This window comes from Alnus glutinosa, chromosome 5, assembly GCF_958979055.1.
Source record: "Alnus glutinosa chromosome 5, dhAlnGlut1.1, whole genome shotgun sequence".
In the NCBI taxonomy this organism is placed as follows: Eukaryota; Viridiplantae; Streptophyta; class Magnoliopsida; order Fagales; family Betulaceae; genus Alnus; species Alnus glutinosa.
The window spans coordinates 18,848,933-18,993,111 of NC_084890.1; the positions used below are offsets into that span (position 1 = coordinate 18,848,933).

At 38.2% G+C, this 144,179-nt stretch overlaps 2 protein-coding genes and 3 long non-coding RNA genes across 13 annotated transcripts in view; 3 read left to right on the forward strand and 2 right to left on the reverse strand.

Moving 5' to 3' along the window:
• Window positions 1-15,677: 15,677 nt before the first annotated feature.
• On the forward strand, window positions 15,678-76,298 carry LOC133869629 (vacuolar protein sorting-associated protein 54, chloroplastic). Of its 4 annotated transcripts, none has more exons than XM_062306675.1 (18): window positions 15,679-16,716; window positions 17,053-17,115; window positions 22,001-22,080; window positions 34,182-34,299; window positions 35,887-35,964; window positions 51,473-51,629; window positions 51,842-51,930; window positions 56,065-56,318; window positions 57,393-57,564; window positions 57,653-57,736; window positions 58,737-59,161; window positions 59,449-59,602; window positions 60,091-60,172; window positions 64,750-64,991; window positions 69,521-69,588; window positions 70,608-70,688; window positions 70,824-71,095; window positions 76,040-76,298. In XM_062306675.1, exons 1-17 carry the CDS (start codon window positions 15,952-15,954, stop codon window positions 70,957-70,959), a joined length of 3,048 nt encoding a protein of 1,015 aa, XP_062162659.1. In that variant the 5' UTR covers window positions 15,679-15,951; the 3' UTR covers window positions 70,960-71,095; window positions 76,040-76,298. The 4 variants fall into 4 exon arrangements, with proteins under 4 accessions (XP_062162661.1, XP_062162662.1, XP_062162659.1 ...); XM_062306676.1 differs by having other exon boundaries at window positions 35,890-35,964; XM_062306677.1 differs by lacking the exons at window positions 69,521-69,588; window positions 70,608-70,688; window positions 70,824-71,095; window positions 76,040-76,298 and adding an exon at window positions 69,215-69,334 and having other exon boundaries at window positions 15,678-16,716.
• Window positions 76,299-97,405: 21,107 nt separating this feature from the next.
• LOC133868392 (alpha-glucosidase-like) lies at window positions 97,406-108,591 on the reverse strand. The gene is made up of 5 exons (XM_062305281.1): window positions 108,315-108,591; window positions 106,867-107,567; window positions 99,733-99,963; window positions 98,998-99,644; window positions 97,406-98,443 (listed from the first exon to the last, which is right to left on the reverse strand). Exons 1-5 carry the CDS (start codon window positions 108,563-108,565, stop codon window positions 97,553-97,555), a joined length of 2,721 nt encoding a protein of 906 aa, XP_062161265.1. The 5' UTR covers window positions 108,566-108,591; the 3' UTR covers window positions 97,406-97,552.
• An 11,174-nt stretch (window positions 108,592-119,765) lies between these two features.
• LOC133867640 (uncharacterized) lies at window positions 119,766-128,554 on the forward strand. The gene is made up of 3 exons (XR_009900126.1): window positions 119,766-120,082; window positions 120,973-121,001; window positions 128,301-128,554. It is a non-coding gene; the product is annotated as an uncharacterized LOC133867640 (long non-coding RNA).
• An 863-nt stretch (window positions 128,555-129,417) lies between these two features.
• LOC133867990 (uncharacterized) lies at window positions 129,418-130,813 on the forward strand. Its single transcript, XR_009900261.1, has 5 exons — window positions 129,418-129,594; window positions 129,709-129,854; window positions 129,972-130,064; window positions 130,238-130,339; window positions 130,484-130,813. It is a non-coding gene; the product is annotated as an uncharacterized LOC133867990 (long non-coding RNA).
• Window positions 130,814-139,148: 8,335 nt separating this feature from the next.
• The window catches only part of LOC133867837 (uncharacterized), a 6,054-nt gene continuing 1,023 nt past the window's right edge, over window positions 139,149-144,179 (reverse strand). Inside the window, exons 3-5 of one of the 6 annotated variants that reach the window (XR_009900214.1) lie at window positions 143,890-143,925; window positions 141,298-142,234; window positions 139,149-140,358 (exon numbers count right to left, since the gene is read on the reverse strand). This is a non-coding gene — a long non-coding RNA (uncharacterized LOC133867837). Of the gene's footprint in view, window positions 140,359-141,297; window positions 143,926-144,179 lie in introns of all 6 variants that reach the window. The other 5 variants (XR_009900210.1, XR_009900211.1, XR_009900213.1 and 2 more) reach the window with 5 other exon arrangements.

Genomic DNA, 144,179 nt, shown 5'->3' on the forward strand with positions numbered 1-144,179 from the left:
ATCGTCCGGACGGGATCACACATCGTCCAGACGGTAGCAGCCGTCTTCCCATAACTGTGTCTTGAGATAGAAACCCTAATGCTTGTCAAACCCTGAATGGCATCCGGACGGTATAACCACGTCGTCCGGACGGATGCATTGGAACACTGGGATCTTCTCGAACTCTGAAGAGCATCCAGACGATTGCCATTACGTCTGGACAAATGCAATCTTGAACTGTTCGAAGCTTCTAGACACTGATGGGCGTCCGGACGGAAAGATCTCGTCGTCCGGATGGATGTTGCTGACTGATGAGCGTCCGGACGGAATATCACGTCGTCCGGACGGCTGACAGGGAACCGAAATAAATCCTTGAAAACTTCACAGAATCTTCTCGAAGAACATAGCTGAAGAGTAGACTCTGGATAAAGCAGCATCCCTGTGAAAGCAGCAACATTACATAATAGTGATTTTGTCCAACAGAATGCAGCCAACACAAAAACTAACGATTGGAAAGTCATGCACTATTTTGAGCAACAGATAGTTTGGCAATTGTAGCCTCTGGTTTAATCCAACCAGTTTCTACAATTTGCCAAACATCAATAGATTTTAAAAAGAAGCACATACGAACTTTCCAATACCAATAATTCATGCCATCAAAGGTAGGAATGCAATAAAGAGATTGAAACATTAAAAAAAATAGAAGTCAAAAAGATCACACTCAAGAAATAAATCTTAAATAGAGTGTACCAAGCTCTGATACCAATTGAAAAAAAAAATATGACTTCTAATTTACTAAGTGTGTGATAGTGTGTAACAAAATATTTAAATTGCGGAATTTAAAAGAGACAAATATTTTGTTGAAGAAGTGGAAACTCTATGAAGAGAAAAACAACTCCGGGGCAGCCAAACCCAGGATATCTACTATTCAGAAGACAAAGCTAGTACGTAGAAATTAACACTCACATACCCTGTTGCAGCGATCGTCCCTATGACTCTGACACAAAACCCATCGTGAATGCTTCCTAACCAAGTCTCTTACTTGAAGAGATCTTCAATGGAATCCTTTACTTTAGGGCCAGCCCTTAAGATAGATATCACACGAACAATTGAGCACACACTGGCAATGGCTAGAGAGCTAGCGGATCTTTAATTCTCCCTAAACACCCTCTCTAAGTACTAAGGAATTCTATACTGAATTTTTACAAATTACAAGCCTAGAGCCACCTATTTATAGGCTTACAGAAAACCTAATTCTACTCAAAATCATACTCTTGCGAGTAGCGTCCGGATGGTAACTACCCTCATCCGGACGGTCTTCTACACCGCCTTTCCATAATAGTGCAATTCTTCCCAAAACAGGACCACGTCCAGATGACTTGGTCGAGCGTCAGGACGGTCTTCACTGTCACTCCTTTCCGCATCCGTAAGGGAAACCTGAAATATTTTGGAACGCTAGGTAGCGTCAAACGTGTTGCCACGTCATCCGAACGTCTAGCAAAAACTTCCCAAATAGTGTCGACTGAAATCCAACTCTGTGTCGAACTTGGAATAGCTTGACCTAGCGTCCGGACGGTGTTGCTCGGTCGTCCGGACGGCTGCAACGCTAAAGCTTCTCTACACTGAGGGGCGTCCAGACGCCTTCAAAGGCCCGTTCGAACAAGTGACAAGAACCGGCTGTTCTTATTTGGAAACTGCATAGAATCTTCATGGACATCTTCTAGAACATTGTGACCAACACATGGCATGAAATGAGACACTGTCTATATTCCATGAAGACTCTGAATAGAACCGAAAATCTTGTTTAAAAAGCAACCATTACATAAAGTGTTTTTGTCAACCAGAATGTTGCCAATATAAAAGACTAACAAAACCTTATCTTACTAGTGTCTAGTCACCCTCATACGATACACTCCCCTTAAGAAACAACACTTTTTCTTTTACTAAGTCTGTTAGTGACCGTCTATTTCCGCAATGATTTGGTCACTGATTCTTTCTATAGGGACAAGTACAAGAACTTTTTAAGAGCATATTCAGTAGTGGACTTTTTATTTTCCATATTTTCTGGAAATTTATTGCTTTCTTTCTTGGTGCTGTAACCTAGAGAGGATGCCAGAATTTATGAGCTTTAGGTTCAACTAGCGAGTTGGTCAATTTGACTATGCACTAAAAATTTTCTCAAAAGGATATTCAGAGTAAAACCAGAGAAAAGAATTTCTTAAGGGAGCTTTGATAGCGCACAAAAGCAATAGCATGAGCGGAATAAACTATCAAGGTTCAGGTGCAGCAGAAAAAATAATGCAAATATCAAACTGTATTATCTCATGTATATGTAAGGATATTTCATCAAAGCACAAAGACAGAGATATCAGTTAAAAAGTCATGAGATATCTTAAAAAATGTCAAAAGAAAAAAATACACTGCATCTCCCCCCTTTTTTTTCTAAAAAAAAAAATCACAAAAAAAAAAATAAAGATAGCAAACAAGACAAATAAAAAGACATGGTTTAAGACTAAATAACACAGTTGAGTCTTGTTCCTAGCATGTGAGAAGACATGTTTAGGACATGTCACAAGCAACAAATGGGAGTGTAAAAAATTTAAACCTACCTCCATTAAGAGGTTTGATATCACCTGAAAATCAACCAAAATAGAGAAGCAACCTCCTGAAGCTTATAAACCTTCTGAAGCTCATTTTGTTCATATTTTGAACCACTATTTTCAAAATAGTAGCTATTAAATTCATGTGTACTATCATATGAAGCAGTAAAAACTAAATAATTTCAGTCCTTACCTAGAGTCTCATCACAGTCAAAATCACTTAAAGTATTATTAAAAGCTTTACCTTTGGACTGCTTCAGATTTCTACAATCAGTACGAATATGACCATAACCTAAACATTCAAAACACCTAGGACAACGTGGATTTTTGTTGTCAGTTTCAAATTTTTCTTGATCAGTTCCTTTGGAATCTCCCTTAGAATTTTCAGAAAATTTAACATTCTTGTTCATAAACTTTCTGTTACTAGAATTCATCAATTTCCTAAAATTTCAAGCAAACATGGTTAATCCATCCTCATCAGAAGAATTATCAGATTTTTCTTTAGTAGTCTTAAGAGCAATGGATTTAATTTTCCTAATAGGAGGCAAAAAAAATTCATAAGTTTGAAGAGAACCAACAAGTTCTTCAATATTCATATTATCAAGATCTTTGCTTTCCTCAATAGTAGTAACCTTTATCCTAAACCTTTCAGGTAGAGATCTCAAAATCTTTTTAATGAGTCTAGCATCAGAAATTTTCTTTCCAAGATTAATCATAGAATTTCGCAAATCACTTATCTTGATATAAAACTCATTAAAAGATTCTTCTTCTAACATTTTAATTCCTTCAAATTGAGAAACCAACATTTGAAGTTTTGCAGATTTTACAAGATGAGTATCTTCGTATGTGGTTTCTAGGATCTTCCATGTTTCCATAACAGTTTCACAATGAGATATTACTGAGAATTCTGATGGTGAAGTGCTTGGCATATAGCATTCATGGCTTTGTCATTCACAACACGATTATGTCTTTGAGGAATAGTCTGTTAGTTTTTGTTTTGGCTGCATTCTGTTGGACAAAATCACTTCTATGTAATGTTGTTGTTTTCATAGGGATGCTGTTTTATCCAGAGTCTACTCTTCAGCTATGTTCTCCAAGAAGATTCTACGAAGTTTTCAAGGAAGTTTATTTCGGTTCCTTGTCAGCCGTCCGGACAACGTGGTATTCCGTCCTGACGCTCATCAGTCAGCAACATCCGTCCAGACGACGAGATCTTTCCGTCCGGACACCCATCAGTGTCTAGAAGCTTCGAACAGTTCAAGATTGCATCTGTTCGGATGTAATGGCAAATCGTCCGGACGCTCTTCAGAGTTCGAGAAGAATCCAGCGCTCAAGTGCATCCGTCCAGACTACGTGGTTATACCGTCCGGACGCCATTCAGTGTTTGACAAGCATTAAGGTTTCTGCCTCAAAACATAGTTATGGAAGACGGCTGCAACCGTCCGGACGATGTGTAATCCCGTCTGGACGATGTCCTCTACAAGGCAAGTCGTGCATACAAAGTTCAACCATCCGGACGTCAGCCTTCATGGTCCGGACGATCAAGCTTCATATATGGAAATTGCGTGCACCAGTTCAACCGTCCGGACATCAGCCTTCAGGGTCCGGACGCTCCACAGCCTTATTATGGTAATTATGTGCTGCCAAAGTGTAACCTTCCGGACGATAGAGCAACACCGTCCGAACGCGGCCTTGTTATGGAAGCTTTTAGTGCTATTTTGAAAAGGCGGTTGCAGTTGACCGTCCGGACGCTCAGTCAAGCCGTCCAGATGCCCTCCGGTATTTTGATTATAACTTTTTACTCAAATATTGGATTGGGACAAAATTGGCATCGTTGGAAAGCTAACAAAATTTTCTGTAAATTGACCATCCAGATGGCCAATAGAAGCGTCCGGACGGCCCCCATCTGGATGGAAACATCTGGCGTCCGGACGGCCCTACGAAAATTCCAGAATTAGTTTTCGGACAAGGAAAAAGTTGCCCGTCCGGACAGCCAAGGCTCTTGTCCGGACGCGCATGCCTCAGACTCAATTTAAGCCTTCTAAAGCCTATAAATAAGAGGCTCTAGGCATGCATTTAACACAAAATTCGGTAGTGAATTCCTTATAGCTTAGAGAGGGTGTTTAGGGAGATATTGAAGAACTGCTAGCTCTCTAGCTTTGCCAGTGTGTGATTTGATCAGCTGTGAAGTCTATCTTAGGGGTTGGCCCTAAGGTAAAGGATTTCATTGAAGACCCCTTCAGGTAGGAGACCTGGTTGGGAGGCGTTCGTGTTAGGCTACACGTTAGAGTGAAAGGTACGACCACTGCATCAGGGGTATGTGAGTGCTACTACTTTGTAACTAGCTTTGTCTTCTGAATAGTAGATATCCTGGGTTTGGCTGCCCCGAAGTAGTTTTTCTCTTAATTGAGTTTTCACTTCGTCAACAAAATATTTGTCTCCTTTAATTTTTGCATTTAATACTTTGTTGCACACTATTCACACACACTTGCTTTGTTAATTAGAAGTCCAATAATTTTCAATTGGTATCAGAGCAGGTACACTCTGTTTAGGATTTATTTCCTGAGTGTGATCATCATCTCTTGTGACTTCTATTTTTTTATTACACATTTTATCATGGATTTCTCTCATTTATCTTAAGAAAATCATAATATTGAGCACTCTAAAGTTTTTGCTAAAATAGATAAAATTGTTTCTCCAAAAGAGCTCAAAAATGTGAAGCAAGAAAAAGAGTCTTTGATTGTACAACTATCTGAATCACATGCTTTGATTGACTCTTTGAGATCTGAGAATACCATGCTATTTAGCATTATTGATACACTTGAGAATAAATTAAAAGAATCTGAGGATCTCTTAAAAAAATTCTCTAGTGATAATTTGAAGAGCATGTTTTGTATTCATTCAGATATTTCTAACAAGCCTGCTTTAATTGTTGATGATATGAGTACTTCTACTTCACATGCTTCTGATTCTGAATTAGATATTATGCATGTGATAGTAGATACAGCTTGTTTAGAAAATTCTTGCTTAAATAATCATGTGAAGCCAAAATTCAAAGATACAGGTACACAAGCTCATGGTAAGTTTGTCCCTACTTGTCATAATTGTGGGAAGATTGGTCATATTAGGTCAAATTGTTATTTGTTGAAATCCCACAGGCCTTGGATTAAGCAGGATACTCTGAGGAAAAGTGAAGTTGAAGATTCTTCCTCAGCAAAATGTCCCTCCGCATAGGAGACATATAAAAGGTAAAGGCAATGTTATTTGTAAAAATGTTAACCATAATTCTGCAGAGAATGTCAAGAAGCATTCAAACAAAAGAAGCTTGCCCACCTGTCATCACCGGTCACATCCGACCCAAATGTCCACAGCTCCAGAAGTTGAAGGTTCAAAGGAAGTTGTCAACAAGAGCTACACCTCTGATGGCTCTTCAGGCTCCATGACATCAGCAAAAGTTTGTTCCTGCCAATCAGAGTGGCAAACCAAAGAAGAACAAATCTAGGCGCTACAAGAGAAAGCCATAGAAGCCCAATGGCAGCCATGGCTATGAAGGATTGCTGAGCCTAATACAAGGTATGCTCAGGAGTATGGCCAACATGGACATGACCCACAAACCATCTTCACAGGTTAAGCAGGTATGGGTCAAGAAGCATGAGACCATTCACCCCTTGTAGGGGAGTCGACTCACCTAGTAGGTGATATCTCCCATGCCTACGATTTTGGTTCCTAAATCTCAGGTATGTTTGCATTGCATTGTCTATCTTGTCATATCTTATTCATGCATTGCATTCTGTTTGAGGAACTGTTTATTTTATCCCCCATATTTCTTTCTTGTTATCTTAGGAAACTTCTGCAAATATTTTTTTGGGGATGACAGTTAAAGCACGTCGGGCGGCTACTTTTCTGTATTGGTATTTCTAAACCTCTCCCTGAGGACAGATTTGGTTTTACCTTACATGCTGGGATTATATGTCATTTCATTTTCTATAAGCATGTCTTTGTTATTTTCTGTTTATTAGTTTTCAACAAAAAACAAAAAAAAAAACAAAAAACAAAAAACAAAATTGGGGAGAAGATGCGGAATATTTTTTTTCTTTTCTTTTGATAGCTTTTCAGATAAAGCATATGTTTTTCCCTGATATCTCAGTTCATTGTGCATTGATTAAATATGTTTATATATGATTGAGAGTTTATGCATGATATCTGCTAAGTTTTCATGTTGCATCTTAATAATAGATAGTTACTTTCCTCATGCGATGAGAATGTGCACTATCTAAGACTCCCTAAAGGTACATCTTTCCTTCTCTGACTTTTTGCTTCTAGAAATTCTTGATAAGAGAATAGGTTTCTGATAAGATGGTCAAATTGACCAAATGCTAGTTGAACTTAAAACCTAAAAACTCTGGCATTTTCTCTAGGTTGCAGCACCATAAGAATCAAGCAGTTATTCTTAAGAATTCTGTGCTATATGCTTATATTCACTACTTATGTGCTGAATTTGCAATATGCCTTGCCCTTCATGGTGCAAGTAAAATTTTACCTTGTTCTTCATGGTACAAGTAAAACATTTAGTTGCTGCATCTTAGGAGGAGTATATCAGATGAGGGTGGTTAGACCCTAGTAAGATAAGACTTGACTTTTGACTGATCTTTCATTGATTTTCTCTCTTGTCTAGAAAATCTAGTTGCTTTTTGTCATATCAGTTAAAGTCATACCTTATGGGAAAAGTCTTCACACACACACACGCATTGCATGAGTTGAGTAATCTATTTAAAATTTCTATCTGCAGGGAAATTTGTGCTTATTGAATAATTTACTCTCATTTATATCTTTGCATATTTTTGCAATGCTATTTGACTATTTTATTAGTTGATTATACATGCGTGTTCTGAAGCTAACTTTAGGGAAAAATATTTTTCTGCAAATTTTTCTCCAGCTTCAGATTTTCAGTGTGAAGCGTCCGGATGGATCTATTCTTACATCCGGACGAGCGCAGTCTTGCCGTACGCTGTTCTAGCAATAGCCGTTCGGATGGTTAAGTGACATGTCCGAACGGGATCTCTACAGGTTTAAGACTTGCGTCTCTTTCTCTGCCATACACACATCTTTGCATTTTCATTGATTTATCATGGCATGTTGTGTGTTTTTCTCGTGGATTTCTCCCGAGATTTTGGCATTCTTTGCACATCTTTTCTCATTCCATGATCTTCAGTGTGTCTTCTGTTATTCTTTTAAGTTCTTGTGCTTTTAGAATACTGGAATATTTGTTGATTGGGATATTTTCTTGAGATTTTGTGCACGAAAATCCTTTTATGGCTGTGTGCTGGGCTGATCTTAATATATTAATGCCTTATGAATAGTTGCATTGCTTATATTTTTCTTTGGCATCCATTTGACAGCCGTCTTAAATACCACAGTATTTTTGGAACTAACAGGATCTAATGGTATTTTTGGAGATATTTCTGGTTGGTTTTGGTTCAGGAATATGACATCCAGCGACTCCTAGCACAGTGTTTAACAGATGCGTCCTTTGGAAAATTAATTTTTTTGAGGTCATGGGGTCAAAATTTCCAAGGGTCTCAGGATTTAAGATGAGTTTTTTCCCCGAGCTCATGCAGAGCCTTCCGTAGCATTCCCTCAGATCTGCATCAGTTAAAGGTTCAGTGGTGAATCTCCTCATTTATCTTGTAGACCAGTTGCTTAAAGGATGTCAATCTATGGATAATTAGTTTCAGGCTTTGCAAAATCAAGAGATTGAAGGTTTTTCAGTATATGGTTCCCGGCTTCCGGAGCTAGAAGCTGAAGTAGGATTTGGTACTTGGAGGATTTTTGTTCCTCTCTTTTGGGCCACTTGCAGACTCTTCTCTATTTCCCTATTGTTTTGGATTTTAGAACTTTTTTTGTCTGTGGATATTATTGCTCTGTTTACCCTTGTCCTTCTGAGACACTTAGGGGGAGTAATTGTTGTGTGGTTTTTCTCATTACTCTGTTTTACCCTTTGTCCCTTTGTGACAAAAAGGGGAGTAATTTTTTATTTGACCGGGATTGTATTTGTGATTTTTGTCCCAGAATAGCCAAATGGGGAGTTTGTTAGTTTTTGTGTTGGCTGCATTCTGTTGGACAAAATCACTTCTATGTAATGTTACTGTTTTCACAGGGATGCTGCTTAATCCAGAGTCTACTCTTCAGCTACATTCTTCAAGAAGATTCTATGAAGTTTTCAAGGAAGTTTATTTCGGTGCCCTGTCAGCCGTCTGGACGACGTGGTATTCCGTCCGGACGCTCATCAGTCAGCAACATCCATCCGGACGACGAGATCTTTCCGTCCGGACACCCATCAGTGTATAGAAGCTTCGAACAGTTCAAGATTGCATCCGTCCGGAGGTAATGGAAAATCGTCCGGACGCCCTTCAGAGTTCGAGAAGAATCCAGCGCTCTAGTGCATCCGTCCGGACGACGTGGTTATACCATCCGGACGCCATTCAGTGTTTGACAAGCATTAGAGGTTCTGCCTCAAGACATAGTTATGGGAAGACGGCTGCAACCGTTCGGACGATGTGTGATCCTAGAAGGCAAGTCGTGCATACAAAGTTCAACCGTCTGGACGTCAGCCTTCATGGTCCGGACAATCAAGCTTCATATATGGAAATTGCGTGCACCAGTTCAACCGTTCGGACATCAGCCTTCAGGGTCCGGACGCTCCACAGCCTTATTATGGTAATTACATGCAGTCAAAGTGCAACCGTCCGGACGATAGGGTAACACCGTACGGACACGGCCTTGTTATGGAAGCTTTTAGTGCTATTTTGAAAAGGTGGTTGCAGTTGACCATCTAGATGCTCGGTCAAGCCGTCTGGACGCTCTCCGGTATTTTGATCATAACTTTTTACTCAATTATTAGATTGGGACGAAATTGGCGTCGTTGGAAAGCTAATGAAATTTTCTGTAAATTGACTATCTAGACGGCCAATAAAAGCCTCCGGAAGACCCCCGTCCGGACGGAAACATCTGGCATCCAGACGGCCCTGCGAAAATTCCAAAATTACTTTTCGAACAAGGAAAAAGTTGCCCGTCCGGACGCGCATGCCTCAAACTCCATTTTTGACTCAATTTAGGCCTTCTAAAGCCTATAAATAAGAGGCTCTAGGCATGCATTCAACACAGAATTCGGTGTTGAATTCCTTATAGCTTAGAGAGGGTGTTTAGGGAGATATTGAAGATCTGCTAGCTCTCTAGCTTTGCCAGTGTGTGATTTGATCAGCTATGAAGTCAATCTTAGGGGTTGGCCCTAAGGTAAAGGATTCCATTGAAGACCCCTTCAGGTAGGAGACTTGGTTGGGAGGCGTTCGTGTTAGGCTACACGTTAAAGTGAAAGGTACGACTACTGCATCAGGGGTATGTGAGTGCTACTACTTTGTAACTAGCTTTGTCTTCTGAATAGTGGATATTCTCGGTTTGGCTGCCCCAGAGTGGTTTTTCTCTTAATTGAGTTTCCACTTCGTCAACAAAATATTTGTCTCCTTTAATTTTCGCATTTAATATTTTGTTGCACATTGTTCACACACACTTACTTTGTTAATTAGAAGTCCAATAATTTCCATAGTCCAATAAGCAATTGTTGTCTCTGGTGAAGTCCATCCAGTTTCAACAATTTGCCAAGCGTCTATTAATTTTAGAAAAAATCTCATGCGTGCATTCCAATAGCCATAATTGGATCCATCAAAGAAAGGAACATAATTTAGAGGAAGAGACATAATAAGAGGAGTCTAGGATCAATTGAACCTGCTCTGATACCAATTGATCCAAATGGAGTGAACCTGCTATGATACCAATTGAAAATAAATATAGATTCCTATGTAACCTCAACCAAACAGCTAACCAAATATGTAAAGCAGTAAAAAGAATTAACACAAATATTTTGTTATAAAGTTGAAACTCTTTGCAGCAAAGAGAAAAATCACTCAAAGGGCAACCAAACCCAAGAAATCAATTATCAGAAGAAAAAGCTAATTACAAGAAGTTTGTACTCACAACTCTTTGCAGTGGTCACTTTCTTGAATTCTAACAAACACATACTTATCTGCCTCTCTCTCAGACCTATCTGGAGAGTTCTTCTATTGATCCCTTAACTGGAGCTCCTCCCAGTTAGACTCAACGGTTGAACGGTTATAACAAATACAAACAAAAATTCTAAGAGATATACATATGAACATTTTTGCCTAATAAACCTTCTCTTAGCACACTGGAATTCTCTACATGAATTCTTCATGAAACACTACCTAGAAGCCCCTTTAAATAGGCTATGAAAATCCTAAAACAAACTAGGAATAGATTTCTAAGCGGTGGTGTCCAGACAGGTCAACGCATGTTCGGACATCTATTAGTAAGTGAATATTTTTCTGAAGCGTGTCCGGATAGGCAACCCTAGTGTCTGGACATCTGCATGGAAAATATTCTATGTTTGCAGTTCTTCACTTTTGGGTCCGAACATCTTGTAGAAAGGGACTTTCTGGAATTTGCGCCTGTTGGGCTGTCTGGACATGTAGGGGACTGGACCTTACTGTGAGTTGTGTCCACTGGGTTGTCCAGACATGTAGGGGACACAGACTTTTTGTAACTTGTGTCCGGACACTGCTGGAGGCTGTCCAGACATGCAGTAGGGAAATCCGTATTTTCAGAACAAAAAAGATCTTTAGAATATTTTCCAAATCAATGCACCTTCCTTTCTTGATTAATATTCTTAGATACTTTCCTTGTTCAGCCATTTCCTTTCTTGATTAATATTCTTGCAATATTTCTTCTAATTCGGCTATTTCTTCTCTTGAATAATATTCTTGCAAGATTATTCTGAAAGTCTTCTGAGTAATTTGTGTCCCAATATGGTAACCTTTTCGTCGACATAATTTAGCCAATAATAAAAACCAATGGCACTCAATGTTGTTAATATAGAACATTTCTTTGTTGAAGATGATAATTCTTTTAATTTTGATAAATTCAAATATCCCTAAACTCTCCACTAATGGCTTTAAGTTTTTGCATCTTGGATCTGTCCAAGTTGTTGTCAGACCACTAACCAGGCTGGGTATTAATGCTTCTATTTTGCTTTGTCTCCGTGATGCTAGATTTGTTAATTTCTAGACTAGTATTCATGGTATGATACAATCTTTTCTGTTTAATAGACCAATCCATTTTGATACTTTCTCGAACTTAACCCTTGCTCTGAATGATATTAACATTACTAAAGCCTTGACTTTAAATGTTTTAACTACGGGTTATGACATGGAAGAAGGTAGTAGACCTCTTATTATCATTTACCGCATTTATTACAAATTATTAAAAACCAACCTAATTCCCCAAGTTGTTAAAAATTTTGGTAACTCTACTTTGTTAATCCAAAGTTCTACTCAAGATGCTAACACACGTACTCCTAAAATGATGCGATAGAGTGAAATTGACCTCCCTAATGAATGGCTTTGAGAAAACGTATCCAAGCCTGCTAAAATAGTAAATGATGCAACTAATCTTGATTATATCCAACAATATTTAGATGGATCTATTAAAACAATTTTTGATGATCTAAATCTTTCTAATAGAATAGAAAGACCGTTGACTGTTAATGAAAGAAGAAACTCTCTTGTTGGTTCTACTACAATAGAAGGTTTCTTCATTTACAGAAGAAGAAAAATGATGTTTCTCCCTCTTCTTGGTATATATATAATGCATCGCATATTCTCTTACTGATATCATCTACGTAACACGATATTATATTTTAATGCGGCAAACCTTTTTGCAAAACTATGAGTTCACAAATTATATAACTGCCTTTCATGTGGTTTTACCTCATTAAGTGGTGGACTTACACTTGATCTTTCTTTCCACTCATGGACAACATTTGTGTTTCACAGTTAGTCAGCAACTAGGTGGTGATGCCCTGGAGACGATTTGTACTTGTGAAGGATTTGGTTAGGATCATCTTTGAGGTTCTAGATGCAGAGTGGTTGCAGATTATGTGGGATAGTGATGAGGAAATGCTTCGTGAGATGATTGATATTATTTACCTTATTTTTGTTATTAAGACTCAATCGTGATGTTTGATGTTCTTTTGAGACCCTATTTGTGTTTGGAGTTTTCTTTTAGTTTTGATGCTTTGAGGATATTTTGAGATTGCATTGCTTTGGCTTAAGTTAATTACTTGGGAGACATTTTTTGCTCTGGATGTTTGATGTTTTATGGATTTGTTTGGTTATGCTATCTTACTTTAAGTTGAAAATTATTCCGTTGTGTTTTGTTAGTTAGATTCCTTGGGGCTTGTTTACGTGGTAAATGAGTCTGGGAGGTGCTCTGAGTTTACTACAGGTTTGTTAACCCTCGAGGGCGTTACATAAACACCGAAGCAAGCCGTAGCCGTGTGACATATTGTTTAAACATGAATCTTAAAGTGAGGACACATTGTAAAGATAGATAAAAGTAAAGATGATAAAGTAAAGACAATATATAACAAGCAATAATATTTGTCTCATTTGTCTTATCTTATCAATAATTTAAGCTTTTTGGTTCATTGACAACTTATTATGAACAATGAACACAATCAAAATAGCAAAGAGAGAATGCCAAGTGTATCGCAAAACATTTTCTCAAAAGCTCACATTCAAACCCTTATCTTTAGAGTTTTTAGACTTGATGCGGTAGAAGTTATTCAATTGCTTTTTTGAGTATATTCTAAAGACAATTCCATGCATAGACACTTACCAAGAAAGCTTTGGAAGACAAACTTCAAATTTCTCTCTAGGTGGCCATGTGATAGGCTTGGGAAAGAAAGAAAATGAACACCAAAAGCACACCTTGGCCGTGTAGTGTAGGCGGAGAAAATCAAGAGAAAACCAAAAGGAAGTAAGGAGTTCTAGAAAATACAAATGAAAACCAAATGCCATAAGGTCTTATTTATAGAAAACCTAAGCCAAGCAACATCAAGGGTGCCCAGCCATGCATGGTGGTAGGATGGTAAATATGGCTTTTACTTAGTTGATATGTCTTTACCAAGTCTTTCTTTAAGTTAAAAAACGTCATGATCATTTTTTTCTCCATTTATCACCATGATTTGATGACTATTGACGAGCTAGATTCCAAGCATCACAAGGCTAAGGTGGCCGGCCATAGGGATGGTTTTTAGACATATTTAATCTTTCGTAGACAATTGGATAATTTAAAACATCAATTTTTGGGCAAAAATCAAGAATTCTTTGAATTGAATTATGACTTCACTGAACTTAAATAACAATCATTTATTTACGAAATTGGGTCCATCTATATATATATATATATATATATATATATATATATAAATTTGTCAACTCCAAATTTAGAAATAAAGTGATAGTCAAAATGTGTCGTTTGGGCGGATGAATAGTAACTCATTTGTCCAAAAAAACATTTTTATTAAAAGTTGATTTCTCTGAGATTCTATGACTTGGTAGAGGATCTCAAGATAAGCACGGTGGGCTTTTATTTGATTTAATCTCAATCTGTTTGACTCAGTTTTCATCCGATTCAAGTTTTAAGGTTAAAAGTCAAAACACCTTAAAATTTAGATTAGAAAACTTCTTAATTTCAAAAACAATTATAAAAGTCCAATGATAATACTTATCATTCAGTTCTAGAAATTAATTAAGGCATTAAATTCTCTGGGTGTTACATGGACAAACTAAACCAGCGCACTTCTTTAGATTTAGAGACATTAAATGGGATCAAAAGACAAAAAAAAAAAAAGAAAAAAAAAAGAGTTTTTTAGTAAGCTCAAGTTAGAGGAAAAGAGTTTTTGTAAGTTTTTTGAATTGTGGTTTAGCGTAGGCATAGAGAATGCACACCTTACTAATAAAAAAGTAAAGACAAAAAAAAAAATGAACATTTTTGTGATTTATTTTTTTTTAAAGTAAAAACTTTCAACTTCCACTACAAAGAAATACATATTCCCACTAAAACGTTCAATTCTCTCTCCTAATATTAAACCAAAAAACCCATGGCTACTTACGAGGAGTCACTCGTCCTCTTCCCCCTTCCCCTCCCATTCTTACTTCTTCTAAGACTCAAATTGCCTTATTGGAGATCCTATCCACCTCTTTTGAGACCTTATTCATTGCCTTTGTCAACTTATCTTTATTCTTCAGCTCTGCAAGCCGCTCCTCCACCTCTAACTGTTCATATTCCACCTCCTCTAGCCGCTCCCATCCTCGGCTCCGCCCTCTTTCTGAAGTTTTTGAATTTGGGTTTTTCAAACACAGATTTGTCAACTTCAAGAAGCCCCACTCTTACACACACCATTCCGCCTTGCTCCTTGACCTCTTCGTTTCCATCCACTGCCAGTCCCTTCTTTGTATGGCCAACACACGTTGACGCGTTCACCATATGCTCTCGCAAGTAAATCTCACTAGGTGGTGCGTGTTCCACACGCATCGACTCGTGGACATCCTCCCTCTTTGCTTGACACCTCTTGTTGTCTCTCCTCCACTGTCTTCACCCACAATTGCCAGTCTCTTCAAGTGGTTTTCCCACTTCTGGACTCTTTGTGCCGGAGCGTGGCCACCACTCCCATGCTGGTCTTGCTGTGTTGCTTTTGTTTTTTCTCGGCTTTTTGTTGTTCTTAAATTTATGACTTTCTTTTTATTTCAGTGTGCTTGCTGTTGTTGTACCCCTTCAGGTGTTTGGGTAGGGTTGAAAGGTATTACGAGGGTCATGTCCTTATCTGATTCTCTAGTACTTGGGGTTTAGGTAGGGTTGAAGGGTCTTGTGACGGTCACGCTCCTATCCATGCCATCTTTTATCGCCTTTATTGGCAGTATCGTTTCTTAGTGTTTGTGTCAAAAATTAACAGGATCGCGTCATTCATTTGATTCATTCCCTTTTAATTTATGTTTTTTTTCTTGTAGTTTGGTGCTTCTTGTTCGGTACCCAACTCTAATTTTTTTATTTTTTATTTTACTTCCCAAGAAAAGAAAAAAAAAACTAGTTAAGAGAAAATCCGTTTGTTGTACAACCAAACGAGAAAAATTAACCCATCCAAACTGGAAAAAATAACTTAATACCATAATCAAATTTTAATCCAACTGAGTGCAAACAGAAGAGTAGGTCCGGCCCGGTTACATATCAGTCGCCATTTTCGTTTCTCTCCTCGCTCTCCCATTTCTGACATCCCCAAGACCAAGAAGGCCCCAAATTCTCGCACGATCTTTCCTTATTCGGGCAGATCCAATGGCGTAACGTCCAAGATCGCATTTCTTGAAACTTGTCTCTCCATCTCTCTATCTCATGCTAGGGTTTATCGAATTATCTTTTGAAGTTTGAAGCTCAAACTCTAAATGCTTCTAAGATCTTGAATATGGATTCGCAGCCTTCCCAATCGGGAAGGTCCCCGCCAATCGAAGAATCTCCCTTGCTTCCTGGTAAAATGCTATCCTACTCCTCCAGTAGCCAGAGCTTGTCATCCATCCTCAACAACCCCCACGTGGCCAAATCCGATTGGTGGTGGTCCTCCTCCTCCTCCTCCTCCACTGTCGCCCCTCCTGAGTTCGTATCTTTGACCTCCTCCTGCGAAGTTTCCCGATCCGATTTCCAGAGCTATTTGGCCTCTATTTCGGAGCCCTATCACCGATTCGAGGACATCCGGAAGCACGCGAGCAAAGAGAATGTGGATTTGGAGAACATCGGCGGCCAAGGCGAAGCGCTGGTGGCGTGCCTGCGAGAAGTGCCGGCGCTCTACTTCAAGGAGGATTTCGCGCTGGAAGACGGGGCCACGTTCCGTGCGGCGTGCCCGTTCTCGAACGTGACGGAGAACCTGGTGCTGCAGGAGAAGCTGTCGCAGTACCTGGACGTGGTGGAGCTGCACCTGGTGAAAGAGATCTCTCTGCGCTCCAACTCCTTCTTCGAGGCCCAGGGGCAGCTGCAGGACTTGAATGTTAAGATCGTGGAGGGGTGTAGTCGCATTCGAGAGTTGAAGGAGACGATAAGGCTCTTGGATGTGGATTTGGTGGACTCCGCCAGACTGATTCAGGACTTGAATGCCACGAGGACCAACTTGTTGGCTCTTCAGCAAAAACTGAGGCTCATATTATACGTCAACCAGGCTCTCTCCGCTCTTAAATTGGTACTCACCCTTCTCATACTATATGTCAACCAGTTCTGTGTTTCGTTCACATGTTCTACAGATATTTATCTCCATTCATAATCCTCTTTCCTTAGAATTTCACCTCCTGTACTTACTATGGAGTTTTGACTATGAGTAATTCATTTATTCTACAAATATCCTTTTATAACACTCTGGTTATGAAATTACTCAGTCATGGCTTGATCATCCTCTACCTTTTGCTTAAGATTATCAACTTGAGGAATCTGTTAAAGATCTTTTTGTTTGAATCATAGGTAGTAGCTCTGTTGATGCTTGTAAATATGCTATTAAGTGATACATTTTTCTATCGTACAGCTTGTTGCATCTGCAGATTGTGCCGGAGCTTTGGACATCACTGATGATTTGCAGCATTTGCTGGTATGCTTTCAAATTCATGGAATCCTTTTATTTGTTGTTATTCTTTTTCCGTATGTAATGTTCTTTTCAAATAACTTCTTTTCAAGCCTACTCTCGAGGTTAAAGTTTTAGTTCTCTTTCTTCTTTTTGATATTCCTTGGTTTATCAAAATTTTTCCTTCATCTAGTTATGATCTGTTTTGTACTTTTATTTTTTCATGCCAACTGGTGGGAGTCCCAACTAATATTAAAAAACAAACTAGGGTTTGCTTCTACTTCAGAAGATCCAAGAATTAGACATTTTACTTAATTGAATTGGACAGGTTGGTCCATTTGTAACTCATGCATGTAGTTTAACCCATGCTGGTTGCTTTCTTATGATCCTCATTGCTGAGGATGTTGTAATGTTTTAAGTGAGTGAGTCCATGAGGTTTTAGGTTCTCCTGATATTGAAGACGTAGAGACATCGGTGATAGAATTGAGGAAGCTTATGTTTAACATGTTACTTATCTGGATAGCGGCACATCATAGCTTGATTGTTTCTACTTTTTCGTATATTTTGAATTTATGTTCTTCTCTTTCTTCCTATTAGGGGTTCTCTTGTATACTCTCTGTGGACTAGGGTTGCGCCCTTTTACACTTTATTAATGATATTAAAACGAGCATGTAACCCGTGCAATGCATAGATTGTTTTTTAATTTTTTTTTTAATTTTTATTTTCAGATTTTAATTTACAAAAAAATAACAAAAATAATTTACTTAATAATAACCAACCTTTTTCTAAATTGTTAAACAAATTAGACCATGATAAATTATTTGCGTATAACATATCTTCTTTCCCAAATCTTTGGTATGAGACTAAGAAATCATTAAATGATTTTAGATGTGTCTATTTCAATTCTAATGTACTAAATTATTTTGAAGGGATGATATAATTAATTTCATGATGAACTTCCAAAGGTTTGGCATGGTGCCAAATAAGAATTTCAGACGAATATGACTTCAATAGAAATAAATCTTCTAGGTCTATTAGGTTGGGTTTATGAACGTCGCAAAGCCTTTAGGATTTTGGGAACTAAATAACTTTGAGAGGACTTAAGACTCTGAAAGTGTAAAACCTCAAATTATTATTATTATTTTTTTTGATAAGTAAGAAACCAATCTTATTAAAAAAGCGTAAGGCGTCCTTTAGTACACTGGGAGTATACAATGAAAACACCTAGCTAGAAAGAGAAAAGCAAGCGAGAAAGTCAGGAAAAGAAAGAGACAAAGGGTGGACATAAGTCGTAGTTCAAAAATACAAGGAATAGTAGAACGAGGAAAGAATCTCTTCCAAGGTACTTTCCAAGTCCTCAAAGCTCCTATTGTTTCTTTCCTTCCATAAGCACTAAAAGAGGCAAATAGGCGCCATTTTCCAAACCGTAGCGCTCATTGGCTTTCCAAAGGACCACCAACACGCAAGCAAGTCGATAAGTCGTCTGGGCATAACCCAAGGCATTTCGTAAAGACTAAAGAGGGAACTCCACAAAACAGAAGCTACATCGCAGTGGAAAAGGAGATGATCCATGGACTCTCCAGTCTTCTTACACATATAGCATCTGTTTATCACGATAACATGCTGTTTCCTAAGGTTGTCCAGGTTAAGAATCTTGCCAAGAGCCATGGTCCACACAAAGAAGGTAGCCATTGAGGGAGCTTGAGTGTGCCAAACACTTTTCTAGGAAAAGCGGCTACCATCGGAGCTAGCTAAGGAGTAAAAGAAGTTGACTTTGAACACTCCTTTTTTGGAGGAGACATACCACAACTTGTCTTCACTATCTCTACTCACTTTGACTGAGTGCAACACTTAGAAGAAAGAAACAAAGATATCCACCTCTCACACCACAAATCATGCCAAAAGCTGATCTTCGAGCCGATGCCCCACGGCAAATCTAGTGAATTGAGAGAATGAAACCCAACCTTTTCTGATGTTCTTCCATACCCCCATCCCAATTAAGGTCATACTCTATGTATTTTTACTTTTTAAACAATAATAAAATATAATATATGCAGTTTATTTTTAACTATCCCCATCATTTCCCTAAATTCAATGTAAATTTTACAAAAAAAATGAAAAATAAGCAAGTTGAATTAAAAATAATACATAAATTAAAAGAGAAAATAAGGTTAAAAACGTAAATAGAAGAACATAACCATAGGAAATAAAGACAAACAAAAAAAATGAAAAATACTAATACAATAAAAAAGAAATGTATTTTCTGTATATTTCTCTGGTTCTAATGAAACCTTGAAAGCTGATGTTGTCTATCAAGTAAGCACGTAAACAATTTGCATTACATAAAGTAAAAAAACTACTCAATAAACAATGTAAATTAAAAAATTATCATACCTCGTACCCAAAACAACCATAGGAAACTTTCTCTCACCACAATTTTCCTGAATTTAGTGTAAAATTTACAAACGGTAAAATAAGCAATTTGAATGAAAAATAATATATGAATTACATCAAAAACATAAGGACAAAAAGCGGAAACAGAAGAAAAGAACCATAGAAAATATAGACAAAAAATGAAAACTATAATATACTAATATTATAGATAGAGTTATCTTTTCTGTATACTTTTCCGATTCTTTTGAAACCTTGAAAGTCAATGTTGTCTATCAGTTAAGCACGTTAACAATGTGCATTACACAGGAAAAAAAAACAATTCAATGAACAACGTAAACTAAAAAATCTTCATACCTCATACAAAAGCAACAATTAATGCAAACTCTCTCTCACCATGGTTTCCTTGAATTCAATGTAAAATGTAGAAAAGGAAAAAAAGAAGAAGCAATTTGAACAAAAAAAAAATTATAAATTAGGAAATTGGGACGAAAAAATGTAAACGAAAGAACAAAATCATAGAAATAAAGTAAAAAAAAAATGTAAAATGATAACAACTAATATAATAGAAAATAACTATCATTTTTATATACTTTTTCTAGTTCCAATGAAATTTATAGGTATAAGAAGAAGTCCGGTCAAATACTTATCAAAAAAAAAAAAGCAAGAAGTCCGGTCAAATAGAATTTTTTTCTTTAGACCATCCTTATATATAGCATAAAAGGAACTACTTTTTGAATAGAAATTAAAAATAATATATAAATTATCAATGCAAAAATCGAATTAGAAAACAGCACAGAAGATGAATACAAACAAACATATTATTTACAATTCTATTTATTCGGTGCTTGAACACTGCCTTGCAAACTTAAAAGCCAAACTACAAAAGCAAATGCTATAGCAGTATTACAAACGAAAATGTTCCAACAATGACAAAAACTTTGCTCTCTTTGCTTTGAGCACCATTCTCCGGTAATGTAACTAACCGCAAACCATTACTTCTCCATATATTTATTTGAGAAAGCAAGAGATATTGGAGAGAAGGGAACCGATGGTTTCACTTAAATAGCGACCGTGTGGTCCATGTTTGAGTGCCCGTGAAAGTGTGAAACAGGCTGCCTTAAAGGCTTTAACGCAAATCTAAAACTGACGTTTGATATTTCCCAAAGAAAAAAAACTGACGTTTGGCGGTTTGAGGTTCAGTCTATAACTGACATTTAGTGTGAGGGGAAGCGGTGTTAGAGTGAAAGTGTGAAACTAAGTGCTTTAAACTCACCGTTAACTTGACGGACACTTGTCAAATTTTTAAGAAGCCACTTGTCATAATTATAGGCACTCCTCTTACTGATTCCCCTATATATATATACATATAAAATAAAACGAATGTCGTAGAAGGGAATGATTGTAGGGCTGAAAATTGATTCTGAATAGGATTCGATCATTTCCTATAGTGTTCTGATAGAAACAATTGTTTAGTAGTAGACTATTTGGAAACTGTAGAAACATAGTCCATGCATTTTCCAACTGCCAAGGACTGTATTTGCTATTTAATAAATTTTAAACATTCAAATCATTCACAAGATCATTATTTCCAATGTCATTCTTTCTTTTATGGTTCAAGATGTGGCTGTAATTGAGGATAGTAATGCAGAGTTGTATGGAGCTGTCTATAGCATGTTCAAGTGAATGGGCTAGAGTTTAGGAAGTGTGTTTGCCCTAGACTTGTTAGGGGTGGAAGACTGTAGGGTTCAAATAGAGATAGAAAAATCTACAATTTTTTAATTGCTACTACGGCAAATTAAAATAGCTGTAGTGTGAAAGTTGGTGCTGTCCTGTCTTTTTTAGTGTATTTGGAGGGAAAGAAATTATAGGAGTTTGGAAGACCGCGAGAGGGCGGTGGTGAATTTAAAGTCCTTCAATACTCTTTTCCTTCGGGCAGTTGCTTTACACTTATTTGCTTTATTTTCATGATTCTTTTGACCGTCTTTTTCTTTCCAATTAAGTATTCCTCTTGTATACTTCCCGTGTATCTGAGTTGCGTCTGTTGCTCTTCTTAATGATATTTTGATTACTTATATAACAAAAGCTGCTGTGTTGTAGGAATATTTGGAGAGTGGCTGCTTTTTGTGTTAGGGACGATTGGACTTTTGACTATGATATCTATGAGTACAATTTGTTTATTTTTCATTTTTCCTTGTTCTTTACCTAGTTCTAATGAATAGTGAATAGTTGCTACTTGAAAGAAACAAGAGAGATATAAACATATAGAATAGGTTACATCTCTTTTTCCTCTTGTTGCATTTCCAGTTTAGATGGCTGTATTTAAATTGACCCTCAGTTATTGTAATCACTTTTAGTGTCTCTTATGTATTTATTATTTTTCCCCCAATTGCTTTTAAGTATCACTTACTCATTATCCTTGAAAGTAAATACCTTTGCGCTTCACATTTGTAGAAAGGAGACAAGAATCAGTTGGACAACCATTTTTATCTTTCTTATCGATCTTCTTTATGTTTTTTAGGATGGGGATGAACTTACAGGTTTACACTGTTTTCGTCATCTTCGAGATCATGTAGCAGCTTCAATAGAGTCTACAAACAGGTACATATTTGTAAAAATAGTAACACTGGATGTTGAAGAAACATGTGCCACAGTTTGTATTGCTTTGGAGTCTCTTAGTCACTCATTTGATTTTGTCCTAGTTTTTTTTTTTTTTTTTTCCTTTCATGGAAGGTTTTTTTTCCCCGTTTCCCATTTTTCTCCTAGGGGATGTGAGTAAACAATGGCTCAGGGTGCATGTCCTTCTCTGATTATATAATGTTGTTTAAAAACAAGAGAAGCTTAAAAAATAGACTAGAACTTTGGTGAGATACTTTATAATTTGAAGATTGTAGGATATCAAGTGGATGCAATTTATATGGAGCGTTTGCTCAATATGTTATATCTTTGGATAGTGTCCTATCATTGTCTGAATGGTTTTACTTATGTAGAATTTTTAAATTTATTTTCTTCTTGTCCCATTTAGGGATTCTCTTGTATACTTCTCGTGTATAAAGGTTGTGCCTCTCTGCGCTTTCAATGAATTGAATTGCAATTACTTATAAAAAAAAAAAAAAATGGAATGTGGTGTAAATAATACTAGAATTAGGAATGTGGAGAGAATTTGGTGGCCAGTAAATAGCCAAAAATGTCTATTTTTAGTTGTCTTGGATTGATTATTAAAGAGGGGAAGGTAAAATAGTTTGTTTGCCTTAAAAGCGAGTCGGAATTAAATTGACTTCTACGTTTTTTTTTGATAGGTAATTAAGAAAATATCATTAAAAATCGTAAGACGCCCCTATGTATACAAGGAACACCTCATCCGTGTACAAACCATCAAGCCAACCATGGCAATTTGTCCCTTCCATCGATTTATCAACGCCTACTCAAAACTTAGAGGGGGAGGGATGGAAGAGTAATAGCAGCATTCCAGCTAGCATACCTTTATCCAAGCCAATAATTTTGACATCTTTGAGTTGCTAGGCATTCATAGGTTTTTCCTCGTTTTGGGATAGCCAAATTAAGAAAATATCAATGAAAAGCATTAGGCGCCCCTATTTACACAAGGAACACCAGAAAAGACAAAAAACAAAAAAAAAGAAGAAGAAGAAGAAGAAGAAGAAGAGAGAAACCCAACAAAGGAAAAACAACAAGGCACCCACTAAATAAACCCTAACCCCACAAAGAAACCTAAGCCCTCAAACTAGCCCTGTGCTTACCCCGGCTTGAGCCATTGCCTCTAGCATCAAAGTTAATAAAGCGCTCCAAATTTTTTCACTCCCTCCACCCCTTCGATTTTGAGATAGAACCCTCATCCTCCCTATGCTGCCCCTCTTTAATGACAGTCAAAAGATCTTGAAACCTTTTTTCATTACCCCCAAAAGAGATCCCTAGAGCGGGAGCGAACCCATCGCACTAAGCACTACCTCGGAGTAGCCCCCATCCCCAGACCCATCCATCACACCCTGTTCGAAGATTCACCCTCCTCCAAGACGGTACTAGGAAAATCATCCACCGGCAAAAGGATTCCAACGCAAAGCACCATTCTCTCCAGCTGGAGGAGATTGACCCAAGGTGAAACTTGGGAACATGTCACGTCTAGCTCTGTCGGCTCAGACGAATAGCCACGAACCTCAATAGAGGATGAACTTGGCTTTAGAAAAGTCCTCCAGAGGAAGCCCCACAACAGAGAAGACCCCTCATGCTGGATATTAGAACTCACCAGGACGTGTGCATCCTCTGGCGTGGTTTGGGCTACGACCTTACCAGACTACAAGCACTGAACCACTACTGGTGTGGCCTTCGGTGTAGGAGAGAACACACTGGCGTCATCTGGGCACTCCGAAATGGCCATTGGCATGCCGTAAGGCTCAAACTCTGAGAACAACCTAAAAGACCCACTTGGAACTGTGCACTAGCCGCCTACTAAAGGCAAAACCCCAGGCAAAACGCTAAAAACACCTTTCTCGCAAGAAGACCCATAGCCAACTTTGTCTCCCTCTTAGCCTTGTACTTGCGATTATAGAATATTGTGGGCCATTTTTTGGGTGATTAATGCCCATGATTGCAAAGTAACCATACTTACTGGTGAACACGGCCTCAAAGATGATTGGACTTGACCAAAGGTGACATTTGGCATATTCAAACTAATCGGATTAGACCCCTCATATCCAAAGACACCAACCTTGACTGGCTCTGATGCCTCCGACACCAACCTTGGTTGCCGTCGTTGACACCAACCTTGGTTGCCGTCGATGACACCAACCTTGATTGCCGTCGTCGACGCCAACCTTGATTGCCGTCGTCGATGCCAACCTTGATTGCCGTCGTCGACACCTTCGAAGAGCCGAGAGGATTCGGCCAAAACCCAGGATCAGAACCCGTTGAAAACCCATTATCCTCTTCAAAACCCGTTGACGGCCTAGGCCCCAAGTCAGCAAAGCCCACGACTAGCCCAAAGCCTGTGACTGAGCCCACCAAGTTGACCCTCTTGGCATTGGTCTTTTGGCCCGCAAGCGAGAACCCAACCTGCATACTTAAACCACTCTTGCGCTTACACACTGAATTTGGCTTCTGGCCTAGCCCAAAGCCCTTCATCCCACGACCACGCATGTAACAATCTAGGGAAAAGTATTAGCCACATCTGCGTTATCACCCCAAAATGACTAGTCAACTTGGAGATTTCTTAAAATTTTTATAAAGCTCAGTTTCACCTAAAAACCAGGAAATATGGGACTTGGGACTTACGACTCATGATTATCTTTATAAACCACCCACTCTATGTGGGCTACTCATCTTTCCAATATGGGACTAGGGTGTTACAACGCACCCATTAACCTGGTCCACTTCTGTCTTAACTTGATCCAACAGCTTTTTCCACGAACGAAGGGTCTCGAAGCCCTTCATCTTCTTCGATGGAGAAGCTTCTCGAGCCACGCCTCACGAAGAGCCAGCCAACCTCGGGTATAGTGTCCTCGATCGTGGTTCTTGTCCAGTGGGTCCAACTTGTGGAGTGCATTGAAATCTACAAAGTTTTTTTTGATAAGTGAAAATCATGAAAAAGTGTATGAATAATTTCATTAAAAGGCTATATGAAATGGGAGCCATGCCCTATGGTACATATTGCTGGGTAGTTAAAAACCTCTCTCCCTGTTTTTGATGTATCAACACTGAAGTATTGAGCTACAAGGACAATGGCACCAAGAATGACCTACATATCCTATAGAAATCATAATCAACAGCTGCCAAGCTGGCACTAACGTGGAAATAAAGGGGTTTCCTGAACCAGAGTTTTGCTTGTAGCAATTATCTGAAACCTATTGTATCAGAATGACCCAGCTGGTAGGATTGTCCTTTCAGGCCAGAAGCTTCATTTCTTTTTTTGATAAGTAAGAGGATTTTATAAAAAGCGTAAGATGCCCTTAAAGTACACTGGAAGTGTACACAAGGACACCAACGACAAGAAAGAAAGAAACAGCAGGGAAAAAAAACTAAAAAGAAACCCAAAACCCACAAAACAGCCCAAACAAGCAAAGAACCCAACAAACCAAAAAAAACAAAAAAGACCCCCAAATACACTACTTCCTTTTGCCTTTGCCACAACTGGACTCCTCATAATTAATATAACATTTCTCACGCCTTTTAGTACTGTTTTCTTCACCTGATGTTTGGCCCCTTCTTTATCTTTGGTTTGCTTCGACAATTATGCCATATATAAGTCTATTAAGTTTGAAATATCTGCCATCCATATTATGAATGTTTTTTCTCTATTTTTTGCAGTTCACTACTTTCATGTCACAGTAGTCCTTAACTAGGTAACGTAGTTGCATTATCAGCCACTTGAAGATTAAAGGACCACCCGCAGTTGCATGTGCTGCCATGCTCCTTGACTCCTCACCTTAAAACCCCTTACTTGCTTTAATCACAACTATGCCATCTTCCCCTACAGTTTGTTTATCTTTTGGCTTTTGCTCAGCATCATCACCTATTTCCCTTCTTCCTTTCATAGCATCAGCATCATACCCTCAGTGAACCACTCTTGTTCATCACTGAACATGTCTAATATTGCAGAAAAAGGAGGATGATCAGAAGGATGGATGGAAACAAATAGAAAAGGCAATGAATATGAAAAAAAAATGCGCATTCATGGATAAAATGGTTATTTATTTATTTATTTTTTGTAAGTGATAAAATGGTTAGTTTAAATAGTGGGGTCCTCAAGTTTCCCTTGTGATGGGCTCACCGGAAGGGAGGATTCTTCCTTCCTCATCCTCATCCTCGCCCTCTCAATTCTGCGTGTGGTCTCCAGGCTATCTCTCCTTTGAAGTTGTCTTTGGTGTGTTCTTCGATTTTCGGGGATAAGGGAGATAAAACTGTGGCTTTCCTCTCTGCCCTTGATGAGGATCATAGGAGGTGGGATATGATTGAGGATTGTGAGCTTTAGGGGCTTAGGGTTGGGTTGTTTTGTGGGCTGTTTCTCGTCAGGTCGGTGGTGAGGTTGTTGCTTCTTGTATACTTCGTGTATACTAGGGGCGCCTTACGCTGTTTTTTTAAATAAAATTGCAATTACTTATAAAAAAAAAATAGTTGGTGATGAACCTTTGAGGCAGAGTGATGTGAGCTTACAAGGAAGGTGGTGTAAAGAATTTTGATTTTGGTAGAAAGAAAGACATGATATTGGTTAATGATTCATCAGGAGCTAATAGGGGCTGTCTATGTTGTTTTTGTTAACCTGAGATCTAGGCCCCATCAAGATACTATTTTTCAGTAGTTCCTTTCATAGTATGTATTCATTTAAATTTTGTATGCTTGTGAGTGTGCAATGTGGATCATGCATTTTGGAATTACAGGTCTGTTTCGCATTTATATGCTGTTAATTTGGGCCAAACTGGATTGTGACTGATGACCATTTTGACAATTGGGTTGAGTTCAGGAAGAATAATTTATGCTGATATTAGGCTTTGGTTGGAGTTAGACTAAGGTTTTATACTTTGGGCTGACCTGAATGTGGCACAGGCTCCTATTGGTCATTGCTTGAGCTGACCTTAAAGTGTGAGCTCGTGTTGACATGAAAGTGGCATAGGCTTCTATTGATCATTGATTTACTGGTGTTTGCCTCACTTTAGTAAACAGGCTGGATCAACTCTAAAGGTCTGGTCTGGGGTTATGTGAAATGTAACTTCATGTATCTCTTTCTATTGTTTCTTCTTGCTGGCCGCTTGTCCATATCAAGCCTCCCATTCTATTACAACATATTTGAACAAGTTTCTCATTCTAGCATTCTGCACTTAAGTAGATAGGCTAGATCAACTCTGATAATCTTATCTTTTCGGGGGTTATTTGAATTGTAACTACATATATCTCTTTCTATGCCTATTCTTTCTTGCTGGCCACTTGTCCATCTCAAGTCTCTCGTTCTAGCACAACATATTTGAACAGGTTTCTCACATGTCTAGCGTTTTGTATTGTATAGCAAATCTTGTCAAGATCCATCTTTAAGTGTTTTCCTTTCTTTGTTAGATACTTTTAGTTGTTTTTGTTTTTCTAACATACATTAATATATACACAATAGTTACCCTATGACGTTGGAGTTTATCCAACTAATGAACTAAATTTTCTTTACTCGTGCTCTCTCTGCCACCTTTTGTGTGTGGTGGTTATCTTATTGGAAAAGGGTGTTACTTAATATTTTTTTTTGGAAGTGTTTTTGGTGGTCTTGGCTAAAGCATTGTACTTGCACCAAGTCTTGTGTTTTTGCAATGGATGGATCGCAATTGTTCATTGACTATACTGGATTTTTTTTGATTCACTACATTCTTGATTGTAATGTTAGGATGCTCTTAGGGCTGCAAACAAACTGAGTTGTTCATGATAACTCAAGATCAACTGTGCAAACTCGACCCAAGTTTGATTTGTTCAATAAAGGAATTGTGTTTGAACTTTAGGCTTCTTTTTTGATCGTGTCCAGGTCTTAGAAAACTTTGCTCATATAAGCTCTTATAACTTTAGTTTTTATTTTGGTTTAACTTTTGTAACGTGAACATTTTACATATTTAAAAAGATGAGAGGGACTTATCTTTCTAATGCGTAGGGAAGTTATAGACACGCGCACATGGGCATATCACATTCAAAGTAAAAGTTGTGTTTATATATACTTGATATTGAATTGTCTAAACATTATGGTCATAAGATATGTATAAATAGTTTATTTTGTGTTAAATATTCTTTGATAAGTGATAGAAATTTATTAAAAAGCAAAAGGGTGCAACCATATGAAGACAAAAGAAACACTTCACCAGGAAAAGAAAAAAGATCAAGAAAATCAAGAAAATCAGAAATATGATGACAATCATAGGCAGTTGTCCATTGGTAAAGGGTTTTGAAGAAGAAGGCCATTAGCTTCACCACCATCCTCTCACAATCTTCAAAATTTCGATAATTTCTTTCTCTTCATATGCATCACTCTAAGCAAGGTAGGATTAAAAAAACTTTTTGCTTGCCTATCAAAAAAAAAAAAAAGAAAAAAAAAAAGCAAGGTAGGATCATCTCCCACACTGCTATCCTCAGAACACAACCAAACTACCCTCTCCGCACATGCAAAGATATCCACCAAGCTGCCCTCTCCAACATGCAGAAAAAAGTATGCAAATTAGACAGGGTACTCTTAATTAAAGTAATGCTTCCACCCTTAGACAGGCACAATTGCTTCCAACTAGCCAAATAATGCTCAAATCTTCTCATTGTTGCCATCCTAAAAAGATTTAGCCTTAGAGGAAGCTCCTAGCTGAAGACCTAGATACATCATAGGTAAGGAAGAAACCTTGCATCCCAAAATATGAGCTAGACCTTCTACGTTATTGGCATTGCCAATAAGGACTAATTTTGATTTAGCCAAATTAATCTTCAAACTTGAGACTGCATTGAAACATAAGAACAATTATTGCAAGTGATGGAGGCGATTTGGGTTTGCCTTGCAGAATATCAAAGTATCATATGCAAACAGAAGATGTGAAATGTTAAGCCTATCAACATTCATAGGCCCTCCCTCTTTTCATTGGGTTTTGTTTCCGCCTAGGCTGTTCTCCTCGGTGACTAGGTGTTCACCCCAATTTTTACCTAGTATGTCTTGGAGGGACCATCAGTCTTCTTGAGTGTTCGAGGTGGGCAAATCTTCGAAGGGGGATGATCCTAACGAAGGGGTTATTGTATACCCCATGGTAGTGTAAGATGCTAGGTCGTGTTATCACACGATGGGGGTTTCTTACGAGGGGACTGAGAAGAGTTTTCTAGATTTCTTGACTTTAATTGATGAGGGGCAGCGCTTTGTCTATGCTCCTAAGTAAAAAGAGAAAAAAGAGCTTAAGAATGTAGAATGCTCGATCAATTTTGATGCTAGGGGTGTTGGTTTTAACCGGGTTAAAGGCAAGAGGGTCCTTGCTGTTGTGTAAAGTACCCCACGTTTCTTTGAGGGCTTTGGGTTTATGTGGTAGAGTGGGGGTTTCTTTTGTCTTTTGGGTTTTTCTGGTGTTCTTTCTTTGTTTTTTGTTTTTCTTTTGTTTGGGCGTCCTCCTTGTATGTTTAGGGGTACCTGACGCTTTTTTATTGCTATTTCTTTGCTTACCTATAAAAAAAAAATTCATAGGCCCCATTGAAAAGCCTGATAAAGAAACCCCATTTACTATAGTAGAGATTATTTCTCGTAAAGCTTTCATAATGATGACAAACAACAAAAGAGACGAAGGGTCACCCTGCCTTAAGCCACGATAACTATTGAAAAAACTCGTCAGAGAGCCGTTTAAAAAAACAGAAATGCGCATAGAAGAAATATAGTGAGCTATCCAATTACACAATTTCTCCCCAAAACCGCACCTTCTTATCATAGACAACAAAAAGCCTCCAATCAACATGATCATAAGCCTTTTCAATATCTAATTTACAAAGAACCCCTGGCTCCCTAGATCTGATCCTACTTCCAAGACGTTCATTAGCAATGAGAACGGAATCTAGAATCTACCTTCCCTTGATGAATGCATTACAATAGTTGGAAATAATCTTCTCCAAAACCATTTTCAACTTGTTGGCAAGTACTTTGGCAATAATTTAATAAACTGCACCCACCAGACTAATAGGTTTTAATCCTTAATATCAATAGACCTTCTTTTTTTTTTTTTTTTTTTTTTTTTTTTTTTAATTTATTTATTTTTCGAAATGAGAGCAATGAAGGTTGCATTTAGACTTCTTTTAATCTTGCCTCTAGCCTGAAAATCATGGAAAACATTCATAATATTTTCTATTAAAACGGTTTAAACTTTTACTAATCAAAAAAACATTCATAATACTTTCTTCTAAAACATCCCAACAAGCTTGGAAGAACACCGTAAAATCACTATCGGGCTCGGGGACTTATCACTGTTCAAGGCTTTCACCACCTCAAAAGCCTCACCTTCCTCAAACGCCCTTTCCAACCAATTAGCCTGAATCTTACAATGAAATCAAAAGAAAGGCCATCCAATTAGGCCGCCAACTAAACTGTTTGGTATACAAACTATCATAGAATTGCACAATGTGCTCACTAATCTTAGAATGATCAGTAAAAATTGTACCATTAACCGTCAAATACTCAATGGAGTTATTTCTTCTATTCGAGTTGGCCACTTGGATGAAAAAATGTAGTGCATTTGTCACCCTTTCCAAGCCACAATGCCCTCGATTTCTTCCTCCATAAGAGTGGACCCAAGTCACTAACAGTAAAGCCTTCCTCATTTTCTCCTCATCACATAAAGCTCTTTCTTCTTCCAAATGATCAAGATCTCGTAATTCATCCAAAAGAAGCATTGCCAAACACCTCATCCCAGACTTTCCAATCCGCTTTCAAAGCCTTTAGTTTGCGAGCCAAAATGAAACTCGGAAAACCTTGAAAGTGGTAAGAAGTCTCCTCTGTTTTGACCTTTCCATGAGACCCTATGATTTCAATCACATATTTTCGAACTTGAAATGCCTTTTACCTCCATGAAAGTCTCCACATTCAAGAAGAATAGGGAAGTGATCCGGGCAAAGTCTTTGCAGCCTTTTGTGGGACACCTTAGGAAATTGGACTTCCCTAATCAGGGGGTCTTTTTTTTTGATAAGTGCAAATTTTATAAATAACAGTGTAAGGCGCCCTTAGTACACACAAAGTATATGAGAAATAAACACCTCAACATCGACCCACTCCAAACAACATCCTACAAAACAATCCAAACCCCTAAGCCCCTAAAGCTCTCAACCCATAAGCTTATCCTCCCGAATATGCTCCTCATCAAGGGCACAGAGGAAAGTCATAGTCTTATCCTCTTGCCCCATGGACCTGAACCCCACCGCAGAGACCACTCCAAAGGAGAGAAAGGCTGGACACAATCCGCAGACTCAACCATCGAAGGAGCATCAAGCATCGAGCTAGAGAAGTGGGACGATGAGATCAGTCTATTCTAGACCAAGAGCGAGGATCCTGATTGTTCGGCCAGGTGAAGTTGCCTCCTACACAAGGAATATCCATGAGACCATGGTTGAAAATAAAATATGAGAATTCCACCATAGCAAAAACAGGCTTCACCCAATCTCTCATTAGGAAAACGAGTGTCATTAAAATCTTCCCCAATGCACCATGACAAGTCCCACCAAATGAGCATGCTGGTCTATTCGTCCCATAAAAACCTTAAATCGCAATCAGAATTAGGACCATTAACACTCGCAAAAGCCAATTCATAAAAAAAAAGCCCATTTGAAATGATCATCAACATTTCTGAAGGAACAAGCTACAACAAACATCCCCACACATTGTTCGACTTTTTCAACCACCTTCCTATCCCACATAAGTAGAATTCCACTAGATGTCCCTCTAGAATTTAAACAATACCAATCCACATGTTGGTAACCCCACAAACTACGCCCAAGACTAGAAGACATATTCCAATCTAGTTTTCTGAAAACAAACAACATCCGCCTTCCACTCTCTGAGTAATTGCAAACCCTTAAACGTTCGTCCCCCTCCTTTAACACTCTCACATTCCAAGATAATAACTTAGGGTTCATAAAGAATCGAAAAAATCATCATCTTAACTCAGTCTCAACTAGAATTTCCACCCTTAGTGTGGGAGGCTGTCTCTGGTTTATGCACATTAGCTTCGAAAGCCCTAATGCTATTACCCACTAGCCATGTCAACAATAGTCTCGGTGCAAAAATCAACATGCTTTACAAGGCTAGGCATCCTCCTGGGACTATAATCAACAATAGTGAAATTAGAGCTGACATTTTTTGACACGATCCGCGAACTCAACAAGAACCATAGCAGGTTAGGGTTGAGGGGTTTGACCTGTTTAATTAAATGGGTTGACCTACATAGTTTTTATACCCATGCCTTGACACGACTTGAACCCAACACAAGATATTTAGGGTTGACAATTTTTTACTCGATTTGCAAACTGATATGAACTCGACACTAACTCAAGTCTCAACATAAAATTAGCGGGTTAGGGTTGAGGGGGCTAACCTATTTAATTAAATGGGTCGGGTTAGGGTTGACCTATATAGTTTTATATCCATGCATCGACATGACCTGAACCCTATATGTGAGCATGAATTGTCACCCCTGAATGGAACCAAAATCGAGGAGCCCAAAGCAGGAGACTGTTAGCACTGCCCTAGTAGCTATCGAGCTTTGGTGTCGGAGGATAGGCTGCGACTGCTCGAAGGAGGGTGCCTAAAGCGCTGGCGGCAGCTAGGACTCAAAAACCAATGTTGACAGTAGACCGCCAACAAGACTCTTTATTGAAATACCCCTCAAGACGCTTAGATTCTCCTTCTTACCTCCACTAGAATGAGCGGCATTGCCTCGAGGGAGTTCCGACAGAGCTATCGGAGCGGCAGTGGGATGAGCCGAATGAGTACTCGAGCTCGCGTCCGCACCCGAGCCTACGGAGTATACCCCAATGCTCCTCATTCTCCACATGAGAGTAGGTTTAGATTTGTACCGAATTAGGCGATGGGCTCGAATGATACAAGGTTGGTAAATTTACTTTTTGTAAGTTCATAATATCTAATAAACTACAATAAGTAAGTAACTAATAATTAGCATAGATTTATAAAAAGCTATAAAATTGCAGTGATGGTATTTGGTTTATTTGTTCATGAGTAAGTTAATCAACCTGATTGCTTGAGTTTGTTAAAAATAAATGAACTCTGCTTGAATATGTAATCTATCTTTGTTGAGGGCTTGAGCTCGTTTCGTACTCGAAATTAAATTAAATAAACCAATTTTTGAACTTTTAATATTTGGCTCGATTACAACCTTAGATGTTCAAGTGTACATCCAATGTACTTAAGTTACTTCTCTTATTCTCCCCCCACAAAAAAAAAAAGTTCTCTTATTTTAATTGCTCAATAAAATGTATATGTATATTTACTATTCAAAAGAATATCATATTTTTGCATACTGTTTTTGAACAATTATCCTTTCTTCCCCTCCACCCCCACAAATTGGCTCTGTATTTGTATATTGATTAGTGAAGAATTTATTGACAATGGCCAGTTTAACTCTTTATCCCGTAGAATTAAGTTTCAAGACCACGATTATTCCTCTATGTGCCGTGTGCTAGGGCCTTTTTTATTTTTGGTGCTCTTTCTTCTTTTAGCTTATTTTTCTTTACTTTGTATGTGCAACGGAGTGGATCCGGTTATGTAAGTAAGCTCATGAATACATTATTTTTCTAGTGGGTATCCTTGCCTCCTGGACATGTTTTCTTTTGACCTGTTTTTTGGCTGAGGTAATGCATTAAAATTTGGAAATTTAGTATTCTTGCGGCAGTTGTATGATTGTTTGGGTTTGTTTTTGAGGTTCTTTTTCAGACACTAAATGTTGTTTCTTATACAGTCTTTCATACTTTTCACCATCTTCTGCATGCCATAATTTCATGAAATACACATTTCTCTATATATTGGATTTTAATCAGACCTGTGGTTAATTTGGCCGTTTTCCATGACTCAATTCTGCCAAATCTCTGTTTAACCTAGTATTACTGATCGACATATTGCTTCTTTTCTAGACTACTTATTTCATTAAAATGAAAAGTAAAAAAGAGGTCTGAATGTGTAGGTCAACAGTAACTGATTACATTTATTCTTGTAGCATTCTTTCAGCAGAATTTATGCGTGCTTCAATACATGATGCTGGAGGTTCAGATGTAGTGATTTTGTCCCAAGTGAAAGCAAGGGCTTCCGTTCCAATAAATGGGAAAGATGATGATGTAAGCTTAGTGGTTTATTTTATTTTTTTCTGCCTTTGAAATTGAATGTTCTGGTTCCTCTATTTAGTATGCTTAGTGAATCTTGCATCCATGCTAGAGATTGACCCCTTTTGAAATTCCCCTCCCCCTCCTCTTCCCTTATTCAAAAAAACATCAACTTCAAAACATTCTTAACTTTTTTCACTTTTTATATCACATCAACACTTTTTTATTACTTTTTAAATAAAAAACTCACTACAATACAATTTTTTTTTTTTTTTTTTTTTTTTTTTCACTCTTCCATATAAATTATTTCAACTTTATATCCAAATCAATTATATTTTCCAATCATTCAAAAAAAATTCCTAAGGGGAGGGGAGGGGGAATTTGAAACGGGCCATTGTAATTTTCTCCATTGGATTGTGTTTTACTGATGAGAGGAAACATGTCTTGATGTCCTTTTCAATTGGTAATATATTCGGGAATGCTAGACCATAATATCAAGGCTGTGAAGGCTTTCAAGTTTGGACAATGAAACAAACAATCATCTTAGCTGGAACAGTGTTATTCTATTCAAAGTTCTACAATCATTTATAGTTTTTTACATAAAAGGCTGACTACTGTTCCTAATATGCAAGTATAATTGTCTTGGCTACTAATGTTCCATCTTGTTCCACAAGTAACTGTGAAGTTGTCAATCATCTACATAGTGGTAGTTCTGTTTGTGACTTATTAGGCTAGGATTATCGTCAGCTGTTGCTTATGTTTCAAATTTTTTTATGATCACTTGATTTACCATAACATCAAAATCGTGTTTAGCATATATACTTGATATTTAATGCACCTATATATTCTTTTCCGCCTTATATATGTTGGGCCTAAAAAATTTATATTTTCGGATAACAACCAGTACTGAAGGCCCTCAAAGAAATATTAAATTCTAATATTCCTCTGCTGTAAGGGCCTTGGTCTTTGTGTTAGTCCCATGACGTCTAAGGTTCAAATCCCTTTGGATGCAAATAATTCATTGGGGCCAGCTCGTCGGCGAAGCCAGAGTATTACCCAATCCGTGTGGAGAGGGTTCTTTACATGGGTCTGAGGTTTATCTGACATGGGTGGGTACATAAAGTAACTCTACTTTGGAGGGGTTTCTCGTCATCAAAAAAAGATTGCCCTCATAATTGTATATTATATTCTAATATTCCCAACCATTTTCATAACTAGAACCTTCTTTCTGATTGGAGTTATTCGTCTTAAATTGGATCCTAAGTCTGGCTCATATTATGCTTCTTCTGTGGTTCATAACTCTAATGGTTTCACTATTTGGAGCTTTTTTGGTGCCTGAAATAGAATATGATTTTTTACTTGTTTGGTTGAGCGCCCTGATCATTGCATGCATTTCATTTCCTCGTTTTTAACATGCATAGAGTCGCATGTTTTGAAATTTTGGTTCATTGTGTTCTTCTGTCTTACGGTTGCTTCTACATCCTATTTTTTTTTTGTTGTTTTTTTTATTATTATTTTTATATGTATTTATTTATAATTTTTGTGATTTCTAGGACTAATTTTGGATGAAGCCATGAATTGATAACTGAATTGACATGTCAGCAGGTTAAGTTGGATGAAGAAGAGACCACTAATTTTCGAGATCGTCTCCTACCAGTCATAATTGGATTGCTTAGAACTGTGAGTAATTGCTTGCAGCTGTCGTGAGATTGTGTTTTGACTGTTAACTATTTTACTAAGCATCTTTTGTGTGTGCCTATGTCACATATCTTTTTTTTGATAGTAAATTAGGAATGTTTAATAAGTTGCGAATTTGGTGATGTTAATGTTGCCTAACTCCGTAGTTACGTGTAAGAGATTGCTAAGTCAAAAACATAGGAAGTGTAAGAGTGACCAATACTCTGCATAGTGGTGATAATTATCGGACTCCCATTTCATATTCATGTTTCCTAGATGGTGATGCTGGCTGATTACTACTAAGTCCTCAAAAAATGCCTCTTCCTCTCTCTGTTTAGCACGCCCCGACGTTCCTTACCTGTCGTTTTGGTATTCTGCAATGGGTTATTTGAATTGGCTATATGTGGAAGCTAAGTCATTTGAAATTGCCTTAGAAGAGGGGGTTTTAGTCTTACGAGTTTTCGAAAGGAGTAGGGGCATCGTGCATTTTGTATCCGTGGGTAGAGTTAGCGTGAATTGGTTGTTGGCTACCATGGAAGATTTGCTTCTAGCAGAGGTCTTGAAGGAGTTTTTGAGATCCTCCAAGGTGGGTTTGAAAGCCTTTATTGCCCAACGGTGTCCGAACAAGTTCGGGTGATATTTGGCTATCACAGAATATGGAGGCAGTTGTCAGAGGGGCTTTGGGGTTGTACCAGAAGGCAGAGGTGGTAGAGGATGGTCAACATTTGTTCTCGAGTTATGGAAGATCCTTTACATATCCTTAGGGCAACATTCTTCATAGTTACATACATTCATGGGGAAAAAAATCTTTATATGGATATTTATTTGGCGGTGGTGTTGACCGTCTGAGGTTAGGTATGGAGAATCGTTCCTTACCAGTGGCGAAAGCTGTTATGGAGCGACGAGACATGGGGCGGCGTTTCTCGGTTGAGGCGAAAAATTTCTTCTTTGCGGTGCGAGAAGATAGGGTAGAAGTTTGTTTGGAGGAAAGGAGGAAAGCCTTTGTTGGGTGTGTCTTCTTGGGTGTTCAAGGCTCGACTTGGCTGGTGGATTTGGTGGAAGAGGTGCTGAAATCTCCGGGTATTGAAGACTTCGCCAAGTCTTTTCGTGAAGATGAGAGGATGATTTCGGTCCACGGGGGAGGAAATAAGGCCGGATGTTTTCTGAAGGTATCGACTTTTGCAGAGGGTGAGCGGAAAGGTAGTATATGGATTCTTGAGGGTTGTGGTTGATGGGGATGGCGTAGGTTTGCGGGTGAGCTACGACATTTGCTGGTTATCATTGAAGCAAAAATGTGGCCTTCTGAGGTGCCGTTATTGGAGGGGAAACAGAAGGGGGGCTCCAGTCGTTCCTATGCAGAAGCGCTTTGCTCGATGGACAGTGTGGATGAGAAGAAGGTGGGGTTGATCGGTCACGAGTTGGATTGCTCTAGGCTGTCGGCGACTTCTTACGTTTCAGCGAAGAAGACATTGAAGACCAAGGGCAGTTCCGTCTCTTACTAGGTGAAATTATTTCTAGGGTTTTCTAGTGTTTTATTGGATCGGGTCAGAGGTCTTCTGGGCCGAGTTGTGGGCAGGGGTCTTAAGCCCGATGGTTTTAGGTCTAAGCATTTCAGCAAGAAGCCCATTATTCCCCTTAAACCGTTCTAGAAGTCATTGGGTCAGAGTGTTAAGCTTTGTTTCAGGTCTTCCCTTCTTCTCTTACCGAAACCTGAAGCTTCCCGACGCTCTAGTTCCCTGCCAGAGACAACGCCGGAGTGGTCTTTTGGGCTGTTTTTGGTTCGGCCTCCTTCTGGGGGTGTGGAGGTTGATGCGTTGGTAGCCTTAGAGGGCGCGGGTCCGGCGCCGTCAATTTCTTTTGGGTGTCCTCTTTGGCCGAAGCCCTCGCCGTCGTCAGTTTCTGGAACAGCTCTGTTCCTGTCTTCTTCTGGGGGTGGGTCGAGCAGCTTGTAGGTGATTCCGGTGCCGTCTACCTGGCTTCCAACCTCTAAAGTTTTCGAGTTTCCCCTTTCGTCAGCAGCGTAACCTCTTTTGTTGGCGGCTTTGGCTCCTTCTACTGCTCTTGTCTTTAAGTTCCCTCCGTTGAGGCCGCTTCAGATTCCTCAACCCTATTTTGCTCCTTCATCTCTCGCTGAAGCGGCTGAGTTGGGTGAGAAGCTGTGTTCTCCCCTCCCCTTGGTAGTTTCTAAACCCTTTTAGTGTTTTTACAAGAGGGCGTAGGAACTAAGGGAAGGGCATTCTGTGAAGTGAATTGATGTGCTTTTTTCTGATTCCCTGGTAGCCGCGAAGATGACTGTTGGCTATACTGTTAATACGGTTGTAGAGCCTCCAGTGAAGAAGGTTGCAGAGACTCCTGCGAAAAAGAAGACAGAACCTCCAAAGCAGGGCCTTTTTAGGAAAGGGGTTTCTCAACTTCCCCCAGATAGTTTCAATCCCTCCCGCTTCACCTCGGGAGGTCAACATTGTCGCGTTGGTAGGACCTTCCTCTCCTCCGAGTGGTTGCATAAATGGTTTCTCCCAATCCCGAAATTGGCCTGTCGGTTTTGATCACAACTGAGAGATTGTGGTTTGGGAGGAGGAAGATGATTATTGGGATGGATTGCCCTTGGATTGGGCATTGGATGGAGATTTTGGGGAGGAGGCTATGGCTATTCGAGATGCCATGGAAGTAGAATACCAGCGGGATAAGATGATTGCACGCCAAAAGTCTAAATGTAAAAGGGAGCTACTGAATCTGCATAGCTCCATCAATTATGGCGACGCGATTGATCCCTCTAGGCGTAGGAAATGCTAGGCACACATGATGTAGGTTAGATTGCCTTGGCAGGTGGTGGGTTACCTTGTTCTTAGTTGGGTCCTTTTGTAGTTTGTTTTTGGGTGTTTTTTGGGCTTATGTGGCTAGGGTTTTGTGGGTTTTGTTAGGTTTTTGCGAGTTAGCTTTGGTTGTTCCTGTGTACTTAAGGGCGCATTACGCTTTCTTCAATAAAGTTTTATTACTTATCAAAAAAGAAGAAGATCCTTTACATTTTCCAGATATCCTTCAGCGATAGTCAAAAAGCAATTCATCTCGGGCTAACCCTTGGTGGGTACTCTTCGTCTCACTCAAATGTGCATCCAACAATGCTGGTGGTGCGTGCGTCGACAAATGATGTTGGTAAAAGGTCATATCTCGAGGTGTTGGTTGGATTGGGCAATGTATGACAAGCACCATGTTACTCGGGGAGGGCTACGACAAGCCCGATGCTATAGTGTTGCGAGTCCAAAAAGCCAATGGTCGTGGAGTGCTTGGGGATACAACGAATCTTAGGTTTTATGCTAGTGCAAAATGCGTTGCAAATCATGGGAGTGGTTCGAAGGGTGATAAGGACGTCAGTGGGGCCCTTCGAAGTTTGAGAAACAAACTAGAGTTTTTGAGAAGGGGAAGTGGACTAGGTCATGGCCTTGCTTATATCCATTGAAGCGAGTTGCTTCCAAATGGATTCGGCCTCCAGTTCTAAACTGGTTAATAGTGAGAACAAAGAATTAAAAAAGATTGTCTTGTACTTAAGTAATGATTCTAAAAGTGGTAGTTCTAGCTTAAGGCAGAGTTAAGGGCAAGGTTTTTTTTTTTTTTTTTTTTTGCCAATTCCTTTTAAACCCTAAACTACTATCTTGGAATGTGAGAGGGTTGAATGAGGGATAAGCGCCTAAGAGTTAAAAATTTACTTAGAGAGTGGAAGGAAGGTGTTATCTCTGAGAGGGTTCGTTCCGTGGGTATGTCTCTCGGGTTTTTGCTCTCCTAGCTCTCTAAGCTTGCTAAGGATGGAACGGAGCTTCTTTGTGGAAGCCAAATACTTTTCTTTCTCGGTGAAGTTAGAAGGGTCGGATCTCCATTTGGAGGAGAGGAGAAAGGGGTTCTGCGGGGTCATTTTTTTGGGCGTTCAAGCTTCTGAATGGCTGCTAGCTACCATCAAAGAGGCTCTGAAGGCTTCTGGGAGGGGTCTGTAAACTAAATATAAAATTAGGGTAAAAGCTTTAGGCGCTGAATGAATGTTTATTGATATTGATGCAGTATATATAGAGTTACAGGCTGCCATGTATATATGGCATATTATACAGTAGTAATTCTATTCTATAATTACAAGGGTTTAAATAAGGAATAAATATCATGTCCTCATAGGCAATATAGCCGTTGGCTAAGGTGGAGTTAATGAGAGATATGGAGGAGATAATTGGTTGTCTAATTTAGGAAATCTTCCTAACGGCTCTAGGGTTTGTTTGTGAGCTGTAGTAGCGGCTAGGGTTTCTGTAGAGGGTTCGGGGGCTAGGGTTGTATCCTTAACAGGGTCTCGTAAAGTACTTCCGGGAGGACAGCAAAGCCTTGATGGTTCGAGGGGGTGAAAACAAGTCAGACCGCTACATTGAGGTGGTTGTTTTCACTGAGAGTGGTTGGAAATGGACTATTTGGCTCCCTAAAAGCCGCAAAGGTGGAGGCTGGGCTTGTGTTGCGGATGAGATGCGGAAGTTGAACTCCTTCTTGGGCCTTAAAGACCGAACACTGGGCTTTGAGGCGTCTTCTTCGGACTGTTTGGGTGGGTCTTCCAGTCGAATGGGCGGTTCTCCTCCATCCTATGCGGCTGTGGTTTGGGGGGTTGTGGTTTCTCACGTCAAGTATGGGTTTGATTCTGGGTTACGGGTTTTGCACGTTGATCTTTGTGGGTTGGATCTATTCACAGAGTTGTGGTGTAGGGAGGTCGACGACGGGCGTGTGGCGGTGAATTGTTTTGAGTTGGAGAAACAACCTCATCGGTCGACGGAGATGTCAATGCTCCTCCCTTGTTCTCGAGACTCTTCGTTTGTTCCAATGGACTTGGGATTGCTTCACTGACCGCTGGGTAAGAAGGAGACACATGTTACTCACTTTGCTCGAGGCACAAAACCAGCTCATTTGAATTCAAATCTGCGGGCGTGGATCAAGTTGTACGTCAGTTTTAACAGGGTTTTGGGCTGGGCTGTTGGGAAGTTATTGGGCCGGTCTGCTGGGTCCGGTATGGGCTCTAAGCGCAGAGGGGTTAGGCTGGGTCGATTTTTGCCAAAACCCATACCCATTGCTCTTTCATGTCGAAACACACAGGGGGTGCAGGTCAGGCGTCATCGGTCTTTCTAGGGTGTCCTCCTCGGCCAGAGTCCATGTCACCGATAGTTTCTGGGGCGGTTCCTATTTTGTCTTCTTCCAGGGGAGAGTCAAGCAGTTTGCAGGTGGCTCCAGTGGCTCCAAACCTGGAACCTGCCTCCAAGTCATTCTGTTCTCCCCCCTCGTCGGCACCAGAGTTGCTCCTTTCGGTGGCTGCAGTAGATTCTTCGGGTTTTGTCCCTCTGCCAACCAGATCAGGTGCTACTGGTGTGGCACCTGATCAATCAAGGCAGAAAGTAAAAGTAGAAGAGAAGAAGTCTGCCAAGAACCTCTCTGCAGCTCCTCCTGGTAAGAAATCTGCCAATACTGCGACAGCCCCTTCCGCTTTGAGCCATCGTGCTCGGGAGATGGTTCTTGAGTTTTGGGACAGGTTGCCCATTGAGCGGTCGAAGGATGCGGGTCGCCGCGAGAAGTTCTTGGCTATCATCGATGAGATGATGGCTCGCCAAATGTCCAAAGGCTAGAGGGAGCCTTTGTGGGTCTTGAGGTGTTTTGTTCTCGGGTTTTGGGTAATTTCCTTGTGGGTTTAGTTATGTTTATTTTGTGGGCTGCTTCTTGGGTGTTCTTTTGGGCTTGTTTGTTTTCTTTCTAGCTAGGTGCTTTCTTTGTATACTGCCGGTATACTTAGGGGCGCCTTACGCTTTTAATAAAAATCTTTATTACTTACAAAAAAAAAAAAAAAACTAAACTTGAGGATGTCTTATAACATTGTGCATAATTTGTGGGGTTGTCAACATGTGGATTGATGTTGTTTAGATTCAAGAGGGGCTTTTGGTAGGATCTTGCTTATGTGCACTAGGAGGGTGGTGGAAAAAACCAAAGAATGAGGGAGTTTATTGTTGCCTTTTCTTTTAGAATTGTCAAAGATGAGTTTACTTGGGTCTTTGCAGGTGTGTACGGTCCTAATTCTGATTTTGATAGAAGATGTTTATAAGATGAATTGGCTGGTTTCCGTAGTTGGTGGAATTTGCTGTGGTGCATTGGGGGAGATTTCAACGTCACTCATTTTCCTAGTGAGAGATCGGGTGAAGCTTGCTTTTGTCAAGCTATAGTGGAGTTATCAGATTTTAATTTTTGATTGGGGTCTCATGGATATTCCCAATTTAGGTTTACATGGTCGAATGTTTGGGATCCGCCCAATTGGTCTAGAATTGATAGATTTCTCGTCTCTCTTGATTGGGAATCCCAGGTTCTTGAATTGTCTTAGAAGAGGCTGCCTAAACTTTGCTCGGATCATTTCCATATTCTGTTTTTTGATAAGTAATAAAACTTTATTAAAAAAAGCGTAAGGCGCCCCTAAGTACACATGAAGTATACACAAGAACAACCAAAGCTAAGTCGTAAAAAGCCAAGAAAACCCACAAAACTAAGCCCCATAAGCCCAAAAAACACCCAAAAACAAACTACAAAAGGACCAAAGTAAGAACAAGGCAACCCACCACCCGCCAAGGTACACTAGCCTACGTCATGTGTGCCTTGCCTTTTCTACGCCTAGAGGGATCTATCGTGTCGCCATAGTTGATGGAGCTATGTAGATTCAGTAGCTCTCTTTTACCTTTAGACTTTTGGCGCGCAATCATCTTATCCCGCTGGTATTCTACTTCCATGGCATCCCGAATAGCCATGGTCTCCTCCCTAAAATCTCCATCCAATGCCCAATCCAAGGGCAATCCATCCCAATAATCATCTTCCTCCTCCCAAACCACAATCTCCCCGTTATGATCAAAACCGACAGGCCAATTTCAGGATTGGGAGAAACCATTTATGCAACCACTCAGAGGGGAGGAAGGTCCTGCCACCCTGACAGTGTTGACCTCTCGAGGCGAAGCGGGAGGGACTGAAATTATCGGGGGGAGGTTGAGAAACCCCTTCCTAGAAAGGCCTTGCTTTGGAGGTTTTGTCTTCTTTTTCGCGGTAGGCTCTGCAACCTTCTTCGCTGGAGGCTATGCAACCGTAATCTTCTTAACAGTACAGCCAATAGTCATCTTCGCGGCTGCTAGGGAATAAAAAAAAAGCACATCATTCCACTTCACAGAATGCGCTTCCCTTAGTTCCTTCGCCCTCCTGTAGTAACACTGAAAAGGCTTAGAAACCACCACGGGGAGGGGGGAGAACGCAGCTTCTCACCCAACTCAGCCACTCCAGCAAGAGACGGAGGGGCAAAACAGGGTTGAGGAACCTGAAGCAGCCTCAACGGAGTGAACTTAAAGACAGGAGCCTAAGCCGCCAACAAAAGAGGTTCCGGTGCTGGCGAAAGGGGAAACCCGAAAACTTTAGAGGCTGGAAGTCGGGTTGACGGCACCGAAATCACTTGCAAGCTGCTCAACCCAACTCAGAAGAAGACAGGAACGGAGCCGTTCTCGAAACTGACGATGGCGAGGACTCTGGCCAAATAGGACACCCAAAAGAAATCGACGGCGCCGGACCTGCACCCTCTAAGGCTACCAACGCATCACCCTCCACACCCCCAGGAGGAGGCCGAACCATAAACAGCCCAGAAGACCACTCCGGCGTTGTCTCCGACAGGGAACTCGAGTGATGGGAAGCTTCAGGTTTCGGTAAGAGACGAAGGGAAGACCTGGAACAAAGCTTAACACTCTGACTTGATGACTTCCAGAACGGTTTAAGGGGAATAATGGGCTTCTTGCTGATATGCTCAGACCTGAAACCATCGGGCTTAAGACCCCTGCCCACAACCTGGCCCAGAGGACCTCTGACCCGATCCAATAAAACACTAGAAAACCCTCAAAATAATTTCACCCTGTAAGAGACGGAATTGCCCTTGGTCTTCGATGTCTTCTTCGCTGAAACGTAAGAAGCCATTGGCAGCCCAGAGCAAACCAATTTGCGGCCGATCAACCCCACCTTCTCATCCACTCTGTCCACCGAGCAAAGCGCTTCTGCATAGGAACGACTGGAACCCCCCTTATGTTTCCCCTCCGATAACAGAACCTCAGAAACTAAAGGCCACATTTTTGCTTGAAGGATAACCAGCAAATGTCGTAGCTCACCTGCAAACCTACGGCATCCCCATCCACCACGACCCTCGGGAATCCATATACTACCTTTCCGCTCGCCCTCTACAAAAGCCGATACCTTCAGAAAACGGCCCGCCTTATTTCCTCCCTCGTGGACTGAAATCATCCTCTCATCTTCACGAAAAGACTTGGCGAAGTCTTCTATACCTGGAGATTTCAGCACCTCTTCCACCTTATCCACTAGCCAAGTCGAGCCTTGAACACCCAAGAAGACACACCCAACAAAGGCTTTCCTCCTTTCCTCCAAACGAACTTCTGCCCTATCTTCTCGCACCGTAAAGAAGAAATTTTTTGCCTCAACTGAGAAACGCCGCCCCATGTCTTGTCGCTCCATAACAACTTTTGCCATTGTTAAGGAGCGATTCTCCATACCCAACCTCAGACGGTCAACACCATCGCTTGAGATTTGAGAGCATGCTCATTGCTTCTCAATGGTGGTTTTTGGTTACTTTTGCACGAACTCTTACTCAACATTTGATTTCTTTTGTATAGCTCAACTAGATAAATTTCTAGGAAATAACACTTTTCATTTTCATATTCTTCTTGTTTGCAGAGGCTTTCACGATGGTAGATGGTATTTCAAGCTTGAGAATGTGTGTGTTTAGAGAGTTTTGTGGATAGGGTGAAATAGTGTTGGACTTCTTATCGCTTTTAAGGTTCTCTGAGTTTCGTTTTGGGTCACAAACTTAAGGCATTGAAAACTGATTCATGACTCTCAAATGTGGAGGTCTTTAGCAATCTAGAGAGACAAAAAAGCTTCTTTTGGATGAATTACAAGTTCTTGATGGTTTGGAAGAAGAGAGAGCTTTCTTTGATGAGAAGATATTGAGGACTAAATTGTGGCACTACCAAAAAATAACCTTGCACATATTACTCCAAACATCTGCTAGGTTGGTTGTCTAAGTTTGGGAATGGAGAACCGATTCTTCATAGAGGTGAAATCTTTCGCAATTAAACTCATTTAAATGCACTGCTCTGCCTTCTCTAGCCTTCCTATAGTAACTCTGGAAAGGCTTAGATACCGACGATGCTGGAATGAGGCATATCCTTTCTCCCAACTCTATCGCCCCTGAGTATAAGTCACCGAATAAAAGCTAGTTTTGCCTGATGGAGGTGGGCTGAATTTGGAGCTCAATAGACGCAACACCATTGCTAACTGATGCCGGAGATGGCCCCTTAGACCTGAGGGAACCTTCCAGTGACGCTGAAGACATCTTGTAGCAGAGAACCGAGCAACAGCAAAAAAGGATCAGGAGAGGATGTCAGCAAGGGAGGAAAGACAAACCTTGGAGCAGCAGGGTTCTCAAACACTTTAGAAGATTGAGCTGCGTCCTCCACCGCCGAGACCATGAAGGTTTCTTTTGCGACCATCGGAGTAGAATCACACCTACCGGCGAAAGCAGACTTCTTCTGAGAAGACCCACTCTGGCGAACTTCCAGATCCCTGGTTGCTGATGAAAACAATGCCATGACCTTTGACAACGAAGAAGCAACAACTTTAGGTGACGGTGCGAACTCGGGATCTGAAGAGAGCCTAGGATCCGCAACAAGTCTCGAACCCAGACCAACATTCGTACCCATGTCACCCTCAACAAAACCAGAGCCCATCGTCTTACAAACCAATTTGGGCTTAGACAAGAACCGGCCCAAACGTACCCCCTAAAACCGTCAGAGGGTATTGGTCCAGCCCAAAACCAACCACCTGACCTACTTTGACCTTTATCCGATCGCACATCTTTCTCCACGCATACCCTAGAATCTTCTTCTGCGAGCGATTGACGAGAGTGCCCGTCTTCTTTTTCGCCTTCTTCATTGACCCAACAATCCCCTTTGAGTCGGCCTCCGCCCTCTTCAAATTCTTCTCCAACTCAAAGCAATCCATTGCCAATCTCAGATTCTCACCTCCATTCGTCCGCTCAAAACAATCTGCCACTGGAAACAAATCAAGATGACCCAAAGGCAGCGTCTTCAACTCACCAGAGACCGCGACAGAACTGGCTGTTGCACGCACCACTTCCGCAAAGGAGCGCCCAGACGAAGAAGCCTTCGCACTTACTCCCATTTGCTTCCCCTGTGGTGAAATCTCTACAGAACCCGACCACCAAGATTTGGCTTCAAAAGGGACCAATAATTGACACAGCTCTCCCACAAACTGTCGCCATCCCCACCCTCCACGACCCTTGGGAAGTCAAATGATACCTTTTCGACCACTCTTTGCATAAACGGCCACCTCTAGATAATGGCCGGCCTTATTACCACCCCCATGGACCATCAACAGCTTCTCATCCTCACGGTAAGACTTGATGAAATCTTCTTTACCTGGAGACTTCAGCATCTCTTCAACCGTATACACCAGCCAAACGAAGCATTGGACACTTACAAAAATATAAAAGTCTATGGACTTTACTCACTCTCCAAAGACGCCTTGAGAGAAGAAGGGACACCATGGCTTATAAAGTGCCCAAGTGAAGGAAATCTTAGCGAAGTGGGACACTTTAACACGTCTCCTCACTTGTGGCAACTAATGGCTAAACATATGGACAACAACGGGAGGGAAAGACCCATCATTGCAAAAACCCTGTGACTTTAATATCATGTAAAAGTTCATAAACCTTACTCACTTTTAAAAGACGCCTTGAGAGAGGAAGGGATACCATGGCTTATAAAGTGCCCAGGTGAAGAAAATCTTAATGATGTGGGACACTTTAACAAAAAACATACCCTACGAAATCCTTCCTCCTTTCCTCCAAATGAAAGTCTGCCTTATCAACTCACCGAAAAGAAGAATTCTTTTGCTTCAACGGAGAAATGCCTCTCCATATCAACACCGCATGGTATCTCCGCGCGCAATCTTGCTCTACCACCAGTCGGAGACCAGCACCAGCCTAGCTCAGAACTGACGGGCCAAAACCAAACCAGAACAGACAGCCGACAATAGAGTGCTTAGTGAAAACCCACCACCCGAGAAACTCCGCGATCTAATATGTCGTCCAAGCTTCAAAGCGGCGAGAGAGAATGGAACCCTAGCGGGATGCGCCTACATGCCCCATCGCTGGGGTGAAAGAGTCGAGAAAGAAAAGAGGAGAGAGGTGAGAGCTTTTTTGAACATAACTGGGTGTGTTTGGCAATCATTTGGGTTGTGGATTTTGTTTTTTTAAAATAGTAATAAGAAGTGATTGATGTAATATAAAGTAAAGATAAATTTTAAAGTTTTTTGTATGAGAAAGTGAAAAAAGTCGTTAAAAAGTAATTGATGTGATATAAAAAAGTGAAGAAAGTTGTTAAAATGTGATTGATGTGATATAAAAAGTGGAATGCTTTGGAGTTGACTTTTTCAGGAAAAAAAATGGAGGGGTTTGCCAACCATAGCCACTATCTTTAGCTCTACTACCGAAAATCTCTCAATCTTCAAAGTTCTTTGCCTTCTGCTCTCTTCATATGCATCATTATCCACCACGTAGGTGCCTCCAAAGTGGTAGCTAGAGAACCGCTGCTCCTGCAGACCCCAAAGGGTTCTAATAAATAGTCCCATCCCAACAACCATCATTGCTACCACATTTCAAGTTGGCCAGAGGGGGTGGCTCAACCAACCCCTGTTCCTGCCTCTTTTTTTATTTTTTAGAATTTTTAATTCTTACTTTGATTAATAGTATTTTTGTCAATGGGGAGACATTGACAATTTTTGCATTTGGCCCGCGGGGGGAAGACTGTTTAAATCTATTACCCTGGTTAGTTAGATCAAGGTTTGTTCTGATCTTGAAAGGGGTTGGGGAAATTTTCTTCTGTTTATTCGAGCTCTCTTGAGAAGTTGTCGTGGATTTTAAATATGGCATCCTGTGGGGTGCATATATAGACAAATATTAGGAGGGATTGGGGGGGTTTCTAGAGAAGTGGTTATGGCAGTACATGCATGAGAGAGAGGCTTTGTGGAGGGTTGTCGTGGATTTTAAATATGGCATCCTGTGGGGTGCATATATGGACAAATATTAGGAGTGACTGGGGGGTGGGGGTTTCTAGTAATACTTGATTTGAGGTGGGTGAGAGTTCCAGAATTAAATTTTGGCATGACATGTGGTGTGGGTATCATGCTCTTAGGGTGTTTTTCCAAATTTATTCAACATTTGTCGTAAAGATGCTTCTGTGACATCATTTTGAGTTTTCTAGTGATTCTTATCAGAGCGGCGCATGACTAGGAGGTGGATTTCGAACCTTCTATCTGAAGGTAATCCTGTGCAGTCTGCATCAGTGAAGCCTTCCACCCTAAGATGACCATTTTTTCTAAATTGTATCAAACAATATGAATAGCAACATCTAACGTGAGAGTCTTGGAACCTTGAAGAATTGACTCAACACACTAACTGCGTATGAGATAGCCTTGTGATGGTGAGTTAATGACATTACTATTAGTTGATGATATCTGGTAGTATCTGAGAATAACTCTTTTTCCTCTCTCACAAGTTTATGAGGCCGGTTACACCTCACAAGTTTATGGTTGCTCCATATAAACCTTCTCAAATAGATCACCATAAAGGAATGCATTATTTACACCTAACTTATAAAGAGGCCGGTTACTTTTGGCAGCAATAAAAACCAACACGTGAACAAAAGATGAAGGCGGCAACTCGAACTGAAAGTCCTCTAGAGAATTGGCTTCAGAGAAATATGACTGAGAGTATCGCTGTAACATCAGCACTTGTAAAATAGCGTTGCAAGACTAGAGAGTAGCACCGACATCCCTTATGAGTTGGTGAATAACGAAGAAAGACACACCTAGTGGATTGAGGATCAAGTCTTTTAAAACCTGGCCCAAGGTTATGAACGAAACAAACACACTCAAAAACACTAGGAGGCAAAGGGAGGACTAGAGATGAAGGAAATAAGATGGAGTAAGAAGAGGCTCCATCAAGGAGAGTGGAAGACATCCTGTTGATGAGATGACATGGGGTAAGGACATGCATATGAAACAAGAGAACTCGAGCAACATCAAGTAGGTGCTGGTTCTTGCGCTTAGCAACACCAAGTGGTTTGGTGGACAAAGCCTTTTTTTTAGATAAGTAAGAGGAAAAGGAATGAGAAACATATTCTTTGGCACTGTTGGATCATAAATTGAGAAACAACTTTTTTGATTAAATTGAGTTTTGATCTCTTCGAGAAAAAGGTAAAACATGGACATTAACTTAGAACTTTTTTAATTAATACAACCAAGTCATACGAGAGTAATCATTAACAAATGTAACAAAATACTAAATTTATTTGATGCAACACTAAATGGGTTAGAAACCCGACCAACCAACTAAGTTGGAAAAGATACATGATGGTGTTTACTAAATTGACAAGCTTCACATGAAAAGGTGATATGGTACCAAGAGTCTCTAATTGACGCTTCAAAGTGGAAAAGTGACGAATGACCAAGGAGACAATGCCATTGAAAAAGAGATATCTAGGATTGAAGGGCGTGTGGAGGTGAGATGGGAGCAAAATCCAGATAGTAGAGACCACCAAATTCATACCCCATACTAATAATCCTCTTCGTCTCAAGATCCTGAAAAATATAGAGAGAAGGGTAAAAACTCACATAACACTGAAGATCTTTTCTGATTTTACTAAGGGTAGAAATTTCCTCCAAATTGGGTTGGAGGAAATTCTTCCAACCCAATATAAATTTGCCATGTGTCGCTTAGCATGTGAGAAGCATATGAGTTTTTAATTAGCGTGTGAGAAGAATAAGGTTTTTAAATAGAACCATTTAAAAACCATGTCTTCTTATATGCTCAAGAGACACATGACAGCTTTATAGGCAGAGTTGGAGGAGATTCTTAGTAAAATTATAAAAGATCTTTAGTGTTATGTGAGTTTTTACCCTTCTCTTTGTAACAGGATCTTGAGACGAAAAGGATGATTAGTATCGCCACCGAACACCACAGACAAGGCCGCTGGCCACAGTAACACCTTCTTTGGCCACCGAAAAACACTAACAAGACAAACAAGAAACCATTTCCAATCATGAGATATTTTTTTCACACGGGAAACCAACGCGAGCAACCACTATGCTACGGAAGCAGTCACAGAAAACTCCAACCATCAACAACAGCCTATGTATATTTTCTCATCAGGGAATCAACAACATAGCAGCCATGAACAAGACTACTGTTTCATTGCGAGAACACCGATGCCAACCGTGGTGATGAAGATGACAATACCCCACTTTGTCTTCATACACTGCACTACACAATACCCCACAAGGGAAGAATAAAGAAGTTTAAGCAATCAGAGGCAAGGCAATGATCAACCAAGCTCTGGTACCATGATAAGAGAAAAGAAAATAGAAGAGAACGTAACAAAGAAGGTCTGTATCTTACTCTCAGCAGTCCTCAATGCATTCCACATATATAGGAGAATTAGTTAGAATGATTGGGCAGAATATTCTGAGAATGACAGCTGGTAGGGACAGATTTCCTTCTAGAAGAGTACAATACATTGCAGCCTCAAATTCTAACAGTATATATACTGGTTTTGTCCCTTGTATATGTTGTGCTGAAGGACATAACTTTAACTATAATTCACGGTATCTTATTATACAGGAAAAAGGGCTTTTCAGTTTGAGGGTATGGATATTTGAATGTTAGTATCATGTACATGTGTGGCCATTGAAGACTGGCAACCTTTTTGCTAAATTTGATTTAAGCGATTTAGGAGACACGACTTGAGTTTTGTATTTGTATCAAACCTCTCAGAGGAATTTAGTAGAAAGATTGTATTAAAGAAAGGTGAAGAGCAATGAATTTTGGAAAAAGAAAAAGGTAAGAAGCCAGAAGTTTTGTCGTAAATAAAATGTATCCCGCATAATATTCGAAAAATCTGCAGTAATCATGAATTCTGCCTTATGATAAATGAATGAAGTTAATTACACTTCAATAAAGAGTTTGGTTCAGTAATTTGGGCTTGCTTGAACTTTTCTTTGCAGATATATATATAATTTTTTATTTATTTATTTTATTTATTTTTTATTATATATATGTAAATGACCCCAAGGAGAGGGGCATGTTAGGTTAGATATATTCAGTACTTTTCTTTTGATCAAAGACCATTTGCTAGTTTATGCTAACCAATGGTTCTAGGTGCTTTACATGTAATCATATCATGGTCAATGTTGTTGACTACATTGTTATTAAACATGTTTACCTTGATCTTTTGAACATAATTATTTTCTATGCTTTGGAATTTATTATCCACTTTTAAATGGTGAAGTTAGACCTGGATTTAGTTTGGGTAAGCATCTCATGTATGGTAACCAATAACAGGCTAAGCTCCCCTCTGTATTGAGGATATACCGTGACACACTTACTGCTGATATGAAAACTGCAATTAAGACTGCAGTTGCAGAGCTGCTTCCTGTTCTTCTTATCCGGCCATTGGAATCGGATTTCACGCCTGGAGAGCGAACAGTTGATGCAGATGGTGAGAAGTTTATAACATTATTAATGTGCGATTTTTTTTTTTTGATAAGTATTAATGTGCGATGTTTATTAGCAAACCTAATGTAATTATTACTTGATTATATAAATTTTCTATATGATCAAATCTCTGCCCAATTCTATACAGACACTATAGGTTCTTTTATGATTGTGTTCTGTTCATTTCAATCTTTTTGCGGTTGTGTGGTGACTCAGGTGGAGGTGCGTCACTCGCAAGCAAGTTGAGGAACCTGTCATCTGAAAGCTTTGTTCAACTTTTGAGTGCTATTTTCATGATTATACGGGTAACGTGTATATGACTATACGTGTATACTTTCTATGCATTTAGATTAATTTTTTATTTATTGAAACAAAAAAGAAAAGAAAAGAAAAGAATGTGGAGTTTTCCACTTGTAAAGTGCATGCTTCATAATTTTTTTGCTTTAGTTCCGAGACTAGAAATTGACCACAACCCACAATTTGGCTTGTATGAATTTAGCAAGTAATATAGATGGTAGTGAGTTAGCATGTAATATAGATGTTAGTTAGCATGTAATATACAGATGGTAGTGAGTTAGCATTTAAAGATAGGTTTTGAACATGCCTTTGGTATGGTGACATTGAGGCTTTAAGACTTGGGAAAATTGGCAGCTTCACCAATTGATTGAATGTATGACCCAACTACAAAATTTATTTGTTGATATGATTGTAGATTGAAGCTGATAGTTGCTTTCGCAAAAAGATGGGGCTTCTGATTTAAGACTTTTGAGAGGAACGCATATAGTTGCTTCTGTTAAATCACCACTTGTTTTAACAGCCTCATGAGGGTTTTTTTTCTGTAGAGTTGAAAATTAGGAATTTAAATCAACAACGTATTCTATTCCCTATTAGAATGATACCTTCAATGGCTTGGTCAAAAAGAATAAAAAAAATTTCATCTTCCAAGTTTGTAAATAAAAATTTGATCAGTCTCCTTTAACTCAGCTGGGACACGGGGGTATTTTGTGCTGTTTGTTATGGTAATATCACAAAAATATGACAAATGTATAAAATGGGGCTCTCGCCGGGGCCGGGGCGGGGGTGAGGGGAGGGGAGGTAAATTTTTGGATGCTTCTAAATCTTTTTGAAAAAAAGGTAGTAGTTGCTGAACTTCATGCATTATCACTAAGAGTATTCACATTTGGCTCAACAAATATTTAGCTAAAATTTAGTTAAAGAACACATTTTTCTATTTTAGCTACTCATTTTTCTATTTTAGCTATCCACTTTCACTGTTTCATTTACAATATTCATTCTTTATCTACTTTCAAAATTCCCAAAGAGGAGAGAGAATCAATTTTTAATTAATTGAACTTATGCATTGTTGAGCTACATTGCTCAACGAATTTGTCGAGCACTGTAACTGCTAGTAAAATCCTCAGTTAAAATAGCTAGCTGGATGCAGAGTTTTTTTTTTGCTACATTCTCCTCTTTCTGCTTTGGGAAGTTCTGCATTTGTCTCTCTCTCTCTCTGCTCAAGTGGCGGCGCGTGAGAGCGCGTCCAGCTAGGGGCTCGATTTCTTTTCCGTCCTCTCGCATTCTCTATCTCTTATAGCCTCTTGCTTGGTCCTCAAGTTTCGTGTTTCGGTCCTCTGATTTGTTGGGTGGTTCTTTGTTCGGTGATGCAGTTCTTTGGGTTGCTCGTCTTAGTCCCGGGTGTGTCGTGAGATGGATAAGAATTTCATAGTGGAGTCGAAGTCTTTTACCTTCTTGGTCTTGGGTGGGGCGTCGACGTTGAGGGTGGAGGAGAAGAGGAAAAATATCCTGGGTGTGGTCATCTTGAATTCTCAGAGCTTCGAGTGGCTTGCGTCGACGTTGGAAGTGTTGTTGGGTTTCTTGGAAGAGCAAGACTTTGTTAAGTCGTTCAGAGAAGGATCGAAGGTTCTAATTGCTCGGAGAGGTGGGAAAAAAGGTGGGCGCTTCTTAGAGGCGACAACGTTCGGGTTGGGCGGTCGGAAAGGGTCCATTCTTATCCCTGAGGGCCGTGGAGGGTGGGGATGGCTTAAATTCTCTGACAAGCTAAGAAAGGTTGTAGATTTTCTCTCAGTATCGGTGGGTTGCAGGCTCGGTTCCTCATCTACATCAGGGAAGAAGGCTGTGAAGGATGTTCGGCCGATTTTGGGATTGGCTCCAAAGTGGACGGGGCCTTCTTTTGCGGAGCTTTTGAGGTCAGATTCGACCACTGCTGAGAAGACAATGCCCATAGTGGGTGATGGTCGTTCCTGGTTAAGGGCTTCGTTGGCGAAACCTTGCAAGCTTGATCTTCTTCAAGCAGTGTGGCATGCAGAGGCTGATCCGAGATCGGCAGTGGATGCTTCTCGTTGGAGTCTCACCCGCTTGATCTGTTGGACAAAGACCAGAATGTACGTTCGCAGGGTAAGTACTCGTTTGAATTTTGAAAATTCGAGATTGCGGACGTGGCGTAAATTGGGTCCCGGTTTTTATTTGGCATTGGGCTGAGCTGTTAGGAGTACTGGCCCGGTTTGCCGGGTCAGGGCTGTATCGAAAACCCTTAGGTTTTCGCGTGGCCCGACTCATGCGGAAACCTAAAGTTTCCTATCCGCCGCCATCCTCGCCTGAGACGACAACGGAGGTGTCTTGTGGGTTGGTTCTGAATCGGCTTCCTCCTGGGGTTTCGGAGGTTAGCGTTGGGAGCCAAAGAGGGCGTGAGTCCAACTTCTTCGGTTTTTGTTGGGGGTTCTTCTAGGTCAGAGCCCTCGTCGGCGGCAGTAATAGGGACAGTTACAGGGACGGAATCTTCTTCTGGGGGTGAGTCGAGCAGTCCCCAGGTGGTTTCGGTGTTTTCAAGCCGGACTCTAGCCTCTAATCTTTTCGGTTTCCCCCCTTCTCCGGCATCGAATCTGGGTCGTACGACGGATCCTGCTCCTTATTCGGCTTCTGTCTTTAAGTTCACTCCATTGGGGACGCTTCAGATTCCTAAAACCTTTTCTGCCCCTCCGTCTCTCGCTGGAGCAGCTATTTTGGGTGAGAAGCTGCGTTCTCCCCTCCCGGTGGTGGTTTGTAAGCCTTTTCAGTGTTACTACAGGAGGGCCAAAAAACTGAGAGAAGGGCATTCTCTGAAGTGGAATGATGTGCTACTTTCTGATTCCCTGGAAGCCATGAAGATGTCTTTTGGCAATGATGATAAGAGGGTTACGGGTGTAAAGCCGCCTGCTGAGAAGGCGGCAAAGTCTCTTGCAATGAAGAAGTCAGTGACGCCCGTGAATCAGGGCCTTTTTAGGAAGGGGTTTCTCAACCTTCCTCCTATAGTTTCAGTCCCTCCTGTGTCGCCTCAGGTGGACATCAATGACGGGGTGGTAGCTCCTCCCTCCCCTTCGAGTGGTTGCTTAAATGGTTTCTCCCAATCTCGGAATTGGTTAGTTGGTTTTGATCATAACGGGGAGATTGTGGTGTGGGAAGAGGAAGAAGATGATTATTGGGATTGTTTGCCCTTAGATTGGGCGATGGATGGGGCTTTTGGGGAGGAGGCTATTGCTATTCGGGATGCCATGGAAGAGGAGTTCCAGTTTTTTGCGCGCCAGAAGTCTAAAGGAAAAAGGGACCTTCTGAATTTGCATAGTTCCATCAATTATGGTGATGCGAACTATCCCTCTAGGCGTAGGAAAGGCAAGGCACACATGTTGTAGCTTTGTTGTGCCTTGACGGGTAGTGGGTTGTCTTGTTCTTAGTTGGGTTCTTTTGTAGCTTGTTTTTGGTTCTTTCATGTTCTGGGGCCTTGGTATTGTGGGTTTTTGCGGGTTAGCGTTAGTTGTTTTTGTGTATACTTCCTGTGTACATAGGGGCGCTTTACGTTTTCTTTAATAAAGTTTCTTCTTACTTATCAAAAGAAAGAAAGAAAGGCTTGCCAAAGTAACCTTTTGGCTATTTTGGCTAGCCCAATGTGAGCACTCTAACAATTATAAATATCAAAGGAGCATCTCTGGCTGCTTCATCGGCGTGTTCCGCGATTTTCAAGGGTTTTCTGGCGAGTTTTACGTCGGCGCCGGCGCGTGCAACGCGCCACAGTCCCTGCAGTTATTTATTTTTTTATTTTTTATTTTTTATTTTTTTGGGGGCTTTTACTGTAGTTGGGTTTTGTTAGGGTTTTGTTGTTGTTTGGGTGTTTATTGTGGGCTTTTACTGTTTTGGGTTTTGGGGTTCATGAGGGTTTTGGGTGTTGTTAGGTGTTTAGATTTTAGAGGGTCTTGTTGGGTTCTGCTTTATGGGCTAGCTGGGTTGTTCTTTTGTATACTTCCTGCGTACCTAGGGGCGCCTTACGCTTTTTTAATGGAATTTCTGTTACTTATCAAAAAAAAGTATCAAAGGAACATCTAACCTTTCCTTGTTAATTTGTATGCAAGTGTGATGTAATATGATTTCTTTTCTTCTAGTGAATGCAGGCACATTTAGTGCGGGCTGCCGAAGTGAAAAAGGCCATCGAGTGGATCATGTCCAGCATTGATGGTCACTATGCTGCTGATTCAGTTGCTGCTGCAATTGCACTTGGTGCTGCGACTGCAGAAGCATCTCAAGACAGTGAGGATGAAAGTTGTTTTCTTCTGCCATATTCACCTCAGAGAGCTGCCAAGGTTCCTTCATTTCTGGGAAAAGCAAATGATGCCATAAGTCCCTCAAATATGTCAAGAAGTTTCAGGTGAACCCTGGTCCATGGTGGTTATATTTTACAAATTTGTTCACATTTTATGAAACTTAGATTTTTGAAGTTTTGGAACGGAGGTCCTTAGCTATGTGCTCATTTTGTTTGTATGAGACAAATTTTTTACTAAGAATTTCCGTAATTCTTTTTTCCTTGTTACACTTGCACATTATTATACACTTTTTTTGATTAACACATTATTATACACTTGAAAATTATAATTGTGTGTGAGACGTGAATGAAAAAACATGATTGTATAGTTAAGAATGGGTTGGAGGGCGAGGTTGCCAGTTAAAGACTTGCTGGGTGTGTGTTTAACTTACCAATAAAAAAACTAATTGTGTTGGTAATGAAATGAACTCATATTATATTGTATTTATGGGGTCATATATTAAATGACAATTGCTTGCAGTACATTTGTTATAGTTTCATATATTACTAGCCAAACAAAATGCTGCACTGCAGCAGACAGCAGTTACCTGTCCAATAGTGCAGGAAATGAGTTCTGTCCCCATTGCCATAGTATGGAGGTATAAGGTAAATTGTTAAAGAGGATCACAGTTCAAATGTTATAACCATTTATACTTGAGCTTCTATGTTTGTTTTAGTTTTGTTTGAAAAAGATGACACTGCATTTCCTTTTTTGAAAGTACATTCCACTGCACTTCTCATTATCAAAAGCTTGCCTTTGTTTAGGGTTTTGAGTAACCATTGTTGTCACATTATGGTATCATCCACTACCAAGGCAGGTTGTGGCAACCAATCTGTCTGCTTTCAAATCAAACTTGTCAGAGCTGTCATGTGATTGTAATGGTCTGTAACTGATGGCCATCATGGCCCTCATGGAACTGTATAAAGATTGTTGGGATAGAACTTGCAAGATAGGCTTTGAAGCCAACTCCCAATTCCTTCTTGGAATCCTTCCAGAACCTTATATCTGGCCCAAATTGGTTGTTATTTATTATTGGTGGCTCATTTATCAAGTGTTCAGTTTTCAAAATCTGTCTCGACCTAGTATTAAGAGCTTTGGCAAAGAAATATAACATGCTGACCAATGTGGTCCCCAAACAGGGCTGATGTAATGCGAGAAAACACAGAAGCTGTTTTTGCAGCTTGTGATGCTGCTCATGGAAGATGGGCGAAGCTCCTTGGGGTCCGTGCTCTTATTCATCCTAAGTTGAGACTGCAGGAGTTTTTAAGCATATACAACATCACCCAAGAGTTTATAACTGCTACAGAAAAGGTATCCATCTACATCTCAGTTTTTTTAAATTGAAGGATACAACTTCTCGTTTTATATTTATAATACTGTTTTATGCTAACATAAACAGATTGGTGGAAGGTTGGGATATAGCATACGTGGAACACTGCAGTCTCAGGCCAAAGCCTTTGTTGACTTTCAGCATGAATCTCGAGTTAGTTTTTGATTATACTTGCTTTCATTAATGCTCCGTTTGTTTCGACATAAAATGATTTCCGTCGTAAAATAATTTCGACGAAATCATTTTCAGAAAAAATGATTTTCTCGAAAATATTTTTCGGTGTTTGGTTCGCACGAAAAAATTACGAAATGCAAAAATGAGAGTTTGGTAATTGTCGCCGAAATCCGGCAACGTCTGGTCGCCGTTGCCGGGTTCCGGCGAGAAAGTTTGACCGGATCCGGCCAAAATGGCCGGATTCAGGCCGGAATCTTCCGGATCCGGCCGGATTAATGGCCGGATCCGTCCAGATCCTGGCGGATCTCGGCCGTTTTGGCCAGATCCGGCCGGATGAATGGCCGGATCCGTCCAGATCCGGCCGGATCCCGGCCGTTTTGGCAAGATCCGGCCGGATCAATGGCCGGATCCGTCAAGATCCGGCAGGATCCCGGCCGTTTTGGCCAGATCCGGCCAGATCAATACCCAGATCCGGCCGTTTTGGCCAGATCCGACCTGCTTGGCCGGAATCCGGCGATATCCCGGCCGGCATTTGGTCTGACGATGCCGGATTCCGGTAACGGCAGAATTCCGGCCGCCTGATTCCTGCACCGGCAGAATTCCGGTGGCTTGATTCCGGCGCCGGCAGGTTTCCGGCGACTGGATGTTGTCGGACTTCGGCACCGACTGAATCCCCATGACCGACAATTGCTAAATTTTAACGATCGGATATCAAACATGCGTGTAAGGATGAAGAACTTAATTTCAGAAAACGATTTACGGTTTTAAAAATCGTAAATCGTTTTCCGAAAATTAAAGAAACTTTTACGGCCAAACCGAAAATGATTTTCGTTCACTGTTATTTTCGCCCCAACTAAACACCGGAAAATGCTGAAATCATTTTCTAGAAATCATTTTACGCCGAAACAAACGGATCATAAGTCTATTTCTAGACTCTATGTATGTCATTCTTGGACTAATTATTTTGTTGTTATTGTAGATGGCAAAAATTAAGGCGGTGCTTGACCAAGAAACATGGGTGGAAGTAGATGTTCCTGATGAATTTCAGGCCATTCTCACTTCACTTTTTTGTTCTGAAGAATTGATTTCTGAGAACCTCCATGATGCTCAAAATAATGTGGAAACAAGCTACAGTGAAGTGATCACAAACAATGACTGTTCACTCATTGTAGATGCTGGGCCACAGAAAGCACAGCAGCAAATTGAGCAGGCTAATTTTATTGGAGAATCTATAGAGAATACTGCAAATGTGAAATCTACTCCCTTGGCTGAGGCTATTCAGAAAAATAAAGCTGATGCCATAACTAATTCGGCTCATAGTAACAATAATAAAATGAAGGAGCATGTAAAATCCACCTCGCAAACTCTTATGTACAAAGATGTTGGTTATCACATGGTTAACTGGTTAGTTATCTTATTTTACCTTTTTCTTGTTTTTTTTTTAAATATTTTTTCTGGTCTGCTTTGAAAGGAAAAGTGGTCTGTGTGTAGTTGATAGCCTCTGTTGGTCTTTTTATGGAGTTCATCTATATTATGAGCTGTTTGCTCTACTTTATATTTTTTGATAACTCACTTTATGTGAGATTGTTTGAAGAAGATAATATTGAGCTTCTCATCTTGTAATACTAATTTCATGTAAAAACTTTTTATTCTGTCTCAGTAATCTTTTTCTTTGTTCTTTTTCCTTCCAGTGGCTTAATATTGCTGAAGATGTTGTCAGAGTATATTGATATGAACAACTTTTTGCCAGCACTGTCTTCAGAAATTGTTCATCGTGTTGTTGAAATTTTAAAATTTTTCAATACAAGGACATGTCAGCTTGTTCTTGGTGCGGGTGCCATGCAGGTACTAATTTTTTTGTCCCAAAATAGATGATTTGTGCATTCTCAAAATTTTTCCTTTGAAGTTGACGTATAAAATCTCCAAAAGGGTTCAGAATATGTAACTGATATACTCTTCCAGTATTCTAGGGTTATGCTGTCTTTGTTTTTTAGTTCAATTTGTATTAGTTAGCAAAAGACATGTTTATCAGATGTGACTGTTTCTTATGTGCATGTAATGGTACTATGAAATTTTTTGGTGATCTTACTTGCTGACTATATATCATGTTCAAATCCTAAAAAGAACAATGAATCATTTTCCTTTAACTTTTGTATAGGTTTTAATTACATACCTTGGTTCTTATCGCATCTTTTATGAAGTAATAAACTAATGTATTTTTCTTTCTAATATGTCAGGCTCTTTGTTCTATTTTATCTCATGCTTTCAATGTGAACTCAATTTTGAGGGTGGTCAATGTTGTAGCTTTTGATTGAGTTGAAATGGTGTGGCAGGTGTCCGGTCTGAAGTCTATCACTTCTAAACACTTGGCCCTGGCAAGTCAAGTAATCAGTTTTACGTACGCTATTATCCCTGGTAGGTGGTAGTAAATTTACATGCTTCTACTTTTGTGAAATTTTTACCGTGGTGGAAATTTGATCTGAATTCATTGGTATATTACACTCTAGTAACAAATTGTTTCTATTCCAGAGCACCTTCTGGTTGAACTTTAAGCTGGTTTCCATGCTCTTGGTTGGCTAATTTTGCTTCTGAATCTTTTAGTTTCCTTCTTCATTTTCTATGGCATTCTTCCAAGCATGTTGGTTGGTTTTAAAAGAAAATATAATGTTGTTTTCAATGACTTCCATGTTTGAGGCAAGTTTGAAAGAAGTCTTAATGAGACTTTCATTGCTCTTATTTCGGAAAAAGCTGGGACTATTAAGCATTTTTTACCTATTAGTCTTATGAGTGGAGTTTACAAAATAGTTGCAAAGTACTAGCTAAGAGATTTAAAATGGTCTTGGAGAAGATCATTCTAAGACACAATGCATTCATCTAGGGAAGGCAAAATTTAGATTCTGTTCTCATTGCTAATGAATGCCTTGGCAGCAGAATTAAATTTAGGAAGCCAAGTGTGCTATGTAAATTGGATATAGAAAATGCCTATGATCATGTCAACTGGGGTTTTCTATTGTATATGCTGAGGAGGTGTGGTTTTAGGGAGAAATGGGATTGGATAGCTTATTGTGTTTCTTCGGTGTGTCTTCTATTTTGGTGAATAACTCTGCCATTGGTTTTTTTAATTTCTTATGTGGCTTGAGACATGGGTGCCCTTTGTTTTCTTTTCTGTTTGTCATTGTTATGGAGGTCTCAAGTAAAATGATTTTTGCTTCAGCAAATGGAGGGTTTTTTTTATCAGTTTTTTTTGGAGATGTCGATGTGCTTAATATCTCTCATCTTCTATTTGTGGATGACACTTCGAGTTTTTGTGAGGCAAATCTACATCACCTCCGTTATTTGTGTTGCTTGCTCTTATGTTTCAAAACTGTCTCCAGTTTGAAAATAAATTTGGGCAAGGCACAATAGGTCCCTGTTGGCAATGTTGACAATGTAGAAGGTTTGACTCGTATTCTTGGCTGCAGGGTATATTCTTTGCTAATTAAGTATTAAGACCTTCCGTTGGGAGCTTCTTTTAATGTTAAATCTGTTTGGGATGGCATTATTGAGAAGATAGAGCGTCGTTTGGCTGGTTGGAAGTGGTTGTACTTGTCTAAGGGTGGTAGGATTACCTTTGATTAAGTGTGCCTTGCCCAATTAGCCTACGTATTTCATGTCTTTTTTCCCCTCGCTATTGTCGTTGCTAATCGCATAGAGAAGTTACAGCGGGACATTTTGTGGGGTTGGTGAAAAGTTCAAATTTCTCCTGGTTAATTGGTCCAAGATTTGGGTTTGGTGGTTTGAAATCTATTACTGTTAAATTGAGCTCTTTTAGAAAAGTAGTTACGGCGTTATGCTTATGAGTCTTGTGGAGATTGTTAATTTTAAAGTATGGCAGTTCGTGGGGTGGGTGGTGTTTTAATGTTGTTAACGGGGTTGTATGGGTTGGTCTTTGGAAAAATATTAGGGGGGGTTGGGGGAATTTCTAGATTAACTAGGTTTGAGGTGGGTGTAGGCTCTAATATTTGGCATGGTGTTTGGTGTGGAGATCAAACTCTGAAGGTACCTTTTTCTAGAGTTAGCATTGCTTGCTTTATGGATGCTTCTGTAGCAAATCATTTACAGCTTTCTAATGACTCCCTTTAGTGGAATGTTAATTTTATCAGAGCGACGCATGTATGGGAGGTGGATTTCTTTACTTTGTTCTTCAACTTATTGTACTCCATCAGATTGAGTCGGGGTGGTGAAGAGAAGCTTTGTTCGACCCTCTCAACATATGGATGTTTGAAGTCAGATCATTCTATAATGCCTTACATCCTTCTGATAGCATTTCTTTTCCTTGGAGGAGTATTTGGTGGAGTAGGGCTCCTTTGAGAGTGCCTTTCTTTGCTTGGAAGACCGTTTTAGGGAAGATTCTCACTACGGATAATTTGAGTAAGCGGCATATCATAATGATAGATATGTGTTGTATGTGTAAGAAGAGTGAGAAAACCGTTGATCATCTTTTGCTCCATTGCAAAATAGCTAGTACCTTATGGAACTATATTTTTCATCTTTTTGGGATAGAATAGGTCATGCCTCAAGGAGTGGTGGATCTCTTGGCTTGTTGGAGAGGGCAATTTGGGAGACATCGTAGCTTAGCAATGTGGAAGATGATTCCGTCTTGCTTAACGTGGTGTATTTGGAGAGAACACAAAAATTGGAGTTTTGAAGATTCTGAAAGGATGGTGGCTGAATTAAAGTCCTCTTTCTTCAAAACCCTTTACCACTTGACAATTGTTCTAGTGTTCTTGATTTTCTTGATCTTTTATCTTTTTTTTGATTGGTAACTTTCTTGTATACTTCATGTGTACTTGAGTTGTGCCTCTTTGCGTTTTAATGAATTTTGATTACATTTCAAAAAGTATTTGTTCTCTCTCTCTCTCTCATCCGAAGTCCCACTCTCTTCTTTCTCTGTTCTTAGCCTCTAAAACACCCCACCCCAAAATCTGAAGGAGGAGTGAAGTAAGGGTAAAATAAATTTGGTTTGGACCTTTCATCTTCAAAACTCCCTGGAATGAGTTTTCCCACATCATCATCATCGTCATCATCATAACGAAATATGTAGAAAATTAGATACAAACATGAAGGGATCATCAAAGAGTAGCTTGGAGAGCTATGTGCTTCTTAATCTTCTTTTCAAGGTACACTATTGTCACATTGCCTCCACCTGAAATTTTTGGGCCATGTCTATAACCCAATATAACCAAAACCATTTTGTTTTCCCAAACCAAATCCCAGGAAAAATAACTCGACTGTCGTATGGTAATAATTTGTAATTACAGTCAAAACCTTAATTATGTGATCTTTATGACATATTTATTTATAATTGGATTGATGAAATATAAATTTAGAGAATAAGATAATAAAAAATATGTAAGATAGTTCATGGACATCGATCTTGGTGAACTATGTGGTGAACTCGGGGGCCATGGCATGGATGGCAGGTTTCATGTATTTGCAAGGCCCACAATACAAAGGCGCAAATTTATCACCATTTTTGTTCCATCCATAAATAAGAGCACGAAAAGAATCAAATCCTAATATATATACGATTTGATTAAATGGTTATTATGATGATGGAACGGTGAAGCTGGTCCTGGCAATTTTGAAAACGATGAGTCTAAGCTGATTTTATTTCGTACTTCTTTATGCTTTGGATTTGGGGTTCTTGGGGTGTGTGGATTGCTGTATGGGGGGTGAGAAGAGATTAAAGAAGAGAGTGGGGATTTAGTTGAGAGAGAGAAAGAGAGAGGGTTGAAGAAAAAAATCAGGTAAAATGCCACAAATTGGAAAATGGGAAGTCATTGTGGTTTTGGTCACTTAGCAGCGCAATAGTTAATGACGGAAGGGTCACATTCATAGCAATTCAAAAGTTCAAGGTGGTACTTGCAAGTTTTGAAACTTGCGGGACCAAACTGACAGAGAAGTAAGAGTTCGAATAGCTAAAATGTATTTTAGCTCATCCAAACAAATAAAACATGACATGGAAACATTGGGGATATACAGTGTTCATATATTCTTTGCTTAAACTAAATCTTACTAGTCGACTAGAAACTATGTAATTCAGTTAAACTTCAAAATAATTATTTCATGTTCTAAAAGCCGACAGACGTAAGTTTAACTTCACATACAACTGTTCATGTGATAATTGTTAACGATCAAATATAACTAGCTTCAAGGTGGGAGTTTTTTTTTTTTGTTGTGGGAGAGGGGAGCCCCGGGGGGGCGGAGGTGATATATGGTGTATCTGCATAATTGTGATGAAACAGCCAGGCATACAGATTCAAAAAGAATGAAACATGTCATATATATTGGATCATGCCTTAAACAACCTTAGATGAGCGCGCGCAGACACACACACACACACACATATATATATCATGTGTGGCTTGTTTTCTTGCCATATGTTGCAGGTGCCTTAAATGTAGATGAAGAAAACCACTAATAATGAGATGCATAAAAAGGTTCACTCATATTTGTAGACATCTGATGAACCCTTAGGTTAAATTAATGGGCAAGGAGATTATGAGTGTGATAGACTTATCCTACTGGTCTTGTTGATGTCATAAACCTTTCTTCATAGACTATAAGAAGGTTTACGTAAGAAATTATTTTTTCCAAAATGAACTCTGACCTTTATGTTAAGTGAATAGATAAAGTTTGACATTTTGTAATTGGAACAATTGGATTAGTTCTGTAGTGTTTGTGAGGTTTTTTTTTTTTTTTTCAATAATGGGACCATAATTTAGCATGCTATCTTTCACTATGATGTTTTTATGTACTTATATAAATATATAATTTAATTATTTTTCATTGACTTGACTATTTTTGTTCTTTCGAGCTTTCTTTCTTCATGTTCTGTAAATCGAGAGACATTTGGTCAGTGAAAATTTCATAGTCTATCTGCACAAATTGTGTTTGACAGAAAAAACGTTCTTGGGTAAGTTATGACTTTCTTCTTTGTCTGGACTAAGATATCAGGAGAATTCTTTTTCTGAAAGTACCCGAGACACGGAAAGCATTATTGCTATTAGAGAATGACCGAGTAGCTCAGGATTTTAAGGTTCACCGAGATGAAATACATACAAAGCTCATTCAGATAATGAGAGAAAGGTTATTGGTTCATCTGCGTGGCTTGCCTCAAATTGTTGAGAGCTGGAATAGACCTGAAGATGCTGACCCACTTCCCAGTCAGTTTGCTCGGTCCCTGACTAAGGTAACTTTCTCTGCTGGGGTTTTGTTATTTATTGCTTGACCTTGAAGAGCACCTTGATTTAACTCCATTATGTACAATTAAAAAGAACTGCTTGCCCAATTTGTATTACCAAGGAGAAAGTGTGACCGAATGTGTATGAAGTTTTAAAGAAAACGAAAATCTTTTGCAATATGCCCATGTTCTTTTTTGGTAATACATGTTCATTGGGGCCCACTTTATATATATATAAAAAAAAATAAAAAAATCGTTATCTATTTTTACTACTATAATTTCTAATGTGAAATAATAATGATTATGCATTTAACTCTCTCTTTTTTTTTTTCTTTTTTTTCATGGTCTTTATGTGCGTTTCTGTGTAAAGCCCTAATTCCAAAACTAAACTAATCCAAATAGAATCCTAGAAGACTTCTTACCTATTTTTACTATATTAATTTCTGATGGGAAAGCATTCGATGAAAATTTAATGTATTGTGGAAAAAGTGATTTTGCATTTGACAGCAACAAATCACTTTAAAAGACTAACCCCCCCCCCCCCAAAAAAAAAAAAAAAAAAAAAAAAAAAAAACCCAAAATCCTGTTATTTCATGCTTGTATTTGACTATAAAAATCTAATTAAAAAAAAAAATTAGCTGATGCAATTCCGAATATGAATGTGAGGAAGAGATTTTAAGAAGGAAAATTAGAGAGCTTGTTCAAGCCATCAAATTAGCAAGAACAGCCAAACTCAATCCATAAGCGGAAGGGAGAGAAAAGCCACAAACCTTGGCTTAACGTTCATTCAATTCTCTGGAAAAAGCTAACTAAAATCAAGCAAGATTGATTACATAATCAAACCTGTGGTTGTTAGGCTTCCTTTTAGTGTTCGCCTTTGGATGATCAAGTGTTTGGAAAAAGTCCTATTCCATATGTTTTGCATTAGTTATGCCAGGTGAGGGGGAACTCGCCCTTGAGTTAGCATCATCCTCACTTGTAGAATCTCCATGGTATGGAACCAAGTGGTGTACATTGAAAATGTCTGAGGTTTTAATGACTAGGAAGCTTCAACTTGTCTTGAGTTAAAACAGCCCACAGATAGTCACCAGCTTTAGAAACAACATGTCTTCGGTCTTTGTCCACTCGTTCCTTGTACTTCTGGTTGCTGTCTTCTATATGTTTTCAGACGGTTATAAGCAATTTCTGTGTGAGACAGAACTTGATCCCATTGCTTAGGATTACTGCCTACAGAACTCTGAATCAGATTTCCAAGGCTTCTATTGGTAGCTTCAGTCTGCCCATCAGACTGCGGATGGTAGGCAGTACTAAAGTTTAATTTAGATTACAATAACTTCCATAAAGTCCTCCAAAAATGGCTTATAAGCTTTCTGCCCCAATTATAAGTAATTGATTTCGGTACACTATGCAAACAAACAATCTCTTTGAAGTATAATTTGGCAATGTGAAAAGCACCCATAGTCGTTCGACATAGTTTATTTGCCAAAATGACTAGTTAATTTGGAGCTTCTCTAGAATCATTATAAAGCTCAGTTTCACCTAGTAAACAATGTGTGACTTAACACCCATGAATGTCTTTATAAACTATACTCTATGTGGGCTACTCATCTTCCAATATGGGACCAAAGTGTTACAACCCCTCCCCCCCTCCTAAAACTGAAGGCCACATCATGCAATGCTCTAGTGCCACATGACGTTATTAGGTGGGTTTAATACCACTTGTAAAACCCATGGAAAGCACTAGTCACATCTGCGCTATCACCCTAAAAAGACTAGTCAATTTAAAGCTTCTTTAGAATTATTTATAAAGCTTAGTTTCACTTAGTAAGTAAGCAATGCGAGCCTTAACACCCATAGGTGTCTTTATAAATCACACTTTATGTGAGCTACTTATCTTTTCAATGTGGAACCAAAGTATTACAAAACCAGAGTGCAAACTGAAATCTTGAAGCCTACTTTTGCCATTGGAAACCTCCTCGTAAATCTGTCTTAAGTATGGATATCAGTTGAATATAGATCTTTGAAGCTATCCAACACAACCACCTGAACCTGCATGGTTGATAAAGAGACTTTCTACGTTAGCCACCTTGTTTTGTGCACCTAATTTATTCTTTAATGTAAAAGAGAACTTTTGCAAATAAGCTGCCCATTTCCCATGCCTACGATTCAAATGTTGTTGCCCATTGAAATACTTTAAGGCCTCAATTTTTTGAATATAAAATGAAGTCTTGCTGATATAAATACTCTCTTCAATTGTAGATAGCACACACAACTGCATAGAGCTCCACGTCATAAGTTGAAAATCGCAGCCTTGAACCACTTGGCTTCTCATTAAAGAATGCCACAGGCTTCCCTTCTTTCTTCCAACTCCTCAAATTTGGCAATTGAAAGCAAATTAGCACCCTCCCTTGCTTTGGTTAAGGTGTAACTTCCTCTTTCGATGGGACCAAAATTATTTTCTTCTTATCTTTCTATTCATCAAAAAATAAAAATAAAAAAGAAATAAATAGATTCTTCTTTTCTGTGTGTTTTTCCAGCCATCATGAATTACATTATTATGAAAATAGGATATGACGTGCATCCATAGATGCTACATCATACAACACCTTATCAAAGTATCAACTTCCAATAAATAAGTCGGCCTAAGCATTGTTTAGTAACATTTATCTTGCTGCCTTTCTTAAACCAAGTTTGTAGGACTGAAGATGCGTCTCAATGATTAACTTGCAAACATGCCCAGAAATAATGCAAGTGGTCTGGAACACATTGTGTCGGAGCAAATCATTATCATCCTTGTATCACAGTTTATAAGAACCTTTCGCATGACAAGACACAGACAATCATCGCCTTTGACCACTGCCTCTTCATTTTCCTCATCATAATAAGGCTCATCTTCTTGTGGCTCTTCTTCCTTTTGACAATTGTCTATAAGCAATTGCTTTCCTTCACAACTATGTGCTTTTCAACAATTAGAAGACTTGTGTCCTATTTCTCCACACTAGTTACACTTAATGGCTGCACCTATGGGTTGCGGTTTAGAATCAGGTGCCCTAATACTGTCGTGGTTGAGGAGTATTGGTGCTGTCCTTGTGACATCCAATTGTTCTGTAACAACTGACTGCATTAGATCCCTATGATTGCCCTCTGGAAGCCACCATACGACCCGAACTTAACTGGTTGTAGGCTGCCCTGTTGGGGCTTCTTCCTTGCTGAATTTTAGCAGCCTTAGCATGCTGGTATGCTTGTGAAATATTACAAATATGTTGCTGGTCAAACTCGACTTGCAAGCTAGTCCTCAATCCACCAATATAGTGTGCTTTTTGCTCCTCACTTCTAAGAAGAAACTCATAAAATTCTTCATTGTAATCATCAACTAATCTGCCCCTTTGTTGACAATTTTGCAATCTTTGATACATTTTAACTGCATGTAATTGCCTAGAATGGTGAGAGAGTTGTTGATGAGTTGGAGCAGTTAGGTGCTAAGCCTTAACGTTGTGGAATTTTGGAGGTTGGCTCCTTTATGTTTAATGTGGTGTATTTGGAGAGAGCGGAATGCAAAAGGCTTTGAAGACCGAGAGACTTCGTTGGTAGAGCTGAAAATATTATGTTCAAATCTCTATACACATGGATAGCGGCGCATATTAGTCTGCCCTTTTCTAGTTTTTTAATTTTTTGGATTTTGGTTCTTTTCTCCTTTATGGGGGTTTCTCTCGTATACTTCTTGTGTACTAGGCTTGCGTCCTTCTGCGCTTTTCTAATGAGATTGTATTACTTGTCACAAAAAAAATAAAATAAAATAAAATTAATTGTGTAATTTTATGGCAGAAATGTCTCCCTAAGCTTACACATCTTCTCAAAATTAGATTTCTTATGTTCGCCTTGTCTTTGGACGCGTCATAATAAGCTGATCCCACCAAGCCGAGGCTCTCTCTCGTAGCTTAACTGCAACCAGCTTCACTTTCTTATTTTCTGGTACATCTTTCAGATCAAACACTCTCTCATCAATGGACAACCAATCAATAAACACTTCACCATTTAGATCACTGTTGAATTCAGGTGGAGTCAACCATCCTAACGCCTATCCATCGAAGAGAATAGGTGCTGGTCTGTTGATAGTCATTCCCCTCAGTTTTTTGCTTCTACAATTTGTAGGCCCTCAAGGACATGAATTGAAATTTGGGCGCCAGTTTTAATCATTTTGTCCCCAAATGGCTGCTGTTTTTCATTCCCAGTTGTGGAACTGGGCAAAAACTGAATTGCTGGATCGGGAAGTCTTGATGAAAACAAAATGTTTATTTGGAGAACTTCTGCTGAGTTGCGTTTGCATGCCTGTCTAGATTTCTACTTGAGAGGATTTTGTCTCTATGAAACAATGTACCAAATATCTGAGTTTGACTTAAGTGGGTTAGTTTCAATATTCATTCTAGTGCTATTCTTTTTTCTTTTTTAATTTTCATGAAGTGATAGTTTCTTCTCTATATTTAGCTCTAATTTTTGTGAACTGACTGGACCTGATTAGTTCTTCTATTCATTCCCAGGAAGTTGGATTCCTTCAACGTGTTTTATCTCGGACTTTACATGAGGTAGATGTTCAAGCAATTTTCAGGTTAGGTTCATCTATATCATGTATTCAATTTCTGAAAGCTTCAGTAAAATGATTAGTTTTGTCAGTATATCTTATTTGAACTTGTAATATAAGTAGAATAGTTATCATTGGCTTAGTGATTTCCATGGAAATGCTTTTTATTATATAGAACTGAGGGTATGAATTTATAACTAACCAATGAAAATTAATAACGAAGTTGGGATATCTGTCCTGGTCTTTTAGCTGTTATATATGGTTGCTCAGTATTCTTTTTAGTGCTTTCTTTACTAAAATACTATTAAAAAGGACATTGCTTGCTGTTCAATGGAATGTTAGGTAGCTTGTCAAATTTCTCTTAGGTTTAAATTATATGTTTGAAATCATTTTGCTATGTTTAGGATGGAATAAGATGTTTTTCCTGTGTCATACTCCAAGATTATTCACTGATGGAGGTATGGCATGCTTTTGACAGAACCTGCTGTTAGACTTTTATTTGGCTCTGAAATTTGGATATCTACCCACGTATAGCTAATAGAAGAAATTTCTGCCCTCTCAATAATCCTTATACTTAAGAATTGAAACTTAAAATTATATGTGTGTGTGTGTGTGTGTCCAATATTTATCTTGAAGAGATAAACAAGAACATGGAATTAAAGGAATTAATTTTTCCTTAATCAGTATAACCTCACTGGTGTGCTGCAAATCTTGCAATTTTTAGTCGCATCTAACTTTTCCCTTTCCATAAATACATAGGCTGCTAGGTAGTCCGTCCCTTCTAGCCCCTAATTTAATGAGTCTACTGACTTTTGCACGCTCAGTAAGAGTTTACTATGTACTTCTTATGATGCACATAATCTATCATAAACTCTGCTATGTGAGAGAACCTCTTCTCTTATTTTTTTTCTTTCTCCCTAGTCTTTTAAAGAAAGATATCTGATTTTTTGTCCTTTCGAGACACTAATAAGGAGATAACCATTACTTTGATCAAATTCAAAAATGATTCCTGCTACTTATCTGCTTGTTTTGTGTGCTATTTTCAGGCAAGTGGTTATTATCTTTCATTCACAAATTTCTGAAGCATTTTCATGCTTAGAGATCAGCACTCCGCAAGCAAAGGATAGGTACTGCATTTAGTTTTTACCTGAGCATCAATTGCTATTCTGTTTAGGTGTCTATGGAATGTAATTTTTTTTAATCGCTGAACTGAAATTGGTTTTTTGAACTCCGTAATAAAATAGCTTTTCCTATCTTAGCAGACTGTATCGGGATGTTAAACACATTCTTGGTTGTATTCGATCATTGCCTTTTGATAATTTGAGTAAATCTGGTATTCCAAACTGGGGGCAACTTGACGAATTCTTGGTGCAAAGATTTGGGCCTGAAGCTGGTTAATAGAGGTTCTTTTAAAGGAGCAAATTGGTTGCTTCTCTAGTGAAGTCTACCAGATTTCAATGGAGCTTTTGCGGTTGTCAGAACCAATTTTCAGACTACGTGTTTGCCTTGTACAATTACATTGTGAGATAATAAGGTCAGGGACTCATTTACACCTTTTAAATTGTCAAACAATATATCTGTTGCATGCATTTATTCTATCGATTTTATAAACTGATAAATGAAAGTAAATAACACTTCACAGGGAAAAAAAAAAAATCATAACTAAAGTGGTGTGAAATACGGTGGCTTTTTGCTTAAAAAATTGATAACTAATAGCTTTGTTAGTTGATTTTTCTATAAAAATATTGCTCCATCAAGAATGATGCTATTAAATTGTGAATGTGGTAAGTTGGATTGTAATCTTTGCTTCAAATTGCAGTTTATTTTGATCAGAAGTCATGTTTATGTTGTGGTTAATCTATAGTTCTGTGTAATTTGTTTAGTTGTAATCATTATTTATAGTTGTTTCAAAGTAATATCTGTAGGTAGAATTATGTGGCTTCAAAATATGTTATGTGGGTTAGTATAGTTATATTTGCATTTGAATGTCACATTCACACCTTATTATTAAATCTTTTTTTCTTTTTCTTTTTTCCCTTTTTTTTAAGCAACCCTCACTTTGTTTCTGTTTCAATATTGAGGGGTCTGGGTTATGTGACTTCTAAGTTTTTCATATTTAGCCTCATCCATAATTTAGATTTCACATCACTTTATTTTTAGGTTTTTGAATGTTTTCATATATTGGACTGTCTATAAGATTCTTTGCTCTTGTACATTGCATTTTGAAAACATTTCCATTATTGTCAATGGTACTCTTGGTGGAATAAGAGTTATTTGAATAATAGATTTTGTTAACAATATCTAATTCCATCTGTTACGAATTTTGCATACTTTGATACTCATTATTCCACCTTGTTTGGAACTTTTCATATTGTCTACTCTTCCATTCTTGAAATGCATAGTAAATCAACATTCTTTGTTCCAATGGCATAGTAAGTGCATCCACTACCAACATTGAGAACATGGTAGAGGGTAAACCTTGGGTTTGTGACCCACCATGTGCATTTGTAACTTACCAATAAAAAAGTTATATATTTTAACTTAACTGAGATGATCTTGATGCGTGGCTCATCTATAAGTAAACATATTCTAGTTGTTTTCTTCATAGGTTTTTTTTTTTTTTTTTTTTTTTTTTTAGTAAGTAATCGAGATAGCTTTAAAAGCGTAAGGTGCCCCTATGTCCTCAAGAAGTATATAAGAGAAAACTCCTAGTTTGAAGGAGAAAAAAGAACAAGTAAATCATAATAACTAATCACCAATGGAGAAACAAAAGCATCTGTCCAAAGATACAAAGTATAGAAAAATAAAGCCTTAATCTCCTCCAAAGTCGTCTCATAGTCCTCAAAACTTCTGTTATTCCTTCTCCTCAATAGACACCATAATAGATACAAGGGCACTATCTTCCACACAACATTTTTAAATCTACTTCTATTTGGAATGGAGTAATTGAGAAAGTGGAACGCGGTTAGCTAGTTGGAAGAAATTATATTTGTCTTAGGGTGGTCGGTTGACTCTGATCAAAAGTACTGTATCTAGCATTCCTATGTATTACTTATCGTTGTTCTCCATTCTTGTGAGTGTGGCTAAGAGACTTGAGAGACTACAACGGGATTTTTTTATAGAGTGGCATTGGGGATGAGGTAAGATTTCATTTAGTAAACTGGCATAAAATTTGTACTCCAATTAAGGAAGGTGGTTTGGGAGTTCGAAATTTGATTCTATTTAATCGAGCTTTATTGGGGAAGTGGATGTGGAGATTTGTTCAGGAGCGGGAGGCTTTATGGCGATCTGTGATTGAAGTTAAGTATGGGAGTTTGAGGGGTGGCTGGTGTTCATTAGCGGCTGAGGGGTCTTATGGTGTGACTGTCTACAAGTATATTCGAAAGGGGTGGGATATTTTTTATAAGCTTGTGTGTTTGGAGGTGGGAGATGGGTATAATGTACGATTTTGGCATGATTTGTGGAGTGAAGATAGGCCTTTAAAGCTTTGTTATCCAGTTTCGTTCAGTATTGCTCGTTTTCAAGACGCTTGGGTGGTAGATAATTTTTCTTTGATAGATGGAGTTGCACATTGAAATGTTGTCTTTACGCGACTTGCACAAGATCGGGAGGCGGAGATGGTCCTTTCATTATATGAGCGTTTGTATTCTCTTCGGATTCGGCATGGAGCAGTTGACAAGTTGGTGTGGAGTCTCTCTAAAAGGGGCCATTTTGAAGTGCAGTCTTTCTATAAAGCCTTAGCTAGTCAAGAGGTTGTCTCTTTTTCTTGGAAGAGTTTGGCGTGTTAGGCCCCGTTGCTGGTGTCGTTTTTTGTGTGGACAAAGAAGAGTGGAGATTCCATTGAACACCTCTTACTTCACTGTGATATTGCACGGGATACCTGGAGTTTTTTTTATAGGTTGTTTGGTGTGGAGTGGGTCATGTTGCGACGGGTGTTGGATTTGTTGAATAGTTGACGCATTTCGCTTGGTCGTGGTCAAGTTCATGAAATTTGGAAGCAAGTTCATTTGTGTGTTATGTGGGGTATTTGGCGCGAGAGGAATGCACAGCATTTTGAAGATGTAGAAATGCCGGTGTTGGAGTTGTGTCGAAATGTGCTTAATATGTTATTTGTATGGGTCTCGGCTCCTACCCCGAGTCGTGTTACGTTTGTAGAGTTTTTAATTTCCTACTTCTTTGTTTTCTCTTGTTATGGGCACTTTTGTATACTTCCTGTGTACTGGGGTTGCGCCCCTATGCGCTTTTTAATGATATGACATTATTTATCAAAAAAGATAAAATCTTCCACACAACACATTGTTCTTGTCTCTAACTTTGTATGATAAGATTGATACAGGCACTAAAGACTACTTGGCTGTGCTTGTATTTTCTTTCTTTAGAGATTGTCCTCCTTTTGGTCTATCTCTCTCTCCCTCTAGTGTCCACTTCCTTCTATGCCCTTAATGATGCTTCATATATAGACACTCATTTTTATCTTGAGAACTTCCTATTACTCGGCTATAGGGCAAATAGGTGCTATGTCGATGTATATGCTTAGTCATCAAGCACTTGAATTAACTTACATGACAGACTTTCACTGTCTGGGATGTCCTGTAACTGGGTGGCATAAACTCCTTGAGAGTTATCGGATACTTGGACACGAACTTCATATATTCCCTAGGTGAGTCTGAATTCCTTTGCTTGTTCTTTGGTCTTTGCCCTCTCGCTTCTTTCTTTGGATCATACTGACAATGCTTGTTCTTTTCTTTTTGATATAACCTCAACTCAGGCGTTGCCTGCGTAGCAATCCATGGCCCTTGGCACTTCTTCAGCTAACACAAGTGCTCCATTTTCATTGCATATATCTTCCTTCATACTATTAGATTTTTCTCCTCTGAAATTGCTCTTCAGTGCTAGATCTAGAATAAACTATTGTTGGGCAAAAGTTTTTGTCTATGTATTTAGATAGTCATGATGTTTTTCTCTTTCATTTCTTATGAGTGCTATGCCAACTATTAATTTGGCTTCTCCCATGTCCTACTCCCCATCTCAACCTTGCACTTCAGGGGGTACTAGCCCTAAAAGAACGTTTTTCACACGTTATGCGAAACCTTTTTTCCTTGTAGAGATGCCAGAAGTGTTTACCATTTATTTCAAAAGTTTAAGCTGATAGGAAATAATGAATCTAATTATTTAATTAATACTTTAATAACATTTTTCTTCACGTATGAACTCAAACTCCCCCTCAACAAGGCTAACACGTAGAATATTTAAACACGAAATGAGGGGTAAACTATGGAGTCATGGTTTGAATTGAGGACATTTACTCTAATACCATGTTAAATCATCACTTTTTCCAAAAGTCTAAGCTGATAGAAAATGGTAAATTTAATTATTATATTTATACTTTAACAATACGACTATACCACTTGGGGTTTGGCCTAGTCATCAGTGACAGTATTGGGTTAGCTTAGCTTTAAGGATCAATTTTTCCAAGCAATCTCCATGGTCTACTTTTTTTATGAACACAATTGTTGTATAAAGATGGGACATGCCATTTAAAGCAAATACTAAATAATCGAAATACTTTTCTCGAATAACAAATGATTTAGCCATGTACTATTTGTTTTTGTATCAGAAGTGATGGAGAGACCCTTAGATCATCTTCTGCTCTGCTGAGTGGTAGTTAGGGAGTTTTGGTCTCCAGTTATCTTTGGGTTGGTGTTGCTTGGGTAATCTCAAGAATAGTGATGGAGATTGTTTGGGTGTAGTGTCTTGAGAAGCTTGAAATGGAGTTCACTGGGATACTTGTGCTTGATGATTGGCTATGGAGAGGAAGGAATAGCCATGCATTTGAGTATTTCCGAGCACTTTGGTTTATTGCTCTTAGTTCTAAAGGTTTTCTTATTGCTTTTTGGGGTCATATACAGTATTAGAGCACTAGCAACAGTCTCCTTAAATCTCATTCTTTTTTTCTAAATGTAGGAAAAACTCCCAAAAAGTCCCCTGCACTAGACTCCCTTGGTATTCTCTAAACCAAGGGAAACTCAAGGAAACCAAAAGCTAGGATAGCACTTTTGCTTCCCTTACCATTATTTTATTTTAAATTTTATTATTATTATTATTATTATTTTAAAAAAGGCTTTCTCTTTCCTTTCTCTTTCTCCTTATTTGAAAGAATATTTAAATGGCTTTTTCTTCTCTTTCCCCTCTTTTTCCTAACATTTATTTGAAAGAATATTTAAAAAATTATTTAAATGGTATTGGAAAAGAATAAGGGAAGCTTTTGTAGAGTTTATTTGAATAGGGAAACAAAAAGTAGTTTAGTTCTTTAAATTTACTTCATCGCCGAACATGGGTATTGTGTCCTTTTCTACTACTTTCAGTTTTGTTTGTGTTATTTTTGCTACGCTCACGCTATAACGTATAACCCACTTATTGTTCATATAGAAGTTGATTAGTGATTGGAATTTTTAATTTTTTTTTTTTTTTTTTTCAGGTTTCAGTTGATTTAAGGTAGATGTATAAATTACTGTATACATTCACATGTTGCGGCAAGAAGGGAAGTTTTGTACGGGTCACACTTGATATGCAGTTTGTAATGTTGATGGAGAATATGTTCCCTTGATTGTAGTTTTCGGTTTATATTGAATATATTGATTTGTTGATTTAGTGAACAATCAATTAGTGTTGTTCCAGGGGCTGAGTTATATCTTTGTAAGTTTATCTGCATAGCTTATAAATGCTTTCTTAAATCATTGATTAGAATTTTTTTTTTTTTTTTTTTTTTTTTTTTATTCTACGTTAAATGGTACATGGTACATGGTGGAGACAACGTAGTGAGGGATTTCGTTATTGATTTTGGGGAATTTCCTGTCGGTTCAGTTCTGCTCGCGCTAGATAATTGTGCTCTGATCTCTTTTTTTCTTTCTTTTTTCTTTTTTTTTTTTGGGAAATTATGTAATAAAGTTTTATCTGAAATACAATTTTAGTCCTAAAAGTTAGGTCTCCATTTTCATTCCTCAAATTCCAGAAATTTTCAATTACTTGAAAATTTAATATGACGTTGATGTATGAAAAGATAGTATTGTTTTGTTACCTTTTAAGCTTTTTAGAATAAAACTGAGACTTTTTGAATTAGTGGAACAAGAAACAAACCTAAACTTCAGTTTTGGAATTTAAAGTCTAAATCTAAAATTTATTTGGCTAAACTCGGTTGCAAATTATTGGCTTGGCAATTGAAACGTAGATCCCATCTAATTGAAAAACCGTAAAAGGTGTTTGCACGATATTTTTATTGTAATGATCAATTGAAACTGTTAGCTATATTTGAATTATTAATAAAAAATAAAATCAAATAAAAAATCAAATTATAATTGGAGTTCTTTTCTTTTTTTGAAAAGAAAAAATTATACTTGGAGTTTTTCTAAGTTAGTTTTAAAGTTTAGTACCTAGTAAAGAATCAGACTTGAAATATGAGTATATCTATAATTTATCTAGGCTTCGTTTGTTTCTGAGTAAAATTTTTTTTGGAAAGTGTTTACGATGTTTGCTCTTACTGAAAATAATAGTCAAATCGAAAATATTTTGTTTTAACTAAAACATCTTTAGTTTCAGAAAATTATTTTTCATTTTAAAATTCTGTAAATCATTTTTCGAGTTTGAACTTCTTTTTCTCACACTGTTGAATCGTCGCTGGACTACAATCAACCCATCACTAGGCCACTACTAGACAACCATAGAGCCGCCTTGAATCACTACCGAGATATTGCCAAACTGTCGACAAGCAATTGCCAAGCCAACTCCATGCCACCATTAGACTACCATTAAGCCCTTTGCACCGCCCTCGAGCTACCATCGAACCACCACTGAGCCACTATTAAGACTACCACCGAACCACTCCTGGACCACAATTGAATCACCCTTGGACAACCCTTGAGCCACCATCGGACCATTACCAAGTCACTTCGGATCACCACCGAGCCACCCAAAGGCCACCCCTAGACTATTGCTAGACCCCCTCAGGCCACCTCGTACCACTCTCGAGCCATCTCTGGACCCCCATTGAGCCATCCCTAGATCACCACCGAGCTATCCTCAAACCAGCATTGAGCCACTTCGAACCACTCCCGAACCACCGCTGAGCTACCCGTGGACCATCGTCGAGTCACTGGCAAACCACCACCGAGCCACTGCCGGACCATCATTAGACCACTAACGGGCTTCTGCCACTGTCAGAACTCAAATTATTAGGTATATTTTCTTTTAACTATTTTCTATTAATATTTTGTGTTGCGGAAAAAAAAAATGATTTTTATAGGTTCATATGATTGAATGAAAATATAAAAAATGTGTGATTTTCCGTACATGCCAAATAGTTTAAAATTAAACAAATAAATAATTCAGCGGAAAACATTTTCGCCGAAACAAACGAAGTCTTAAAGTTGGCAATTCACTCACCAATGTGAAAAAGACTTTTTAGGGTGTCATAATTTCTCCCGTTCAAACCCTTGATGTCCTCGTAAGGCTCATGTTATGTAGTGCTCAACACCACCTTGTGTTATTAAATTGCTTTGATACTATTTTTTTCGGATGTCCTTTATATTAGAGTTAGTGCCCTAAATTATAATGTTTTTGTAAGACATTTAGTTTATATAGAAAAAAGTTGTTATTCAGTAATTTATTTAAATGGGCATAAAGCATATAACTTGTTTACATGATTATCTTTATTAATTATTATTTATCATATACATGTGAATGGTCCATGAATTGCATTGAATATGGTTTATGGTAAGACTAATGAAATCATCACATTGAAGATTAACCATAAATCTTGCAATCTATAAATTAATGTTCACAATTAGTAATGGAATTGGGCATTCATGATAATTTAATTTGATCAGGTGAAGTGGTGACTTCAGGTTGGAAGTGTTGGTGAGTATACAATATGTAATGAACTAAGGACCGAGTCCCAACCCTAAAACAATCACAATCACAAATGTAGTTGTAACGTCTAAGATATTAATTTAAGTATTAAAAAAATGAATTAGACTAATTAAGTGAATAATTAGGTACAATATGCAAGAAAAACACTTAGAAAACGTTTAGAGTTGATTTTCTAAGTTGTGTGTGCCCAGACGGCCTTGGCATGAAGTTGGTATCCACTGCCGTGTTCAAATGGCCTGCAGACGGGACTTCCAATAAGTCCCAGCTTTTATGCGTGTCTGAACGGACAATTTATGCATCCAGACAGCCTTACCCGATTGTGGCACCCCGCACACGCGTGTCCAGACTGCCCACTTGCTTATCCGGACAGGCTTGTATTGAATTTGCTGGAGTGAGTTTCTCCAACTCACTTACCCCATTTCTCTCTCTCTCTCTCTCTCTCTCTCACCAAAATGATTTCTCTCTATTCTCTCTCATAGGGTTTGATTATAAACCCTAGATTTCCATAGATTGAAGTTTCCAAACTCAAATCCGACACTTAAAATGTGATATTTGCTAAAAGATATACGTTTTCACCGATCGTTTTGAGATAAATCCGAAAATCTTAGTTCTTCTAGATTTTGTGTTGATTTTTGAGAGTTTGAATTTGATCTCTCAATTTCCCATAGGTATTGTGTGTTTTGAAGTGTTCTTAGTTGTCTCTACGCGTTAGGTTTCGCTTTTGGTGAGAAATCAAGGCAAGATCCAAAACCCTAGTTTTTGCCTAAGTGTTTTAAATGGATGAATTTTGTGTCTAACCCTAAGATAATATTATGGGTTAATGTTTTAATTTATTGGGTTGTTAAATTGAGCACTAGAAATTTATGGGTTTTTCATGGGTTTTAGTCCTTGAACAATTCAAGAGTTAAGTGGGAATTTAGAGTTAGAAATGTTATGTGTTAGTATTAATGTGTTATCACAATGTATTGTATAGTGATATATTGCAGGGATTACAATGAGGATTCCTTCATAGCTGAATTGTCAAGCAACCAAAGTGAGTATTTTACTCACTAAGAAAAAATGTTATGTTTTACGATGAGAAAATGTTATGATTTTATAAATACGAGCCAAGGATATTTTAGTATAATACATGCCTGTGATTTACTTTCAATGCCTTCAATTATGTCAAAGAGTTAATTTGATGATGCTTATGAGTTTTAAGATGTGTTTGAGAATAGGTGGATTGAATTGTGTTTTATGTGCTTTATGAAAAGTTAAGAATGCATGTTATGATAGAAAGATTAAGAAAAGCATGAGATGATATGAGTTGCATAACTGTGAAAGCATATACACAGAGTGAAAATAAAATATGACTTCTAATTAATTGTGTGTGTGAACAGTGTGCAACAAAATATTAAATGCGGAATTTAAAGGAGACAAATATTTTGTTGACGAAGTGGAAACTCAATTAAGAGAAAAACCACTCCGGGGCAGCCAAACTCAGGATTTTCACTTTTCATAAGACAAAGCTAGTTACAAAGCATATACCCCTGATGCAGTAGTTGTACCTTGAACTCTGACGTGTACACACGAACGCCTCCCAACCAGGTCTCCTACTTGAAGGAGTCTTCAATGGAATTCTTTACCTTAGGGCTCCTCCCTAAGATAGATTTCACAGCTGATCAAATCACACACTGGCAACAGCTAGAGAGCTAGTAGATCTTTAAATCTTCCTAAACACCCTCTCTAAGCTATAGAGAATTCAATACTGAATTTCATAAATTACATGCCTAGAGACCTCTATTTATAAGATCAAGAAGATCTTAAACAAGTCTGAAACGGATTTCTCTAGGCGGCGTCTAGACGGTAGCTGAGAGTGTCTGGACGGCCAACTGTGCAACCGTCTTTCCAAAATCACTGATATTCTTTTCTGAATAGAGCCGCATCCGGACGGTGTTGCCCTAGTGTTCAGACGGTTGCACTTCTGCTGCACCCAATTTCCATAATAAGGACTGGCGTTTGGACGGTGTAGACCTGACATCCGGACGGTTGCAAATTTGCTTCATGTCTTGCCTTATCAAGGATAGTGTTCGGACGGTTTAGACCTGTCGTCCGGACGGTTGCAGCTGTCTTCCCATATCTATGTCTGTGAAGGAAATCATTTTACTTGTTAAACACTGAATGGTGTCCGGATGTGTTGCTGAGACATCCGAACGGATGCAACCTTGAACAGTTCGAAGCTTCTGGACACTGATTGGAGTTCGGACAGAAAACCATGTCGTCTAGAAGGATGTTGCTTGACTAATGAGTGTCCGAACGGTTGACAGGGACGTCCAGATGAATGCAAGGGATTCAACTTCTCTGTCTTGAAATCCGCACAGAATCATCTTGAAACACAACTGAAATGTAGATTCTGAATATAAACAGCATCCCTGATTAAAAAGTAACATTACATGGAAGTAATTTTGTTCAATAGAATGCAGCCAATCACAAACTAACAAACTTCCCCTTTAGCCATTCTGGGACAATAATCACTTGACCGGTTTTGAAAAATACATTCCTGATCCAAAACTAACATACTCCCACTTTTTATCACAAAAGGACAAAAAGTAAACAGAGTATAGAAAGACCACAGTATCAAAATACTCTCCCTTGATGTTTCAACAGGACAAGGGTAAACAAAGTATATATAAAATCCACAGACAAAAAGGTTCTAAAATCCAAAACAAAAAGGAATAATAGAGAAGAGTCTGCAAGTGGCCCAAAAGAAAGGAACAAAAATCCTCCAAGTACCAAATCTTGCTGATTCACTGAAAGCAAGTGATGGATAGAAATCTGTACAAAAAGCTGGATTTGTGCTACTTCGGCTTCTAGCTCCAGAAGCCGGGAACCATAGACTGAAAAACTTTTAATCGCTTGATTTTGCAAAGCTTAAAACTAGTTATCCACATATTGACATCCTTTAAGCAACTGGTCTGCAAGATAAATGAGAAGATTCACCACTGAACCTCTAACTGATACAGATTTGAGGAAGGCTATTCATGAGCTGGGGGAAAAAGCTCATCTTAAATCCTGAGACCTTTTGAAATTTTGAACATATGACCTCAAACAAAATTAATTTTCCAAAGGGTCCATCTGTTGGACACTGTGCTAGGAGCATTTCTAAAACAAAATTATACAGAAATATCTCCAAAAATACCATTACTAAGAAAAATCAGATCCTGTTAGTTCCAAAAATAATGTGATATTTATAATGGTTGTCAATTGCATGCTGATAAGTGGTGGATGTTGCACATTCAAGCCCCTTTAACTTGCATATGTTAATTCCTTAACATTATTATTTGTTTGATTTTGTGTTGTTTTATTGTTTTCAGGTTTTAAATAAAGATGCAATTAATTCCATTGATTTTGAACTTAAAACACACTTTGAGAAGACCTAGAAAATATTGGGTTTTTAGGTTTCTCCTAATCTCTATAAATAGGCCTCTAAACATTGAAGAAAGACACACTGCTACCTAGAGCAAATTCAGAGAAAAACTTCTGAAAGGATTGAAGAATTGAAGAGAAGTAATCATGGCAGGAGGCCATTTCAGCAGCGTCATGAGTGGCTAAAAACCTTTGTAGGGTATTTATGTAGCCCTATCCAAGCACAATGGTTTGATTGTATTTTAATTTAGAAAATTTTAGTTTATGCATGTTGGTTGTATAATTATGAGAATTGCTACAATTTGATATTGTTCTTCATCTTTTAATGTAATTGTTCTTCAATTCATAATCAATATTGGTAGAATTCTTCTCTTGTCTTAGAAAGCTTTTTACCTTTATTGAACTCAAATCATTCTTATTTTCTGTGATTATGAGAATGATGATTATACAACAGGTTTAATTGACATATGATCAAAAGGATTAGATAGGCCATGCCTAGGGAAGACAAATCGTATTATATCCTAGTTTAGTGTAATTTAGGTAGACGATTCGTACCAACCGAAGATGGGTTATACTATTCCATTGATTGTATGTATCCTATTAAAGACGTAGCTAATTCATACCTAAGGAAGACGAGTCGTACCGCATCTTAGTGGTTAGGTGGACGATTCGTACCAATCGAAGATGGATTATACTTATGCTTTAATAAGGTAATTTCTTGTTTATTTATAACATGCATAGAACGAATTTCTCTAATTAAATATGATTAACCATTGATGTGCGGATAGCGGTGAAGTCAATACTCTACTCTTTCTCTCTCTTATATTTCAGTTCTCTTTTACGTTTATGCACTTTAGTTAATCACATCAAAATAAACTCCATCTTCACAATTTCAGGGAATTAAGAATTAAGCTACTAACATGGCATTATGAGATATCACAAAATTCAATTAGTGTAAAGTGAACTTAACACATAGTCATGAGGTTTCAAAAACTAATCTCAATTATGAATGGTTCAATACTCAAAATTCGTTGGACTCCTCATTAGATAAAACAACCATGTCATTATTTTTTTTTTTTGTTAATGTATACATGCAGGATGTGCAATGCTTAGCTCCCTTAAGCTTTCTAATTGACCCATGTAACAAGTGTTAGGTGAATGACTCCCAAACCAGATGATTTTAGGGCACTAGGTGTAAAACACCCTAAAGACTTACTAACTCGAGTAAAAAAGGCTACGAAGTTAAACTTAGCCATTTTATCAATCAAAGCAAACTTCTACTTTTTGACGCGAACACTCAATGCTTAATGAGGCAAGAGATCCGGTTACTCAATGAAAAGGTCAAAGTGATCAATATTATTCTCATTTTCTTTCTTTCTTTCTTTTTTTCTTCTTTTTTTTCATTTTTTTTCTTTATGCCAATGTTATTCCTCTAATCAGTTACCCAGTTGCATCCAAGATATTGATAACAGACATAACTGATTTCAAATTTCATACCCCACAGACTACGTGCTAGTGTGCTTTGTGAGAATCAAATTGAAACAAGTAAAATCTCATGTTGCCAAAGAAAATAAAAAAAACTTCTTAATTCCTTAAGTCAAATGATCATGTGTTCATCATGTTAAGCTCACCAATGAAATACGAATCAGAATTCAAAATCAATAGCATGCTCAAGAATAACATAGCAAAATATTGGACAGTGTTTCGTTCTTCTATACCCCTAAACTTGAATCACACATTGTCCCCAATGTGTGTATAGAACTAAACATAACAATAAGAGGATAGGAATACCTGAATGAGCAGATGCGAGGCATATCATACCCCCAAACATGATTGTAAAAGCGCATGTCCTGAAAGAGAGAGTGATACTCCAACCAAATACATGTCAAGTGCAACACATTGTTGTAAAAATATAAACTAAGAATGAAGCAACAATGGAGAAGATAAACCTGGAAGGAGATCATGTACCCTGGTCTGATAGAGGACTCAAGCGTACAAGGCCTGTGCTTGAACCAACGAAGCTGACTCATTCAGTCAAGATATGTGGGATCCGCCAAGCCGACGGAATCTACATCCTTGATGCGCTCAATGCTCTCTGACCCTTAAATTTAAATTTGAAGCACCAATCTTTTCTTCTCTTGGACCAAAGAGAATAATTTTACCTACAGAAAGGTAATTCCGAATGGCCGCATGCTGAGGTAGATTCTTCTGAGTATTCTCAAACAGTTTCTCGTCTGAAAAGGAATCATGAACTAGAATAAAATGAGGAGAATACAGAATGAAAGTTTTCTATCTTGATGGCCTCTTTTTGCTCTTCTAACAGCCCTAAGAAACTACTCTCCTGACCTTTTGGTAAGTCATAAGCAATAGAGGCTCGGGGTTCATATGACATCTCGAGAATACGAGTGGATGATGAAGGAGCCTCAGTGCTCACTTCCTCGTCTTTTGCCTGATGTAGAGCTTGTGGGGCCTTAATTTGCTGCTCCTTCATCTCTTCCACGTGACTTTCGACCACTTCTTCATTCTTCATTGTGGTGATGGCTTGCTCATGATAAGAAGTACTCTCATTTACCATGTAGTGTCCATCAAGATTGGCCACCAATTGTCTTTAAAGCTCTTTTTCTTCTCTATGAAGGTGGTTCATGATTTGTTCAAAGTGAGCATCCATCCTGGCTTCCATCTCAGCGAAGAATTGAGGGGTATATTGTTCCTATTGAGACTGTTGTTGTGGAGGCCAGTAGATGGGAGATCTCTCCTCTTCGTGAGCTTCTATCTTGGCAATGGATTCAGAGTAAGAGTTCAATGTCTGACTGAGAGAGGTCACTGTCTGAGTGAGTTTCTGATTGATCTCACCCATAAGTTTCAATATCTAAGCTTGAACGTCAGAATCTGAATGAGGAGATGGAGTAGCCTGAGAAGAAGGCTGCCAATTATCCTCAAAGTCAACACAATATAGAGATGATTGCCATTGTTGGTGGGGACGATGGAAGTTAGATGGTGGATAGACCGCTTGATCATTGAACTATGGATATGCCTGATGGTATAGTTCATGAAATTGTGGAGCATAATTTTCAGGAGCTTGAGCTTGCCACGAGATATTAGACTGGTCGCTCCATCCCGGGTTATAGGAATCACAGTAAGGTTTATTTCTCGGTCTAGAGAACTGTGTGTTCATATGCTCATAAGAATAGTTAGAAAATTGTCCTGCAGTAGGACAATCTTTAACATGGTGATAAGGACTATAGCAATATGAAAATGGTTCATGGGGTGTTGGAATACCTCCCCACATGAACTAAATTAACAAAAATAAAATAACATAAAGGAAAATTAAAACAAAAATTGAAAAAAAAAAAAATTAAAGAAACCAAAAAATAAAATAAAATAAAAACAGAAAAGAATTAAGTTAAATTCAATCTTTAAAACTTAATAACATAACCGTTTGCAATCCCCGGCAACGGCGCCAAAAATTGATGTGGTCTTTTGTTTACCAAAATATATCAATAATAAATAACCACTCGCAATAGGACGAATCCTTATAAAATAAGGCTATAAAGAGAGTGTCGAACCTCAAGGACTGTAGGGATATTGTTATCAAGTTTGTGAAAATTAAAAGTAACTAAAGAAAATATTATTGAATTTGTGATTAACTAAAGTGTTTAAAGGTAAAAGAGAATTGAAATATAAGAGAGAGAACGAGTAAAGTATTGACTTCACCGCTATCCGCATATCAATGGTTAATCATATTTAATTAGAGAAATTCATCATATGCATGTTATAAATAAACAAGAAATTACCTTATTAAAGCATAAGTATGATCCATCTTCGGTTGGCACGAATCGTTCACCTAACCACTAAGATGCGGTACGACCCGTCTTTCTTAGGTATGGATTAGTTATGTTTTTAATAGGATATATACAATCAATGGAATAGTATAACCCATCTTCGGTTGGTACGAATCGTCTACCTAAATTACACTAAACTAGGGTGTAGTACGATTCGTCTTCCCTAGGCATGGCCTATCTAATCTTCTTGATCATATGTCAATCAAACCCGTTGTATAACCATCATTCTCATAATCACAGAAAATAAGACTGATTTGAGTTCAATAAAGGTAAAAAGCTTTCTAAGACAAGAGAAAAATTCTACCAATATTGATTATGAATTGAAGAACAATTGCAATAAAAGATGAAGAACAATATCAAATTATAGCAATTCTCATAATTATACAACCGATATGCATAAACTAAAATTCTCTAAATTAAAATACAATCAAACCATTGTGCTTGGATAGGGCTACATCAATACCCTACAAAGGTTTTTAGCTACTCATGACGCTGCTGCAATGGCCTCTTACCGTGATTACTTCTCTTCAACTTTTCAAGCCTTCAAGAAGTTTTTCTCTGAATTTGCTCTAAGTAGCAGTGTGCCTTTCTTCAATGTTTAGAGGCCTATTTATAGAGATTAGGAGAGACCTAAAAGCCCAATATCTTCTAGGTCTTCTCAAAGTGTGTTTAAAGCCCAAAATCAATGGAATTAATTGCATCTTAATTTAAAACTTGAAAATAATAAAACAACACAAAATCAAACAAATAATAATGCTAAGGAATTAACATATGCAAGTTAAATGGGCTTGAATGTGCAACATTCACCACTTGTCACATGCCAAAAAAATATAAGCAATGCAGTGATTCATAAGACATAAATATATCAAGATCAACCCTGGACACAGACAGAAAATGATTTTCATGCATAATATCTCAAGAAAATATCCCAAACAACAAATACTCCAATATTCTAAAAAGCAAAAAAAAAAAAAACTTAAAAGAACAAAGGAAGACACAGAGAAGACCATGGAATGAGAAGAGATGTGCAGAGAATGCCAAAAAATTTCAGGAGAAATCCGCGAGACAAACACACTACATGTCATGATAAATCAATAAAAATGTAGTTGTGTGCGGATGGCAGAGAAAGCAAAGAGACAGATAAGAACTTGTAAGGATCACATCCGGATGTGTTATCAATGCGTCCGGATGGTCCACTTGCCAAACTAGCAATTGATAGGACCGCATGCGTCTGGACGCTTCACACTAGAAAGCTGAAAACAGAGAAAAATTTGTAGAAAAATAATTTTCCCTAAAGTTAGCTTCAGAACACGCATGTATAAATAACTGATAAGACAGTCAAATAGCACATCAAAAATATGCAACGATATAACTGAGAGTTAAGTATTCAATAAGCACAAATTTTCCTGCAGATAGAAAATTTAAATAGATTACTTAACTCATGCAATGCGTGTGCTTGTGTGAAAGCTTTCTCAATAAGGTATGATGTTCGCTGATATGATTTCAAGCAACTAAATTTTCTAAACAAGAGAGAAATTCAATGTTGAATTAGTCAAAAGTCAAACCTTATTTTACTAGGGCCTAGCCACCCTTATCTGATACACTCCCTTTAAGTTGTAGCACCTTTTCTTTTACTTAGTCTTTTAGTGACCGTCTATTTCCGCAATGATTTGGTCACTGACTGTTTCTATAGTGGCAAGTTTAAGAACACATTTATAGCACAAAAACAACGAATCTTTTTATTTATCCATTGTTTCTGAATTTTAAATGCTTTTTATCACTTGGTGCTGCAACCTAGAAAGAATGCCAAAATTTTTAGGTTCTAAGTTCAACTAGTGAGTTGGTCAATTTGATCATCTTAGTACAAAAAATCTCTCTTATCAGAATTTTCAAAAGCCAAAAATCAAAGAGAAAAAAATGTACTTTAGGGGAGCTTTGGATAGTGCACAATTTTTCATCGCATGAAAAAAACAACTATCTAGCATTAAGATACACAGGAAAACTTAACAGATATCAATCATAAATTTTTAATCATATATACGCATATTCAATCAATGCACAATGAACTGAGATATTAGGAAAAAAGACATGCAATATCTGAAAAGCTATCAAAAGAAAATATAAAATTTCTGCATCTTCTCCCCCAATTTTTTTTTTTTTTTTTTTTTTTTTTTTTTTTTTTAATGTTGAAAAATATTACAGAAAAACAACAAAAAACATGCCAGATGAAAATAAATGCACAAACACTTCCTAGCATGTGTGATAAAATCAAACTTATTCACATGAAAAGTTTAGAATTTACCAAGACAAAAAAACAGCAGCCTGATGTGCTTTTTTTGTCATCCCCAAATTGCACCTGCGAAAAATTCTCAAGACAACAAGAAAAAATATGGGGGATAAAATAAATGGTTCCTCAAACAAAATGCAAGGCATGAATAAGATGTGACATGATAAACAATGCAATGCAAACATACTTGACATGCACTAGGATTTAGGAACCAAAATCCGAGGCATAGTGAAACTTCATCTTTACTAGATGAGTCCACTCCCCCTCAAAGGGTGAATAGTCTCATCATTCTTGACCCATACCAGCCTGACCCGTGGAGGTGGTTTGTAGGTCTTGTCCATGTTGGCCATTCTCATTAGCATACCTTGCATCAGGCTCAACAACTCCTCATAGCTATGGTTGCTGTTGGGCTTCTGTGGCTTTCTCTTGTAGCGCCTTAATTTGTTTTTATTTGGTTTGCCACTCTGATTTGCAGGAGCAAACTTCTGCTGATGCTGTGGAGCATGATGTGCCGTCGAAGGTAGAGTGCCTGATGTAGCTTTTGTTGATAGCTTCCTCTGAACCTTCGTCTTGTGAGCTTGGAGCTATGGACACTTGGTTCGGATGTAACTGGTGATGCCACAGCGATGACAGGTGGACAGGCTTCTTTTGTTGGAATGCCTTTTGACAGTCTCTGCAGATTAAGGTTAGCATTCTCACAAATAATTTTGCCCTTATCTTTTATATGTCTCTTATGCGGAGGGACATATTTAGATAAGGAAGAATTTTCTACTTTACCTTTCCTCAGAGCATCCTCCATAATTCAAGGCCTGTGGAATTTCAACAAATAATAATTTGGTATAACATGACCAATCTTCTTACAATTATAACAAGTAGGAACAAACTTACCTTGTGTTCTTGATTCCTTGGACTTTGGCATCACATGATTATTTAAGCAAGAATTTTCTAAACAAGCTGTATCTACCATCACAGGCTTAATAACAATAGAATCTAATTTAGAATCAAAAGCATGTGAAGTAGAATCACTCAAATCATCAATAATTAAATCAGGCTTGTTATAATTATCTGTATGAATACGAAGCATGCTTTTCAAATTATCACTAGAGAATGTTTCCAATTTATTCCCAGGTTCATTAATCGTATTAAGCAACATGGTATTCTCAGATCTCAAAGAGTCAATCAAAATATGTGATTCAAATAATTGAACAATCAAAGATTATTTTTCTTGCTTCACATTTTTAAGCTCTTTATGAAAAACTTTAGATTTTTAGCATTCTTCAATTTATCAAAAACTTTAAAGAGCTTAATATCAGAATTCTATTTAGATAACTAAGAAGAATTCATGATAAAAGGTGTAATAAAAAAATGGAAGTCACAAAAGATAAGGATCACACTTAGGAATTAAATCCTTTAAATGGAGTGTACCTGCTCTGATACCCAATGAAAATAAAATATAACTTCTAATTAACTGTGTGTGTGTGTGTGTGTGTGAACAATGTGCAACAAAATATTAAATGCAGAATTTAAAGGAGACAAATATTTTGTTGACAAAATGGAAACTCAATTAAGAGAAAAATTACTCTGGGGCAGCCAAATCTAGGATTTCCATTATTCATAAGACAAAGCTAGTTACAAAGCAATAGCACTCACATACCCTTAATTCGTGGTCGTTCCTTGAACTCAGACGTGTACCTATACACGAACGCCTCCCAACCAGGCTTCCTACCTGAAGGGGTCTTCAATGGAATCCTTTACCTTAGGGCTCCTCCCTAAGATAGACTTCATAGCTGATCAAATCACTCACTGGCAACAGCTAGAGAGCTAGCATATCTTTAAATCTCCATAAACACCCTCTCTAAGCTATAGAGAATTCAATACCGAATTCTGTAAATTACATGTCTAGAGACCTCTATTTATAGGATCAAGAAGACCTTAAACAAGTCTGAAACAGATTTCTCTAGGCGGCGTCTGGACGGTAGCTGAGAGCGTCCAGACAACCAACTGTGCAACCAGCTTTCCAAAATCGTTGATATTCTTTCCTGAATAGAGCCACGTCTAGACGGTGTTACCCTAGCATTCGGACGGTTGTACCCAATTTTCATAATAAGGATTGCTGTCCGGACGGTGTAGACCTGACTTCCAGAAGATTGCAAATCTGCTTCACGTCTTGCCTTATCAAGGATAGCGTTTGGATGGTTTAGACCTGTCGTCTAGACGGTTGCAGCTGTCTTTCCATATCTGTGTCTGTGAAGGAAATCATTTTACTTGTCGAACACTGAATGGTGTCCGGATGTGTTGTTGAGATGTCCGAACGGATGCAACCTTGAACAGTTCGAAGCTTCTGGACATTGATGGGAGTTCAAACGAAAAACCACGTCGTCCAGACGGATGTTGCTTGACTGATGAGCGTCCGAACGGCTAGCAAAGACGTCCGGACGAATGCAAGGGATTCAACTTCTCTGTCTTGAAATCCGCATAGAATATTCTGGACACACATAACTGAAATGTAGATTTTGAATATAAACATGATCTTTGATTAAAAAGCAACATTACATAGAAGTGATTTTGTCCAATAGAATGCAGCCAATCACAAACTAACACAGAGCATAGATGGTGTGGAAGCACTAACATGTACGAAAATCATGAACGCTGAAGGTAAGACCTTAGTTGAAAGACATCTTGGTAGAGCAAGTGTAAGACCGATAGGTATACAGTTTCACGGCATCAGAAACAAGTCCTGGGATTGAAGTCTTGTAGGCACTAGAAACCAAGAAATAGAACAAGTGCATGCATAACATGATGGTGTGTGACATGTTTTAGTAAAGTATTTTATGCTAAACGTATTAGTATGCATATGAGTTTGAATGGGACAAAACATATGTATATTGATAATCAACTATGAAAATAAATATTGACTTCTAATTTAACCAAATGTATGTGTTTGTGTGAAACAAAATATCTAAAATGCGAAATTTAAATAGGACAAGATATTTGTTACGAAGTGGAAACTTTGTGAAGAGAAAAACCACTCCGGGGCAACCAAACCCAGGAACTCCACTATCCAAAAACAAAGCTAGTTACAAGACACTCATACTCACATACCTTTTATGCATTAGTCATACCTTTAACTCTGACACGAAGCCTATCGTGAACGCTTCCCAACCAGATATTCTACCTGAAGGGATTTTTGATGGATTCCTTTACCTTCGGGCCAACCCCTAAGATTGACTTCACACGAACTGTTGAGCACACACTGGCAACGGCTAGAGAGTTAGCGGATCTTCGATTCTCCCTAAACACTCTCTCAAAGCTAAGAGAATTCAACACCGAATTTTGTACAATTTACAAGCCTATGGCCCTCTATTTATAGGCTTACAGGAAACCTAAAAATGCTGAGATTCAGGCTCTGGTTGTCAAGCGCCTGGACGGAAGTTAGCCACATTCGGACGGTCTTCTGCGATATCCTTTCAGAAACAGCGCAATTCTTTCCTTATCAGGTCTACGTCCAGAAGGCTTGGCCGAGCGTCTGGACGGTCTTCGCTAAAACTCCTTTCTGCGTTCGAACAGAACACTGGAATAGTCTAAAATGCTGGACAGCGTCCGGACGGCTTGCAGAGACTCCCTAACAATGTCAATTTCTGAAATCCAAACTCCGTGTTGAATATTGATTGACCTATCGTCTGAACGGTGTTGCTTTGTCGTCCGGACTTCTTCAGCATAATCTGCTAGACACTGCAGGGCGTCCGGACTCCTTCAAAGGCTCATTCAGATGGTTGCACAGGAACCAGTTGATTTGGCTTGGAATTTGCAAGGACTCTTCGTGGACATCTTCTAGAAGCTTGTGATCAGTCACATGCTTTGATTTGAACACTGTCTAAATACACAAAGATTCTGAATTGAAAACTGACCATCCTGTTAATTCGCAACCATTACATAAAGTGTTTTTGGTTATCCAGAATGTTGCCAATATAAAATATTAAAAAGCTAGATTGCATATATGTTTTATGAGATGTCATGTATTTGGAATGCACGTATACCTGTATTCCTAGAAGGTTCGGAATGACATATATGCGTGTGAGACCGAGTGATGATGTTGATGTTGATTTAATGAGATGTAATGTTTAGGAGTATACATATACTTGTATTCCCCAAAGGTTTAGAAGAACTGTATGTGTATATAACCGAAATGTTATGTTGAATGTTTTTCTCTGATTTAATGTTGGGTGTGAATGTATACTCGTATTTCCCAAATGTTCTGAAGAATTATATGCGTGTAATGTTGTAATGTTATATCCATCGTTTTCTTATAATGTCACGTTTGGAAGTATGCGTTATTAGAATTCCCCAAAGGTTCGGATGACTTGTATGCGCATAAAGCCGAGACATAGTGCTAGTTATTTCCTTAGCTATATCCGTATGCATGTATTTTTCCAAAGGTTTGAGCGCTTGTATACGAATGTATCTGAGTCACATGATATATATGTAATGGTGTTTATATTGTAGATTATTGATTTATGAACCAAATGCCATTGCTTACGTTATTGGTTACGAAACCTTTTATGAAAACTATCAGTCCACAAAATACTCGTTATCGTAAACATAAGATAGAAATAAAGGAGTTGGCTCATTATGAAAACCCAGGGAGTTTTATACTACTGAATTAGTGAACTCATACTTTCACCTATGTGAACGTGGCTACCACCACGAACGTATAGATGTTGATGCTTTGGCTGTAGGTATTGTGATGTCCCACATCGCCTGGGAATAGGGATGTGCTTATATGTATAAACGCACCCTTCTTGTCACGAGTTTTAAAGTTGTGATTGTTATGAACCTATCAGAACTCCACAATTAAGTGTGCTTCTTCGAGAGTAGTACTAGGATGGGTGACCTCCTGGGAAGTCTGGTTAGGGGGAGTCAAAAGCGAACAATATTGTATCGTTTGGGATGGGTCGTTACAAATGATATTAGAGACATTGCCCCACCTGAGATGGGGGGAGCATACACAAGCCTTGAGGATCACCAGTGGGCACTCGCTGGGATGCCAAGAATGGGGGGGATCCCATGAGGGTCGCCAGCGGGGACGCTGGGTCCCAAGAGGGGGTGATTGTGACGTCCCATATCGCCTGGGAATGTGGATGTGCTTATATGTATAAATGCACCCTTCTTGACCGTTTTAAAGCCGTGAAAGTCATGAACCTATCAGAACTTCGCAATTAAGCATGCTTCTGCTAGAGTAGTACCGAGTTGGGTGATCTCCTGGAAAGTCTGGTTTTGGGGAGCCAAGAGCGGACAATATTGTGTTGTTTGGGGTGGGTCGTTACAGGTACCGCTGGCGTCGACGATGAACGAGTGGCGTTTTATTTAGGGTACTACAACTTAAGCTTGTTGCCATGGTTGTATGTGTTGGACTTGAGGATAGTCCGTATTTTTGTATAGTCTTTTATGTATGGCTCCTGTCGCATGTGAAACTTATTTTTGTATAGCCATTCTTTGATGTCATTAATATTTTGATTAAGCCTTAAACAGCTAGACAGATGTAGGACTCTAATTTCTTTGCCTTCGTTAGTGAATTGTCAAAGGAATTGTATGAGTGAAAAGGGACAAGGATCTTTTCCAGTTCATTTGAACTAGAGAGGACTGTACATGAGCTAGTTAGTGTAAAAATAAAGGTAAAATTGTCTTTTTATATTTTTTTGGACAATTTTGCCCTTCTACTTAAACTAACAGGCTCCTCTCCAGGTCAAATGAATTGGAGAGGATCCAAAGCAATGAAAATGCTACAAAATGGAGGATTTTTCCTGTTATGCACAAATGAGCTTTCTTTCTTTAAAGCGCATCTTGTGGGCAAGGTACTTTTGAAGGAGTGAGTATTGTCATATGTCTACATGTAAGATTGATTACGTGGCAAGTGCTGAGTGGCTTAGTATAAATGGGTTTTAAGCACATGGGCTTTTGGCAAGTGGGCTATGAATTAGTTATAATTACATTGGGCTTGAATATGCAATATTCAATGCTCATCAATTGTATCAAAGTTTGTGAGTTCACACTCACGATCATATTCAGTTATCAGAGAGAATATCTGGAGATTTAATCAAGAACTCGAAGAATATCAAGAATGTAATCTTGATCATTCAACATGCAAGGAGCAACTCAACCCAAATCAAATAGCCCTAAATGCCTAAAAGAGGCCGAATTCGATTATAAGTACACTAAATATGTTTATTTATTTTATCTACCATTGTTTATCTTGAAGTAAAAATTTTCTTCAAATCAGTATTCCGCTGCACATATTCTGTATAGTGCATGATCCCTAACACTAGTTTACTGGTTTGGTACATGACTCAGGGTATGATCTTAGCGTGGGGCAGTGTGCGCCTAAGCATTACATTAGGGGATCCTTGCATTGGGTATGAAGGGCTCCTTGTATTGGGAATGGAAAAGGAGAGTTAAATTCATAGTTGCATTAATTGTCCTAGGCTTGGAAAAATCAAATTTTTTGTTGAAGAAGATTGAAATCTAACGTTTCTTTGGCTTGGTTAGTGAATTGTCAAAGGAATTGTATGAGTGACAAGGCTACAAAATGAAGGATTTTTCCTATTATGTACAAATGGGCTTCCTTTCTTTAAAGCACACCTTGTGGGCAAGGTGCTTTTGAAGAAGTGAGTATTGTCACATGTCTACATATAAGATGGATTACGTGATAAGTATTGAATGGCTTAGTATAAATGGGTTTTAAGCACATGAGCTTTTGGCAAGTGGGCTATGAATTGGTTATAACATCATTGGGTTGAGCTGTCATGCAAACAAGCCACAGAATAAAAGGCACACTCTTTGGTATTTTTATTCATTCATAACTTTGATGTTAAATTGATCAGTCCATTAGTCTTATGCTCTATTTGTTTCGATGTAAAATGATTTTCATCGAAGAATATTTTCGACGAAATCTTTTTTTCAGAAAAATAATTTTCCCGAAAATATTATTCGGCAGTTGGCGCGTACGAAAAAATTCCAACCATGAAAAATGGAATTTGGCGACAGCAGCCGGAATCTAGCAACTTTTGATCGTCGTCACCAGATTCCGATAAGCCATATTCCAACTGTAATGGCCGAAATCCGGCTAGTTTGGCCAATTCCGGCCAGAACCGGTTGGAATCAGGCCTAATACGGCCGGAGTCCAGCTGTACTGGCCAACATTTGGCCAGATTTGGCCGGACTCTAGCCGGCATCCGGCCAGATCCGGCTAGACTCCGGCTTTACTGCTGGAATCTGGCCGGTTTGGCCAGATTCGGATGGAATCCAGTCTGTTTGGCTAGATTCCGTCGGAATCCGGTCAGATTCGGCCGGAATTTGGCCAGATCTAGCTGGACATTGACCAGTTTGGCCAGATTCCGGCAATCGAATACCAAAATTCGGGATCTTCGGCTGTAGATTTGAATTACCAACAAACTCGAATGTCGGCGGTGGCAGATTCCCACAAACATACGTGCAAGAATGAAGATTTGAAATTCGGAAAACGATTTACGGCTTTGAAAATCGTTTTCCAAAAATTATACAAGCTTTTATGGTCAAATTGAAAATGATTTCCTTTGACCATTATTTTCACTTCCACCAATCACCGGAAAATGTCAAAATCATTTTTCAGAAAATATTTTACGCCGAAACAAACGAAGCATTTAAATAGCTTAGGCTCTTAGATCTTGTAGAAGGAGGTTAGCTAACCTCGAATTGGCTCTATTGTTGTATTCATTTCATTCAAGAATTTAATAGTTTATTAGTATCATTCCATTCTATCATCCATATTATAATCAATTCACGTAACCCCCTCAAACTACTACCTCGTTATCAATGTACTCCAAAAACTACCAATTGTGTCCATATGCCTCCCTAAATTGTCAAAAAATGTCAATGTCCCCCTAATGACAAAAATACCCTCCATAAAATTATTAAAAAAAATAAAAACTAAAAAAATTATTAAAAATATATAAAATAACCAAAATTTATACAAAAAAAATAAAAATAAAAACTGGTTTTCCTCTTCTTTTTTTCGCTTGTTTTTTTTTTTTTCAAAAAAATATATTTTTCAGCTACTTTTTCATTTGCTTTTCTTTAAAAAAAAAAAAAAAGAAATCGTTCATTTTCATTTTTTTTTAATTTAATAAAAACCTAGTTTTTCTTTTTTCTTCTTTGTTTGTTTTGTTTTTTGTTTGAAAAAAAAAATGTTTTTATCATTTTTAGTTATTTTTTCGTTTGATTTTTTTTTTTTTTTTTTAAAAAAAAAATCGTTCTATTTTAGTTTTTTAATTTTTTTTTAGTTTTTTATTTGATTTTTTAATTTTTTTAGTTTTTAATTTTTTTTTTTTAAAAAAATTAGTTTTAGTTTTTTCTTGAATTTATAAGGACATTTTTGTCTTATTCAAAAAAATTTAGGGTCATTTTTGTTTTTTTGTTAGTCTTAACTCGTAGGGGGGACATTAACATTTTCTGGTAGTTTGAGAGGGGATATTGATACAATTGGTAGTTTATGAGGTAAATTAACAATTGAGTGGTAGTTTGAGGGGGATATGTGTACTTTTCCAATAAGAAAAATACAGAAAAGTAACAGACTTGTTACATAAATGCTGATTTGTAAAAAACTCTTATAACCCAATGGATAAGAAATTTTTGTCAAAAATAAATGTTGCTTTATCCATTGTTGACTTTATGAACAAACATGGTCCGAGCTTACTTGGCAAAAGGTTTGCCTCCACCCTCACTTTTTCCTAAAAAAATTAACTTCAAAACATTCTAATTTTTTTTTTTTTTTTTACTTTTTATATCACATTAGTCACTTTTTATTATTATTCACATAAAAATACCTACTATAAAACAAAAGTTTTTCCTATTTTGCCTTTTTACTTTATATCATATCAATCACTTCTTATTACTATTCAAAAATAAAATTTAACTCAAAAAGGTTTCAAATTTTCAATTAAAGAAGCTGATACTTCAATCTTTTTTTTTTTTTTGGTGTGAAGCTGATACAAATTATGCTAATTAAGCTGTTTATACACTCTGGGTATCGTATTGAAGACCTGAGATCAAAGTTCACCTGAGCTTTCCTTTTTTCTTTCTTTTTGTTTTTTGGGCTTAATAACATGTTCCATGATCTTCACATTTATACTCAATTACATAAATGTTGCCAAGAGCATGAGTAATTCTAAAAATCGTTTTTGTGTCGTTCAAATAATAAGATGGCTTTTAAAATTATAATTTGATAAAAAATTTAATAGTGATTAATCACGTGCCCAATGATAATTTTAAAGATCACATCATTATTGGAAAGACATAAGAGAAACTTCTATCATTATTCGTTGAGTATGGCAGGAGTAGAAGTAAGAAAAGCTAATGAAATAGGCAATTTATTGTCTACAACACTTTCAAGTCAAGTAGTTTTTTATTGGAATAAAATATTCATATGCTTAGGCAAGTTATTGTCGACAACACTTTCTGGCGAACAATAACAATATGCCCATAATTATAATTATTCTCTTTATACGTCACTCACAATCCTTGGAAGCTTCAGCTCCAACTTGAATTCCTGTCCAATAAGTAGCGATAGTTTTGAGACCTCAACGATAACAAACTGCCTAGAGTTGTCCAAGCTAACCTTTATAACTGAGTTTCTCTTCAAGTTTGTTTCTACTTCATATTCCTTAAATCTCTTAGCCTTCTCCAACCCTATGAAAGTTACTTTATTTATGATCCACTTTTGACTCAAAGCAAACTCTCCATTCACAACCTTTGAACTAACTGATACATTACTCCCTAGTTTTCCACCATAAAATCTCACTAAGCTCCACTTCCCTCCCTCCCCTCCCATCTCAACTTCCTCTCCATCATCCAAGAAAACTTCTCCGGTGCTATTATCACTATTGCTCACCACCACCAGGAGTTTGAATGCAGTCTTCCGAGCTGCTTGTGTTGTCATTGCCTCTCCTTGCATGGCCAGAATATTGCCTTCCCGAACATGCACGTTTATATGGTCACGTGGTGCAGCGAGCCTGATATACTTGCCTGATTTAACACTCAATGAATTCGAGTAGTTGAAGAGGTCAAACCAGTTTCCCGCAGGGAAGTATGCATCAACTGAAAGTGCTCCTGACTTTAATGCTGGTGAGACCATTACGCCTTTACCAATCAAAAATTGTGTACTGATTTCATAAGTGTTGATATCTTGAGGGAATGAGAAGAAAAGAGGCCTTGCAATGGGGGTTCCTCTTTGGTGTGCTTCAAACATTAGTGTGTAAAAGTAGGGGAGAAGCTGGTAGCGAAGCCCCAACACCCTCCTAGCTGTTGCCGCAACTGTATCCCAAAGATAGAGTTCTTGACGAATAGTATACTTATCCGAGTGATCTCTTGCAAACGGATAAAAGGCCCCTAGCTACAATTAGATCAAATACTGAAATTAGATGTTTTATAAAATTAGATGTTTTATAAAACAATAAGCACCACTTTTTCTTAATTCTGTATAAAGGCACTCAGGCCTCATGCATTATCACTTTGTTTCTCAGCGCCTTCGTAAAGATAGTGGACATTTTTTTTCAACAAAATGAAATAAAAAACCAAAAAGGCAAACAAACATGTGCATGTACATACACAGACAGAAATTAACCACCAATATTAATTGAAACGTTGGAAGTGTAACGTTCGTATCATATCAACAAATAAATAAAACAAAGCAACACAAAATAAAGAATAAAATTGGGGGCAAAAAAGGTCTCATAAAATCAGAAGGCATGTTTTCCTTTAATGTACTAAGAAATCTAAAATACTCATATCAAAAGATAATAGGAGGAAAAAATATTTCACAAAGTAAGAAGACATACGCTCCTTCCAAGTACTATAGAAATGTAAAATACTCATATCAAAATCTAGATAAACCAAACATAATAATACAATGTCTATTTGTTTTTGTGAATTAAGATCATTTTTTACCTGAATCCAGCGCCCGCAGAGTTCTTCAGTTGTATTTCCAGAAAAACCACATATATCTGCCCCAACCATTGGAATTCCAAAAAGCCCAAAGTTCAAAATTCCTGGAATTGTGTATGCCAAATCATTCCATGAGGCAGTGTTGTCTCCAGTCCAGTGCGCTGTGTATTTGCCAGAACTAACAAAAGTTGACCTAGAAAGTATAAACGGCCTTTTACCAGTCACATTGACTAAGGCTGCATTAGTGACTTTGGATTCTAGGAGTCCATATAGGTTATGGGCATTATACTCTGTAATGTTACCAAAGTGTAAGGATGTTGCAGGGACAGTATTATTATTAATGGGCCGCCAAACTCCAGCATTATTAATTCTATACGGAGGGTCATCAAAAGAAGAATTTGGACTAGAAGAAGAAGTTATAAAGTTGGAAATCTCATTCATGTCGAGCCAAAGACCATCAAGGGGAAGAATATCTCGAAACCTTTCTATCTCACCACCCCAAAATGCTTCACTGACTGGATTCAAAAAGTCAGGGAAGTGGACTGGGCCAGGCCAAACTTTACCCAGGTAAGGGACACCATCACGTTTGATGAAGACATCAGCTTGCATCCCTCTAATGTAGGTTCCATATGTCTTATTCACACTGATACCTGTAAACTAATACATTGTTACATCAATTGAGAGAGAAAGAGAGAGGTTTCAACTCAAGAAAACAATTACATGTCTAGTACAACGTACCAGGATCCAAGATGAGCACATATTTCTGACCATTTTGGTGAAGATTGTCAACAAACTTTTTCATTTGGTCCAATGGAAAGTTGATGGGATCTAGAGTAAAATCCTTATACCCATCCATGTAATCAATATCTGTCCACATAACTTCAAGAGGTATACCAGCTTTTGCATAGCCAGCAACCACATCTTCAACATCGGAAACGCTTTTATAACCATATCGACACTGATGAAATCCTTCACATATAGACAACAATCGCCAAGTGGGTGAGCATTATTATAAAGTTTTATCATGATAAAAACATTATAGGTCAACTCTTAATATGGACTCAAGTTTATACACTAGAATAAAATTTGTTATAGAATGTAAATGAAATAGGAAATTACAAAAGAGAGTCACAATCATTGCAGGTAATATATATATATATAGTGCATTAATCATTCCAACTGATGCATAATTCATTCTAGTTGATGGTGTTATCTTCCATAATTCTCCACTTTCTCCATATTGTCATCAATAATGCTTCTTCATCAAGAATTTTTATCCTCTTTTAGTCTTGGAGATTTCGTTCTTGATTCATGATATTAATTTCTTCATTATTTATGACATTGTCACTATTATCAAAAGAAGAATGCATATGAGATCTAGACAAAGAGCTCCTAAAGATTGAACTCATTGTTTGTTTTAAGACTCTAAGTTTTCAATAGTCAAGTTCAAACTCTATCAGGACCACTGTCGAGACCACCCTAACACGCTTTCTTGGCAACAATGGGCTGACCAACGGACTCATGCTGACCAACGCTAGCAGTTCGGACTGATTATCTAGAACTTAGAGTATATCTCAATTATCAGATGGTGAAGAAGAAGACGAATCAGTGCTACCAGGATTTTCTCAAGATCCCTATGCATACATAGAAGTGTAAAGCATGCATTATGGTGAATGATGAAAGAGCATGATGAAGAAGCACTATGATGACAATATGGAGAAAATGGAGAATTATGGAAGACAACACCATCAATTGGAATGATTCATGCACTATATATATATAAGTGGAGAATTATGGAAGATAGCACCATTAGTTGGAATGAATTATGCATCAATTGGAATATATATATATATATCATGGTGAATGATGAAGAAGCACTATAATGACAAAATGGAGAAAGTGGAGAATTATGGAAGACAACACCATCAGTTGGAATGAATTATGTATTAGTTGGAATGATTCATGCCTAATTCATTTCAACTGATGGTGCTATCTTCCATAATTCTTCACTTATATATATAGTGCATGAATCATTCCAACTAATGCATAATTCATTCTAACTGATGGTGCTATCTTCCATAATTCTCCACTTTCTCCATATTGTCATAATTTTCTCTTTAAAAGAAAGATAAAAATGTTATGTATATATGTATATGGACACCTCACCAAAAGACAATTAATAGGCGCGCGCACACACACACACACATATTATGTATGTATATATATGTATATATGTATATGGACACCTCACCAAAAGACAATTAATAGGAACATCTCATATGGACACCTTACCATGGGAACACTCACTCATAGGGACACCTCATCTCCTTCTAGAATAGAGACATTTGTTCCTTTCTTTCTAGCACTCCTCATCAAGCTAGAGCGTATATCTTATATAAGCATAGCTAAGAGCAAATGACTTTGTAAACATAACATCAAGTTGATTGCTTCACTTCATGATTTATTTATTTTAATAAATAATGTTAAATTTTATTAAAAGCATGATGCCCCCCTAAGTACATAGGAAGTATACAATAGGAACACCTAGAAAGATAACAAGAAGGAAACAAAGATCCACAAAAGCCCAAAACAACCACCAAAGAAAACCCCCCCACCCTCATCCTTGAAACCCACCATAAACTACAAGAAGACACCCTCAACAACACAACCTAAACCTCAGAATACTAATAACAAACTATACGAGTCTAAAAATTGACTCTAGGAGTCTCTAAGAATTGACTCTAGGAGTCTCTAAGAATTGACGTACTATACTGGCTGCATACGAAATATCTAGTCCAATAATTGTTAGATAATTTAGTTTTCCAACATTGATGATAGCTACTCGGATCTTCAAATTACTCCCCCTTGCCTTTCAAAAGTTTATGATTTGGATCCATAGGAACATCAATAGGTTGTACGTCCAACATTCTAGTTTCATCTAACAAATAATTAACATATATTTCTGATGAAAGAGGTTAATACCTGCTCGAGACCTAACAACCTCTATACCAAGGAAGTATCTAAGTTTACATAAGTCTTTGGTATGAAATTGACGGTACAAAAACTATTTCAATCTAGCAATACCACCAGAGTCATTCCCTATAATCACAATATCATCAACATATACCACAAGTAGGATGTGACCCGCATCAGTATGCAAATAGAATATTGAATGAATTCACAAGGCACACTAAAACTCGGGACAACCACCAAGTCTCAGTCTTAGAATAGTATTTCCTTGCTAGGACCTCCACCTTTGAAACCCAATCCTAGTGGTGCTTCACTTGTTAGGGAAGAAAAAGGTAAGGGAGTAGCTAGTGAAACCCACAAGAAGCATTCTAGAGTTTAGTGCTTCAAATGTCTAGGTTTCGGTCATGTTGCCTTTAACTGTACCAACAAAACTCTTGTCATTGGTGCGAAGGAGTATGTGAGTGAAGAAAATGCGTTGAAACACAAATCTGTAAGCCTAATCCTAATGAGTTTGAGGATTTAGATGATTGATCAGACAATCCTAACCATTTAGGTTGCATTCAAGCTACCTCATTTCAAATAAGTTAGCTAGAGAATGGTCTTGATGTAATGACCTACTTCCAACAACACAATATTATCTGCTTTTGGCTCCCTCGAATCAGACTTTCCAAGATGTCACACATCTTGGTACTACTCTCGCATACGTAGGCTTAATTGCGGAGTTCGGATAGGTTCTGACTATCATGGTTTTAAAACGTATTGTGTCAAGAATAATGCGAATAAACATATAAGCACATCCTCATTCCCATACCCAGGCGATGTGGAACGTCACAATCACCCCTTATTGGGACTCAGTGTCCCCGCTGGCGACCCTTATAACGTTGAGATGAATAACCGTTGGCAATCCTTATGGGCTTGTGCACGCTCCTCCATCTCAAGTTGGGCAATGGTTCTGATACCATTTGTAACGACACACCTCCAACAACACAATATTGTCTGCTTTTGGCTCCCCCGAGCCAAATTTCTCAAGAGATCACTCATCTTGGTACTATTATCACATAAGCACACTTAACTGCGGAGTTCTAATAAGTTCATGGCCATCACAACTTTAAAACGCGTTGTGTTAAGAAAAGTGTGAATATATAAAAGCACATTCTCATTTCCAGTCCCATGCAATGAGGGACATCACATTTGAAATACCCAGAGTGGGTATGGTAAGGCGGGTGTCCAAAAAACCTAAAGAGTTTTCTATGAACTTTCAAGAGGAGCCACCAAAAGAGAAAAGTTTCAAACTCTCAGGTGCCCTTAAGGTTGTCAATTTCTCTGACCTTACCAACCTACTTTATGATCTTGTTGGTCTATAGGCGTGAATCCATTTGAAGTTATGCATTGTTATAAACCTAGGTGACCTTTAGACATTTTCTTGATGTCCTTGCATGCTAAAATTTCTATGTCAACCAAAGCATTTGCACGACATAGTCATGATTTGCATAATGAGACTAGAAAACAAATTCAAGCAACTCATGCCAATATAAAATTGAAGTTGATTTACCTAAGCATTTCAATGAGTTCAACAAAGGGAATTAAGTCATGGTCTAGATTAGATTTGAACAATTTCTAATTGGATCCATTTGAAAATTTCAAGCTCATATTGTTGAGCCTTTCAAAGTGTTGCAGCGGGCCATACCAAATGTGTTTGCCATTAATGGTCCACCTGATTCTAGTATTAGCTCCACATTTAATGTAGAGGAACTAGTTGCTTATCCAATCCACATCATTCTTCCAAACGATCCTTTAAAGGAACCTCCCCATTTCCCCAACATCTATCCTATACATCAAGCCTAGTTTGTGGTTTACTAGGTTTATGTTGGGTTTTTGGTTTTTAGTTTTTGACTTCAACATTTTGTTTTAATTTGGGTTTTGTTACCAAACAGCCAAATGGGGAGTTTGATAGGTTTTTAGTGTTGGCAAATTTAATATCAAAACATATTTAGTTGTAAGTTTTAGTCTATGCATTAAGTTGGTGAAAAAGTTTATCCAAGGCATCATGATGGACTCAAATTTAAGTGGGCTGAATCCAACCCAAATTAGAAGACCTATATGATCTGTTTAAGTCAATCAACGAAATGAGACAACCGAAATTTCATTAATTGGAGATAAAATCGGATTTTATTCAATTCCAAATTTAGAGTCATTATGCACACATCTTAGTGTTGTGACCATAACTTTTGGCTCAAGTATCGAATTGGGGTGAAACTAATGGCATTAGAAAGCTAACTCAAAATGTGACAAATCTCTCTGAAATAAGATTTTTCTTAATTCGGACATTTACTATGCCAAAATCTTTCAGAAATATAAGCCTGAAAATCTAGGTAAATCTTGCTGAAATCCTATTCCAACTAGAACTATGTTCTCTTGAAGTCTACTTCAGGAGACTTCTAAGCAAAAATTTTGTAACGATTGGAGGCAATATGTCCAGAGAAAAAATAGTCTTTTCCTTCATGTTCAACGAGACAAAGTTTTAGGTTTTTATGCTCTCAAGTGCACCTCTCTTAGAGTCTTTGTTGTAAACCACAACCGTTCATCAAGAACAACTGAAGCCTATCAGAATGTCGGTAAAGGAGATCGAGTAGAATAATTTTCAAGAGGTTCTAGTGGGCTACTGCTGTAGAAGTCAAGTGGGTCACTTGTCTTATGCAAGAGTATCAACTTCAAAGGCTTTGTAAGTGTGAACTTTTTGTAACCTTTATTCTTTTATAATGAATTGATTTCTGGGTTGGCTACCCTAGACTGGTTTTTCTCTTTGAAGTTCAAAGAGTTTCCATTTTGTCACCAAATTACTTGTGTTGATTGATTTATTGCTTTCATAATATTTGGTGATTGTTTATATGATGGTTAATTTTTAAGTTCCGCATATTATGCATAAAACTATTCACCCCCTACTCCCCCTCCCCCTCCCTCTTTCTAGGTGTTGTTTGGAGTCTGGTTTATATTTTCAATAGGGAATGATTTGGTGCGGCCAGTCTAAGGCTTCTTCCAGAATTGTACCTCCTTATAGAGCTAAACTAAAGTAATATTGCTCATATCCCTAAAGTAAAAAGGTCCTAGACTATCTCTCAAGTTGGCCCTATCAATCTGTTTATTTCTCTTATAAGGTGATCAGAATGAAAAGAATTTTGAAGTTCAAGTATGTATCCACTTCAGTCGACAACTATTCCATACAAGCAAATGGAAGAAAATATAATTGTGGCACATAAGCCCTTTCATGCTCTAAGAGTGTGGAAGAGATGAAACTCATATGCCTTAGCATTGAAGCTGGATTTGATTATATGAACACAGCTTTTGACTGAGTCCTAGAACGAATGTGCTTCTGCTAATAATTTGATAATGCAAAGCATGGTTATTGTGACTTCTTCCATCACTACAAATCAAGGAATGAGATGTAAATTTAAACCAGAGGGGATTGAGAAGAAGCATATTAGAGATTGGGTCTAACACCTTCTTCACTGGTTCCTCCCGTCTCTTTGGGTGAGTTGTTGACTAGGGCCTTGGTTTACTTGCCCCATATCTAGTTTCTGTCTGTGACTTCTCAGGGGTCTTGTACGTGTTCTTCGCAGCAAGCTTCTCCTGCTTCTCCCCAAGCTTGGAAAGCAGGCTGTGGGTCAGCTTTTCCTAGTGTCTCCTTAGGGGCAGAAGAGTTGGGTGAACGGCTTCGTCTCATGCTTCACATGATGCCAGAGTCTGGGGCGTCTATCTATCCTTCGAAGTCTAAGTCAGTGATGAGGTATTCTCGAAAACGAAAGGATGCGCAGCTAAACAAATTTTTGTTAGCTGAGTCTTTGGCGGCGATCACTGCCTCTCCTTCTCCACCTTTGGAGTCCGTGGCAATTAGGGAGCATCCGGTCAACTTTTGTCAATGTGTTTTCCTCTTCTTCCAGGCAATCATTCTTCCCCACCGGTTGAGGTGGGTGAATCTTCAAGGGATGGTCTTTCCGAAGAGGTTGTAGGTTCTCTCGGGCACTGTTCGACGTTGTGTTGTACCTTCAAACTGTGGGGATTTCGTTTAAGGGGAACGTAAAAGATTTTTTGGATGTCATGACTCAAGTGGTTGAGGGGTAGCGTCTTGAGGTCCCAGTCTCCACTACTAAGGTTAAAGGGAATAGAGAACTTCATAACCGTGAGTGCAATACTAATTATGATGCTAAGAGTCTTGGTTCTACACAGGGCAAAAGCAAGAGGGTTGCTGTGATGTAATGTTATAGAGGGATATTGGTTTTTTGTTGGGGTGCTTTGGGTTTTCTGCTGTGGTTGGGTCTTTGCGGGTGCTTTTTTTTCTTGTTTCTCTTGTCTTTTTTACTCTCTTTGTTTTTGCGTCCTTTTGTGTACTCCATGTATCCTCAGGAGCGCTTTCTTCTTTCATAAAATTTCTCTTACATATCAAAAAAAAAAAAAAAAAAAACAAAGATTGGGTTGAGATATAATTTGTGCAAATCCTTAATTCAATGTCACAAACCTGTTGCATGCAGCATCGGTTGATTTGGTTGCAGAGAGATGGTTCTTAATTACTTTTATTCTGTCAAGAAGAAGCAAAAGCCATAATTTGGATCCCTATGGGTTTGGCTTGTCAAGAATATTCCTTATTGTGACATTTATGAAAAGAATGGAAATTAATCGGTGAGATTTGTTGGTTGTCTTAACTCACCGGCTGCACAGGACAATCTAAAAGTGTTATTTTTCTAGAGCTCAAAGGGCTGCTAATGAGGTTGCTAATTGGTTTGTTGGGCTATTGTAACATGCCCAAAATGCGCATACCGACTTGAGGTTCTAAACATTATATCCTAGCTAGCTACATTTATTATACAGCAGCAACTGAAAAAAACAAACAAAAAACAAAAACCTTACCAAAGGACCAGTACGGCATGGGCGCAGGCCTACCAATGAGCTCCGTGTATTGCTCCATCACCGTCTCCGGCGACGGCCCAGCAAAAATGTAGAGGTCAATAATCCCACCAATCACCTTGTACGTTATCCTATCACCGCTGTACATGACATCCATGCCATTACTGTTGAGCAGCAGAACTCCGTGGGTGGTCCCCGCCGCCACTCTCCCATTGTGGGACGGTGATCGGACGTCCATGTAGAAGGGGTGGGAGCCGTAGAGGTTGAGGTCGAGGTTGGCGCTGGCAATGTCAGCGTTCCAGAGAGTAAGCGTCTGCGTCTCATTGCCTGGCTGGAGCTTGAAGGAGCTCTTGGTGTGCTCGCCCAGGCCGTAGAGCGAGGAGCGTGCCCTGGGGAGCGAGGAGGAGAGCTGGATGTACTGGTCCTTGAAGACGAGGAAGGCGTTGGGCTCAGGGGAGGCGTCGAAGACGACGTCGCTTGAGGACTTGCGGACCACGGAGAAGCCGAATGGGGTGGTGTTGGAGAGCGCGAGGATGAGGTCGGAGGACGGGTGGGAGAGGAGGAAGTGGGTTTGGGGGTGCCGAGACGACTTTGTATGAGGGTGGTCTTCGTGGTTATGGCGGGGTATGATGGCCTGTGGGATCTCCCATCGTTGGCGCTCGGAGTCTGTTATTCGGATTCGCAGCCGGTCTTTGGTTTCAAAGCTGCATAGGGCAGAGCAAACTCGATTGTCAAATATTTATTTATTTCTTTTCCTTTTTTTTTTTTTTTTTTTTTGCTCCGTTTGCATTTGTTCTGAACACAGGTATAAATAAATGAACAGAATGAATTATTTGAAATTATTCAGGCAGAACACATAAATTTTAGTTGAAAACAGTCAACGTGTCCCACTCCACCAATGTCTTACTAAATTTTTAATTAGAGCAATATTCTTTCAAATTATCAAAAATTTGCCAAAGTAATAAGATCAGTAAAAATAATAAAATTGAACCTAACAATGTTTCAATAAAATAAAAAGACTCATATAAATTAGAAAATAAAAAGTAAAAGAAATTAATTCTTTAAAAATTTTAAATTTAAACCACTCCGGTTTTTTTTAATTTTTTACTTTTATTTTGTTAAGAGTATTTTTATCATTGGAAATATTGATAATTTGAGCAAGATATTTTCCTAACTGAAAGTTTAAAAATATTATCAATTACGTGGTCACTGGTAATAATGATAACGTGATATATTGTATACTAACACGTGCCAGTATTTCTTTGAAAAGTCAACTAAAGTTTCCCAAATCAACCGATAAAGCTCAAAATTCATCAAACTACTTTCAAGAATTTCCTTGTTTCGTAGAAGAGTTTCCCAAATCAACCGATAAAGCTCAAAATCCGTGGAGACGAATCTCACATATTTAAGAAATGTAGAGAGTGGTGTCGTGGCGATCAAATTGAGATTACCTGGCGATGAAGGTGAGATTCTTGATGTCAGGCCCAAAAATGGAGGAGCCCTTGATGAGGCCAAGATGAGCGGTCAAGGACTTGCCGGAGGGATGAACGGCCACTGATCGAATCGTGTAACCATGCCCAACTGATTCTTTTTCTTCTTTTCCGTTGATCGGAGCCAAGTGACAAAGCAAGATACAGAAGAAAAAAAGTAGATTACGATTTTGAAGAGGATAAGATACTGCTCTCTCTCTCTCCCTCATCATTGCTGTTTTGTGTAGTGAGGGAATTACATGCTTTTTCTCATTTATATATACTGAAAATACAACCAAAGACCATAAAGTGCCGTCACATGTGCACATTGCAATTCTTGTTGGTCCTTTATTTATTTTGTATTTTTTTCCTTTTCTTATCATGGTAAGTGGCTTTTAGTTAAAGCTGAAATTTTTTTACGACTTGTAAATTAAATACAAATTCACACAAAATTAATGGTTTAGTGTTGAAAAATTTGACCCATTTAATTAAATGGATCAGGTTATAATTGACTTATATAGTCATATATTCATGCATCGATACAAGTTGAATCCGACACATAATCACAAATTGTCACGACTAAAAGACATATAAACACAGATTGTTACCCCTACTTTGAGTCGGTACCAATACGGCTTCTAAGATCATTGCCATGGTATTCTTTAATTCTTATAAAAAATGTTAAAGAATAATTCCATTTTTTCTATTTTGAAAGAACACTTTTAGAAAATAATCTAGATCTCATTATTTTATTTTAGAGAATGACTCTTTTTTTATTCTTTTTTATATTCTCCCTTTTAGCTTATAGAAAGAATAATTAAGGAGAAAAGTATAGTTTGTAGTGAGAAATTAATAAAGCAAATGATAAAAAATCTATTTGAAGGATCAATGTATCATTTTCTTTAATATAAAGGATGAGCAAAAATTGAATGTAAGATTATTTTAAAGATAGTTCTTCATAATTTGAAGAAAAATGTTATTTAAAAGATCCAATGTGGATGCTCTAAGCCAACACGTACAATATGCTATAAAGTAAAATCAAACAAAAAATACCACCCGTTTGAATTTCCAACTAAATAAATCGAAAACTTTGTACTTTAAAGATTTAATGTTAGTCTCAGGAGATTTCAAACATTTTTTTGAAAGGACTTATCGGTTATCACTCCAAATAAGAGACAATTTAAAAGCATGATATGGATGTTTAAATAAAGTCGAATAATTTATAATCATAGATGTTTGATGATAACCTTTGGTGATTTCAGTTGTGCTAAGATATACTTTATGAATTGTGTTGATGAAACATTGTTAAATGTGCATGGACATGGAAGTCAAGCAAACTGATGGTATTAGCATGTGTCATGAACATGTACATGAAAAATGAAACAAGAATAATAGACGAATGACGTTATGGCACGATCGACGGTATCCTAGTCTATGATTGATCGTACTCTCACGACGGGCAAGACCAATCCCTCATGAGATCTACAAACGAAAAGTGTAAAGAAGATAATGAAAGGTTATAGAAACAGAGATTGAGGGTTAAAGTCCCACAGCACAAGTTACGTAATGACATGAAAAATGAATGGAAATGGGAATGTAAAGGAAACATGAAAGCATGCATGGCATAGATTTATGAGGATGTTATATATTATGTTTTATGATATATTGCATGCTAGATGTATTTGTGTGTATATATATATATATATAAGGAGTTAGATTCATGTACCATCTGTGGAGAATCTAAGTGGAATGATGAAATTCATTTAGATGAGGATGGTGAACCCATATCATTGAGCAAGAAACGTCCAGTGAAGGTGTTGCGTCATTTTCCACTCATCCCACGACTACAGAGATTATTCATGTCGAAGCATACTGTGCCCTATCTGAGGTGGCATACAGAAGGTCGTATTAAGGACGATGTATTGAGGCATCGAGCCAATGGTGAAGCATGGTAGTCATTTGACCTCTTACATGGTGGTTTTTCGGCCGATAGCAGAAACGTGCGGCTTGGTCTAACTTTGGATGGATTTAATCCTTTTGGGAACATGAGCACTTCCCACAACACTTGGCTACCACTTGCCTCCTTGGATGTGCATGAAACAGACGTCATTCCTACTATCCTTGGTTATCCTGAGCCCGAGTTCACCAAGTATGGATTTAGATGTCTACCTTCAGCCATTGATTGATGAGTTACAAGAACTGTGTAATGTAGGTATACGCACATTTGATGCTTCGAAGAAGAATAATTTTGTTATGCGAGCTTAGTTGATGTGGATAATAAATGACTTCCCGGCATACGCATATTTGTTCGGGTGGCCTAACAGGGATGCGAATGCATGTTCTTGTTGTATGCAGTCGACGAGATCCAAATGGTTGAAACAGGGCAAGAAATATTGCTATATGGGGCACAAGAGATACTTGCCCATGGAACATCTATGGGGGCTGAACAAAAGGACATTTGACGGGACTAAAGAAGTAGAATGTGCTCCCATTGTGCCATGTGGAGATGAAATCCTGATACAGTTGAACAGAATGTCATTTGGGGATGAGAGCGCAGGTAAGAAAAGAAAGAAGAAGCGAAAGAAAGGCGAAGTAGCTACTGATGATAATGTAGTATGGAAGAAGAAAAGTATTTTCTTCAGGTTGCCGTAGTGGAAGGACAATTTATTGCGGCACAATCTTGATGTCATGCATGTAGAGAAAAATGTCATGGACAACATACTTGACAAAATTATGGATATCAAAGGGAAAACAACCTCACTGTCCGGCAAGACTTGAAAGACATGGGTTTGAGACATAAACTGCATCCGTTCACGGCCGTTGATGGTAAAACATATCTGCCTACAGCTTGCCATACGATGTCTAGAGACGATAAAACACACTTTTTGAAGGTTCTTTGAAATGTGAGGGTGCCAGACGGATATGCATTGAACGTTTCGCATTGTGTATGTAATGTCCGAGACATTATTTAATAATTAAAGTATAAAATTTGGGTAAATAATTAATTAAAATTAATTGAGTGTCATTAAAAATGCAAGTGAATATTTTTAAAAGTCCAAAGAAGCTAGAAAAGAAATAGAAATAATAGAAAGGGGGGGGGGGGAAAGGAGATAAATGAAAAAGAGAAACTGAGTAAAAGAAAAGATTGAAAGGAAAAGAAATATAAAACAAAAGAAATTAATGAATAAAATAAAATAAAGAAAAGAAAAGAATTAAAGAATTTAAAATAGAAAAGAAATAGAAAAAAAAATGAAAAGAAAAGTCAAAGAAAGAAAGAAATTAAAAAGAAAAAGAAAAAGTAAGGTGCAAAACGGGGTGGATCACTAAAACCATGAAGGGCCGAATGGTCCTTCAATGCAAAGTGGCGCCCAAGGCGCCTGTGGAAGAAAAAGAAAAAAAGAAAAACAAAATATGAAGTGATGATAAGGTGCCCTGCGCCTTATCTCATGAAAGAGAGAAAAAGAGAGGCAGAATGCCTATCTCTCTTGTCCTCTTTGGTTTTTCATACAAAAACCATGATCTACGGAGATCTAACCGTTCAAACTCAAATCCGTCTTCAATAACATGATCTATGAAGCCCGATCTACGTTTTCATTGATCGTTTTGAGGTAAAACACTGAACTCGTGTTCTTGAGATTTTTGGGTTAAACTCTTGAAATGTGAGTTTAATCTTGGGTTGCTTGGAACTTGCTTGAAGCTCCCCAAACCATGAGTTTTGGTCTGGTGAAATTTTGGTAAGTTTTCCTCAAACCCTAACTTTTGGGTATTTATTTTTAGTAGTGTTTTCACGTGATTTACCCTTAGTAAATGCTATTGGGTTAATAATATTATGATTGGAGTAGTGTTTTGGTGATTTGGGTTTAAGATTAGAAACCCTAATTTGATGGGTTAAATTAATTTGGGGTTTTAAAGTGCTTAAAATCTAGATTATTAATTTGTGGATTAATTGTGGTTGTAATGATGATTAATCCCAAATTAGCTATGTGTTTTGAAAAAATAAATAGGGTTAGGTTATAATGTTAGTAAAAATAAATAGGGAAAATTACAGTTTAGCCTCTCAAATTACCACCCGTTTTGCGTTTAGCCCCACAAACTGCCAACACTCCGATTCCGGCCCCCTAAACTACCAACGACTCCGAAAATGGCCACTCTGTTACCTCTTTCCGTCAAAATGGATGGAAAACCCATCACCTGCTGTGCATGTAACATTTTATGACACAAACTACAAAAAATGCCCCTGTCTGAGCTGACGTGGGAGAACAGCCAGCTAGCTATGCATGACTTAGATCCACCAAGAGTGCCTGTAAAGGTCGCCACCTGTACAGCCACGCTGCCATGGCTACCGTCGCCTATACTACTATGACTATGGACGCTCTCGTGGCGTGTCCCAATAGAACTCATTGGTGCTCCGGCACACTGAGACGAGGATCTCCTAGGCCGTCTCTCGAAGCTCCGAGTCCGAGAAGTTCGAATCTAGGTCGCCAACGAGGTTGGTAGGTGTTGTTGCTGGTGCCAGTGCTGCACGGATTTCTACAACTCGTTGTGTCTTTTGGAGCCGCCAAGTAAGTGTCTCTTGGAGGATCCCAATATTCTGTCTTTGAAAATGCTAGCCATTGTTAGTCCGATGGGTGGGTCAGTTTTGTTTGTTGTGTGTGTATGTGTGTCTCACTTTTTTGGGTGGTGAGAGAGTGTGGTTTGGGTTCTGTTATTTCTAAATTATGATGGGAGGAGTTCGAGTTGGTTCTCACCAACCGACTAACCCAAGCTTTTGCCTCTAAAAATTCCATGCACGTAAGTGAAAGAAATTCAACGAAACAAAAAAAAAAAATCCACAAGCAAGCACTCATAAAAAACAGAGACCACGACTAGTATTTTGTAGAGCAAAGTCGTAAATGGATTTGCCTCCCATTCTCAACACCTCGTTCACGTAGGCTTCAGTTCTTCCTACTAAGTTTCCGACAGCATGGTCCTCGCTCATCTCTAGATACTCTGCCACGCATCGGAATATGCCTTGTCGGTCCCAAATTCACAGAACGGGCTTTGGCTGTAGCCGCTGCATAAGGCCCTTTTCTAACTGCTTGAGTTGCAGCCCTTCCTCTTGCAGCAGCTGCTGATGCTCCACTATCTCCGCCTTCTCCATCAATATCTGCTGAGTTAGATGATGATCCACGATTGGACGCGATTCGGATCTCTTTGTAGGCAAGAATTTGGAAAGCATCCTGCTCCCTCAATTAAAATGCAGATTTTACACTAACACTTGTGATCACCTTGATAATTCTCTCCGTATTCCATGATAAGAATGTATGAGCTCACCCACAGCAGAATTATTAAATACATGTTATATTAGTACCTGCAGAATAGATTGTCCACTAATATCTTCTATATTGAGCATACCATTAGATGCCGCAGCAAGAATCTATGCACATAACTTTGCAAAGGTGGCTAAAAGGTTCTCTGGAGCCATTTGTTTCGGAAGAGAATATACAGAATGTAAACTAATGAATCCTCTGCACCAAAAATACAGAGCGTAAACTATTATAAATAAAAGAGAACAGAAGTTTTTTTTGCTCTTTTTTTTCATTGGGACAAGCTCCTCTGTTCACCTCTGTTTTCATGTTCTAAAACAGAGGTGAATAGAGCCATAAGGATTTCCTAACAAAACTTTTGCCGCAATGCTGTAATTTTCTGCTGTTGCGAAGCAACCCGATTCTCTGTTTCCCGTTGCCCATAATTCTTCTCATAGCAGTCCACCACTATTGTGTGTTTCATCATTAGCCTAGCGTAAAAACATAGCATTCCTGCATATAAGGACGTGAAACAGAAGAGATAAACAAGCTAGTAGCTGTTGGAGACAACACAGCAGCCTAACGAAAAAGACGATGACGTGGAATGCAATGGACGAGTTGATCTTGGATTTCTCGATGAGTTCCAAGAGTTCCTTCCTCATCTTCTCAACCTGCGATGTTGGAATCGTCCAGACTCTCCCTTGTTCAGTGGAGGATACCTCGCCCAGACGCTCCCTTTTCGGAGACACCGGAACTCTAGACGCCGACAACTTTGCTGACATCTTCGTTAGGACGATGATCAGAGGCGGTTGAGGGATATACGACTCAGTACGCTTGTTTTGTTTAAAAGGCAATTTCGTAATTTCAAGAAGACATGGGCATTTTTGGTAGTTGGTGTCCTAAAATGTCACATGCACAACGCGTGATGGTTTTTCCATCCATTTTGACGGGAAGAGGTAACGAAGTGGCCATTTTCAGAGTCGTTGGTAGTTTAGGGGGCCGGAATCGGAGTGTTGGCAGTTTGTGGGGCTAAACGCAAAACGGGTGGTAATTTGAGGGGCTAAACTGTAATTTTTCCAAATAAATAATTATGGGTATTTAGTTAAAATAGTATTTGTGAAGTTAACCTTAAAATTTTCTTATGGGTTAATGTTATTTTAAATACGGTAGTGTTTTATGTAAAAGGTCAATGAATATAAAAATTTGAGGGTTAATATTATTGATAAAATGTTAGTTAGAAATAATCTATAGATTAGTGAATATAATTTGGGGCTAATATTTAATGTTATAGGTAATTATTTAAGAGGGTGATTTTAATGTCTAACCCCAAGTAAATACTTTGGATTAGTGTTAATTGAGTTTAGTTAGTGTCTAGATTTATGAGAGTATAATTGGGACCTTTAAAATATTATGGGTTTTCCAACGGTTTAGCCTTGAGCGATTCAAGTGCTAATTAGGATGTTAATTATTTAAAGTGCTAAATAGTGCAATATGTTATTCCATAGTGATATATTGCAAGGTGGTGTCTAGGAGACCTAATGCTTAATATCCGTGCAACCAAGGTGAGTATTCTACTCACTGAAAAAAGATACTTTTTATGTATTTTATAGAAATGTAAATAATATATTATTTTCTTACTGAACCGACGATATGTTAAAATATATATTTTGGATGATTTAAGTAGTTTTGAATATGTTGAAATTATGCCAATGATGTTATAGCAAATTCAAATGTGTGTGAAGTATGATTTGAATTATGTTTTAGAAGTTTGAATGCCTACTGTGATTGAGAATTAAATGTATGTATTTAATGCCTACTGCGGTTGGAGATTTAAGTTATGCAAATTGTTTAAGAAATGACATGTTGAACTGTTTATGTTTTATAAAGAAAGCTTGTGTTAAATGCATGATTCATGAAATGAAATGTATATTGTTTTAAGTATGAAGCATAAGCATGCATATGAAAACCGGGGACCTAAGCCTGGCACGCAAACAAAACATCAGGGACCTAAGCCCGACAAACAAACAAAACACTGGAGACCTAAGCCCAAAATCGGGGACCTAAGCCTGGCATGCAAACAAAACTAGTATTAGGGGACCTAAGCCCCATAGGAATACAAATAGAAACTTACATGAGCATGTAAAGCATTTTTTTTATGAGTGATGTTTTTATGTTATGTGTAGTTTTGCTTGACGTATTGGTATGCATAAGAGTTTTAATGGAAAATAGCTTATGTATATTTCTATCGTTTGGTTGCATTTGTTAAAAAGCATTGAACTTGGAAGTACAAGGATGTTCACGTACCCATGTATGACTAATATATTGTAGATGAGTCTATATGTAGAAGCTTTCAAGGTGAGATGGCTGGAACTTCTATATATGTTCTCAGCTACATAGTATACCTTAAATGTTTTTTTGAATAGTTGATATTTACTTCATCAGCTACAAGATTTCAAGAAAATAATTTATAAAAATAAGTAGCTGTTATTGTAAACGTAAGACCAAAGAAAAGTCGGTTCTTTGCGAAAACTCAGTGAATAGTATATCTCTGAAGTCTTAGTGTATTTATTTATGCTAAGACGATGGGCTCATAATTCCACCTATGCGGATGCGGCAACCCCTGCAACTGTTCATACATTGATGCTTTGGTTGCAAGTTCTGCAATATAGATATTGACTCGTCCACCTAGTGTATGGGATGCTATGATTGGAGCACATCACGACAGTCATAAGTCACAGACTCATGGGTAGTCCACATTTGGGTATTTTATTTATGGCTCATGTCCTATATGACATATGTATTTGTTGAGCCTGTATTTTAGTATGTAGTTAATGTAATGTATTTTATAAACCTTAAATAGATAGACTTGTAAATGACTCATGTTGTAATTAAATGTTATGTATTAGATGTATTTCTGCTTATGATATGTGTTCCGTTGCACATTGAGTATTATATTCTGCTGTTAGATGTAACTCTGATTATCAGGTGCATGTTATGGGGCATGCGCCATATGTTGGCTGAGCAACATGTAGTCGTGCCACTATGAAGATCCGTTTGTATGTTTTAAAAAAGAAAAAAGAAAAAAAAAAAGGGTCGTCACAATGTATGACTAAAAGAACGTACGATATCGGGGTTGAAAAGCCATGACAATCACGTACTGATGCAGTAGCTTCTCCCTATTGCATTGCGCAAGTCACGGCCAGATAAAGTGGTTAGACCTCTTGTTGAGATGTTTGCCTTTTTCAGAGGCATATGCTCAACCAATTTAACACAAGATGATATGGACCGATTGGAGGGTGACGTCTGTGTCACTTTGTGCAAGTTGGAAAAGGTATTCCCCCTCGTCTTTTCCTCCAGCATGGTCCACTTGGTCGTGCATCTTGTGCGTGAAGGTAGACTTAGTGGACCCGTACAATATAGGTGGATGTACCCAGCAAAGAGTTAGAATGTGAATATATAATAATAATAATAATAATAATAATAATAATAATAATAATAATAATAATAATAATAATAATAATAATGCCAATTTATTAATTATTTTGAAATTTAATGACAATATCTAGAAGCCCTTGATGTTGATTGCATGTGTGTACACTGTAGGAGCCTTGGAGGGTTCAAGTCTAATGTGCGCAATAAAGTGGCTCCTGAGGGGTGCATTGCAGAAGGGTACATAGCGACCGAGTTGGTAACATTCTGTTCGAGGTATATAGATAACACACCAACCTTCCACAATAGACCCCAAAGGAATCCTGATGGTTCAAAGGGGGCGAATACACGGGTCACCCTGAACCGTTTGACATTGATACAGATTCACCGTTATATTATGTTCAACTCTAACGAGTCCCTTCAATTGTGGATGTAAGTTGTGTTTATAGCTACTTCGTGTTCAATTAAGTTGCTGAATAATAAATAATTAAAATAGCTTTTGAGATGTAGGATGCACATGGATACGCTTAGGCGAGCATGCAATGGGGCCGTATTACGGACGATTGTTTGGAAGCTCAGCATCATGAGCAATTCTGCGAATAGTACCATGCATATGTAAGAATAATTAATGTAGTGTTTAGATATATAAGTATATATTGATATATATATATATATATATATATATATATATATATATATTTATGGCAACTAACCAAATTAAGTAACTTTGCATTTTCCATTAATTGTAATACACACATAGGTCAATTGATTGGACAATCAAAGTAGGCAAGAAATGGGACAAAAATTGGTTATGCGTTGTAGAGGGCTGAAGGAGATAGCTGCCAAGTATAACAGGTATGTGGTCAATGGCAAACTATTTCGCACTCTTGCACAAGATGTAGGAAGGAGGACTCAGAATAGCAGTGTATGTGTACCGACCGTTGATGGCGAAACGTACTACGAGAAGTTAACAGATATAATTGAAGTCAAGTACTATGACAAGACTAAGTACGTCCTATTCAAGTGTGATTGGGCAAACACCACGAGGGATAGGGGGTACAAAATAGACAACTATGGCCTAGTGCTTGTCAACTTCAATCACCTTATCCACAGGGGAGAGCTGATTACTAATGAGCCTTATGTGCTAACTTCTCAAGTTGACCAATTCTTTTACGTTGAAGATGAAAGGAATCCAGATTGGGCTTGTGCTGTAAGAACTAAACCGAGGAACATGTACGACGTAGGTCAGGGTCAAGGGCCTAATGATGCAAGTGCAACCTATCATGAGTGCTAGCTGCTCGTGTCAACCAATGGTAGGTCAATCGATTTGCAGGATGAGTTTGACCATGACAGGCTCGATTTAGCTCCGCTAGAAGCGTCTGTGAATGAATAAATCTTATTTGCTGGTACAATTCACATAAATTCTATTATATCATTTGTAAATTATAGTAATTAATAAGTGCATTGATCAAATGGTATAAATCTCTTTGTCAAATTTGCATGTTTGTTATGAATATATTTATTTGGGCAATTATACGTACTAATTAAAATATTTGGGTGTCTAAATGTATTTTGCAGGTTTCAATGACTTAGAGGTCTAAACATTGTGCGAATCGGGGCCCACGCATGCCCTTGTTGTCTATGTCGTAGGGGTCACAGTTTAGCATTCAATCAGGCCCTGTAGCGCCCCAGATTTTAAGTCATTAAATAAAATGTCTTAAATTAGAATTTAAGACTGAATAAAATAGACAAGTTTAGAATTGACGTTCGATCCACAAGATTCAAACGACTTAATATTGTAGGAAACAGTATTCATATCCAGCTGTTAATAAAATACGTGGCTTTAAACACGATATTTTAATCCCCAATAAATAATAAGGAATACATGAATATTTATGAAAATAAAAATTCATTGGTCTTATTATTTATAAACCGTAATTTTATAAATAAAGAATAATATTATTAAACTCTAATAATATTACAAGATTATTAAGCGGATAGACTGAATTATTCAGTAGACTAATTAATATAATAATATTGATGAATAATATTATTGTGACATATTTACTATGTTTAATATTATTGTGTAAAATATATATATATATATATATATATATATATATATATATATATATGGTATATATTTATGGTATTATAATATTATTAGTACAGTAATATTATAAATGGAATAATATTAACAATGAAATGAACTAGACTCAAAACGGACTTAGATTATAATCTTAATAAATTAGATTAAAATGGTAAAGATCCGATATGAAAATATCTATGGTAAAAATGTAAATAGTAACTTTTGAATAAATATCTACAAATTAACTCAGATTAATCTAACTGAGATAAAAACTAACTGTGGGTTGCAAAAATATCTAGTGATACTTTACTAAACTTAATTACTAAGTTTCATGTGAAATATCTTATCTCTTTCTTTTATAAAAACCGTACACCCCTCTTCATTCTTCCGTATCTTTTCTTTTCTTCTTCTTTCTTATTTCTTCTTTCTTCTTCTTTCTATTCTTCGTTTCTTCTTTCGGTTTGCACGAGACAGAGAGAGAGTTGAGAGCAGAGGGAGAGAGACTGATTGAGTGAGAAATCGGGAGAGAGAGAGAGAGAGAGAGAGAGAGGGATTAGAGAGAGAGACTGAGAGAGCGGAGAGGGAGAGAAATCGGAAAGATCGGACTCGATCTTCCATGGGTTGACGCCGACGACGCGATTTCAGGCGAACCAGTAACCTGATGACCCGAGCAACCTGCCAGACCCAGAGAGAGACCTGAGAACCTGATCCCAGCGGACCAGGCGAACAATGCACATAGCTGACGAACGGAGACCAACAGTGGCGCGAATTCCAACGAAACCCAGGGCATTTCCGGCGAACATGTGCGTTGAAACCCATCAACCCGAGAAGAGCCCCGATCGTGAAATCCAGAAACCTGAATGAACCATGGAGGACTGGTGAGCTCTGGAGACACGATCTCCAGCGACTTGGAGCTGATTTTCGGTGAAATCAAGAGAAATTTTTTGGTAGATTTCTCAAGAACTTTCAAAAAGTAATTTCTTTAGTATTTTTGTGTTGTTTGATTATGGATTTATAGGTATGTAATTTTTGTGAATTTAGGTATAATAAACTAGTGGGTTTGATGTGTTTCGATTACTATGATATTGCGCATTTTGGTTATGTTTTCAGATTGAGTGTAAATGTGTAAATGCACTTTTAACCGTGTCCTTTGTATTTTGGTTGGATGAAAATATATGTGGTAGATTTAGGTATATATATATTGTGGTCTATAGGGAATGGCCAAAAGGGTTGGGGTAGATTTTATGGTTTTGTGTTAAAGCTGGATTTTCTTTTTAGCCGTGTTTCCTGTTCTGGTTATGTGTATGTGGGCTGGGAGTGATTGGTTTATGTTCTGAAATTAGGTACGCTGTTTCGCTGTGATTTCTTTAATGTTATGTCGGTTGAAATAATTGTTAAAGTTTGATGTTTTAAACTGGATGAGTTGCTGATTTTGGAATGGTTGTGATGTTTTCATTATGTTCAAAATTATAGAAGTTATTGCTGACTGCGTTGGTATTAGTTGAATTAGGTTTTAATTAATTAAATGTTAATTGTAATGAAATTGGCATAGAATGAAAAGTTTAATGGTTGCTTCGCATTTTTAAAGTGATTTTATGTATGGAGTATTGTCGGATGAGTTTTAGTGTTTTTGCAGAAAATAGGTTTAGGTATTATTATTGAAAAATAATATTGAGACTTAGCCATGTTATGTTAAGTAATAATTAATGTAGATGATGCTCCAAACATAATTGCTTCTATGTATGCATATATGAATGATTAGGGCTCACGTTTAGGCATAAGTTTCTAAAAGTAATGATATTAACCTTCTATGCATATATATATGTATTTGATGCAGATGATGAACTGCGATTGCACAAAAGGGCTGTAAGTATAAATTACTTACTGAGGGTAGTACTGGATTTCAATACTGCTGTGTTTATATTTTATTTTAATTGGATGTGTGTGAATGATTATTGCATACTGTGAATAATCAACCTATTAATATTGGGAGCCACGTTTCCCAAAGTGAAAAACGAAATTTGACTTCTAAAATAAATAGGCAAGTGTGTGCAATAGTGTGCAACAAAATATCACAATGCGGAATTTAAATGAGACAGATATTTTGTTGACGAAGTGGAAACTCAGTTAAGAGAAAAACCACTCTGGGGCAGCCAAACCCAGGATATCCAATATTCAGAAGACAAAGCTAGATACAAGATAGTAACACTCACATATACCCGATGCAGTGGTCGTTCCTTGCTCTTTAACGTGTAACCCAATACGAACGCTTCCCAACAATGTCTCCTACCTGAAGGGGTCTTCAATGGAATCCTTCACCTTAGGGCCAACCCCTAAGATAGACTTCAGTTGTAGCGCAGCAACAACACACTTGTAATGGCTTCAGAGGAAACTAGATCAGCTCAACAATCTACTTCCCTGAGCACTTGTGGAATTCAATACTGAATTCTTGCAGTTCTCAATGCCCATGGGCCTCTATTTATAGGCTGAGGTGCAGAATGGGCGACTGCTGTAATATGTACGGACGCCGTCCAGACGGTGAACCTGTGCCGTCCGGATGGACACTAGTGCGACAGGATTTTCTAAGAATTTTGCTGAAAATCTTTCTTGTTTAAGAGCCGCGTCTGGATGGTGAGACACTGTCCTCCGGACGGTCGCACGTCCGCTGCAAGTAATTTCCTTATAAGGTTTCGCACGTCCGGACCATGGGGGATGAGTTTCCGGACAGCTGAACTTCAACACGCAATTTCTATATCTGCTATGCGCGCGTCCGGACCATGAGGGGCAGGCATCCAGACGGTTGAATTCGAATCGGCAATTTCCATATTAGTTGCACGGGCGTCCGGACCAAGGCTGACTGACATCCAGACGGTGATATTTGAATTGCGATTCTTGCCTTATATATGAGCGCGTCTGGATGGGAAACCACATTGTCCGGACGGGTATATCAATCTTCCCTTATTCTGAACTTGGAAAGAATCTGAAGCTGAATGATCACTGAGAGGTGTCTGAACGGGCTGTTGAGACGTCCGGATGGATACAGGCTGGAACAGTAGCTTCTCGATATAGTAGAGGTCTGGATGGAAAATACACGTCGTCCGGACGGATGATGCTTGTTCTGACTGGTGTCCGGAAGGTATGGTACGTCATCCGGACGGATGGAACAGTGGTCAGATGGGCATCCGGACGGGATGGCACGATGGTTCGGACGGCTGGCAGGGAACCAAAAACTTCTGTCTTGAAAAACAGTGCAGAATCACTGAACACTTCTGAATAGTGGAATCCCTATTGAAAAGCATCTTTATTTATGTTACTGACTTGATGAATGTCCAGGCGTTTCACTAGGCTGTTCGAACTATAAACTCGGTATCCGACTTTTGCTGAGCTGTAGACGTTGCAAAGTCTTCTTGGAGTTCTGAAATTCCTTCTTGATGCTTGTGACACTGATCTTTTCATGATGGGGCTCTTTCCATATCAGATAACAAACTCTGAATATCTTGAAGACTTTGAACTAAACGGCATCCCTATGAAAGCAGTAACATTACATAATAGTGATTTTTGTCAACAGAATGCAGCCAATCAAAATACTAACAAACTCCCCCTTTGGCCATTCTAGGACAAAAATCACTAGACCGGTTAAAAATACATTCCCGGTCCAAAACTAACATATTCTCCCCCTTTTGGTCCCAGAGGGTAAATCAGAGTATGACAAGGACCACAGTAATAAAATACTCCCCCTTGATGTCTCAACAGGACAAGGGTAAACAGAGTAATAATATTCACAGAAAAAAACACGTTCTAAAATCCAAAACAATAGGAAAATAGAGAAGAGTCTGCTAATGGCCCAAAAGAGAGGAACATAAATCCTCCAAGTACCAAATCCTGCTGATCCACTGAAAACAAGCAATGGAGAGGAATCCGTAAGAGTTGGATTTGTACTCCTTCGGCTTCTAACTCAGGAAGTCGGGAACCATGGGCTGAAAACCTTCAATCTCTTGACTTTGCAAAGCCTAAAACTGGTTATCTGCAGATTGACATCCTCTAAGCAACTGGTCTGCAAGATAAATGAGGAGATTCATCACTAAATCTCTAACTGATGCAGATCTGAGGGAGATGCTACGGAAGGCTATGCATGAGCTGGGGAAAAAACTCATCTTAAATCTTGAGACCCTTGGAAATTTTGAACACATGACCTCAAACAAAATTAATTTTCCGAAGGGTGCATCTGTCAAACACTATGCTGGGAGCCGCTGGATATTGTATTCCTGAACCAAAACCAATCAGAAATATCTCCAAAAACATTATTAGATCATCTTAGTTCCAAAAATAATGTGGTATTTAGGACGGCTAACAAATAGATGCCAAAGAATTGCAAAAATAAAGATCGCAATCCAAATGATCCAGATATATCAATATCAACCCAACACATAGACAGAATAGGATTTTCATGCACACTATCTCAAGAAAATATCCCAACAAACATTCCAATATTCTAAAAGCATAAAAATTAAAAGAATAATGGAAGATACAATGAAGATCATGGAATGAGAAGAGATGTGTAAAGAATGCCAAAATCTCGGGAGAAATCCACGAGAAAAACACACAACATGCCATGATAAATTAATAAAAAAAATGTAAAGATGTGTGTATGGCAGAGAAAAGAACGCAAGTCTTAAACCTGTAAAGATCCTGTCTGGACATGTCACTTAACCATCCGGACGGCTACTGCTAGAACAGCGTATGGCAAGACTACGCTCGTTCGAACATAAGAATAGGTCCGTCCGGACGCTTCACACTGAACATCTGAAACTGGAGAAAAATATGCAGAAAAGTATTTTTCCATAAAGTTAGCTTCAGAACACGCATGTATAATAAACTGATAAAACAGTCAAATAGCATTGCAAAAATATGCAACGATATAAATGAGAGTTAAGTATTCAATAAGCTTAAATTTCTCTGCAGATAGAAATTTTAAATAGATTACTCAACTCATGCAATGCGTGTGTGTGTGTGTGAAGACTTTTCCCAAAAGGTATGAATTTAACTGATATGACAAAAAGCAACTAGATTTTCTAGATAAGAGAGAAAATCAATGAAAGATCAGTCAAAAGTCAAATCTTATAACTTGCTAGGGCCTAACCACCCTCATCTGATACACTCCCCCTAAGATGCATCACATAATTGTTTTACTTGTACCATGAAGGACAAGGTAAATTTTACTTGCACATAAAGGGCAAGGCATATTGCACAATTCAGTACATAAGCAGTGAATATACAATTTTAAAGCACATAATTCATGTGTTTTACTGCTTGAGTCTTAAGGTGCTGCAACCAAGAGAGAATGCTAGAATTTTTAATCAAAAACCTCTTCTCTTATCTAGAATTTCTAGAAGCAAAAAGTCAGAGAAGGAAAAGATGTACCTTAGGGGAGTCTTAGATAGTGCACATTTTCATCGCATGAGGAAAGTAACTATCTATCATTAAGATGCAACATGAAAACTTAGCAGATATCATGCATAAACTCTCAATCATATATAAGCATATTTAATCAATGCACAATGAACTGAGATATCAAGCAAAAACACATGCAATATCTGAAAAGCTATCAAAAGAAAAAAATAAAATTCCGCATCTTCTCCCCCCCCCCCCCCCCCCTTTTTTATTTTTTTTTTTTATTTTGTTGAAAACCAATATATAGAAAAACAACAAAGACATGCTTATGGAAAAGGAAATGACATCTAATCCCAGCATGTAAGGTAAAACCAAACTTGTCCTCATGGAGAGAGGTTTAGAAATACCAAGACAGAGAAGCAGCCGCCCGACGTGCTTTAACTGTCATCCCCAAAAATATCTGCAGATGTTTCTCAAGACAACAAGAGAAAATATAGGGGACAAAATAAACAGTTCCTCAAATAGAATGCAAGGCATGAATAAGATATGACAAGGTAGACAATGCAATGCAATGCAAACATACCTGACATGCACTAGGATTTAGGAACCAAAATCCTAGGCATGGGAGACTTCACCTTTACTAGGTGAGTCCACTCCCTCTCAAGGAGTGAATGGTCCCATCCTTTCTTACCCATACCTTCTTTTCCTGTGAGGCAGGGGTGTGAGCCATGTCCCAATTGATTAGTTTGAGTAGGACATGCTTCATCATGTTGACAAGCCCTTCATTGGTCTGATTCTTCTTGGACTTGTGAGTCTTCACTTTGACGCATTCGGCTTTGACGTGGCCATACTTACCATAGTGATGGCATCAAGGAGACCCTTTGAGGATAATGCCGTTGTTGCTGAAAAGCATGATGAGGCTTGGAAGGTTTGGAGCTAGACTTACCTGTCTTTTGCTCTGATTTCTTGATCCGAGGCTGCTGATGTCGGATCTGAGGGCAGTGTGGCTTGATGTGTCTAGAGACACCACAATGATAGTAGGTAGGCTGACTTCATTTGCTGAAATGCTTCTTGAAAGGCTTTGCAATTTTAAGATTAGCATTTTCACAAACAACAAAGTCCTTACCTCTTTTAGATATATGCCTCCTATGGGGTAGGACATATTTGTCTGAAGAGGTTTTCTCAACAACGCCCTTTTTGGAATCCTCCTGCTTCTTCCAAGGTCTGTGGGATTTTAACAGATAGCACTTTGGTCTAACATGACCAATCTTCCCACAATGATGACAAATAGGAACAAACTTACCTTGTGTTCCTGAATCCTTAGAGTTAGGCTTCACACAGTTATTTAAGCATGAATTTATGGAACAAGCTTCATCTACTATCAGAGGCTTAATATCAATAGAATCTAATTCAGAATCAGAAGCATGTGAAGTAGAAGTACTTAAATTATCAACAGTTAAATCAGGCTTGTTAGAAACATCTGAGTGAATACAAAGCATGCTCTTCAAATTATTACTAGAGAATTTTTCCAATTTATTCTCAAGTGCATCAATCATATTAAACAGCATGGTATTCTCAGATTTTAAAGAGTCAATCAATGCATGTGATTCAGATAACTGAACAATTAAAGACTCTTTTTCTTGCTTCACATTTTTAAGCTTTTTATAAGAAATTTTAGAATGTGGAGCATTCTTCAATTTATTAAAAACTTTAAAAAGCTTAATATCAGAATCCTCAATAGATAACTGAGAAGAATTCATGATAAAAAGGTGTAATAAAAAATAGAAGTCAAAATAAATAACACTCAAGAAATTAATCTTCTCAGAGTGTAACAAGCTCTGATACCAATTGAAAAATGAAATTTGACTTCTAAAATAAATAGGCAAGTGTGTGCAATAGTGTGCAACAAAATATCACAATGCGGAATTTAAATGAGACAGATATTTTGTTGACGAAGTGGAAATTCAGTTAAGAGAAAAACCACTCCGGGGCAGCCAAACCCAGGATATCCACTATTCAGAAGACAAAGCTAGATACAAGATAGTAACACTCACATATACCCGATGCAGTGGTCGTACCTTGCTCTCTAACGTGTAACCCAACACGAACGCTTCCCAACCAGGTCTCCTACTTGAAGGGGTCCTCAATGGAATCCTTTACCTTAGGGCCAACCCCTAAGATAGACTTCAGCTGTAGCGCAGCAACAACACACTTGTAATAGCTTCAGAGGAAACTAGATCAGCTCAACAATCTTCAAAATAACTTCTCTGAGCACTTATGGAATTCAATACCGAATTCTTGCAGTTCTCAATGCCCAGGGGCCTCTATTTATGGGCTGAGGTGCAAAATGGGCGACTACTGTAATATGTACGGACGCCGTCCAGACGGTGAACCTGGGCCATCAGGACGGACACCAGTGCGACAGGATTTTCTAAGAATTTCGTTGAAAATCTTTCTTGTTTAAGAGCCGCGTTCGGATGGTGAGACACTGTCGTCCGAACGGTCGCACGTCCGCTGCAAGTAATTTCCTTATAAGGTTTTGCACGTCCGGACCATGGGGGATGAGCGTCCGGACAACTGAACTTCAACACGCAATTTCTATATCTGCTATGCACGCGTCCGGACCATGAGGGGCAGGTGTCCAGACGGTTGAAGTTGAATCGGTAATTTCCATATTAGTTGCACGCGCGTCCGGACCAAGTCTGACTGACGTCCGAACGGTGATATTTGAATTGCGATTCTTGCCTTATATATGAGCGCGTCCGGACGGGAAACCACATCGTCCGGACGGGTATATCAATCTTCCCTTATTATGAACTTGGAAAGAATCTGAAGCTGCTCGATCACTGAAAGGTGTCTGAATGGGCTGCTGAGACGTCCGGACGGATACAGGCTAGAACAGTAGCTTATCGATACAGTAGAGGTCCGGATGGAAAATGCACGTCGTTCGGACGGATGATGCTTGGTCTGATTGGCGTCCGGACAGTATGGCATGTCATCCAGATGGATGGAACAATGTTCATGGGCGTCCGGACGGCTGGAAGGGAACCGAAAACTTTTGTCTTGAAAAACAGTGCAGAATCACTGAACATTTTTGAATAGTGGAATCCCTGTTGAAAAGGATCTTTATTTATGTTACTGACTTGATGAGTGTCCAGCCATTTCACTAGGCCGTTCGAACGATAAACTTGGGATCCGACTTTTGCTGAGTTATAGACGTTGCGGAGTCTTCTTGGAGTCTGGAAATTCCTTCTTGATGCTTGTGACACTGATGTTGTCATGATGAGGCTCTTTCCATATCAGATAACAAACTCTAAATATCTTGAAGACTCTGAACTAAACGGCATCCCTGTGAAAGCAGTAACATTACATAATAGTGATTTTTGTCAATAGAATGCAGTCAAGTAAAATACTAACACAAAGGTTCAGGATGGGAATAGTGCCTGAACCAAAAACCCTAATAATTCATATTGATTGGAACGTCTCTCAAAGTGCTAGGAAAGTGACATGGAACGTACTCTACTAGTGCGAAAATAAGCTAATAAAATGTAATGTAGGGGGGATGGCCCTGAGATAGACGCTAATCGAGTGACGGCTCTAAACGAGTGGAGTACAATGACTATATTGAACTGTTTAACACTTTGCATAGAAAACTGTCATCTTATCATTATGTTATCTCTATTCTTTAAATAACGCATAGATCATGATGTTCTTGAATGACAATTAGCTCACTTATGGAACTATGGGGTTGTGGTAATAACCACCGTCTCATAGATGTTTACGCAGGTTCTGAAGATTATGGATTGGATTAACTGCTAGCTTAAGAGTTCTAAACCTAAAGTCGTTAGGTTTTAGTGCTTTGTACTTATAAATGTTTGTACTATTTTGTATGTAACATGTTTAGGAATTTACTTTTATTTAGCAAGTTTCCATGTATGCTTTCGTGTCATATGTGACACATGTTTCTTTGTAATTAGTGTAAAGGACATTAAAGGACTTTTAATAAATGTCTAGAGGAATTTCAGTCAGCTCAATGTATTGTGTTATAATTGCCAAGTTTTTATGTAAAAATTATATTCTGCTGCTATTTTATAATTTTGATGAAGTCGTAACGTTACGTGTAAAATCGAAATTTTCACTTACGTTTTTTTTTGTAAAAAACGGGTCGTTACAGGCCCAACTAGTGATTATAGACCACAGGTGTGGCGGGGTACCAGGTAGAGCAAGGGCAAGGCGGCCTCCTTGATTATTCTTGGTTGTCCACTATGCCAGCTTGTATCCAGCTTCTATGCCATCCCAACTGGGGTTTAATTCTTAGGTTCACTATACCGGACCTGTTTCATACCCATATTTTGGAACCATTCCATACAGACCGTACCCCTGGTCCTGTCCTGCACCATGTGAGACACAGGACCCTGCAGGGGTCCAGCTGTCACCTCCAGGAGGGAGCCAGATGCCTACAGCAGACGACACCCAGATGTCTTCTCCGGACGACACCCACATGCCACATCCAGACAACAGCCAGATGCTGCATCCAGACGACAGCCAAAGGCCACCCCTGGATGATAGCCAGATGCCACCTCCGGATAGGAGCCAGCATGCACATCCGGAGGATGGGGTCCACAATGCAGCAGCCGATGACCCTGTGACCTAGCCCTTGCAGACGGACCAAATGCGGTTGATTGGTAAGTACATATTTTTACAAATATATATATAGACACACACACATACACATATATATACTTTGTAGTTAATAAAATAATAATATACATTTTTCATTGTTATTTTTTTAATGAGTTAAGTATTTCATTTTCTTTGGTTAGGTTATAATCCGGATGGGAGCATGTATTTCCAGGTGATTTCAGACCTGAGAAAGAATTGGGTGCTCCCGGTGGGAAAAAAGATTGTACTAGAGTACAATGTTACGACACAACCAGTAGGATGTAGTGCAAACCGATTTAGGCGGCATATAGCCAAGATAGTAAGGAGTAGGAACTATGTACATATGCATGACGAATGGCGAAAGGTAGATAAACAGATAAAGCTGGACATGTGGGCGGCTTTGATGGTATGTTTAAAATAGATGTTTATTTAAATTCACGTCCGTGTCGATTTAATTTTTTTTTTTTTTTTGAATTATGTTTTTGGTCAATTTATCAACTTAATTGTTAAATTGTGCAAGTGGAGTTCTATCTCCCAAAAAATGTAGATCTGGAAAAGGCACAGCATGAAACGTTCTAGGATATGGGACGTAAGCATAGGCAGTGGAAGCATAAATTAAAAGTCGCGCTTGATATTCAACCGGGCGATACGCCATCAAGCATCCGTGTAAGAGTGGATGCACAGATGCTTAATTATTATGTGTATTTTCATTTATTGTTTAATTAATTAATATTTAATATAATTGTGTCAATGATTAAATATCTCAAAATGTTCATTGTGTAGGAGAATGCTGAACGGATGAAGCGAATGCAAGAGCTGAATGACACTCCCCAGTGCTTAGGATCAAAAAGCTATGCCAGGTTCACACACGATGAGGTATATATATATATGTGCACCAACTTGCTCTCTCTCTCTCTCTCTCTCTCTCTCTCTCTCTCTCTCTCTCTCTCTCTATATATATATATATATATATATATATATATAATTTTTGTATCTAAATTTACTTTAAAACAAGTGTTAATGTTTATGTTTTTTTTGGATGTCGACAGGCAAGCATGTCTGGCCATGTTCCGACTTGAACAGAACAATTTGTCAAGACGCATACAAGGAGGGACGGGAGTTACCCAACCGAGTGTACGAGGGAGCTATGTGTATGTTACTGATCACCTTGTTTAATATTTATAAGTTATGTGTGTGGTAAATTATAAATTTACTACAAACATCTATTAGGTGCACTAGCATTTACTAAAACATACAAGAGAGAATGACACAGCTTATTCCAAACGACCCTGTAGATACACATAGCGTGACTGAGGGCACGGTGCGATGGGCACCAAATGATGCGTATGAACAGGTTATTGGCAGGAGAGGGTTTGGTAAGTTCGGTCGAATGTTTTGCCTGTACCGGGGATGGCACATTCATACTACACCCCTTCTTAGACCCCGATCGTCCAGGCAAAGGCAAAGTTCCTCCGCACAGGAAGAAAGGATGGCATTGATGGAGATCGAGTTATGGTTCAAAAAGCATCAAATTGAGCCTTGGAGTTACGGTTGAGCAAGATTGAGTCGATGATTGCCTTAGAAGTACGTCCCGCGACCCAAGTTACTCCGTAGTCCCCAGTGCCAGACGGGACTTCGTCTAGTGGTTCTATAGGTTGATGTGTCTAGAGACACCGCTTTTGGGGATGCCTTCGTCTAGTGGTTCTATAGGTATGATTACGTTTGTGTAAACTCTTTCTTTGGTCAATGCTTTGGACTTGATATGCATGTAGCTTATTTTATTAATGTGCTTTTTATTTGTAGGTAATGCGACGTCCGCTGGGTAGCCGTCGCCCCTTGAGCAGCTATCGCACTCACTCGTTGTGCAGCAGTCGCCTCATACAGCAAATTGAAGAAGTATGCCATGTTTTTTGTTAATGTTTTACGTAGATGTTTTCTAATTCTGTTTTTTAATAACTATGATGTTTATTTCATGTAAATTTGTTGAAATTGCTGTTTTGATTTTGAATTGTTGTAATTATATTGTTTATATTTTATGGAAATATAAATTGTTGTAATTGTTGATGGATTAATTTTTGGGGTTTAGGTTTTAGGGTTTACGGTTTTAGGGTTTTGGGTTTTAGGGTTTACAGTTTACGGTTTAGGCTTTTAGGCTTTTAGGGTTTAGGGTTTTAGGGTTTAAGGTTTTACGGTTTACGGCTTAGGGTATAGGGTTTTAGGGTTTAGTGTTTTAGGGTTTAGGGATTTAGGGTTTTACGGTTTGGGGTTTAGGGTTTTACGGTTACGGTTTAGGGTTTAGGGCACGGTTTAGGGTTTAGGTTTTTTTTTTTTTTTTTTTTTTTTTTTTTTTTTTTTAAGTTTTAAAAAATTATGGCCATTTTCGCCACGTGGCAGAATTGCCACATCACCAGATGCATGTGGCAACGTGGCCTAAAACCACATCACCACATGTAACGTGGCCACATCGTTGACATTTGGACACGTGGCCATGCGGCGACATGTCTTTAGCGGCCACGTCGCCACATGCAGATCGTTGTAAGTGACACGTTTCGAAACGTTAGCAACGTGGCAGTAGTGCCCACGTGGCCCTACTGCCACTTCGCAGATGGTCGACTTCGCGACCACTTGATTCACGACGCGTGGTCCACGTCGCTAACGCCACGTCGGGAACCGTTAGCGATGTGGACTACCCTCCAACACGTGGTGAAGGGCAAATGGCTAATTGCCAGGTTTTTGTAGTGTCTTCTTGAATTTATCATTCCTTATTAATCTCCAGAAAATTTGGCCAACCTTGCCACAACATCTTCTTCATTATCAGAGTCTTCTTCAGATGAGACTCTAGCCTTTTTTTTGGATGCTTGGAGGGCAATAGTCTTTACCTTCTTGACTGGAGGCAGGGAAAGCTCATAAGTTTAAGGAGATCCCACCAACTCTTCAATCTTCATCTCTTCTAGATCCTTGCTTTCTTCAACAGTAGTCACCTTAATTATGAAACGCTTAGGCAAAGATCTTATAATTTTTCGGATGAGCTTTACATCCGAGACGGTCTTCCTGAGACTCACCATCGAGTTTCTCAGATCACTCATCTTAGTGTAAAACTCTCCGAATGTCTCATGTTCAAGTATCTTAATCTCTTCAAATCTAGAAATCAACATTTGGAGCTTCGCCGATTTAACAAGTTTTGTGCCCTCATATGTTGTTTCTAAGATTTGCCATGCTGCTTGAGTGGATTCACAGTTTGAAATTATTGTGAATTCAGACGGTATAAACGCTTGATATAGAGCATGGAGTCATTGGCAAGTCGTGTGTTTTTATGAGGAATTGACTCGACAGTTGTAGCCTTTAGCTTAGTCCAACCAGATTCTACAATCTGCCAAACATCATTGGATTTTAAAAAGAAACACATGCGAGATTTCCAGTAGCCATAATTCGAGCCATCAAAGGCAGGAACATAATTAAGAGTTTGAGACATATTAAAGAAGTCAAAAAGATCACACTAAAGAAATTAATCTAAATAGAGTGTATCAAGTCTGATACCAATTGAAAAATAGATGACTTCTAATTTAACCATGTATGTGTGCACAATGTGTAACAAAATATTGTAAATGCGGAATTTAAATAATACAAATATTTTATTAACGAAGTGGAAACTCAATTAAGAGAAAAACCACTCCTAGGCAGCCAAACCCAGGAAATCCACTATTAGAAGACAAAGTTAGTATATAGACAGTAACACTCACATACCCTATGCAGTGCTCGTATCTAGCACTCTGACATGTAACCCAACGTGAACGCCTCCCAACCAAGTCTCCTACTTGTAGGGGTCTTCTATGAATTCCTTTACCTTAGGGTTTCTCCCTAAGATAGACTTCAATAATGAGCTCAGCAATAGCACACAACGGAAACGGCTTGAGAGCTAGCGGATCTTCACAATTTCTCCCTAAAATATACTCTCTAAGCTATGAAAAATTAAATACCGAATTATGTAAATTGTACATGCCTAGAGGCTTGTATTTATAGGCTATAGAAGACTAGAATCGACACTGATTCGGTTTTCTCTAGGCGGTGTGCGGACGCAAGATGAGGCCCTCCAGACGAACAACTGTGGAATTGGCTTTCCATAATGCACTTCACGCAATACCATATCAAGGCCGCATCCGTACGGTGTTGCCCTAGCTTCAGGACGATTGCACTTCTGCTACACGTAAATACCATAATAAGGATCGCGTCTAGATGGTGTTGCCCTAACGACCAGACGGTTGCAATTCTTCTCCACATCTTGCCTTATCAAGGATAGCATTTGGACAGTGTTGCCTTGTCGTCTGGACGGATGCAACTGTCTTCCCATATTTGTGTTTGAGAAGGAAATTCGATTTCTGGTCGAACTTTGATGAGCATTCGGACGCGTTGCCTCAAAGTCCGGACTGATGCAACCTTGAACTGTTAGAATCTTCTGGACATTGATGGGCATCCGGAAGCATGACTGGGCCGTCCGGACGGAAGCTTGGGATCTGACTTCTCTGAGTTGGAATCTGCACAGAATCGTTTTTGAGCATCTTGGAACACTTTTCTAAAATAAAGACTCTGAAATAAACGGCATCCCCGATAAAATGGAAACATTACATAAACGTGATTTTGTCAAATAGAATGCAACCAATCACAAACTATCAAACTCCTCATTTGGCCATTCTGGGATTAAAATCTCTTGACTGGTTTAAAACTACATTCCCGGTCCAAAAACAATAATACTCCCCCTTTTTGTCTCAAAAGGACAAAGGGTAAAAAAGAGTATAGAAAAGCCTGCCAAAAAATTACTCTCCCTTAGTGCCCGTTTGGGGTTGCTTATTTGCCAAAATAATCTGAGATTTTAAAGGAAATCTCAAATCGTGGGGTGTTTGGAGATTGCGATTTAAAATCGCATTTTCTAAAATCACGGAAAAAACCACGATTTCTGGCAGCAGCTATGGAGGTGCTTAACTGAAAAAGTGCGAATTTAAACCAAAATTGCGATTTTGCATAGCAAATATTTGGCGGAAATCTTTGAGCGGGAAGAAAAAAATTCCAAAAATACCCACCTAAAATATGTTAAAACCCTTGTTTTTTCTTCTCTTTCTTGTTCTTCTCTAGCTCTCTTCTCTTTCTCACAGGCATTGGCCGGCTCGAGACTGCCTTTCTCCGCTGCATCTTGTCTCCAAACCTCAGGTAAGCATTTTACCTTATAATTGGTGATACTTTTTGCAAAGTTTTGTATAATCTTGCGTGTTTGTGTGGTTTTGTTTAAATAAATGAAAAGGCTTTGATAAACTTTGAGAGATTTCTGTTGAGAAAGAAGGGTAGATAGGTAGTTTGTGCTTTGATATGCCGCATCTGCAGATATGTTAAGAAGAAAGATGAAAGGGCTGAAAGATGAAAGGCCAGAATACATGTATGTTTTGTTAAATATGCTGGAAAAGTCTAGACTTGAAGATAGTGGTTTCCGAATGTTTGATTTTTTTTTTCTTTTTTTCTTTTGTTTAATCGAGCGCTGCAGAAACAGGTGTAATTGATTAAATTTGTTTGTTCAATAAATTACTGTTTAGTAAACAGTGATAGGTTACTGTTCTGGCACAGTTTTTTTTATTATGATTCCGATTAAATTTTTTATTAAATCACTTTTCAGTGAACAGTTTACACAGTTATTGTTCACTAAACAGTGATTGATACAGTACTTTTCCTGACTGATGGCTTCCTGTGCATAGTGAACAGTGATTTATCACTGTTCACTCTGCGCAGGACAGTGAATGGTCACTTTTTTTTTTTTTTTTTTTTTTATATATATATATATAAATATTCGAAAAATAAATTTTATAATAACATTTTTTAAAATATTGTTCAGTGAACAGTGATAGGTTACTGTTCACTGAACAGTAAGTGGCGCAGATTTTTTTATTATGATTCCGGTTAATTTGTTTATTAAATCATTGTTCAGTGAACAGTTCACACGGTCACTGTTCATTGGACAGTGATTGATACAGTACTTTTCCCGACTAATGGCTTCCTGCGCAAAGTGAACACTGTTCACTCTGCGTAGGACAGTGAATGATCACTTTTTTTTTTAATATATATATATATATTCGAAATATAAATTTTATAATAACATATTTTTAACAATTCATTGTGATTACTGTACAGGTTTTAATTTTTTTAATAAATCACTGTTCACTAAACAATAATAGGCACTTTTTTTTTTTTTTTTTTTTGTTATTGATGGTTTTCTGCGCATATCACAAATCACTGTTCACTCTGCGCAGCGTTCAACATGCCAATTACGTTTATATTTTTTATTATTTAATATCAGTTTGTTTTTTTTGAACAGTGATTAATCACTTGTTTAATTTTTTTTAATGGATTACTGATTGTTGTTTTATAGATAGAATACTATTCAATGTTGATTTTGATTGCGTGAACTGTTTAGTGAACATGAATTGTTGTTGATTAAATTGTCCTATGTTGACAGATTACAGTGATTAGTCAATGTTGATTTTTTAATGGTTACTTGTTGATTTTATTAAGATAGAATACTGTTCGGTGAACACAGTTTAATTTTTGATTTAATCCATCATGTATTAATTTTTTTCTAAACAATGAACACGGATTAAATTTTGTTTTCATCGATCAAGATTATTATTTTTTAGAAGATTAGTGTTCTGATCTGACATTAAAATTATAATTTTGTAGATGGATAATAAAAATATGAACTCCAATTCCAACTCTGAATCAAAACAAAGTAATTTAGATGCTTGAGCTCTTTGGACAGTCCAATTTACTACAATCTTTTGTGAAGTCTCTGTGGATGGGGTGTTTAAGGGTAATGGACCAAATACCCACTTTACAAAAATAGGATGGAAGAACATTGAAGCGGCATTTAAAAATAAGACCGGTAAGTCATGGGAATATCGTAAGTTCAAGAATAAGTGGGATACATTGAAGAAAGATTGGATTCTTTGGAATAAATTGAATGGAAGTGAAACTGGATTGGAATGGGACACAGCCAAAGGAACAATAGTTACAACAAATGAGTGGTGGGATAGGAAGTTAAAGGTGTGTTTTTCATAACCAATTTATATTTTTTTTAAAGGGAATATAACATATTTTTAGCTATTAATATAGCCATTTTAATTATGTAGGAGGTTCCCGATGCTTCAAAATTTTGGGAAAAAGGTTTAAAGAATCTTCATTTATTAGACATTATGTTCAAAGATACTGCGGCTACTGGAGAAAATTCATGGACCCCTTCTTCGGGTGTTTTTCCTCCTAATTTTGAGACTCTCGTGGATGTGTCATGTTACTCATCTGGTGAGCTGAATCCTCAAAATGATCATGATGATATTGAGATACTTAGTCCTACACAACCACCTAATTCTACACAGCTGCCTAATCCTACACAGCCACACCAAGAAAAGAGAAAGAAGTGAGTAGCTACCTTCATGTAAAGTAAAGGGAAGAAAGTAGGAACAGTGTCAAAGCTAATACACGAGCTCAGTCGTATCAGTGATGCTGTAGAGCTAAGGAGGCAACCTAGTTCGGGGAATTTAGGTAGCAGTATTCATGATGTCAGGGAGCGTGTGTGCACCTTGGAAGGTGTTGAGGAGGGTTCAGATCTCTATCGTATTGCAGCTCGTATTTTCCAGAATAGAGAGAAGAGAGATATGTTTGTTGTGATGGAAAAACCACATTTGCAGCTTATGTTTCTAAAAGATGAAGCAGAATTGTTGGGGGGACGCCACTTCTCTATTTGATTAGCAAGTGGGATAAACTATGTGCTTTTTTATGCTTAAAAAAAAATTGGACTATGTGATTTTATTTTCTCCACTTGCTGCAGCTTATGATATTTTATATTTGAACAATGTGATTTTCTAGGTTGTGATTGTTGAACAATTTCACCAAAACATTTAGTTTGTAATGTTCTATCTTATTAATTGTTATTGTTTTTTAGGTTTCATATACATGGACTGTGATGACTATATGGATTATGGTAATGATGATCATTGCCATGATAATGATGAGAATGCTGATGGTCATGATGATGAATTTTATCATCTTATTTCTGCTGGATGTAGTGCAGTAGTGACGTATGCCATTAAACACTTTGCTAAACAACCTTGTAAAGACTCTAAAGAAACTGGGTATAAGTGGTTAATATATACATTAACTGGTAACGAGACAAAATGTCATGATATGTTTAGAATGAAATCACGTGTTTTCTTTCAATTATGTAATGTTATACAACATACATATGGACTTCAGCACACGAGGCAAATTAGACTAGAAGAGTCAGTAGGTATATGTTTGATGACACTTGCACAAGGATTGTGTAATAGATTGGTTCAAGAAAGATTTCAACATTCTGGTGAGACTATACACAGACATTTGCATAAAGTTATAAAAGCACTTAACCTAATGGCAATGGATCTCATCAAACCTTTTGACCCTACATTCAGTGAAGTTCCAAAAAAAATACGGCATCCTCAATTGTATTGGCCACATTTTAAGGTACTTATTTTATTTGTTCATTAGTATTACTCAATTTATGCTTACCCTTTATTAAAGTAATTTAGTAAGTACATCAATTTAACGAAATTTGTATTTTAGGATTGCATTGGTGCCATTGATGGAACACTTGTCCCAGCTGTTGTCAGAGAGGATAAGAAAATTCCATACATTGGAAGAAAGGGAACAGTAACTCAAAATGTTATGGCGGCATGCGATTTTGATTTACTTTTCACATTTATTATGGCAGGATGGGAAGGTGCAGCACATGATACACGTATTTTTTTAGATGCTATTCGTGGTCCATCTGCCAACTTTCCGAAACCACCACCAGGTATATTATTTTTCTTTTCTTATTTATTATGAATGCATATCTTATAGATGATTATTATTATTATCATGTGTAGGAAAATATTATTTGGTTGATGCTGGATACCCCTTAATGAAAGGATACTTGACACCTTACAAGGGAGAGAAATATCACCTTCCGGATTTTCGACGAGCTGGACGAGGAAATGGGATAGAAGAGAGGTTTAACTATGTTCACTCATCACTTAGAAGTGCGATCAAGCGAACTTTTGGTGTATGGAAGAATAGGTGGGGAATTTTAAGGCAAATGCCATCTTATGATATTAAAGACCAAATGCTCATTGTAGTTGCCTCCGCAGTACTTCATAATTTTATTAGAACACATGATAGGAAGGATAAGGGATTTAAGTGGGATAAAAGTATCTCCAATGACCTAGAGAGCAATGATGATGAAACAGGGAGTACCAGTCAGGAAAACATTGGGAATATACATGATGAGGAGATGAAAGTGGTTCGTGACAACATAGCTTGGTCTATTTGTGGGCTGTAAACAATACTTTATTATTTATGTTTTAGGTTAATTTTTAATGTACTTTAAGTTTTTCTTGTTCTTATCAACTACTAGTTTAAATTATTGGTGAATTATGTAAAAGTTAATTTTGTTAGACATTATTTGTTTAATTTGATGGTTCGTTATTCTATTTTCTATTTTATGTATATTTGGAATCTTTATGTCAAGAAAATATATATATATATATATATATTCATTTTTCGTTTAGATTGGTGAAAGGATCTCCTGAATATATTTTGCAACATATTTCTATGCATTTTCTTGTTATATATATTGTAAAATGATATTTTGTGATAGTTTGTATAATTAATAAATTATACTTTGGTTTGCAAGATGCTTTGAAATGGAGGCTTAAACAATGTTAGTTATTTTACTGTTATAAATAAATTTCCTTATTGGTAATTTGCTTATGAAATCGCATTTTTATATTAATGTTAACCAAACACTCAAATGACAAAAAAAAAAAAACACTTTTTAATCAATATTACCAAACGCTAAGTGCAATTTTAAAAATTGCTTTTTTTATAAACTTCATTTTGAAATCGCAATTTTTTAAAATCACACTAATTGAAATCGTAATCCCAAATGAACCCTTAATGTCTCAGTAGGACAAGGGTAAACAGAGTAAATAAAACCCAAAGTTATAAAGTTATACAAATATGTAAAATAGGAATAACAAAAAAAATTGTCTCAAAATAAATAAAACACAAAAAAAAAAATCAATCCTCATCATAAGGATGATGGTGCTGGAGACACTCTTGGATGTCAAGCTGGCACTGCTCAACTCTAGTACTGATAGAGCAGACCTCCCGTTGAATAGAGCTGACATCCCCCTGAATAAAGCTCAATGTAGCCATAATTTGAGCAAATCCTGCATCTTGAAGTGGAAGCGGAGGAACAATCTCAGAAGAGGAAGCTGTTGTATGCTGATCATCCTGAGCTGGAGGATGTTGATGAGCTTCGCCTTGACCTTCGAACCGCAACTGAGCATTAGACTTCATGAGAGTCTGACTACCGAGAGGATCCTACACTCTTATCAAGGGCTCTGCAGAGCTATCTATCTGAGATTGAACAATGAGATTCGTGATCAAGCACGTAAAAGGAAGCCCTGTCATCTCTCATCTCTAGCATAAGGTTGAGAATGTGCTTACATAAGCAAAAAGGTATCCTCATACATAGAGCATACAAAAACTGAGCCCTTTTCAACACAAGCTCACTTCTACGAGTTGTGGGCCAGAGATTATGTAAAACAATTTTTGCAAGTAGCCGGTGTGGGGGAGAGAAAGCACCTATCTTAATAAGAGCATAAGCTCGATCATGGCCCATTGGATGAGCATGAAAGAAATTCCTCAGCTGATCCAATGGAAGAGGCTCTACTAACTCGTTGAAGGGACTGGCAAAAATAGGTAGAACTGGACATCAATGATGGCACTGATGACATGAGGATCAATCTGAATGACGTGCCCCTGAATTGAAGTCTGAAGTATGATCCCATGGTCCTCATCCTGAATCACCTCCAGGTACCCATAAAACTCTCACACCAACCTGGAATATACTGTACATGCACAGTTGTAAAGATATCCCCAATGATTGTCTCAGATGATCTCAGCAATGTAATCTAGGGAAGCTACCATAACATCTGCTCTAAGTACATTCCTCTCTGGCATAGCCTGTCTGTTCTCCATTTTAACTAAGGAGGTAGCTCGAGTTTCTTCTGTCCTCTGTCGGACCCTATGCTGAGAATTGCCTGCAGACATGGTTCTGCAAAACAAATATCCACAGAGATGAAGAAAACAATAATACCAATGAACTTTCATTAGTCCCACAGAAAATTTCGGCATTATGACGGCAATAAAATGGACTTACCAAGATCACATGAAAAGCAATTAATATCTCAAAAAAGTACAGAATATAGAGTCGAATCTCAGCAACAGACAACAATCATCCTCATGCAATTTCTATCATAACAACATCCCAAAATATATTTTAAAAATATTACAGTTAAAAGAGCTAAAAAGACAATAAAGGGCATAGCAAAATATCTAGAATGGAGATAATATGCAAAAAAGGACAAAAGAGGATGAAAACTCGTGAGAAGACACAAGAAAAACACACTAAACTGCAAAAAATCAAAAGAGAAAAAGAGAGAATAAAGGTTGTGCGGCGGCTAAAGAGAAAGAGATGCGGTTTTAAAACCTGTAGGTTACCCGTCCAGACACGCAACTTATTCGTCAGGACGGCTACAGCCAGATCAGCACTCGGCAGAATCGCGTGCGTCCGGACGAGTCACTTAACTATTCGGATGACTAAGCCGCACACCTCCGAACCCAAGAGGAGGACCGTCCAGACACTTCACACAGAAAATCTAAAATTGGCGTAAAATTTGTAGAAAAATATATTTCACAAAAATAGCTTTAGAAAACGCATGTCTCATTAACCGATAACGCAGTCAAATAGCATTTCAAAAATATGCAAAGATAAAATTGAGAGTGAAAAATTAAAATGACTTCTAATATAAAGCAAGTGTATGTGTGCACAAAGTGTTAACAAAATAATATCAATGCGGAATTTAAAAGACACAAGGATTTTGTTAACGAAGTGAAAAACTCAATATGAGAAAAACCACTCCCGGGCAGCCAAACCCAGGATATCCACTATTCAGAAGGCAAGACTAGTTACAAAGTAGTAGCACTCACATACCCCTGATGCAGTGGTCGTACCTTGCACTCTAACGTATAACCTAACACGAACGCCTCCCAACCAGGTCTCCTACCTGAAGGGGTCTTCAATGGAATCCTTTACCTTAGGGCCAACCCCTAAGATAGACTTCAGATCAGATCAGCGCAGCAATAGCACACACAGTAATGGCTTTAGAGAGACTTACTCAGCACAATAACCTTATAATATAACTCTCTAAGCACTAAGGAATTCAATACCGAATTCTTGCAGTTCTCAAGTCTAGGGACCTCTATTTATAGGCTGTAGGTTCAATTGAGCGTCTGGCTTGATAAAACCTAGGCGTCGTTCGGACGGTAGAGAAAGGGTGTCCAGATGGACATTTGTGCAATCGGCTTTCCAAAATTTCGCTAAAATTCTTTCCTGATTTGAGCCGCGTCCGGACGGTGTTGCCCTGTTGTCCGGACGGTCGCACTTCAGCTGCATGCAATTTCCATATTAAGGCTTCGCGCATCTGGACCAAGGGAATGGTCGTCTGGACGGTTGATTTGATGCACACAATTTCCATATAAATAGCCTACCCGTCTGGACCATGAAGACTGGCGTCCGAACGTCCGGATTTTGAATGTGATACTTGCCTTATGGATGAGTGCGTCCGGATGGTTGCAGCGATCTTCCCATATATGTGTTTTTGGAAAGAAATCTCATAGCTTGTCGAACACTGAGTGTCGTTCGGACGTGCTGCTAAAACATCCGGACAGATGCAAGCTGGAGCAGTTCGAAGATTCTCGACACTGAGGAAGGTCCAGATGAAAAGTTCTCGTCGTCCAGATGGATGATGCTTTGGACAGTTGGGCGTCCGTACGGTATATCACGTTGTCCAGACGGCTGCAAGGGATCCGATTTTTCTTACTTGTAGACTATGCAGAATCTTCTCGATGTACTCTGAATAGCGGAATCCCTGTTTAAAAGCATCATTACAAAGAAGTGATTTTGTCCAACAGAATGAAGCCAATTACAAACTAACAGAGAGTTAAGCACAAAGTTCCTTGCAGATAGAAATTTTAGATAAATTACTCAACTCATGCAATGCGTGTGTGTGAAAGCTTTTTGAATAAGGTATGAAGTTCACTGATATGACTTAAAGCAACTGAATTTTCTAAACAAGAGAGAAAATCAATGATAGATTAGTCAAAAGTCAAACCTTATTTTACTAAGGCCTAGCCACCCTCATTTGATACACTCTTTCTAAGCTGCAGCACTTTTCTTTTACTTAGTCCTTTAATGATCGTCTCTTTCCGCAATGATTTGGTCATTGACTGTTTCTTTAGGGACAAGTTTAATAACAGATTTATAGCACAATAAGCAGTGGATCTTTTTATTTATCCATATTTATTGATTTTTGAATGCTTTTTATCACTTGGTGCTGCAACCTATAAAGAATGCCAGAATTTATAGGTTCTAGGTTCAACTAGTGAGTTGGTTAATTTAATCATCTTATCAAAAAAATAAAAATATATATCTCTCATAAGAATCTTCAAAAGCATAAAGTTAGAGAGAAAAAAAAAATGTACCTTAGGGGAGCTTTGGATAGTGCACAAAAATCATCGCATGAGAAAGGTAACTATCTAGCATTAAGATGCACAGGAAAACTTAACAGATATCAGACATAAACTCTGAATCATATATAAGCATAGGCAATCAATGCACAATGAACTGAGATATCAGGAAAAAACACAGGAAAATGGGTGAAGTCAACAACTCATTAAGGAAATTACAACACCAGGGAAATAAAACAAGCTATAATGTAATTAACAATTAAAACAGAAATTAAAAATAAATGAACAAGGAACATGAATAATAGCATAAGAAATTTATAAATGATCAAGTAAATTCTTTTCATTTATTTTCTCTTAAAACTGTAGTTTTCCCCTTTATAGACTCCACACCGCTATTACCCGTGAGCAGAGCAAGTTGGCTTTTGTCGCAAGAACCTATAGACTCAGCCTGCTATCACAGGGGAGAGTCGCCGGGTTGGGGAACTTCCCTAGGTGAAGGCCAACCCCGGCCGGTAGCACACATCGTCTTTTGGTATGCTTGCCATGCTGCCCTATATGGTACCGATCATAACTGTAATAATGCCTCAGGGTTAAACAATTACTACACATAAACGTTTTCTGTATTTCTGTAAGCTCTGCTATAACTATACACTTTACTTTAAAATTGTAAGAGCCATTTTCATAACTATAGTCATGTGCAGATTTTAAACCTTAGATCATCTTTTCATTCAAAACTGTATTCATGTATAAATCATAAGCTATAGAATGCTTTATTCATAATCATAACTTTAAAAATGCTCTTAATCATAACTATAATAACTTTGAAATGCTCTTATTTACAACTGTAATTATGCATAAACCAATACTTTAAAATGCTCTTAATCATAACTATAGTTTATCCACAAAATTCTTGAATAATAACACATAAGTAATAAAAGCTTGGCATTGAAATAATTAAAAATCACGTACGTGAATGCTTTGTAAAATTCTCCAACACTTTTTCAAAAAGATTTGTAGTAAAATTTTGTTGGGGTTTTTTGGTGTTGTATCCCCTTACCTGGACTTGTCATTAGCTTCAGGGTTGACCTTCTACCTAAATAAATTGTTAGAAGAAGTTTAGAGAAGTATTCTGAGATTTGAAGCCTAAAACTTAAACTAAGGTATCCTATAACATGTAACCATAGATCTCCATATTATAATACCTATCAACATTACTACTTAGTAGACTAAATCGTCAACATTCTAGGAATTTCAATAAGTACTCATTCGGCCTAAACCACATAAAATCCCCCCCCCTCCCCCCCAAAAAAAAAAAAACAGTAACTCCCTTGAATCACCTAATCATTA

Coding starts and splice junctions, on each gene's coding strand:
- LOC133869629 (XM_062306675.1), top strand. CDS start 15,952: ATGGATTCGCAGCCTTCCCAATCGGGAAGGTCCCCGCCAATCGAAGAA. Junction 35,965..51,472: donor TAATTGGATTGCTTAGAACT/GTGAGTAATTGC, acceptor AACCAATAACAG/GCTAAGCTCCCCTCTGTATT. Junction 69,589..70,607: donor GATGTTCAAGCAATTTTCAG/GTTAGGTTCATC, acceptor TGCTATTTTCAG/GCAAGTGGTTATTATCTTTC.
- LOC133868392 (XM_062305281.1), bottom strand. CDS start 108,565: ATGATGAGGGAGAGAGAGAGAGCAGTATCTTATCCTCTTCAAAATCGT. Junction 99,964..106,866: donor CATGCCGTACTGGTCCTTTG/GTAAGGTTTTTG, acceptor CTATATGTGAAG/GATTTCATCAGTGTCGATAT. Junction 99,645..99,732: donor TGTGCTCATCTTGGATCCTG/GTACGTTGTACT, acceptor ATTAGTTTACAG/GTATCAGTGTGAATAAGACA.